Below are 144,179 nucleotides of genomic sequence, written 5' to 3'. Positions count from 1 at the left end.
GTGTCAATTGGTAACAACTCGTCATGTGGAAGTGTTGTTAAAGAGTGTGGTCTTGGGTTCGAGTAACGTCAAGCGCATCAATAACTTTCATGGGGGAGCCAGTGAGAACTCACATGTGAGGGATTAGGGTCGGTGCCCTGCAGGGCTGTGAGCCGGACTCCGAGTGAGCGGGACGGATTGTCACAAAATTTATACAGAATTTCAAAATCTTTCAAGTTTTTGGTTAGTGCCACCGGTGCACTAAGTTGTGTTTTGAAAAATGTTATTCAATAATTTAATTGGATACATTAATTTCAAAATTCCACTGACCTCCCAAACTTATAAAAATACCCCATGACGTAAAACATATTTGCCAAGCATAGACTTGAATGGAGGATGCAATTGTTAACATTTTGACCTGTTTGGTAACGCTGGTCTGGCCTAGCGAGTTGAGAAAAATTAGGAGATTAATCGTGGATTAATTGGGGATAAATTTTAAGGGTTAATATATATATACTAGTATCCGTAAAAGAAATCAGTAACTGTAGTGTTTTCTAGTGGTTAGTGCGCTAATCCAAGCATTTGAGGTCGCGTCACTACAAGAAATAAGCTAAATAGATATAGATTTATTCATTGCTACAAAAGAGAATCTGTAGCTAAAATGGAGTAAGCGATGGATAGCGACGGACGGAAACCGTGGCGTCAGCGTCGACGCTAACTCCAATCCGTCGTTATGTCGTAGCTCGCTCGCGACGGATGAGCAAGAGCGCTGGCCGTAGCTATTAGCTACACCATGGCTATGGAGTTTTCTGTCGCACTTTAGCAACGCTTTTAGCAAGAGATATAGTGTAGCTAAGTGGCTACAGAACTTGGCAACAATTTATCCTAAGCGAAGTTATAGCAAATGGTGCTACAAATTTAGTTACAAAACATTTGTATCTAAAGAATTGGATTCAGAATAGCTACGACCAAATTTGTGGTTATTATTATTATGACAAAAATTATAGAATCCTGACAATTAAAATTGATTTTTTTGTTTACAATACACAAAAAGCTATATAGATTGATTTTTTAAATCTATAACAGCATAAAAATAAACTGAAACACTTGGAACATAATGGAAACAAAGCATTCATTTAGTAGAAACAGAATATGAAACCGATATGTGAAAACTAACAGACATAACACAAAAAAGATTCTAACTGTTATGTCTTCAATTTCCCAGAAAAAAAAGCTAACAGAAAGTCAGCAACGCCATCTAGATTCTCGGCTCATTGGTGGTAGGAGGTGAAGATGGAGAAGGGTTGGTAGTTGCATCAGAGGCTGTCACTCTCCTCTAGCTTCACACAAAGCAGTGAGCTGCTGGTCATCAACTTGACCATTCCAGTAAGATTAATCACCTCTTTCTCCAATTGAGCTTGACGAGTAAGAACAACAGCAGGTGGAGCAATGTGATCATAGTTCTCCATTTGTGCTGTTCCAAGTCCAAACAGCCTGCCTTTGTGTGGCTTGACCACCTACAAAAGCAGAAAAACAAGAAACAAAAATCACTAGACACATACAACAAAACATAACACTACCACAACCATAACAAAATAAAGCCTTATCAAACAATTACCAATAATCATTAACATCTGCAGCAATGAACCACAAAATAATCTAACATTTACCTTGTAAAAAGCCTCATCTCTCATAAGTGGTGTGATTGATGCTTCTGAGTTGGAGTCTTGGCTATCAGTCTCATCAGTGCTGGGGTGTTCTGAAACAACAATAGACTCAACTTCTTCAATAATCTTCTGTGCACGCTTGTCTACAAACGTGCCGTCCCTTTTCATATGAGCCTTCCGCACCAGGTCAGTGTTAGCTGGCTCCTCACCCAACTCCATCATCTATATACAAAAGGCAAATGGATTAAATGACACACAAGAAAAACATAGAAACACAAATAGACACAATAAGACAATAAGAATAAGTTTATTATACCATTTCATATTTGACCTTGGCATAAGATTTGGAACCTGAGATGTGTTGATGTATACCATCTCCATCACGCTCTGATTTCCTGTTCTTGGAGTTTGTGTTGCTAACATGAAGTGCCTGAGGAGTGTTACAATGTTGCTACATCAACTTCCATTTGTTATCAGAGACAAAGTTGGGCTTTTTGTTGTTTGTCTATCCCTTGCTAATGTTGTTTGAGATCATTCTCCTGAGTTGCTTTGTCCAAAGAGCCTTCACCAAATTATGGTGGTCTGAATCCCAGTAATACTTTTGCTGGAAAAAAAAAAGAAAAGCAAAATATGATGTCAAAATAGATCTAATCTAAACAAGAAGTAGTTAAGGGAAACAACCAATATGAATCTTACCACAAAATCGGACCACCACTTGTCTTGCTGCTCTGGAGGAACCTCACTGAGATTCCACCAAGCTCCATCAAAATCGTTGGAAAAAGCCCTCTTTATATCATACTTGACCTCATCGTCAGTTGATATCCTATCACAACCACAAAGAACAATTAGTTAGTTAAACTTTTAATACAAATTTATAAAATTTCTGTCATAAGGATATCTTACGAAAGAGCACCATCTCTCTTCTCAGGGTGGAGAGTTGGCTGGTTTCTGCGTGCAGGTGCTTGTAGTAGTTCCTCAATTCTTCGCAGTGGAAATCCCGGTGAAGCACATGGGTTTGTGTTCTTCACGAAACTGGGTCCACCTCGTCCGGCGGTAGCTCTTGCGGGGAAACCTCCTCTTTTTGGTGGATGCATACTACAAGGATTTCAAAGACATTAGCACAAACAGATAAAAAGAAGAGCTTTAGATGGATCAATCACATAGTTTATTAAAGGGCAAATCTCCAAAATAGCACATTTCTAAGTTTAAATCACAAAAATAGCACTCAAAAACTAAAATGACCAAAATAGCACATTTCTAAGTTTATCCTTTGAAAATTTTAATTTTTTTATTTTTCAAAATTTGAAATCTTATCCCCAAAACCTCATTTCTCAATTCTAAACCCTAAACCCTAAACTCTAAACCCTAAACCCTAAACCCTAAACCCTAAACCCTAAACTCTAAACCCTAAACTCTAAACCCTAAACCCTAAACCCTAAACCCTAAACCCTAAACCCTAAACCCTAAAATCTAAATCCTAAACCCTAAACTCTAAACCCTAAACCCTAAATCCTAAACCCCACCTTTTAATTCTAAACCCTAAGTTTGTGACTTTTGATAAAACATTAAGTGCTATTTTTGTGACTTTTGACCTTGAGTGCTAGTTTGGGAACAAAAACTTGATTTAGTGCTATTTTTGTCTTTTTCTTTTTATTAAACTAACAGAAGATATGAAAATGGAGAGACTAACTGACTGAAACACACATAGAATGACACACTGAACCATAACACAGAGAACCATTAACAAAATCGTAACACAGAGACTATTAACAAAATAAACTAGATACTATAACACATAAATAAGATTAAAAATAGATAGTCAAGACCAGAGACAAGTTTAACGGAGACAAGATAAACAAGATAGTGAAGACCAGATACAAAGAACAATTACACAGAGAACAAGATAAACCAGAGTAAAGATAAGTCGGATAGTCAAGACCCTAACAAGGAAACCCTAGCTGAGAATATCAGCAGAGGTAATTGATTGTGTCAGACAGAAATAGAGACTCAGAACAGGAATTATAGACCCAGAAACAGATAGTCAAGACAAATTAAAACCCTGAACCTTAAAAACCCCAAATCGAAACCCTAAGAAAGAACTGGTGCAATACCACTTGGTGCAGCCTGGGTATGGCTTCTGCTCCTGGATCACTTGAAGGAGAATGAAATAGGGATGTCCTTGGAGGCTACTAGCACTCTGCTGGACTATGGACGTCTCTCTGAAGCTATGGAATGGCAACAGAGATGGTTTGCTACTCAAAGACACAAGATCACCTTGTAATGTCTAAGATGGGATTCACAGGAATTCCTTCCTTTAAGTGAGATCAATGTTCTTGAGCTGAAAAGAGAAAGCTAGAGACAAGACAACAAAGTTGACTGAATAATTCTTAGATTGAAAGTTGAGAAAACAAAGCTGCCTCCCCCCCATGTTCTTAAAGAAATCGACAAACAGAAACCCTAGAAGTAAACCAGGATGGTTTAATTCTAATTCTAATCCTAATCCAATTGAAATTGGTTTATTTTAAAATCCTAATTGTCTTTGGTTTAAATTAAATGAAAGCCCAATAACCAAAGCCCTTACAAAGTAATTAAATTAAACCAACAGGCTGGTTTATCTTGATCTCCTTGTCTTGATCCAAGACCCACGATTTTGGCTATCTCCTGGAGCCTCTCCTCTTGTGCTCTCAGCCTTGATCTGGTTACTGGTCCACTCCACAAGCTGGCTAGCTCATTTAGTTCTTCTCTGCTCAAGTCTGGTTCTTCTCAGCTCAAGTCTAGTTCTTCTCTTCTCAAGTCTGGCTCTTCTTTTCTCAAGTCTGGTTCTTCTCTTCTCAAGTCTGGCTCTTCTTTTCTCAAGTCTGGCTCTTCCTCGTCAGACTCACTCAGATCCCCAATGTCTCTACTCATGGCTACACCATCCCCTCCTCCTTTAAAAGGATTTGACCTCAAATCCAAATCATCTGCAATAAAAGGGTCCAAGTCAGAAACATTGAAAGTAGAACTGATTGTGTATTTCCCTTCAAGATCGATCTGGTAGGCATTGTTGTTGATTCTCTTCAGCACTCTGAAAGGTCCATCTTTCCTTGGTAGCAACTTTGATTTCCTCTCAACAGGAAACCTCTCTTTTCTCATGTGAATCCACACAAGATCACCCGGTTCAAGTACTAGCTCCTTGCGCCCCTTGTTCTTCTGCCTCTCATACATCTTGGTTCTCTCCTCAATGTTCTTCCTGACCTGCTCATGCAAAGACAAAACAAACTCGGCCTTTTGCTTGCCATCAAGGTTAGTTTGCTCTTTTAAAGGTAAAGCAAATAAATCAAGAGGAGACAATGGGTTAAAACCATAAACAACTTGAAAAGGTGAGAGTTTAGTAGCTGAATGCACTGCTCTGTTATATGCAAACTCTACATGTGGTAAACAATCCTCCCATGTCCTAATGTTACTCTTAATGATGGCACGCAAAAGAGTAGACAATGTCCTATTGACTGATTCAGTTTGACCATCAGTTTGGGGATGACAAGTAGTTGAAAACAATAGCTTAGTTCCCAACTTTCCCCACAGAGTTTTCCAGAAATAGCTAAGGAACTTAGTATCTCTATCAGAAACTATAGTCCTAGGCATACCATGCAATCTAACAACTTCTCGAAAGAATAGATCAGCTACCAAAGATGCATCATCAGTTTTATGACAAGGTATGAAGTGAGCCATCTTAGAAAATCTGTCAACAACCACACAGATACTATCTCTTCCTTTCCTAGTCCTAGGCAATCCTAAGACAAAGTCCATAGAGATATCAATCCATGGTGCAGTAGGAATAGGGAGAGGTGTATACAAACCTGTTGGTTGGACCTTAGACTTGGCTTGTTTGCACACGACACACCTTGAGCACACACGCTCCACTTCTTTCTTCATACTCGGCCAGTAGAAGTGCTCTTGCAAGGTGGAGAGTGTTTTGGCGACTCCAAAGTGTCCCATCAGCCCTCCAGCGTGAGCTTCCCTAACATACAATTCTCTCAAAGAGCCACTAGGAACACACAGGCGGTTATCATAGAAAAGAAATCCTTTTACTTGGTAGAATTTTCCACTAGCATGTTTCTCAGATTCTCTAAACACATCTTTAAACTCAGGATCATTAGCATAGCAAGATTTGATATGTTCAAAGCCTAAGAGTTTAGTTTCCATTGAAGATAAAAGAGTATACCTTCTGGAGAGTGCATCAGCCACTACATTCTCCTTACCTTTCTTGTAGTGGATGACATAAGGAAAGGTCTCAATGAACTCCACCCACCTGGCATGTCTCTTGTTCAGCTTCTGTTGCCCTTTGAGATGTTTAAGGGATTCATGATCTGTATGGATCACAAACTCCTTAGGCCACAAGTAATGTTGCCACACTTGTAAAGCTCTCACCAAGGCATACAGCTCCTTGTCATAGGTAGGATAGTTCAAGGTGGCGCCTCCTAGTTTCTCACTGAAGTAAGCTATGGGTTTCTTATCCTGCATCAACACAGCTCCAATTCCAATACCAGATGCATCACATTCAATTTCAAAAGTTTTAGAAAAGTCAGGAAGTGCAAGTAAGGGAGCACTTGTTAACTTCTCTTTTAGCATTTGAAATGCATCTTCTTGGGTTGGTCCCCAAGTGAAACCTACACTCTTTTTGATTACTTCAGTCAGTGGTGCTGCAACTGTACTGAAATCTCTCACAAACCTCCTGTAGAAGCCAGCAAGTCCATGAAAACTTCTGACCTCTCCAATAGATTTAGGAATCGGCCACTCCCTGATAGCCTTCACTTTTTCCTCATCAACCTGTATGCCCTGTGAAGTCACAACAAAACCTAAAAAGACAAGGTTATCTGTGCCAAAAGAACACTTTTTATAGTTAGCATACAGATTTTCTTTTCTAAGCACATCCAGAACTTGTTTCAAGTGGTTAACATGTTCTTTCATAGTCTTGCTGTAAATCAGGATATCATCAAAGTAAACAACTACAAATCGTCCTATCAAAGCTCTCAAGACATGATTCATTAACCTCATGAAAGTACTAGGTGCATTAGTAAGTCCAAAAGGCATCACAAGCCATTCATACAATCCTAGCTTAGTTTTAAAAGCAGTTTTCCACTCATCTCCTTCTTTCATTCTAATCTGGTGGTAACCACTCTTTAAATCAATCTTAGAAAAGACACATGAACCATGTAACTCATCTAGCATATCATCTAAGCGAGGAATAGGGTGTCTGTACTTAACTGTTATGTTGTTGATGGCTCTGCAGTCCACACACATCCTCCAGCTTCCATCTTTTTTTGGTACCAAGAGGACAGGTACAGCACAAGGACTCAAACTCTCCCTGATATGTCCCTTATCCATTAGCTCATTGACTTGTTTCTGAAGCTCCTTGGTCTCCACAGGGTTGGTCCTGTATGCTGGACGGTTTGGTAAAGTAGCTCCTGGTACAAAATCAATCTGGTGCTCTATTCCCCTTATAGGCGGCAGACCTATTGGATTGTCCTCTGGGAACACATCTCTATACTCCTGCAAAAGGCACTCAATCTCCTCTGGAATCTCAGGAGCAGGGTTAGTAGTAGAGCTCAACAATTCTTTATAAACCACTAGTATCAAATTTGATTGTTCAATCACAGCAGTTTTGATATCTTTAGCAGTAGCAAAGAGGTTGAGTTTACTTACCTGGCTGGTCTCTTCAAGAAGCAAGGACTTGCTGGCGGCCTTGGACTCTCCTCTCTTCATTTTGAGATGCATCTGATCCTGGTGTACCTCCTGAGGGGTCATTGGCGCCAGGGTAACTTGTTTCTCCTTATGGATAAAAGTGTATCTGTTGGTGAAGCCATCATGTACTGATCTCTTATCATACTGCCATGGACGACCAAGAAGGATGTGGCTAGCTTCAAGGGGTGCTACATCACAAGTGATCTCATCCTGGTACTTTCCCACTGATAGCAAGACCTTCACTTGTTTGGTGATCTTTAATCCACCCTCATCATTGATCCATTGCAAGAGATATGGTTTAGGATGTTTAAACACTTGAAGACCCAACTTCTCCACCAACTCAGCACTTGCTACATTAGTACAGCTTCCTCCATCAATGATCAGGCTACAAACCTTTTCTTGAACCAAACATCTGGTGTGGAACAAGTTTTCCCTTTGCTCATCTTCTTTGGCTTTAGGTTGAGCATTGAGAAGTCTCCTGGTGACTAGTAGCTCTCCACGGACAGGGTACTCCACGCCTTCCTCATCTGACTCTTGGCCGGCGTCCTCCTCTTCAGATATCACCTCCCCGTTGGCTAAGATAGTCATCACCTTCTTGTTGGTGCACTCATTAGCATAGTGACCAAAGCCATGACACTTGAAACACTTAATGTTCCTGGTCTTAGTAGATGTGGCTACTCCTTTACCCTTGTCATCTCTCTTGGTCTCTACTGAAGAAGAACCGTCCTTGGACTTATCCCCTGGCTTATCTTCCTTGGAGTAGGCCGGTTTTGAAGCAGGAGTGTATGAAGACCGGGTAGAGCTCTTCCTCTTGTTCTGCTGCTCAATCAAAATAGCCTTATGTAGCAGTTCATCCATGTCCTCATACTCTTGTAGCTCCAACCTATCTTGTATATCTCTGTTAAGACCTCCTTGGAATCTAGCCATAGTAGCTTCTACACCTTCTTCTAAATCAGCTTTTAACATGAGTGTTTCCATCTCCTGGTGATAGTCCTCTACACTCTTAGACCCTTGAGAAAGCCTTCTCAACTTCTGGTGTAGATCTCTTCCATAGTGATTAGGAACAAATCTCTTCTTCATCACAGTTTTCATCTCAAACCAGGAAGCTACTTGAGGCTCTCCATTGCGTCTCCTGGTAGTAGCAATCTGATCCCACCAGCTAATAGCATATCCACAGAATTCAGTAGCTGCTAGTCTCACTTTTCTCTCCTCAGTGAGCTGCTGGCAATTGAAAACCAGTTCAATCTTCTTCTCCCACTCTAAGTAAGCATCAGGATCATTCTTCCCATGGAATGGAGGGATTCTAAGCTTGAGATTGCCTAGGTTATCAGTAGCTGGTCGCCTACGGTTGTAGTTTCTACCATGCTGACTAGCCTGAGATCCATCATCACTTTCATCAGTTGAATCTTCTTGATAATGTTCTCCATAAACCCCACGACCCCCAATCTCAACTCGTGGCCCTCTTATAGGTCCAATGCGTGCTCTCTGAGCTCCAGCAGCAACCGCATCCCTCTCTTGCCCTGCATTAACACCAGGTAAGTTTTCATTAGCTTGTTGCGCAAGGTTGTAAGTATTTTGCATTCTTCTGGTTATCTCAGCCATCATAGCCTCAAATTGAACTTGGTTGAGGTTGATTTGCTGGACAGCCGGTTCTCCTGAACCCTCTGGTTGCTTTCCATCTCGTCTCTCTTCACTCATTGTTCCTGAAATAGTTAGAGAAAACACAAAGCAAAGAACAAAAGTATCTCTCTCTCACTCAAGTTTTCAAATCGCCAAGTCTCAGCTCTTCCCACAAGTTCAGTTGAAAAACAAAGTTCTACACTTAAGATCTAGAACTAAACCCCAATGAATCAGAAAGAAAGTATTAAGAGATTTAGGTACCAGCTGACTTTACCACCCTAAGCTGGATTTCTCTTCAGCTAGCTGGATTACTCTTCAGCTTTTTTTTTTTTTTTTTTTTTATTTGGATCAAAGATCTCTTTTTTTTTTTTTGATTTGCAGGGTTGGCTCAGCTGGCTTACAACAGATAGAAAGATAAGAGAAGTGTTTGATGGAATGAATGATCTGAGTAGTCAAAATCGCAAACCCTAACCTTCAAGTGGCTCTGATACCACTTGGTGCAGCCTGGGTATGGCTTCTGCTCCTGGATCACTTGAAGGGGAACAAAATAGGGATGTCCTTGGAGGCTACTAGCACTCTGCTGGACTATGGACGTCTCTCTGAAGCTATGGAATGGCAACAGAGATGGTTTGCTACTCAAAGACACAAGATCACCTTCTAATGTCTAAGATGGGATTCACAGGAATTCCTTCCTTTAAGTGAGATCAATGTTCTTGAGCTGAACAGAGAAAGCTAGAGACAAGACAACAAAGTTGACTGAATAATTCTTAGATTGAAAGTTGAGAAAACAAAGCTGCCTCCCCCCCCCATGTTCTTAAAGAAATCGACAAACAGAAACCCTAGAAGTAAACCAGGATGGTTTAATTCTAATTCTAATCCTAATCCAATTGAAATTGGTTTATTTTAAAATCCTAATTGTCTTTGGTTTAAATTAAATGAAAGCCCAATAACCAAAGCCCTTACAAAGTAATTAAATTAAACCAACAGGCTGGTTTATCTTGATCTCCTTGTCTTGATCCAAGACCCACGATTTTGGCTATCTCCTGGAGCCTCTCCTCTTGTGCTCTCAGCCTTGATCTGGTTACTGGTACACTCCACAAGCTGGCTAGCTCATTTAGTTCTTCTCTGCTCAAGTCTGGTTCTTCTCTTCTCAAGTCTGGCTCTTCTTTTCTCAAGTCTGGTTCTTCTCTTCTCAAGTCTGGCTCTTCTTTTCTCAAGTCTGGCTCTTCCTCGTCAGACTCACTCAGATCCCCAATGTCTCTACTCATGGCTACACCAAGAACTAAGAAGATAAATTACCCAATAGATTTAACTCGGCTCGCCATGAACGACGACAATTGGAGGTTTTTCCGGTGGAAGCCATGAAGAGACTGACCGGCAAACACGACGGAGGAGAAATGGAGACGAAGAGACAATGAGTTCGCGCGAGAGATGTGGGGAAAGAGACTAGGGTTTCTTTTTTTGTTTAGGTGTAAAAAATGCATAAGTGTTAAAGAGATAAAACACTTCAGTAATATTTGGGTCAGATCGAATGGAGGCAAAACCCAAATAACGGTGGCAAAAATGGAGCCAAAAACTACTAATGTAGCCAAACTAAAAAAAAATGGAGCCAAAATGTTTTACGCTATTTTTTTTATCAAAAATTGTTTTACACTACTTTGAAAGAATTTAACATTTAATTTAACTCGGTGTAAATTCACATTAGTAACCATGAACTATAAATCATATATAATAACTTATAACCCCTAAAACTATAACAAAGCTACAACCCATAAAATATAACCCCTAAACTATAACCCCTAAAACTATAACGCTTAAACCTACAACGTTAACAAAGCTAGTGACCAACTAAAAAGTAAAAACCAACTCTAAACCCCAAAAACTATAACATTATTTTTTATGCTTTAATCAACTCCAACCCCTATACTATAATCTCTAAGAAAACTAAAAATTTTGAAACTATTTGATGAATTGCAATGAAATCTATCACATTTTTTACTAGTGTTATGAGATATATATAAACAATGCATAAATTGAGTTTTCGACTATGTGCACCTCATCCAATAGTTTGATATACACATAAAAGATTTGTTTAAAATTTTCAACACCGTGATATTTGATGATGTAAAGTCAAATTAATCTAGATCTACTAAATCCCAAACATAAATTTTCATTATATACTGTATTTTCAAAAAATTACAGTATTCATAACTAATAAGCAAAAAAAGTAAGACATTTGTAAACATTCATGTCTAAAAACTTTTTGCCTACAACCAATCTATAGCTAATGTGTAGCTATATAGTTACAAATTACCTACGGACATCATCCCTAGCTAAACCGCTACAGATAGCTACAGAATAGCCACAAATTTGATCAATTTGTGTTTTGTCGCCATCCGTCGCCATTTACGTTGCTAATAACTGAGGCTACAGAATTTCTGTAGCCGGTCCTTAGCTATCAAGATGAATTCTTGTAGTGCGTGTTCAAGCTTCAAAATGATTGTTTTGCTTCATTTTTTCCATTTTTGTCTTTAATGAGTAGGTAATTACAAAAAATACTCTCCTCTTCATTTTTCCCAATTTCGACCTTCAAACCCTAAATTTTGAATCTCATCATTTTTTCACTATTCACCACGATTTCAACCTCTTTTCTTATGATTTTGTTCAATTGTAATGGGATTTCAACCATAACTATGATTATAATCTGAAAATGTTCTTAAATATTATTTTTTTTTTTTTGAAAAATCAGAGTTTTAGAGAGAATTGGTCCAATCCGCCACGGTGCACAGCCGAGTGACGTTTAAGCGCAGATTAAACGTCTGATTTTCCCGCGTTTTAGAACAGGGACATTTTCTAAGGAACCGCGACACTGCCACCAGACTAAAAACAACGAATTGCTGTATATTGATCTACTTGACCATTGTCTGTTAGAACTTGAGACAGGTCACAGATTTGTACCGTCAGCCGATGAGTAAAAAAGTACAACTGTTAACATTCTTATTTTAGGTTTTAAAGCATATATAGATGTTTGCTAGAGGAAGATTAAACCCTCCAATAAAGCCTCTCACCCATTTTTGGCATTTTACCTGATTCCTAACTAGAGATAAATTCTTTTGTTGCTGCCATCTCTAATCGTGTCCTCTTCCTTCCATTTCTTTTCTTTAATCTTTTTTTCTTTACAATCTAAACATTTCTCTATTTTTCGATGATAATGTTTTGAAGAAAAAAGAGCGTAAAGAACAAGAAGATTCATGCAGGAAATGTATTTGTATAACAATAAGAAAAAGTGTGTTTGTGTTTAAAAATAATAAAAAGATGACGACGGGTGGTGGAAAGGGAGAGAAGATATTGGTTTCGGTAAGAGTAAGGCCGCGGAACGACAAGGAAAAGACGAGGAACGATATCTGCGATTGGGAATGTGTAAACAACACAACCATAATCTGCAACAATAATTTGCCTGAGAGATCTCTCTTCCCATCTACCTATACATTTGGTAACATGTTAAAAGCTAAACTTAACCATTTTAGAGTTAAGGATGCTAAGAAAACAAGTTTTGAATTTTTTGTTACAGACAAAGTGTTTGGATTTGATAGCCCCACAAAACAAGTCTATGAAGATGGAGCCAAGGAGGTTGCTCTTTGTGTCCTCGAGGGAATCAATTGTAACAACGATTTGATTTGTTCTTGTCTCAATGATTTGATTTGTTCTTGTCTCAATGAGTTAGGTTTGACACATTTTTTTGCAGCAAGCATTTTTGCGTATGGACAGACAAGCAGTGGGAAGACGTACACGATGAGTGGCATCACTGAATTCGCAATGAATGATATTTTTTGTTACATTCAAAAGGTTTGACATGCTCTCCCTACTTAGAACATCTTTATCTAAGGATACTAGAGGGGTTCTTAGCGTGTGAGTCCTAGAAACCGGTTACCAAAACTACCAAATAGTAGTCGGTCTTTAATGGTTTTTTTACACTGTTCGCGGGCTCCACTGACACGTGGCGGCCCGCGATTGGTTCGTTTTTAATTTTTTTTTTCAAAATTCGAAAAAGTGAAAAAAAAAAAAATTAAGAAACTGGGATAACGATGGTCTTTTATATGAATATGATACAGTAGTCATGGACTAAGGTTGTAAATATTCATTAATATTTTTAAGTTTTGTATACGTAGTCATGGCTTTGTAACGAGTAACAAGAAATAATATAAAAATTTCAAGACCTTTTACTGCTTTCTTCCTTGATGAGCACAAAACCAACCCTCTTCTTATTATTTGTTTTCCTTCAGCATAAAGAAAGGGAATTCACTCTCAAGTTCTCAGCAATCGAGATCTACAATGAAGCTGTGAGGGATCTCCTTAGTGGAGATAATAACCAGTTGAGGCTTCTAGATGATCCAGAGGTTAGTTATATCACTTTCTTTCAGATATTATGCCATACATTCTCTCATATTGTGTTAGCTTCACCAGAGAGGAACCGTCGTTGAGAAACTTATTGAGGAGACCCTCCGAGACAGAACCCATCTAGAGGAGCTTCTTTCAATTTGTGAGAGTAAGTAACACTCCCTAACTTGTATTATTATTTTTTTAATGATGAATGTTGTTAACTTATGAACCTATGTTGTCATTGCAGCTCAGAGGAAGATTGGAGAAACCTCATTGAATGAAACTAGCTCCAGATCACATCAGATTCTCCGGCTGGTAATCTCAACTTAACTATATTGTTTCTTCGATTCTCTTGAAAGCCGGTGCTATGCTAATTTTTTTCATTTCGTGCAGACTATTGAAAGCACTGGTCGACAATTCTCTCTAGAGAGCTCCAGAACTCTTGATGCATCTGTGGTATGATGATGAGCAATGTTTAATGAGTTTTTTTTTTGTCATCTTTCTTTTCTCTGATGTCAAAATGTCTTTGGATTATCAAGTGCTTCGTTGATCTGGCGGGAAGTGAACGTGCTTCTCAGACTTTATCTGCTGGTGCAAGATTGAAAGAAGGTTGTCATATAAACCGGAGTACTTACTCTTGGAACCGTCATCCGCAAACTAAGGTTCGGTTTTCGTTACTTATTAAGATCCTCTTCTACCAAAGACATGTGTGTATTTTAAACAGGCAGTCTCATTCATTTTGAAACACAGTAAAGGTAGAAACGGCGGGCATATACCATATCGAGACTCGAAGCTAACTCGAATCCTTCAGAACTCTTTGGGAGGAAATGCGAGAACAGCTATCATATGTACAATGAGCCCTGCACGTAGTCATGTTGAACAGTCAAGAAACACACTTCTCTTTGCAACATGTGCTAAAGAGGTGACGACAAACGCTCAGGTCAATCTAGTTGTGTCAGAGAAGGCTTTGGTGAAGCAACTGCAACAGGAACTTGCTCGAATGGAGAATGAGTTGAAGAACATAGGATCTTCTTCTTCTTCTTCTGCAGGCTCTGAGTTCTATTCATTGCTGAAACAGAAAGAGGAAGTCATTTCACAAGTGATTCATCTCTCTCTCTCTTCAGATGATTCTTAGTACATTGTTCTTATTTTTCTAACTATTAAAGTCTACTCACTTTCTTGACGACCAAAACTGCAGATGGAGGAACAAATGAAAGAACTAAAATGGCAGCGTGATGTAGCGCAATCTCGGGTGGAGACTTTGCTTAAAGCAACAGCAGAAGAGCGGTCTTCTAGGATGGATGAACATTCAATGTTAAGCTCCAGTGATTTTAATGCAGATCTCCAAAGAAGAAGCTATGATTCAATAGATATTGGTGAGCCTAGTACCGTTAATAACTTCACCGAGAGGAACTTTGAGCTTTTCGAAAACCCTGAAGAAGATGATTTCTTGGTGGAAGACAATATTCCTCAGTTTTCGAGGTACAATCTGTACAATGGCTGGGAGGAGATTGTTCAAACAACCAACCAAAAAGTGGAAGGTGAGCAGAGTCGTGTCCAAGCAGAACCAGTGGAAAGCCATGACGACATTGTTGATAAGAAAGCTGTGTCTGAGGTTCTTTCACCCAGAAAAGAAGAAACTATATCATCTCCGGAATACCAACCAAGCGATAGCTCGTTAATGGGTAATAATGAGCAAGAAGAGGTGGAGATTAGCACTCCTGCCGAAAAGGAAAACGTTGACTTATTCTCAAAGACGATAGATGTAGAGTCGTCTCCAAATGCTAAGCCTGAGACCTCGGATTTGGAGATGAGATCATCAGTTGAAGTACAAGAAACACAGAAACTTGTGAAGGAAGACGAAGAGGAAAAGAAAGAAGAAAGGATGACAAGTTCGTCAACAAAGCAAGCTGAAGAATGCTCAAATAAAGAAGAAGAAGATGCTCAGCCAGAGCAGCAAACAAAGGAACACTGGGAATTAAATTCACTCCCTACAAAGAAGCAATCTGAAGAGACAATCGAAGTGGAATTAGTACCTGATGGTGCTAAGCTAGATGAGGATGATAAATATTATAGCGAATCATCTGTCTACATGTCAGATGATGTTGACAACAGTACATACGAGGCTTTGAAAGAAAAGGTAAAGGAGATGCAGAAGAAAATTAAATACCTTATGAGTATGCACACAGCAGAACAACAGTCACCCTGCTTCAGAAGAGACTACAAGAGTCCGGAAATTTTCACTACAAAAAGAAGCCGAAGTTGCAGAGAGAATCTCTTGAGTGTTAGATCTCCTCTATGGTTTGATAACTTGGAAGCTAGTAACAATGCCTCGCCTTCCTCGAGGGTTAGGGAGTTAAATGCATCTCCTGGACGACCCATGAACAAGACTACCAGCATTTCCTTTGATTCAGGGAGCTCTATGAGTTCTACGCCCATTGATGCGCAAACGGGCAACAGCTTCCAAGAATTTGTAGCAGGTCTCCAAGAAATGGCAAGGCAGCACTCACTTGACTCGACACCTGGGCTAGATTATGGAATTGAGATCAAGCCGGAAAGCCCTGCAAATGCATTGCCAAATCCTCATAACAGAAATGAAGAAACCACCAGTGATCAATTAGAGAGAGAGCAGGGTGATGATTTGGTGAGTGAAATCTTTTCTTTCCTTTGAACTCTTTTTGTTGGGAAGATAAAAGATTGCATCCTTTCTTAAAAGTTTAGATGATCACCAATTGCAGGTAGAAGACGCAGTACCTAAGGAAACAGATTCCACAGAGACTTTCCCAGATAAAGGACAATATACAAGAAACTTATCAGACTTTGAGAGACAGCAACGGCAAATAATTGAGCTTTGGGCGGTATGCAATGTACCACTGGTTCACAGAACCTACTTCTTCTTGCTCTTCAAAGGTGATCCATCTGACTATGTTTATATGGAAGTTGAACTCAGAAGGCTATCTTTTCTGAAGCAGACGATAAATAATGACACGGAAACATCAAGGTCTTTTTCAACAACCTGCTTCAGTGACCCACCAATTAAGTATTATGCTAACCACTTCTTATATATGTTATCTAATCAGGACACAAACGGTGAAGGCACTCACACGCGAGAAGGAATGGCTTTCAAAACAAATACCAAAGAAATTCCCATGGAACCAGAGAATAGAACTCTACCGAAAATGGGGCGTGGAGGTGAACTCAAAGCAGAGAAGTCTGCAGGTGGCGTACAAAGTGTGGACTAACACACAAGACACGGAACACATAAAAGAGAGTGCTTCTCTTGTGGCAAAGCTGCTTGGATTTGTTGAGGCTAGTCGAATGCCAAAGGAAATGTTTGGCCTCAGCTTGTTACCGGGAACCGAGAACGTAAAATCATCTGGCTGGAGATTTACCAAATCTTTCTCCAGTATGCGCTTGACCGGATCATAAAAAGGGCACATACACAGTTCCTGCTCATAAAATTGTGGAAGGATTGTATGTAAAATAACTAAATTTCTAGACATCAAACCGCAAGAAAATTAATCTTTGAATTTTTTTTTTTTTTTTTTGTGATTCTAACTTAGAATTTTTTATCCTCTTAAATTTCTTAATCAAATTTAATTACTCGATTGTTGAGTCCCACAATTACAACATAGGCTGTAACTGGAAATAAATTTTATGAATGCTATGAATGAAAGGAACTAGAAAAAAAAAATGGAATGTCAAAGTTGGAATGGTACCAGTTATGGAATAACATAAAATGGAATGAGTAATAGCAGGAAAACATTTTTGTAACATGGTAACATTTTAAAGGAATTGAATGGAATGGCATTAACTATAGTTTTAATTAAATTATTAAGACTATTTTCATTATACTACTTAATTGTATCTAACAGTAAAATAAATTTCATTAAAATTAATAAACAATGATTAAAAAAAGCAAAAATATTTATTTAACTTTAGTTTGATACTAAACATTCTTCTCATGATTTGTAAGTTTGATATCACTACGGAGTGTTTAAATAAGAAAATATGTTGCTATATTTTAGTCTAAGGTTGTAACAAATCATAGACTTTACCAGAATTTTCAAATTTAAAATCTTAACAAATCTGCCATATGACTACAAATAAATAATTATTATCTAAACATAATTAAGAATATCTAATTTTATTCCATTCCACTACATTCACGTAACTTTTTTCTTCTGAATGATTTATTACTACAATCCTTTTGTTTCCATTTATCCCACATGAATTATTGGAATGTGATCACTTTTTAATTCCATGTAACTGGTAGTTTTATTTTCGAATCAAACGGAATGACCCATTCCACGTATTCAAACGGAATGACCCATTTGACCGGGTGATTGTGGTCGAGTGGTAAGGAGACGGGATTGAGACGCCAACACGTTTCAGGTTCGATCTACCTGCTGCGCGAAACTAAGTCACAATTATCCTGGTCACCCAACACGGATATGGGCCTATGCTTTAGGGCCCATTTGAATACCCGGAGAGAGGGTCTATCCGTGGGCTGCACCTCCCCTTGGGAATTAGTCCGGGCCTCTCTATGGGCCTGGGATACCCCCAGATTAACAAAAAAAAAAAAAAAAAAAAAAAAAAAAAACTACTATAAATTTATAAAATAGCATAATTTACGACAATAGTAAAAATGATAATTCCACCATATGACATGTACCATTTTATTTATATATAAAAACATCAGTGAACAAGTCTACAGGTCTGATTCAGTGGCGGAGCCAGGGCTTGGGGATATGGGAGGGCTTGGGGATATGGGTCAACTGACCCAAGTGAAATCTGTAAAAAAAAAAATTACTTGTATTTAATAAAAATCTGAAAAATATAACAAAAAATAGACAATTGATCCATATAATAGATGTTTGTTATGAAATTGACCCACCTAAATTTTTTTGGCTGCCTATACCCTATTCCTAATCATGACACGTGTACTCATCCACATAAAAACTTTTGTAAATTGTGTTTTGATTTCGTTTTTTTTTTGGGCCCATTATTTTAGTTTCTGGTTAACCCATAAGACCTTTCCGAATTTCTCTAGAACCATTACTTTTAAGGGTTTTATCCGACTCACCGGACCACCTTCTTACTATAGATGACGTGGCGATTTGAATCCTCATCGCTACCGGTATCGTTGTCACTATAACGACTACAATTTTCTGTCTTCTGTCGTATTAAAGCAACCATTTATGTGGTTCACCCCACTCCTATCACTTTCTTATGCATTAAATCCTCATCATCATAGTCGAAGGTAACCGATACAAGTTCTGACTATATATTCTCTCCAAGACTACAATTGATCTCCTCACCCCTATACAATCAGAGAAGATCAACTTTCTCAATGACGAGCTTTACCAATGGGTGGTAATTGCTGCAACTTTGTTGAATTTTCCCATGAACTCATAACTGATAACTTTTCTTGCGGGTATACATCTTCAATTATCCGGTTTTTATGATCGTTATTGGTTGATTTATGCACAACATGTCCTCCAAAGATTAGTCAATACTGTATGAGCCCATCAAAGAGCTTGATATCATGTTAAACCAAGTGAGTTAAAAACAGATCCACCTGTGTCTTATCAAATTCTATTGAGGAAAGTTCAAATTTTTGTTTTGCTTGTAGACTGTTTAAGATACATGCAGAAGTTTCAGAAGCTATAATTTCAAGCGTGAATGATCCAGTAACTTTGTATTACCGCAGCAGGTTTGCACTTTGCAAATACATAGCAAACACTACTGAAAAAAAAACAATATTACTATGGACAAATTATCTTAAGGCCGTTTTCTTTTGTACACCCCCGATCATTTGCCTTTTCCCTCGATCAACACTTTATAACATCTTCAGATCATGTAGAAATCCTCACTTCTTTGATGTGGACAATATCAGGTATGATTATTGTACATAAAGGACACAATCTCTTAACTATAGTTCATTGTTTTAGCTAAAACTTCTTAGGAAGTTTTGACACTTTTTGCACATTTCTTGGAACTTATGGTAAGAACATCAATGATCTTGACAAGTACTCAGAAGCTAAAAGCAATCTTGATTTTGTCGAAAGAACACTGAAGTGGAGACATCTTGCTCCCACTGCACCTAAAACACTCACTGAGAATTCACCTCCCCCGGCCTTGCAAAATATATATTTCGAACAAAGTTCCATTTTGGAGTCTATTGGTTTGATTCACCTCTTTGCAGGTTGTTATCCTTTCACCGATGGAGACCTTTTCATGATTGCAACTTGCCCTCATGTCTTCTTCGTTGGGAGTCAAGATAGATATGACAACCGTTTGGTAAAAGGTACAATATCCTTGCATAGAGATTATTATATAAGTACATAGTAGGTACTTTTTGTTTCTTGGGTCAAACAGTGCTCTAAGTGTGCTGGGTAATATATTAATGTTGCAGGGTCGGAAGGTCAGCCGGTTAGGTTGATCTTCATTCCTAAATTTTGTGAGACCGGTATTGCTGTTGTAGTGAATTGAAATTTGAGCGGAGATCATCCTCAATGGAATTCAATTTTTCTTTCATATCTCAAAAACCTATTGTTGTTGTTTTTCTTTGGCAGATGAACCTAAGGAATCTGGAGTGTTACACTCGTAGCTTTGACATCTATCTATCTATACTAATAAAGTTGTTTTTTCTCTTTTTTCCTTGTGCCACATCATCCTTTAGCATTGGGAAATTAATGCCACGTGGCAAACTATTCTTAATTATCAAATCCCGTTCGGCAGCTGAACGCAATGTTGCTATAGGCTTCTGATTTTATTGGGCCAACAATAATATAATTATACTAGCCCATGATTATTTAGGGCATCCTCATTTAGATTATGAATATCAAAAGTTGAGTCGTCGTGCTCCTTCTGAACTCATTAAATCGGATTAACTTCGGTGTAACTGATTCATTTTTCATCTTCCTCCTACATTAATCCAATCATTAAAGTGAATTTCATCTCCCATCCCACTATGTCGCATTTAATCAGGCTCATCATCATAAAAGGTAACTGATTGATACTCGGCATATAAATGTGTTTTCTGAATGCGACGAACAGATTCATCACTCCGATAAATGAAAGAACAAACTCTGTCAAGCATGAACTTCAACAATGGTGAATTCGTGCATTCGTCGGTCAATTTCGGAAACATCTTCAGCTGCAATCGGTTTTGTTTCTTCTTCCTTTAGACCACTGTCGACATCGTCGGGAGCTGTGGAGAGGATGCCGGGGAAAGCGACCAGAAATAAACTTCTTCACTCACGGTCAAACTCACTGATCTGGACACTACAACCGCGACGGAGCACTGAGCGACCCCACTCCGCTAGATCCCGAAACCAAAACTCCTCCAAATCTTCCTCGCCGTCCTCGAACATGATCGTCGCCTGGAAGGAGAAACGCCGGCTGCCGCTTCTGTGTGGTGACCTCACTCCGCGAATCTACTGCTCCTCATCACGGTCCTAGAAAGAAAGGTAGCGTCCATCTCGACCTGCAATTCACTAACACGTCACGTTGCTCGATCTACCGAAGTAGAAAATAAAATCGAAGAACCCTCTCTCACAATTCAAAACCAGGTTCTAGTATGAACGGATTTGGAGCATCTCTCATATTGATAATAGTTTTTGGCTAATAGGAGAGAGAGGCGATTGAGGAAACGTGTCGTTTTGTAACTTTGTTAGCAGTTGCCATGTTTTGATTGGTGTAATTTTTTATTGTATCAAACTAAGAGCATGATTATTGGGGGGTTCTTAGAGTAGGGTTCTTATATTCCGTTAAGAACCCCACCCTAAGAACCCCCAATAATCATGCTCTAAGTAGTCATTTTTGGATTCTTGGAAGAGTAAGTTTTCTTTACGTTTAGTAAAGTGACCACTTGAATCTAGAGATGATTGAACATTGATGAATATCATTAGTTAATTCTCTATTCTGATAGTAGTTTCTTATATTTACTGCTAGTCTCACGATATACATGAGTTTAGTAACACAGCTCGTCATTCATGGAGAAGGTTATAGTATTTAACAGTTTATTCAGGTTTGTTGTGCTAATTTTCTAAATTTCTTAAAATTAATTTAATAAAAGAATGGATAGACTGGGATGAAGCGGTGATACAGCGGATTCCATAGTGTGCGACATTTTGCCAATAACAGGTTAGAATTTTATGTTGGAAAGGCATTATTTTTAGTTAAATTATAATTATTTGGTCTTTATATTACAATATCTCTTACAATGGTTGTTTTATTCAACACCCTTTTTTTTCTCTTTTTAACACACCACATCATCTTCTCTCTCTTCCACCTAATTATTCAACACCCACTTCATTTTTAATCTCTACAATAGTTTTGTTTAATAAAATTCAACACCCTACCCCACCATTTTTTAAATCATCTTATTATTCTTTACAATTTAATAGTTACATAAATAATAATTTCGAGTGTAATTAACATAAATAATTATAATGACATATTTAAAAAAATACATTTATATTTTTAACTATTTTTAAAAATACAATATTTTTTATTAAACAAATAAACTTATGAAAATTAAAATACACACGATGTAATACAACAAATAAAAACACACAACTTAATTGGTACAATAAACTCAATTCAAAAACATAAAAACTCTTAAACCACACGTAACTTAAAGTCGTTTTAATTTTGGAACATCCCGAATTTTGCCCATATTTGTTTGTCTAGATCTGCTTGCAATTCGTGATGTACATTTGAATCACGTAATTCAGATCTAGCACGCACATAATTTGCAAAAACGGGTAACACCTCAGTCGAAAATGGTTGAGGTGTACTAGAACCACTTGCCTTAGATTGATCATAATCGGTCCAATGTTGAGCATATGTATCTCGTTCATCTTCAACAATCATATTATGCAATATGATACATGACCGCATGATGATAGCCAAATCGGATATATCCCACATGCGAGCTGGTTCACAAATGATTTTGAATCGAGCCTATAAAACTCCAAATGCGCGTTCGATGTCCTTCCGACATCCTTCTTGATATTTTGCAAACAACTTGTCTGGCTCACTTTGAGGAAGTCGGATTGATTTGACGAAAGTTGGATAAGAAGGATAGATACCATCAGCTAGATAGTATGCCATGTCATACAGACGTTGATTCACGAAAAATTTCACTCTATGAGTATTTCCTTGTTCAACATCATCAAACACCGGAGAATGATCTAGAACATTTATGTAGTTTAATGTGCCTGGACATCCAAAAAATGCATGTCAAATCCATAGATCATGAGAAGCAACTGCTTCAAGTATAACAGTGGTGGTTCCCTTATCTCCTCTAGTAAATTGACCTTCCCACGCCGTTGGACAATTTTTCCATTCCCAATGCATGCAATCAATGCTCCCGATCATCCCTGGAAACCCCCGCATCTCACTTACGTGCAGAAATCTTTGAAGGTCATCTTGAGTTGGAGCTCTAAGATACTCGTGCTCATACAGTTGTATGACTCCTTTACAGAATCGACGCAAGCACTCCAATGTTGTAGTACCTCCTATTTTAATATATTCGTCGACTGCATCGGCCGCAACACCATATGCTAGCATTCGCATGGCAGTAGTACATTTTGCCAATGCAGATATACCTTCTTTATTGGCTGCATCAACTCGCTGGGCGAAATAGTTGTCATTGCTTGATAGGTCTCCAACGATCCGAAGAAAAACATGTTTTCGCATCTTGAATCGCCGACGAAATATTGCATCATCATATGTTGGTTGATTCGCAAAGTAATCATCAATAAGCCTTTGATTTGCAGCAACATGATCTCTTTTGAAGTATTTCCTCTTGCTGCGAGGTGTTTGTTCTTCAGCAATTTTTTTTCGACGCTCTCTAAACCGATTAACGATGTATCTCTCTTCAATTTCAGACTGTTTTTTGTAAGCTTCAATATCAAAAGGAAATTCTGAAGGATCCATTGATATTTTTGTAAGCTATGATTTGTGTTGTTGGTACATATATGAAATAAAGAGTCTCCATTTATAAAAGATCGAGTGGCTGAAATTTTTGGACTTCAAACCAATATTAAAATGACATAATTAATAGATAAGATTAGATTCTCTCACAAAAGCCAAAAGTCACTGATTGAATACAAACAAAATTATTAAAGTTGAAAAAGACATACCCATTATTAAAGTAGAACGAGACAAACACATATTATTTAAGTAGAAAAAAATAAACACACAATATTAAAGTAAAAAAAACAAGCACACATAATGAAAGTAGAAAAATACAGATTATTAAATCATAAAGACTTGACATCAATTAATTTCCAAATAGATCGTGGCTCAACTTCTCCAACAGATGTTTGTTCTTGTCGTTGAGATGCTCTTTTACACTTAGCTTCATGAACATCTTCATCTTCTTAGCTTGAGTCTTTTCTTTCATCAATTGGTTTGCCTCCTCTTGTCTCTTGGCTATTTTGTCCAATCGTTTCAATTCCTGTTCTTTGAATTGTTTGAATTCATTCCACTCTTCGTTGACCATCTCCAAAGTTACACAGACGTTTTTCTTTTTACCTTTTTTTTTTGTTGCGTCTCTCCCCATTGGACGAACACTAGATCCGACAGAGTTAGAGTCACTTGCATCATTTTCGCGGGATCTCTTAGATCCACTACTTGAACCACTGTTTCCTCCTACCTGGCTACCATAACGTGGTTGATCACGGAGAGCATGCCATTCTGACATTAAATTGAAATGTTCATTCTTACCACCTGAATATATTTCATGCACTTTTGCTAAGACATCATTCTCCGACCACCCACTTTGTTGCATACGCGTAGCATTATCGTACACGCCAACCCATTTGCTCAACTTTTTGCTCATATAGTTGTAATGGTTTCTGCACGAAGCTCCATCTCGTGGAGGATTAAATGAGCAATCCTCATTACAGTACTCAGCAATTTCCCCCCAATATGCTTCACTTTATTGGTTCCTGCCAACAACACTATCAATTCCATACTTAATCCAACCACTAATTAGCACCAAATTTTGATCAGTGGTCCATTTTGGGCTTTTGCGGCGAGTATGTGTTGAATCTTCTTCATTTTCCTTTCGAGTGCCTTCATTGACAGCGCTCGTGCCACCAAGACCTATTTGTGTAGAAAATTTTGGAAATTCAGTTGTTCCAATATTTGGTACAACTTCATTACCCATTGAAGTTGAAGAAATAGGAGGCCTTTGAGATAAATATGGCATCACCGATCCATAATACAGAGGATAGTTTGGAACAGGTGATGGCATAAAGAAATTTGGTGCAAAACCATAGTTTGGCATATTTGGGGGTGTATTTGGAGATTGATTTTGAAACTGATAGTTATTGAGATTTGGATAGTTAAAAGGAAAATTACTCGAATTTTGAGTGTTAGAATGATCATTATTTTGATCCATTTAACCAAAAAAGAAGTTTAAACACAAAAAAAAAGATTGGAGATTAATAGAAATTTATGTGAAATTGACGGATTTTTTTGGTATCCAAATGAAGTGAAACTAGTCTCTATTTATAGACCATAAAAAAATATGAATTTTAATATAAAGTTTTTTTTTAAGTTATTGTTACAAAATAATTGAGTTTTAATAATTTGAGGGGATAAAAAATCTCTAAAATTTAAAGAAACTAATGAAATGACAGTATTATTTTAAAATATAATGTTTGTGCGTAAACCCTCTCTTTCACCTATCTCTTCCTCTCATCTTGTGACAGCTGTTCTTGTAGGCCCCATTTGTTGAATGGTTTCAACTCGTTTGAATCTCGTTTGATTCGCAAATAATTCAACATCCTCAGTGTGAACTTTCAACTGTTGAATTTGAAATTCAACACCCCCACTGCTGCTAGTCTTATACGAAGTGTAAGCGTGAGGAATTTTCTTATCCAGGCCTCTGGCGAAGAATCTTTACTCTTATTTACGAAGAAGAAGAACGAAAAGAAAGGTCTTTGTCTAATCTAGATTCTTAAGTTAATTTGCAGAAACATTGTTCGACTTATATGATTTAAGTATAAGTTTATTTCATTTGGTTTGTGTCTTACTTTTCATTTTTAGTGTATCTAATAATTGGTTTGAACAACAATAGTTTTGTCGTGTTGGTCAACACATTGTCAAAACCACAGTTTTGTAAAAAAAAATTAAAATGTGACTGAGAGAAGTTTAATCAACAATTTACAAATTTAAAATAATATTTGTTTTAAAAAACTCGAAGATTGTAATTTTAATTGAGTGTATAAGTAAACATAAGTTCGAGTTTACGATTTTATGGCATATAATATTAGATGTTATAAGAAGGGTATATTAAAATTCTGAATGGGTGATATGTTCTTCAAATGTTGGAGTTTCTGTAAATTTTACTATATATATGTAACTAGTTAACTTATAAAAGTTTGGTTCTATTACTTTAATCTAATATGTTGAACAGTTTATGAAAAATTATATTTGGTTTGGTTTAATGTATTGACTAGAAATTTTAGTTTTTATTGTACTGTTTGTAATTGTTCTTGAAGACCATTAGATTTACATAATCACCAAAATAATAGAACAAATATATCTTATTAAAATAGAAATACACTTATAAATTAACCCTTAAAACTTCAATTTATTTACGCCTCAATGCCACTGAAGTAATAATTAATCTTATCTTTAAACATTAACTGTCTTTTCCTAATTTATACACAATTACCTAAAATAAATTCACAAAAAATTCATGATAAATCTTAAATTTAATTAATACACTACAATTCGAAATCCATATATTTAGGATCTTCGTAATTGGCCAGTCTTAAATTATAAAAATACATGACTTAATAAATATTAACAGATTTATAATCAATACATTCCCAATTTACTTTGTTTTAACTTTTCTTAAAAATAATTTTTGCTGAGTAATACATATATAGATACGAATTATTATAAACTATTATAAAATATATTTTGATGCTATAGTAAAATAATGGAAGTATTTAACAACCCTAATTACATTATTACACCAAGTAATACCAATGGTTAAATAAATTAATATGAACTTTTAAAATTAGTTTTAAAATAATTTAAGTAAACGTAAAGAAAAACTAAAAAAAAATCATTTCATTTACAATATAATTTTGTCAAAGTTTACAATATACTTAACTAAAATAACTACAATTTTAAATATATATATTCTTAGATTGATATTCAAAATTAATTTTCATATTTCACATGATGAATATGTCTGATATTTTTATTTAGTTATGTGTGTCATTAGTTTTAGTCAAATAGAATTATATAAAACTCAACATGCATTTATACAAAATTTATTTCGAATATGGAAGATGTGTCATTAATTAATAAACATGATAAAAACGTGATATAATGTCAAATATAAAACAATAATTAATTTACATTAACGTAAAAAAACTTGTAAAAACCACCTACCCCGATTTAGGTATCCGTTTACTCAATTTAGAATACAATATCGTTTAAAAAATATATAGTTATATTTTCATTATTTATTAGTAATAACTAAAAATTTAAAACTACATAAAATAATCATTTATATAATATATATACATAAATATAAATTATTCCATTTATATATTATTGGTAGCTTATTTTTATACAAATTAAATTTCACTCAAAATAAAATACAATAAATTTCTATGATAAAAATATGGTGATGTAATTGAATGTTCTAGACAAAATATAATTACTCAATGTAATAAATAGAATTATTATGTTTAAAATTTTATATTTAACAATTATATAATATGCGTCAAAACTTAAATAATATAATTATACAAAACAAAATTTTACTTATAAAAATGAAAATAAATACTCGTGCGGTCGCACTGGGGAAGCTCTAGTATTTCTTAAAGTGTTATTTTATATAACTAAAACTAATAGAACAATTATAAAATATAGTTTATCATAGTTGTCTTAAGCACATCGGTTTACAACAAAGAGAAGTTCATCAAGTCAATAAATAACAAAGCAATACTTGAAGCTATCATCATCTCCTTCTTTGTGTGTGCTTTTTCGTGGTTTTAGATGAATATTATCCCCTATATATTGATTGAAGAACATTTGAAAAGATGCAACCTTAAGTTTGTAATAATTAAAAAATGACCTTGCTGAGTCGTCAATCAATTAAGATGTCAATTTACCTTACGTGACAGTTTTAGATTCAAATGAAAAAAAGTAGGTCCAAAATTAATTAGTTAGAAAACATTATATTAACCTAAACTAATATGTCCCCAACAAAGCATTAATCCTGTCATACATTAAAATTTTATGATGATTATGATTATATGATGCATAAGTACATTTTGAATAAAGCTTCGTCACAGCTTATGTATGACTCGCATTTAAAAAGCTTGGTCACAGCTTTTTGTTTAAAGCATCATAATTTTGTTAGTGTCGTGACGATTGAGTTTTAGAAGCTAAAGAAAAACAACTCTTCAAGGTGTCCATGTACCAGTCGTGAAGTACTACATGAAGTCGTACAAGAAGTGCTACGTGAAGTGAAGCTGTGTAGCTGACTTGAAGACTGGTATTGGAGCCGACTTAGAGCTGAAGTAAAGACTACTTGGAAGCTAAGAAAGCAATGATTTACCTAGGAGAAAAGATAAATCATCAATGGAAGATTTCCAAACGACTTTGAAGAAGATTTGGAAATATTCCATAAAGGATGATATGGTAATATCTCTTCCTTTGGAAGTTGGCTAGGGCAAGCCACGAAGTCTACAAGTATAAGTAAACAGAGACGTGCCTTAGGATATGTACCACCTCAAGAGAAGGCCGTAAGCATAAGGGCTTTGGTTTTGAATTAGAGTAGATACAAAGCATAAGGGCTAGGGGTGAGGGGGTCAGAGGGGTTCTTGGGTTAGTTTGATCTAGAAACGTGTTAGGCTGGTGTCTCTGTCTGAGTGTGACATGTTAGTCAACTTGGAAGGGAGCTAGTAAGGCAGTTTATCTATGTAAAGATAAACCTTCGTTGTAATCCTATTGTAGTACTTTGTGAAATAAATAAAAGCATTGTACTTGTATGTATACTCATCTTGCACCTTCAAGTGGTATCAGAGCGGATCACCTAAATCATTGGTGAAGATCCTGAAGGCAAGAGGGAAGACCGAAGACAGAGTACAGCAGGAAGCATGGTGGTTGAGCTGAAGCAGTGTCTGAGCGTTGAAGCAGTGTATGGGCGCTGAAGCAGTGTATGGGTGATGTATTCTAAAACTCAATCATCAAAGGGGAGATTGTTAGTGCAGTGACGACTGAGTTTTAGACGCTAAAGAAAAACAACTCCTCAAGGTGTCCATGTACCAGTCGTGAAGTACTACATGAAGTCGTGAAGTACTACATGAAGTCATACAAGAAGTGCTACGTGAAGTGAAGCTGTGTAGCTAACTTGAAGACTGATATTAGAGCCGACTTAGAGCTGAAGTAAAGACTACTTGGAGGCTAAGCAAGTTATGATCTACCTTGGAGAAAAGGTAAATCATCAAGGGAAGATTTCCAAAAGACTTTGAAGAAGATTTGGAAATATTTCATAACGGAAGATATGGTAATATCTCTTCCTTGGGAAGTTGGCTAGGACAAGCCACGAAGTCTACAAGTATAAGTAGACAGAGACGTGCCTTGGGATAGGTACCACCTCAAGAGAAGGCCGTAAGCACAAGAGCTTTGGTGTTGAATTAGAGTAGACACAAAGCATAAGGGCTAGGGGTCATGAGGGGGTTAGAGGAGTATTAGTTTGATCTAGGAACGCGTTAGGCTGGTGTCTCTGTCTGAGTGTGACATGTTAGTCAACTTGGAAGGGAGCTAGTAAGGCACTTTATCTATATAAAGATAAACCTTCATTGTAATCCTGATGTAGTACTTTGTGAAATAAATAAAAGCATTGTACTTGTATGTATTACTCTCTGTAACAGACTCGTCTTGCACCTTTAAATTTCTAATGGCAATTCTTCATAACATGTTTTGTGACTCTTTTCTTTGTGATGGTGAAGATAACATTTCATAATGAACATGTTGCAAAGCTTTACCAGACGTTTTACAAAACACATTCCACAAATGAGTAATAAGTATAATGAAAACATATTGGCTATTTCATCAAATGTCCCTTTGCTAATCCTGTAACCTTGGAGGTAAAATCATCAAAGGTCCCGTATATATTCTCATGTCTATCAACGATTGTTTCAGTCATCCCCTATATATTAATAGAAGAACATTTGAAAAGTTATAACTTGTATTTTGTACTAATTAAAAAATTGCCCAGTTTAGGTGTCAGTTAATTAGCATATCAATTAGTACGACGTGACAGCCTCATATTCAATTGAAAAACAATGTTGGTCCAAAATATAGGAGGTGATTTCGCTAGAATATATCAAATTTTAACTTATGCTAAACCACATTACGCTAGGTAAGAAATAATATAGGCTAGCGTGAGAATTTTTTTTGCTCCGTAAGCGTAATATGCGAAACAATGCATATGGATGTTTTATTAGTAAGATTCATCCATTTAGAGTAAGCATCTTTTTATTATTGGCAAAAGCTAAATAAAGGAAGTTATGATAAATGTCAAACTTGTTGTGCAATCTCTTAAGTTTGATTGACAAGTCAAATTTTACAATAATGATAAAGCAAATATTTGAAATTCAATGTATATTTCTTTACTCAAATGAAAATTTTGAATTTGATTCCTCTAATTATTATATTTTACTCTCTAAATAGTAAATCCTCCTACATTACCAATACACTAGATTTTTGACCCGCGTTAAAACGCGGATTATATTTTTTTTTTTTATAAAATCGTTAAATAAAATGATACAATTTTTATCGAAACTTTAAGGTTGGGAAAAATATTCGAAATTATAACAAATAAAAAGTGATAAAATATTAGAATTAAAAAAATTGGTATATGAAGAATCGGATTTGAACCCAACCCTAACCAAAATATTTTGGATATCCGAATGTACGTGAATAAAAACCGTATATTTAAATATAATAATTATTCTTAGATCTAATATACTAAAACTATTCAGCATACTCAAAATACTTTGAAAAATTATCCAAAATATTCAAAAATACTCAAAGCACAGAAAATACTCTCATTACCTAGTAGTTCTCTATTCAAATAGCTAAAAGTAACTATTTTCATATTAATATTAGATATTTAGCATATAATATTAAAATTTATATGATGTATATTATTTTTTGACTTTAAGATATATTGTGATTCTTAAATATGTCATATAATTTTAAACAGATATCTGAACCCAAATTGGATTCACAGAAATCTGAGCCAATCTAGAACCGAAATTTATAAATAAGTGAATGGGACTTAAATTTCTAATCCAAAAATCCGTAACCAAAAAATTACCCAAACCAAATAGATCCGAACCGAATCCGAAAGAATGCTTGAATGTTCTAAATAGTTTAGTGATTATCGCTAATATTATTAAAAAAATATTGTTGTAAATATATAGTTAAGATTCATGATTCATTGATAAACATGCATGGCTTGAAATCTAAATTCACTAATCAAGTTAGAGACCTCGCTGCAGAGGAGGTGGTAAAGGTTTGCCATCCTGTTTTGAAGGGTTTGAGAATTTTTAAGTAAAGCTAAACCTTTAGGAGTCACCATGCTAACAATCGAGTGTTTAGTTGAAGTTTGGAATGCGTCATTAGAGTGGTGGCGTTGATAGTATATATATATATATATATATATATATATAGCATCTAGGCTTAGATTTTGTTAGATATCTTGTACAATAAAAAACGAATATTCTGTATGGGGATATTGTATCCTTGATGAAGGAGTATATATATATATTGTTTGATATCGTATTTATGAGTTTATTCAGTAATATTCGGTTTAGTTAGGATTGAGAAAGTTGTTAAATCGTTTGTTTGTATATTGTTTGATTTAGTACTGAATTTTTGTTGCTACGATTTAGAAAGTTGTTTTGATATAGTTTAATAGAGTCGATATTCATAGAAAATTCTATATATGTATAGGTATCGGAAAATTCTATATATAACTAATTTTTGAATTTCTAATTTACATTCAATTTTTTATTATGTGAAATATAATTAACCAAAATTATCATTTGATTTTGTGGTTTGTAGAGAACCGGATGGATTGAGAAAGGAAAAAAATAAACCGAGTTTAATTTGCCTAATGAAATTGTGTTCTTCACTTTGCTGAAAAGCCTAAAGAAGATCATGGCATAATGATAAATGTTTCAGATGTTTCAATATGAGAAAAATGAGCCGGAGAGAAATGAATCACCAGATTCAGATGGTTCATTGTGATAGGTTTTTATTGAAGGATGAATTATGAGCTATATAGAATATGATATGACCTGCTTGAGAGGTCATGAGACAGGGGCTCATGCTGATTCAATGTTCAGATGATTGAAAGTGATAATTTGAGCCGGAGAAATGTCAGTATCACAAAAGTAAACTGATTCTGTGTATGTCCATGATGGTCCACGACAGAAGAATATAACTGTTAAAGATGATGCAATCGTTTAACATATAGTAGGTTATATTATTAATGTATATTTTAAAAATGGTTTGTTGATTTGCAGATTTTATTAGGTTGATGGAGAAAGAATAGAACATTCGATCATTTGTTTTATTACGTACGGTATAGCCTTTATTTATTTTAATCTAAATGTTGTAAATGGTTGGTTGATATCTGTTCTATTTAAAGGTAGAGTAAAAAAATATATATATGTACGATAGATCTATTTGTTACACTAATTTAAATGGTCTTACCAATACTTCTTTATAGTAAATAAAAAATAGGACTCTAAATTAATCACTACAAGAAAACACATGCTTAACGACGAAAATTAACGAGAAAAAACAATCCTCGTAAATTTGCGTCGAGTTTACGACGAATTTACGTGAAAAACTAAAGTCATCGTTATTTCCTCATAACGTAACGACAAAACTGTTTCGTCGTAAAGTGGGTGTAATTTTACGAGTATTTTACGAGGAAAAACTATTTCCTCGTAAATACGACGTAAATTTTGCGTGGTATTTACGAGGGAATAGTTTACGTGTATTTAGCGAGGAAATTTTTGAATCCACCAACTTCATAGGTGTTACACGTTTTTTTTGCCCACCTAATTAATTTTCGTCGTAAATTCATAGCAAAATTACAACTACCAGATTCGAATTTTCCTATAAATATGGATGTTTGAACATCATTTTAAACACACCAACAACAAAAAACGTGAAAGAAAAAAAATGGCTGGCTCCGGGACTATTTACGAGTTGCGGAAGTGGATGTATATGCATAGAGATGCTAACGGGAGAGTGACGAAAGAATACCTTGCGGGTCTGGAGACATTTATGCATCAAGCAGATTCAACACCGCTCGCCCAAGAAAGTGGTAAGATGTTCTGTCCTTGTCGGAAATGCAACAATTCGAAACTGGCAAACCGTGAAAATGTTTGGAAGCATTTAATAAATAGAGGTTTCACGGCAAATTACTATATCTGGTTTCAACATGGAGAAGGTTTTAATTATGATCAGAATGAAGCTAGTAGTAGTAATAGCAATTTTCAGGAAAAAGAACCGGTTGATCATCATTTGCATAATGAACATAGTTACCATCAGGAGGAGATGGTAGATTATGATAGGGTTCATGATATGGTAGCTGATGCATTCGTAGCTCATGATGAAGATGAAGAACCTAATATAGATGCAAAAAAGTTTTACGAAATGTTAAACGCGGCGAATCAACCACTTTACAGTGGTTGTAGAGAAGGTCTCTCTAAATTGTCGTTAGCTGCTAGAATGATGAATATTAAAACTGATCACAATCTACCTGAAAGTTGCATGAACGAATGGGCGGACTTGTTTAAAGAGTATTTGCCGGAAGACAATGTGTCTGCTGATTCTTATTATGAGATTCAGAAACTGGTTTATAGTCTTGGGTTGCCTTCGGAGATGATAGATGTTTGCATCGACAACTGCATGATCTATTGGGGAGATGATGAGAAGCTAGAAGAATGTCGATTCTGCAAGAAGCCACGATTCAAGCCGCAAGGACGGGGACGTAATAGGGTACCGTACCAAAGGATGTGGTACCTACCAATTACAGACAGATTGAAAAGATTGTATCAATCAGAGCAGACTGCTGGAAAGATGAGATGGCATGCCGAGCATACTCAGACGGATGGTGAGATGACTCATCCATCAGATGCAAGAGCCTGGAAACATTTCAACAAAGTACATCCAGATTTCGCTAGCAATATCCGGAATGTGTATCTCGGATTATGCACAGATGGATTTAGTCCGTTCGGAATGTCAGGGAGACAATATTCATTGTGGCCAGTCTTTCTTACTCCATACAACCTGCCACCGGAGATGTGCATGCAACGGGAGTTACTATTCTTGACCATATTAATACCTGGTCCGAACCATCCAAAAAGGTCCCTGGATGTTTTCCTACAACCACTGATAAAAGAGTTGAAGGATTTGTGGTCAACAGGGGTGAGGACGTATGACTGTTCAACGAAGACGAATTTTACGATGCGAGCGATGCTTTTGTGGACCATAAGTGATTTCCCTGCCTATGGGATGTTGTCTGGATGGACTACACATGGGAGATTAGCTTGTCCATATTGTAATGGAACGACAGATGCGTTTCAACTGAAGAATGGTAGGAAGACAAGTTGGTTTGATTGTCACCGTCGATTTCTTCCCATTGGCCATCCTTACCGAAGAAACAAGAATTTGTTTAGGCACAAAAGGGTTGTGAGAGACACTCCTCCTCCATATCTAACTGGAGAACAAATTGAAGCGCAAATCGACTACTACGGAGCTAACGAAACAGTTCGTTGGGGTGGTAATTGGCATGTCCCTCGTAATATGCCAGATTCTTACGGTGTTCATCACAACTGGCACAAGAAGAGTATATTTTGGGAGTTGCCATATTGGAAGGATCTTCTTCTGCGCCACAACCTCGATGTGATGCATATAGAGAAGAATTTCTTTGAGAACATCATGAATACAATATTGAATGTCCCAGGGAAGACAAAAGACAACATAAAATCGAGGTTGGACTTGCCGGATATTTGCTCAAGAAGCGAGTTACATATTAAAAGCAATGGACAAGTTCCCGTTCCGATATTCAGATTATCTTCAGAAAAAAGTCGGTGTTGTTCAACTGGGTGGCATCAGAAGTGAAGTTCCCCGATGGGTATGTTTCGAATCTCTCTAGATGTGTTGAAAAGGGTCAAAAGTTCTCCGGGATGAAGAGTCATGATTGTCATGTATTTATGCAACGACTACTGCCCTTTGCATTTGCGGAGCTACTTCCAACAAACGTACATGAAGCACTTGCAGGTACGTAGTGTATTATATCACAATAATTTACAAAATAATATATGACTAACAATGTGTTTAATTTTTTTTTGAATATAAAAGGCATTGGAGCATTTTTCAGGGATCTGAGCACACGCACTCTTAAAGAAGAAGTTGTGGAACAGCTTCAGGAGAACATTCCCATCTTATTGTGCAACTTGGAGAAGATATTTCCTCCCGGATTTTTTGACGTCATGGAGCATCTAGCTGTCCACCTCCCATATGAGGCATTGCTTCGTGGACCTGTACATTACGGATGGATGTATCAGTATGAGCGAGCCATGAAATATTTGAAGGGAAAAGCAAAGAACCTCGCCAAAGTTGAAGGTTCTATAATTGCTGGAAGTTTGACGGAAGAAGTTTCTCACTTCACATCGTACTACTTTGCGTCAAAAGTACGTACACGGAGAAGAGCTCCAAGAAGATATGATGATGGTGGTGTTGCGCCAACATATGCAGTTGCTGGTGTTCCAGACATCTTTAGCCAGATTGGGCGACTCGGTGGGAAGTCTAAAGAGGTTTGGTGGTCGAGTGAACAAGACGCTCATAGTGCACACACCTATATTCTACTCAATTGCGAAGATCCATTGATGCGTTATTTTGAAAGGTAACATATATTGACACTTCGAAACACATATAAGTATAATTAATTGTATAATTGCGAGAGATTCATTCCTATAAAATGTGATTTTACAGCCTATTTGTTTCTCAAGTCGAAGAAACATTTCCTGGTATATCCACAAGTGACGTAGACAAAAGGAAAGATCAACACTTCATTAAGTGGTTGCGGAATCAGGTATTAACTAAAACTTTTTTTTCATACATTATCTGTATTTCATTAACATTCTCTTTATTTTTGCAGGTTGATTATGACGACGACGATGCAGATTATCCTAAGTGGTTACACGAAGTAATTCAATCTCCACTTGTAAAGGTCACCACATCACAGATGTATTTCACACGAGGCTATACTTTTCATACATATGACTATGGTAGACAGCGGGCGACCAGTAACTATGGAATATGTGTGAAAGGGGAAACAGATTTCTACGGGATCTTGACGGAGATTATTGAAGTCGAATTTCCAGGGATACTGAAGCTGAAATGCGTCCTCTTCAAATGTGAATGGTTCGACCCCGTCGTCAACAGAGGTGTTCGGTCTAACAAATTCGGTGTAGTTGATGTCAACGGTGGACGAAGGTACAACAAATTCGAGCCTTTCATCTTAGCTTCACAAGCAGACCAAGTTAGCTTCCTTCCATACCCTCGGATGAGAGATTCAGGTATAAATTGGTTAGCAGTAATCAAAGTTACACCTCGAGGACGAATCATCAGTGGAGAAGAACCACCATTGCAAGAAGAACAGATAAATGAAGTTGAGGAACCTGAACAAGAAATTGATGACATCCTTCTCATTGATCCGCATAATCACGAGTACGAAGATCTTACCGATGATGCCACAGACGAAGCTGTTGAAGACGAGTTTAATGAAAATGATGATGTTTCTAGTGATGACGAGAATGTCGATGTATCCGATTGATGTATTTGTTTTATGAATAAGATGAGAGAGTTTGTTTTATGAATAAGATAATGTGGGGTTTGTTTTATGAATAAGGTAATGTGGGAGTTTGTTTTATGAATAAGCAAATGTGGGAATTGTGGTTTGGAATGGAAATAAAGATGGGGTTTGGAATATATGAAGTAGAAAATAAGGAATATGGGTTTGGGGTTTCGGGTTTCGGGTTTTGGATTCTAGGGATTTAAACATAACACTCGTTAATTCCACGTAAGCTTAAATCGTCGTAAAGTCCTCGTATTCCAACAAGTAAATAACGACGAAGGACTCGTTAATTCCACGTAGGACTAAATCGTCGTAAATACCACGTAGGATGAATTCGTCGTAAAAACCACGTAGGATGAAATCGTCGTAAATATAACGTAACAAAACGAGGAAATAACGACGAAACCTAAAAATAAATATGGGGTTTGGAATATATGAAGTAGAAAATAAGGAATATTGGATTTGGGGTTTGGGGTTTCAGGTTTGGGGTTTCGGGTTTGGGGTTTGGGGTTTCGGGTTTTGGGGTTTCGGGTTTTGGATTTCGGCTTTCGGGTTTCGGGTTTTTGGTTTCGGGTTTGGGGTTTCGGGTTTAGGGGTTCGGGGTTTTGGGTTTTGGATTTCGGGTTTCGGGTTTCGGGTTTCGGGTTTCGGGTTTCGGGTTTCGGGTTTCGGGTTTCGGGTTCTAGGGATTTAACCATAACACTCGTTAAAAATAACGACGAAACTTAAAATTAAATATGGGGTTTGGAATATATGAAGTAGAAAATTAAAGATGGGGGTTTGGGTTTCGGGTTTCGGGTTTGGGGGTTGGGGTTTGGGGTTTCGGGTATGGGGTTCCGGGTTTCGGGTTTGGGTTTCGGGTTTCGGGTTTCGGGTTTCGGATTCTAGGGATTTAAACATAACACTCGTTAATTCCACGTAAGCACAAATCGTCGTAAAGTCCTCGTAGGATGAAATCGTCGTAACTACCACGTAAAATGATTTAAACAAAACACCCGTTAATTCCACGTAAGCACAAATCGTCGTAAAGACCACGTAAACGGATTTATACATAAACCCGTTAATTCCACGTAAGTACAAATCGTCGTAAATATCTCGTAGTGTACAAACTTGAAAAAAAAGGAAAAGGAGAGAAATACCAGATTAACATGTGGCAAGACTTCCAGCAATTATAATACGTAAGTCTCGCCCACATGAATTCTAATATCTTCTCCTTTTCCTATTTTTTTCAAATATTTATAATTTGAATAGGATTTTTTTGAGGATTGTGATTTGAGATAAGGTGTGATTTGGGAGTTTGTGTGTGGTTTGAGAGTGAGAGTTGTGGGTATATTTATAGGAAAGCAAGCCTCGTTAATTCCTCGTAAGGTAAATCGTCGTTAATACCTCGTATAAAAAAACACGGGCCTTTGTGATTCCTCGCAATTTCCTCGTAAAAAAAAAGACGGGCCTTTGTAACTGCTCGCTATTTCGTCGTAAACTTACGAGGAATTTGCGACGATATGTAATCTTATATATACACCCGAGCGCTCACTCTTTCTTTCCTCTCTACTTCCTCTCTACTTCCTCTCCATTTCGTAGCAATGGTAAGCCTCTCTGATTCCTCTCTAATTTGGTTAGTTTAGGATAGATTAGGTGGTTAGTATAGGGAATTTAGATAGGTTTGCGGATTTTATGTTATTTAGTGTTGATTAGGTGGATAATGTTGGGAAATATATTGTTGATGTTAATTTTAAAATTTTCATTTTTTTCTCAGGTTCGAAAAGGAAGACTTACTGCCCATTACAGAGAGATCTTCGGTGAGCCGGGTAGTCGTTTAGACCCGGCCTCTTCTTCCGCTCCCAGTTCTTCGGGCCAGGAGACTGTCCCCGAGACTCAGTACACTCAGAGAGTCTCTGGGTCTACTTCTTCTAGTGCACCATCGGCTCCTCATGTGCCTCCTCCGATGCCTCCTCCTGTGCCTCCTCCGATGGCACCTCCGATGGTCGCCGATATTCATCCTGATCTGATGGTGCCTCCGAGTGCTCCTTACTCGCAGTACACTGTAGAGGACATTCTCAGTCTGCCAGGCAGAGAAGGTTTACCAGTCATCGACCCAGACCGACCGGACGGAACGTTGTGGTATGTTGCATTAATTTTTTTTTAATTCGTTTAAATTTCTTTTATAACATTAAAAATAATTTATATTTTAAATTTGTATTTTCCAGGTGGGGGGTTGACGGATGTCTTGCATCGGACGTAACCGACACGATCAAGGGTTACTTCTCCATGGCACATCCAAACTGGAGTAAGACGCCTCACTACGTCAGAAAGACGTGGTTCAAAATTTACGCTGTAAGTTTCTATTAATTAATTATATATATTTTAATTTTTTCATGATTTATATATATACTTTCTAAAAAACTAATTGTTAATTTATTTTTTCCAACAGCAAAAATATAATTGGGCCTTGGGGATCACTGAGAGGGTGAGGAAGAAGTTTAACGCGAAAGCGAAAGTTCGCTTGTTGGACACGGTCTCCAACTGGAAGGGTGACTGGATCGTGAAGGGGTATGAGCGTGGCAAACCCGCTGAGCTCACCACGGATGTGTGGGATGGCCTCATCCGTTATTGGCGCCTTCCTGATTCCATTAGAATCGCCCAGGCTTGCTCTAACTCCCGTAACACGGTCGATGAGCACGGGAACGGGCCGATGCTTCACACTACGGGCCAAAAACCCCACGCCGGTGTCCGTTTGGAAATGGTAATTAAATATTTTATTAAATAATTTTTTTAATACATATATTAATTTATTCTAACTTTCTTAACTGTTTTTTAGGCCAAAGAGACGGGACATCTCCCGTCTCTTATGGAACTTTACGAGAGGACCCACAAGAACAAGGCGGGCGTATTTGTAGATGGCAAGTCCGAGCAAATCTACAACGACGTAGTTGCTCGGGTTGAAGACCGCCAGACTCAGCTGACCCAGCAGTCTACCGACGGATTACCCGTCACCTTATCCACACTTGAAGTGGATAAGATTTACGAGGAGGTAAATTTTCAAAAAAATTAATTTTTAATTATTCATTTAATTTAACTTTAAATTTTTACTTACAATATTTATTTTTTGTTTTTAAGGTTGTCCCTAAAAAAAAGGGACGGACGTTGGGTATTGGTTCCGTCAACGATGTTCCGAGAGCGACATCGTCTTATGGTCAGCGACGGGATGATGAAGTCACGGAGCTGCGTAGAGAGTCCGCTCAGCTGCGTAACGAGTTGACCGCGACAAAATCTCGTATGGGTGGAGTCGAGGGCTTCTTGGACGTTATTGCGGCCACAAATCCGGAATGGGAGTCCATGTTGAGGAACATGCGACAACAACATCCCATTCAAGGCGAGTCATCCGACGTACATAACGAGGCGGATGTTACGAGGAGGAGTGATGAATTCTACCGGGCGATGAACGACCCTTAGTTTTTTTTTTTGGTTGTTGTATTATATAAATTCAAAACTTATTTATATATAAAATATTTTCATATTGATTTATTTTTATTTTGAATTTTAATTTATTATTAAATTAAATAATTTTAATTATTTTTTAATTATATTTTTAAATTCTGTAAAATAATAAAAACGAAGTAAATTCGTAGCCAATGTACGACCTCTTTACGTGGAAACCTTACGAGGAAATGACGAGAAACATTTAACGAGTATTTTACGAGGAATCATTTACGAGGAAATAACGAGGAAAAGTTTACGACCATTTTACGAGGAAATCATTTCGTGGTTGTTACGTGTATTTTGCGAGGAAACTCTTTCAAGGTATTTACGTGTAGGTTACGAGGAACTATTTTCGAGGTATTTACGAGGTATTATAGCGACGTCCTTACGTGGAATATTGACGTGGTCTTTACGACGAATCGTCCTACTTCGTCTTTACTACGAAATATATTCCTCGCTAAGTTACGACGAATTAGCGAGGAAATATGTGTTACGACAGACGTGTAACGAGCAAACGCGTTTCCTCGCTAATTCATCGTAAAGCCTCTTTTACGACGAATTAGCGAGGAAAACCGCCCTCGTTAAGATTATGTTTTCTTGTAGTGAATAGATTAGATATAAGCTAATACAAGCGAATTTATTAGAAAAATCTTCACTCTTTACCGCAAAAGATACTATATAATCACTTGCTATAGTCTCACAACTCCATCAAGAAAAATGCATCACTCGAAATCCTCCTACATTACCATAATTTTGTTAGATTAATAAAAAATGTGACAGGGTTAGCTATGTTTTATAACCAGGGAACTCAGGAACATGGCCTGCCCAGAGTTTTCAATTGATTCAGGTGCACACGAGGTTTGCCAATTTCCATAACGTTTTTTGTTCAATTTGTGTTTTAATATCATGTTCGTTTTGGGATCTAATAAAAGTGCAATGCAAACATGGCTCTATGCTGTTACTTGCTGGTTCATCTCAACAGCCAGATTCATACGATCTGTCACCAGCTAAATGCCCTGGAACCAGTTATAATAGGATAGCTTTGACCAGAAGAATAGTGATATAAGATGCATGTTCGATCATGATCAATAAGGAGAAGAATGAACTGAAGAGTGTTATCAAGAGATTCCAGAAATAGGCTTTTGTTTTTTATTTATGAGAATATCTTTTCGTTATGGTTTTTCTGGTTTTCAGTTTAAGATTTAACTATGCAAGTTCCTCATGTTTAAGTTCTTTATTGTTAGTTCACTTTAAGTAATGTAAAGCCTCTTTTTTATTCATATCGCAACTCTATGCTACATATTACAGGAGTCGGTTTTACGAATGGGTCGTGTGAAGCTTTTAATTGTGGGCTTGGGTCGCAGGAAGTTTTAATTTGCGGGTTGCATACCTAGTGGAAAGAGAAACAATCTGTGACATTTTCGGCCTTTTGACCCATAAACTTAAAAGTTTTTGACCCATATAACTTTAGTTTTTGGTTCTATAAGCTACTCAAAAACTTTAAGCTCACACGTGTGTGACTCTACCTCAATATTTATCTATCACCACCTGGTTCTCTGCTCGTTCCATGCCTTGGTACCTCCTTCCCGTGAAATCAAAGCTCAAATCCACCAAGGGATTTGAAATCTGTGATGGAATCTGTCTTGTTACTTCCCAAATAATTTCAGTTTTTGTGAAATCTGTCTTGTTACTTCCCAAACTCAAATCCTCCGTGAAATCAAAGCTCAAATCCACCACGGGATCTCAGTTTACCGTCGAAGTATTATTCTTCCCAACCACGTCTTGTTAAATTTGGTAAATTAACTGAAGAACGGCATTAATATGAATTCAATTTTACCGATTACCTTATATAGCTCTGAATTTGTGTTTCTCCTAATTAACTTGAAACAAATCGACCGTGAAAGCCCCGGAATCCCGTGAAGAGAAAGCTCGTGAGCTCCAATGGCCATTCTTAGCTTTTTGGCAAGTCTTGTCCTTCATCCTTTGTAAATATTTTTTTCCCTAAACCCTTACAATGTGCAGAAACGTCCTCTTGATTCAGCCCAAAATATTTTAATTTTACAATTTATCCCAGTCGATTATTCTGAATTCGATTTGATTTTATATAATTTATTGCAATGTGCAGAACTCATGATAAAATTATAAATTTTATAAATTTATTATGAATAAGGAATTTTATAAATCCTTATTGCAATTTAATTTCTCGAATGTTGATTTATAATTTTTTTTGAACAACTTGGATGTTGATATATTATTTAAGAATGATTATCGTAAACATTATTTTTACTGTTTTATTCTATATAAATTTACATAAAAGGAATGATTTATTGTTATTGCTTAAAGAAATCTAAAATGTTTGTTTAAGTTAATTTTATATTTTAATAATATTAATTTACATAGTATATTGTTGTATTTTCTATTAATATAAATGAATAATCACTTTATACATATTAGTTATATATCTTATATTGTATATAAGACGCGTAACAGTAAACCCTAAACCCTAAACCCTAAACCATGATCCTGAAAAAACTCGAAACCTTTAGCCCTAGCTCATATATTCAAGACCATAAACTCAAAACCTAATGTAATTCAAAGTAAATCCTAAACCCTAAAACTCAAAACCGTAAACCCTAAATCAAAAGAATAATTAAAAAATATGAGGAAAAATAAAACAATAATAGCTAAAACCCTTTACATAATGCATATGACTCTTATCGATTTGTCATACGATATTATGTCTATGATCAATATACACCTTGTGATACGATATTTTTCAGGGTTAGTATTAATTTATTGTACTGCCACTATCTTATTGTTATTCAGTATACATCTTGGAAACCAAAACCACACTATTATTGTTATTCAATCACCTTTATTGTCTTATTACTTTTCAAAACCCTATATTAAATATTTTATATCCTGACCCTTAAATAATAGACTCTATATCCTAAAATCAAAGTGATACTTTGAGGCTATCATAACTCCAATGTAGTTTGAATTTTATATGGGCCTAGGATTGTTTAGTTTGAATTTTATTTAGGAATATTTCCTTATTTATTTAGTATATTAAAGTAAAGGAAAAGATAATTGGTATGGTATTGTAATTACCTAAGAAAATCAAAGACCTAATCTTAGTAAGAATTTGGCTTTAATAGTATATATGAACATAAATTTCCTTTCGAAATAGAAAAATTCTTATAGAACTCTTAAGCTTTAAAATAAAATATACAATGTGCCTAAGTAGATAATATTCATTATTTTGTTTTATGTTATTTAGAATTGAACCAATACCAAAAACCCATATGAACTGTATCAAGAAAATTAGTTAATTTGCTATATTTTATTGATATCTAAACTACACGATAAAAGTTAAACATAATTACGTAAATAGGGTTTAGTATTTAAGCTTAAATAAAATTAGATTTAAATTAATTGAGATAAAACAAACAAAATTAAAGTTACTGTCTTCACTGAAATATACGCTATGGTGTACACACTCATATGTACATTTTCGGGGTACACTTTCGGTGTACATTTCTTGGTGTACACTGAGAATTCTCCGGTGTACGTTATTTTGTACACGTTCTGGTGTAGGTTCATTATCTGATAATAATTCTGTTGAGCTAGATTGTTAGTTGCAAGCAAGAGCTGGTTTAGTTAACCTATTGAACATATCGATTAAGACGGTAATGTTTTGATGTTAGGGGTTTCAAGTCTCCTAAGACAAATGTTGTAGTATAAAAGATTGTCGAACCAGTTCTGAGGGATATCAAAGCACCGAGAATGCATGTACTCACTTAATCTAAATGCAACCAATGATTTAGATGGGTTTTAAACTACTACTAATACTAGAAATCAATTACAGAATGATACTTTCTTGACTAAGGGAAAAAAGAACTCATGGGCATAGGGATTAGACCTTGGGTGATCAAGTTTCGAAATAAGGATGGCAAATGATCAATCAAACTATCGACCTTAAACGTGGACACAATTCTAAACAAGCTCTATGTGTAGATGAATGCTCATTTGCTAACATATCTCAAACATCAAATGTCTTTGGTTGAATAATGTGAAAACAATCATTACTAACAAGTCTATTAGCTATCTTAGCACCTTTAACAACAAATGTCTTTGGCAAAGTATACTAAAAGCCTAGGAGAGTTGTCTCAGGCATTTCATCAAATACCTTTTGGGTGGGAAATACCTATTGATCAACTTTGAGTGGCCAACTCAGAAAATGCATTATGAATACTCTACTAGCAAGGAACAAGAATGATCTACACTAAAACATCCTAGAACTAACCTAATCACCCTTGATCTCCCTAACCCATGAATTCAAAAGGTGATTTCTCTTAAACCCATATTGGATTTCAGATTAATCATGTAGAGAAATAGATAAGAAATCAACAAGAACACAAGATGAAAGCAATCAAATCTGAATCAAAAGAAGTTTTACTAGTTGTTCTCCAGAAAAAAAAATGCTTCCCCTGGTGGCTACCAAAGGTACTTAAAACATAGATTTTTGAAAAGTAAAAAGCATAATGAAATGACCAAAAGACCCTTGAGAAAACATGAATTCGGCCAAACAAATAGACGCGGAGCGACCTCGGCACGTCGCTGCGAGAGGTCGCTCCCGGGTCGTTTCTTTGCGAGCGACCTGGCTGTGTCGCTCCGAAGACGTCGCTTCCGAGTCGTCTCCTCGCGAGCGACCTAGCTGTGTCGCTCTGAAGACGTTGCTCCCGGCTTGCTCAGAAACCATAGACGCAAGCGACCTTAGGGTGTCGCTCTAGGAGGTCGCTCCCGGCTTGTTCGTCGCTCTCAATTCGACACAACCCGAGCGACCTCTGGGTGTCGCTGTGGTGAGGTCGCTCTAGGAGCTGGAGCGACTTCGCCTTGTCGCTCTAGGAGGTCGCTCCGAAGCGTAGATGGCGAGCGAGTTCATGGCGTCGCTCCGGTAGGTCGCTCCAATGCATTGCTCGTCCAATGATCACCTTAATCACCTCTTTTGAGCTACAAATGCACCCAAATGTCTTCAGGAACTCCATGTGGTACTCCAATACCTAATAGAGACATATGTATGCAAAATGCAACCTAGACATGGCTAAATCCTAATCTATATGATGAAAATGCACATGAATAAATGAATAAGACAATGTAAATATGCAAGATATCAACTCCCCCAAACTTATTCTTTTACTTGTCCTCAAGTGAACTTTCTAGAACTCATAGGGAGAGAGGTTTGAAGGTGGGAGCTCATAGCCAAAAGAAACACACAAAGCACTCAAATTAACATCTAAATTCAGCATTAGTACACCTTCTCTTATTATACTCTAGCTTCTCTAGGACTATCTCAACTCTTTTCATCCCTACACTCATCATCATGCATTCACACATGCAAATCAGCCAACTCTCAAGTTCATTAAGCATAGCATCAAGTGAATTCTTGCAAATGGTCAATTGGTCCAAATCATTTGGTTGAGTAAGGGAAGGCTTTTATTCAAGTGGGTCAAGAGGTTCAAAATCCATAATCTTTTAAAGTGATTTACTCTCAAAACAAGTAGCCTTGACATTGCACATAATATATCTAAGAAAGGGATCAACTCATGCATACAATGCTCAATCTCCATTGTTCTACCCTTTTCCCAAACATACAAGTTACACAATCACTTCTCAATGTCAAATCCAACTCTCATCTCTTACCAAAAGATGCCAAGAATACTTTGCACATAAAACTCTTTTTCTTTGAAATCTATAAAGAATTTTCTCAACTTCTAAACAAATCTTACCTCTAAACAACTTTGCTAGCCCCCTTTTCTTTCTTTTTCTCTTCTTTTTTTTTTTTTGTTGAATCTTATTTTTTTTATTTCGGTGGCCAAGACTTTTCATAAACTCGAGCTAGACGTTTATCTATTAATTCCAATAAGATTATCCATTTAAACACAAAGAGTCTATTCTTTTCCTTCGAACTTTTCATGCTTCCAAACCATAGTCACCACACTCACCTCCACCTATAGCTAGACAATAGAGTGTCTAATCTAGCAAGAATGAAGACCAAGCATTGTCGTTTCCGATACTCTCAACATTATGCACATGTAAGGCTTTCCGAAAAAGGCCTCACTCATCAAATAATGAAAGCTCAAAAGGTGGGAAGGGTTTTGGGAATGGTGTACCACTAGAGTTTGTCAAAAAAGATTGGCATAAAGGATGTGACAACTCAAGTGTGTATATCCACGACTCAGTACACAAGGGACCATAAGCAAGAAGTATTAAGTTCGTTCAGTTCAAACAAGGTTGTAGTTGGCTTCAAAGGTTGAGTTTCAGCAATCAACAAGTTTCAGGAAGAGTTTTCAAGGCTCGAAGCATACAAGTCTTTTTGAGAGGTGCATAAGCTACTCAGGTGCAAAGTAATGTTCTTTACAAGGCATCTCAAATCATTGCTCCCAATGCAAGTATATGCAACCTATATGCTCTAGACTCTCCTAGAAATGCAAATGATGCAAATTAAATGATTTTTTTTTATGCAAATAGGTATGCAATGCATGACTCAATGAAACAACATCAAAGCAAACGTGATCAAGTACTTGGTACCTCCCCCACACTTAAATCACACAGTCTCTGTGTTGTGAAGGAGAGAGAGATACCCAAAAAGAGAAAACTAATATGCAAAAACGAAATGGTATATACAAGGGAAAGTAGTGGGTTACCTTCTATGGGGAATGAGTAGAGGGAGATGCTCCCTCCTCGTTGTCCTCAGGTGGTAACTCTTCAAGGGGCTCATCAGCAGGAGTGCCCATCTCTTCAATGTAGAAGGCTTGCCCGAACACAGTTGGTTTTCTCATTTTCCCCTTGATGTCAAAGTGGAGGATGTTCTCTTTACCCAAATGGAGATCAAACGTGCCTTCCTTCACATTAACAATAGCTCCTGCTGTAGCGAAGAATGGCCTTCCAAGAATCAATGGGTCTTGAGGCTCTTCACCCATCTCAAGCACCACAAAATCTGTAGGTATCTCATACCTTCCAATCTTCACAGGGAGGTCCTCTAAGATGCCCACAGGGTACTTCACCAAACGATCAGCTAACACTAGAGAGAGTCTACACTTCTTGTACTGAGTGAATCCAAGCTTCTTTGCAACAGACAAAGGCATCAAGCTGACACTAGCTCCCAAATCGCAGAGACATTTCTCAAATACCATAGGTCCAAGAGCACAAGGTAGTGTGAAGCATCCTGGATCCTCTAACTTCTCTGGAACATCAAGCCTCTGAATGATGGCACTGCACTCATGGGTAAGAATCATCATGCCTTCCATCTCCTTCTTCTTTGCAGCTACAACATCTTTCAGGAACCTGTTATATTGAGGAATCAACATGAAAGCATCGATGATGGGCATTGCAACCTGAGCTTCACTCATTTGCTTCTCAAACAGAGCTTTGTACTTCTCTAGCAGCTGCCTCTTGAATCTACCAGGGAATGGAAGTTTGGGTTCATAGAGAGGAGGAACAAAAGAATTCTCACTTGCTGGAGCAACAACTTCACCATCTTTCACTGTTTTCTTCTCTTCCCCAACCTTTCCTTTACCTTTGGCTTCCACAATCTTCTCCAAGATTTCATCATTGATTTTCTCATAAACAATCACCACTTCATCATCTAAGTTGATGGCCACCTCCTCACATAGTTTCTCAGCATCCATAGTGAGGGTTGTAGGAGGTAACTGCTTACCACTCCTAAGGGTGATAGCTTTGGCCTCCTTGGGGTTTTGGTCAGATTTTCCAGGTAGAGATCCTTGCTGGCGATTTTGGTGAGTGTTCATGGAAGCAAACTGATTCTCTAAATTCTTGACTGTAAAAGCAAGATGTGAGATTTTGTTGTTGATCTCATTGTAGCTCCCATCAATCTTGGAATGAAGGTTCTTCAACTCATAACAAACATGCTTCTCACTTCTAGTCTGAGACTCCAAGATTTGTTTCAGTAAGGTATCAGTGCTGCTCTCTTGAGGAGCAGAGGAAACAGACGAGGGGTTTTGCTGAGGCTGATAGCTACCTTGCTGGTTGTTTCTAGGCGGATAACCACTCTGTTGGTTGTTGGGATAGGATTTCTGTTGGTAGTTGTTGTACTGAAAGTTGGGCTCTTTTTTGTACCAGCTACCATTGTTGTTAATGAAACACAACTCCTCTTGACCTTCCAAACCCTCAACCTCATTGACAGCAGGTGGATCATCCTGCTTGGAGTTACCAACAAACTTCAGCTGCTCTTGGGTGGCTTTTTCAGCAATGAGTAGGTCGATCTTGTCTTCCAAAGCTCTGATCTCTTTCCTCGTCTGCTTATCATCACCCATACTGCCTCTGTCGTGGTCTGCACTGTAGACTGCATCATTCTTCACCATGTTGTCAACCAGCTCTTCTGCATCATCTTCAGTTCTTCCCAAGAAGAACCCATTGCTAGCTGTATCCAGTCTGGCCCTATACTTAGGAAGAGCACCACAGTAGAATGTGCTCAGCAAGCTCTCCTTAGAGAAACCATGGTGTGGGCATTGAGCTTGGTAGCCCTTGAACTCTCTCAGGCTTCACTGAATCCTTCCAAGTTCTTCTGTTGAAAGCTGGAAATCTCATTTCTCAGCTTAGCAGTTCTTGAAGTAGAGAAGAACTTCTCCAAAAATGCTCTCTTGCAGTCATCCCAGGTGATTATAGAGTCGCTGGATAGAGACTTCTCCCATTGACGTGCCTTATCCCCCAAAGAGAAAGGGAATAGCTTGAGCTTTAAGGCATCTTCGGACACACCATTGGTCTTTGACAACCCACAGTAGCTGTCAAACCTGTCCAAGTGATCAAATGGGTCCTCTAGAGCCAAGCCATGATACTTGTTGTTCTCGATCACGTTCAGGAGTCCTGACTTGACTTCAAAGTTGTTGGCTGCCACAGCCGGTGCTCGGATTCTCAGTCTATGACCATGAATGTTGGGCCGGTCATAAGTACCAATGGGTCGAGCTGCCCGCGGTTGGTGTTCTGCCCCTTGCGGTGGATCTGCCATATCAATATCCAATATCTGCAAGTGGGCTTGTTGTTCTTCTTCTCTTCTAGCTCTAGCACACTCCCTCTCTAAAGCTCTGATGTCTGCTACTATTGAAACTAGGTTTGATGGACCCCTGCTCCTTAAGTTCATACACCTGAAAGTTAAAGGTAGGTGAAGAAGAAGAATCAGTAACAAAACTACAATTCGAGGATGCTAATGGTTTATAGATTCAATTCTATGACTCGATTTTAATAAATAAGCAATCCAGCTTTCGCATGCAATTGCTAATCGGATGTCTAAGTCCAGTCTCACCTGTCGCTTATTGACTTGGAGCGAGCGTCAATCGATGCTATGGCCTGAGCGTTGATTGATGTGTCCTCAGGCAAGCATTAACGACCAAATCGATTAAGTTCAACTAGATTCCTAGACCAACTCTCGTATGCGCCTAGGTATCTAATCCAGTAGAGTTCGGGTTCCGTTAATTGATTGCACTTTCGTGCCTCTCAACTATCGTATGATTCTAGGTTCAAACAATTAGTCACACTGTCGTGCTATTCTAACTATTCCAGATCCTACTATTACAAATCACCCTGGTGTAGAGATCTATAGATAACCTAGCAATCCTAATTGATTATCAGTTTGACATTAAACTTATGAAATCCCTAAACCTAACAAGATGAATTACTCAGACATGCAAGCAATAACACAAATCATAGTCTGAATAATATAATAGATAAGAAATCAATGATAAAACCAATGGAGTTCCAATCAATCTCTGAAGGAGAATTGATCTTCTCTCCAAACCTAAGAGAAAACAATAGAATAGGATAATAAAAAGCGTGTAGCCGTCAACAATGGCTTAAAAATACATAAATAAGATTTCTGGTCGTCCATGGGTATTTTGGTAACTTTGTGTGGCTTTTGGGCTTCAATCGGTCTTGAAATATGCTTGGCCCATGTTCTGGCATCACTGTCGATCGATGGCAATGCTGTTTCATCGATCGACAGTCATGCATCTCCTCGACAGTTTCCTCTCGCGAGGCAGACTGACCACTCTTCAGTAAATCAGGAATAACGTGTTCTACATGATGCTGATTGACCTCAAACTGGCGGCATTGGAAAGCTAACCCAAATATATATCTTGTGTCAAAAGATGGGATCAATCTAACGGTGGGAATTTCTCTATCCATAGCTAAACATCTGACGCGTCTTTGAAGCTTTGCACTCAAAAAGGCTCCAAAATCACCATATTTCTCCAGAATGTTACTGAACCTGTAGATACTCTAAAAAGACTCCAAAACATAATAATTATATCTTAAAACACTTATATATCATGGCTGCAAAGTGGGTAAAATCCATAGTATATCAACTCCCCCAGACATACTATTTTGCTTGTCCTCAAGCAAACAGACGGGTAGTCTCTCTGAAAGAGGTTTGAAAACAGCAGGGACTCACATGATTTAAAACTTAGAATCATCATATCTGCAATATTGCAATCCACATCTAAGAAGTCTTAATCACAAAAGCACATTATACCATATCCTAGCTTAGCAACCAAATTCACCTAGCCAACAACTTAGCAAATCATGTCTAACATTCCCCTCTACCAACCTCATTTCTTAACATAAATAAAAGTGCAGGCTTTTTACCTTGGGAGTATCGATCACATGATGCAAGGATTTTCAAACAAGTATCTGGATCTGCAGGTAAAAGTTAGTTCATATATTTTATCTCTACTAATTTCTCTCTTTAGTCAAAGTCTGTTTCCATTGAAGGATCATTGACCAAGATTGGACAAGCTTCCATGAATCAAGCCTTAATGGTGGTTGCCACCAAGTCTTGTTCATTCTTATTGATCTATATCCAAGAATTCATGTGAATCGAACCTTGATGATTGCCGCCACCAAGTCCCGTTCCAATTCTTTTTGTTGGAATCCTTATGAAGCAAGCCTTAATGGTTGTAGTCACCAAGTCCTGTTCGGATTCCACTTAACTAACACCTACTATAAGCAGAGCTCCGCACAAGCGCGGGGATGTTAAGATACATGTGTTGTTGTAGTTTATAGGAGATGAAGTCAAGTGTTTTGCTTAGTATATTCGTAATTATCAGATGTATAAGAAGAAGATAATAGATGTCTAGATTCATATTGATGTATTTGTATAATGTTTGATATTTTGTTTAACTGGAACTGCAAATGAATATAGTTAATACGAACGGGACTTATATTTCAATACTGCATGTTTGCTGGTGGAATTGCCAATGAGTTTAGTCACAGTATGGGAGTCTGCATCCTCCAGCTATCCCCGTAAAAGTTATTGACAAGATGGGTCTCGAAATTTAGAATCGCTGCTAGTTTTGACAAGAACAAATAAAAGAAGGGAGAATTGCCAAGTGTGACTCAAAACTTGGAGTCAAACCCAAAACAATACTCCAACTTGGGTCAAAGGCAAAAGTAACCTAAAAGGCTATTGAAATTACAACTATCCCCTTGTGACCAAACCAAAAAACGGAATTTTTTTTACGTTTCTACCCCTCGCAAGTCGTCTGTTTAGATGACTTAACTGAAAGTCGTCTGGACAGTTAGTCTTAAACATAATTTAAAAATTTTGTAAAAAATATTTTGATAAGTGAAAAATGGGAATTATGTAATTAACATATGTCTTAGGAGGTATAAATTAAGATATAACAAATTTCAATTGTTTTCAGCATAGATGAGTGAAAGTAGTGAGTCATGATATTCTTAAGTTTATGTTTCATCAACATATGTTGTAGTATTGTATGTGTTCTTAGGGTTAGATTTTGGAAAGCATTAAAACCGTTTTTGAAAATTTTTAAAATTACTTATGCGTGTTCATTTCTGTGTATAGTAAACACTATTTAAGTATAATTTGATTTTATAACGTGGTTAGTTAGTTAATCTAGTCATTTTAGTTTAGGGGTTCATTTTAGGGTTTAGGACGACTTAATATTTTGTCGTCTGAAAACAGACGACTAAATATTAAGTCGTCTGTTGTACATTATCGGCCAGAATAAGTCGTCTAAACCGGACCAAACTTAAAGTTTACCAATGTACTTTTAAAGCTAACCGGATTATTTACCCAATATATAAGGTGATTTTTATTTTTTTGTTTCATTTTTCGCGAAATTCAGAAACCCTAACAGTTCTCTCTCAAAGGCGATTTCGAATTCCCACAATTTCCGAACAAACCATCGTTCTCAACGTCGGCTATCTATCTCACCGTTGTCGCCGCAGCTTCTTCTAACCCTAGCGCCGCCGATTCCTCTAAACCCTAGCGCCGCCGATTCCACTATTTCCGAACAAACCGTCGCCCTCGCCACCGTGGTCACCAACGTTCTCACCGCCGCTTCCTCTAAACACTAGCGCCGCCGCTTCTTCTAAACCCTAGCGCCGCCGCTTCTTCTCTGTAAACCTTAGCGCCGTTTCTCTGTAAACCCTAACGCCGCTAAGTCATCAATCTCGAGGAAAAGATGAACATAAAACGTTGTCTCTATCAATTTACTCATTCTCACCGTTTCACGTTTATTTTTTCAGATCTATAACCGCAATGACGAGTACTCCAACTCCTTCTGCGACTGGAAGACTTGTAAGTAATTTAAGTCGTCTGGAAAGTCTTCCAACTGGACGACTTAGTAGATGACTTAAATATAAGTCGTCCATTTGGAAGACTTTCCAGACGACTTAATTATAAGTCGTCTGGACTTATATTGTTGTCTTTGATTATTTTGCAGACAAAAAGGATGGATATTCCAGAACTCCCCCGTAGGTTATACACATCAGGGGAAGAGCCAGAAGCCCACAATAGCATTTCGTATCATACGGATAACAGCAAGTTGCATACTGCTCTTAGGAAAGCTCTTACTGATGACGAATTTGAAGAGCTCAAGGAGTCGAGTTTGGGAGTTTTCATCAAGTTCAAGGAGCAGGGATTTGGTTGGGCTTCAAGGCTGGTTCACTACATGCTCAGTTTCAAGCTGGACATTAAGAAGAAGTATGAGATGTGGTCTCTCGTTGGTCCAGAACCTTTGAGGTTTTCACTGTTAGAGTTTGAAAACCTCACTGGTCTAAACTGCGAGTACATCGAGGACCTTGAGACACCAAAATGTGACGTTACCCCAGAGATGGTTTCTTTCTGGGGGATGCTGGGAGTTCATCTGGAAGCTGGGCCAACTACTGATCAGATAATAGCAGCACTGAAGAGATGCGGGGATTGGTCCAGGGAAGATCGCAAGCGGCTCGCGTACCTCTCCATCTTCACTGGATTCATTGAAGGGAGAAAGTTTTCAACCGCTACACGATCTACTCTGGCAAGGCTAGTGATGGATTTAGAACGGTTTGAGAATTATCCATGGGGGAGAGTCGCGTTTAAGGTGCTGATGGACTCTTTGTGGAACAAAGAAATTGCTGGCTGTTACACCGTGGATGGGTTTATACAAGTTCTTCAGGTCTGGACGTACACAGCTATGCCGGAATTGGGTGCTAGTATTGGTGGTCCCAGAGCAGACAGTCCGTCTCCACCGATACTGGCTTACGAGGGCAGCAGAGGCCGCAGATCAATGAAAGCTGCTATCTTGAGTCAGGTATTTACTTCAATCCAAAAGACTGCGCAGACGACTTATTATAAGTCGTCTGGAAGGTCGTCCAGCTGGACGACTTATCGGACGACTTATAATAAGTCGTCTGGAAAGTCTTCCCAGCTGGACGACTTATCGGACGACTTAATTAAGTCGTCTGGAAAGTCTTCCATCTGGACGACTTATTAGACGACTTATTATAAGTCGTCTGGAAGGTCTTCCAGCTGGACGACTTAGTAGACGACTTATAATTAAGTCGTCTATTTAGTATTTTTTTTCAAATATCTAACTCGATTCTTCTATTTACTGCAGACCCGCGTGATCAACTTTGTTGAGAAGGACATTAGTGAAATGTGGCCAAAATGGGACTCTGAGGTTGAGGACCTGCCCGCGGAGAACATCATTAAAGTCATGTATGAGCGGAGACCGTGGAAGTGGACCATGGATTGCTGGGAAGTCACTGGTACTAAGGTCAATACAAAACCTAAGGTTGTGACTCCATCGAAGAAGGCCAAAGAGATGGTTGTGTTGGAGGAGGAGGAGGAGGAGGAGGAGGAAGACAATCCAAGACCTCGGAAGAAAGCTCGTAAAGAGGCTCCTAAAGTGGCTAGTGAAGAGGCTAGATAAGAGGCTAGAGAAGAGGCTAGAGGGGTGACCAGAGAGGAGTTGGAAATTATGTTCAAGGGCATAGCTGACTGCATGAAAAAAGGGTTTAATAAGTGCATGAGGGAGTTTAGGAAGTTGTCCGATAGATTGGAAGCTGTGGAGAAGAAGGTTGGTGTCACCAATCAGGCTACCCCTCCACCTCTAACCAATCAGGCTACCCCTCAAGATAAACAGCCTACCCCTCTTGCCAAAGAAACCGGGGGTAGAAACAAACAGGCTACCCCTCATGCCAATGAAACCGTGGTTAGTAACCAGCCTCCTCCTCATCAAACCAAACAGCAGCCTCCTCCTCCTCAAAAGAAACAGCCTCCTCCTCAAAAGAAACAGCCTCCTCAAATCAAAGAGGTTAGTATCAAATCCAGGGTTAACTAGTTGTCCAGACGACTGTAAAAGTTGTCTGGACGACTAGTTGACCCTGGACGACTTAAACGTAAGTTGTCTGGACGACTAGTTGACCACGGAAGACTTAATTTTAAGTCGTCCAGGGTCAACTAGTCGTCCAGACAACTTTTATTTAAGTCGTCCAGAGTTAACTTGTGTGCAACTTTTATTGCAGAGATGGTTGCCGGAAGATACAGCAACCGAGGCGAACTCGGTAAATAAGATCTTGCCGGAGGATAAAGCTTCCACCGAGCCAAGCGATCCAGTTTCAGAACCGAGCCTGGTTGTATTGGACAAGCGTGCAAAGAGTAAACGAGCGAAGAAACCTGCTCCCACTGTGAGTTCTCCTTATACGGCAGAGAAAAAAAAAGATAAAGTGGCAGCCTATAATCCATTTCCGCCAGTAAACAAAGATAAGTTGAAGGAACTCGCTGATTGGTTGAAAACTGATCCGTAAGTGATTGCTTTACCCATAATAGCTTGATTTAGTCGTCCAAAACTGATTGCTTTTTTTTTTGCAGTCATTATTTAACTAAGACCGAGGACAAACCACGTACATCACCAACAAGGTGGTACCACTTCCTCCGGACAGCCAGAGGATGGCTGGAAGACTGTGTAAGTCTTCTGCACACGATTTAAGTCGTCTACAAAGTCGTCCAAGTAGACTACTTTCCAGATGACTTAAAGATAAATCGTCTGGAAAGTCGTCTACTTGGACGACCACGTAGACGACTTATATTAAAGTCGTCTGGTAACTTCTAACTTGTTATATTTAATATGCAGCATATAGATGCTTGGATTAATGTGCTAAGGCAGAGGTATCAGGAGAACCCACAAGCTTTCAGGAGCGAGCGAATGTGCTTCCTGGATCACAACTTTTCCCAGTCTTGGAGAGAGCAGTATCAGCTCTTCAAAACATCGGAACCTGATCACAAAGGTTTAGGAAGAGTTCTACCTGGTGGGGCGTCGGATTTTTATGACGGATCAATACCTTCATTTTGCCAATCAAACAAGAAGTGGGGGGAGGACATTGATGATATCTATGCGCCAGTGAACTTGGACGACAAGCATTGGGTTGCTATTTGGATATCGATCCCTAAGAGGCACATAGTCGTCTGGGACAGCATACCTTCATCTAGTGTACCAGACGCATGGGATGCGATAATGGAGCCTTTTCTCCAGATGGTCCCTTATCTGCTTGTTGAGTGCGCAGCCACCGACGAAATACGGGTCAAATACGGGTTGGAGCCATACACATATGAGAGACCGCTGAAAGGTGTACCCACGGCCAACAATGGTGATTGTGGCGTGTACGCTGTAAAGTACATTGAATGTCATGCTCTTGGCGTCTCCTTTGACCCTAAAGACTTTGCTAGGTGCAACGCGAAGAAAATGAGGGATAATATGGCGGTGGATATATGGAAGGAGCTTGTTGATCAGCATCTGAAAGAAAATGTGGATGGTGATAAGTTCGTGGGCATGTATGATTAGATTTGAACATGATTTTTTAAGCGAAGTATTTGTATTTCAGCTTGTCTTTTTTTAACAAGCGAAGTATTTGTATTTCAGCTTCTCTTTGTATAGATTTGTAAATATATAAGTTGTCTGGAAGAAATAAGTCGTCTGCAAGGTTTTCCAACTGGACGACTTACAAATAAGTCGTCTAGAAGGTTTGGACGACTTATTATAAGTCGTCTGGAAGGTTTTCCAACTGGACGACTTACAAATAAGTCGTCTAGAAGGTTTGGACGACTTATTATAAGTCGTCTGGAAGGTTTTCCAACTGGACGACTTACAAATAAGTCGTCTAGAAGGTTTGGACGACTTATTATAAGTCGTCTGGAAGGTTTTCCAACTGGACGACTTACAAATAAGTCGTCTAGAAGGTTTGGACGACTTATTATAAGTCGTCTGGAAGGTTTTCCAACTGGACGACTTACAAATAAGTCGTCTAGAAGGTTTGGACGACTTGAAGGGATAGTAGAAGGTAGTCTAAAAATAAAATACACTTGAAGGGATAGTAGAAGGTCGTCTAAAAATAAAATACACTGGACGACTTAGTAGAAGGTCGTCTAAAAATAAAATACACTGGACGACTAAAAATTTAGTCGTCTGGACGGGTAATCAAGACTGGACGACTTAAATTTAGGTCGTCTGGACAACTAGTCAACTGGTTGTGTACATTGTGGTTTCGTATGGCCAGTTTCCTTGCAGTTTGAGCATCTCCGTGCCCTGTGTTTCTTCCTGGGTTTGTGTCCTCTCATCCTAGATAGCTCCAACCAAGATTGCCATCTTGATTTCTTCGGTCTCCCCCGACCACGCTTTAGTTCTGGAGGAAAGCATTCTCGTTCCTCAATATGTTGTGACACGATAGGATATATATTCTCTGAGTATCCTGCATACAGATAATTCTTTGAGTACAGTGGACATACAAGTGTGGAGATATGCAAACCAGCATGTATTCCAGCAGCTATAGCATGAGAGCAAGGTATTTTCTCCACTCCATAGACACCACAATCACACTTTGCATGTTCCAAATCAACCACACAGTCCATTTTGCCACCTTTGACAAAGAAATGCCATCCATCAATTGGTTCGACCGTCATCGTACCCGCTATCTCTTCTCGAACAGCAAGCAAGTATTCAACACCCCCGCTATGTTCAGTTGTGAGACTCAAAGCATCTTGTCTCCTTTTCCAATACCATTTTCCTAACTTCTGCCTTATGAACTCCAGCAGGAACGTAATCGGAAATCCTCTTGCTCGCTTCAGTGCGGAATTAATAGATTCAGCAATGTTGCTTGTTTTTATGTTGAACCTGTTCCCCTTACAATAAACCCTTGACCATAGCCTGACGTCGGCTTTCTCCAAATACGTTGCAAGTTCCGGGTTTGCACTCCGTATCTCAGCCATGTACCGGTCAAAATCGTAAACCGTGTGAGCATAAGCAGCCCCTTTCACCAAGTACATGAGATGTTTCCCTTTAAACTTTTTGACAATGTTATCTTGAAGGTGATAATAACATATTCCTCGGGTTGCCCAAGGAAACACCTTATCACACGCACTTTTAATGGCCTTGTGCCGGTCGGAGACTATCACCAGAGGCTTGTCATGAGATATACAACTAGCCAATTTTGTGAAAAACCATTCCCAAGAAGGTATATCTTCCTCATCCACGATCCCAAAAGCCAATGGGAATATCTGAAAATTGCCATCTTGTGCGGCTGCAACTAACATAGTTCCTCCATACTTTCCACTTAGGTGAGTTCCATCCACCACAATGACCCTTCTCTGATACTTAAAACCTTTGATAGAAGCTCCAAAAGAGAGAAATAGATACTTAAATCTTTTCATAGAATCAAGTTCTATCGCCGTGATAGAATCAGGATTTGCAATGGAGATTTGCTCGAGATATGATGCCAGACGCGAATACCCTTCTTCTGCTGATCCTCTCACCAATCTTTGTGCATATAACAGTGCTCTGTATGAAGTGGTGTAATCAAGCGCCATGCCAAACATGTTCCTCATTGCATCAGTGATATGCTGCGGAGTTATCCCATCAATGATTCCAACACGATCAATGAAAAGACTACCTACATACTTCGGAGTACAGTGTCTCCGCTGAGCGATTCGGTCTCCCGCTGAGCATAAATGTTTTTCCACATACTTTGTTACCCAAAACGTGTTTGTCCCATGTTTGACACTCGCTCTGACCTTCCATCCACAATAGCTAACCGGACATGTTGCCACAACGAGAGTTTTCGTTGATTTGTATAATCTGAAAGAAAACTTACCCCTCACTGCTGCCAACCGCAACTCTGAAAGCAGTGCACCCTTGCTAACAAAACTCTGGTTGACATAGATACTGGTACCATTCGATTTTCCTCCTTCAATAGCATTTGTCTTAGCATGTCTTTTGGATTTCTTCAAAACAAATATTATCATCATCTTCCTCGTCCTCATCTGGAACCTTTCCATAAAGACTGTAATCCCCACCATTCTGATCCGTTTCACCAACAATAGAATTATCAGCATCCTCCTCCCCATTTTCCTCCTCCCCATCTTGATTTTCATCTTCAACAAACTCATTATCACCAACATCTTCAAAACATTCATCAGCTTCATCATCATCACCAACATCTTCTTCCCATTCACCAGCTTCATCATTATCACCAACATCTTTTTCCCATTCACCAGCTTCATCAATATCCCTTTTCTCTGAAACCGTTTCGACCTTGCTGCGGCTTGATACACAAAGACATACTCTATGGGTTTTGAGTATCTCCAGCAAGTTTCGAACTTGTCTATCACTTGTAACATGAATGGGAAGACTGCCTGGAGCCATCATCATTTCTGCTGGTAATGAGTAGCTAATCTCCACACTCACTGTTCTCATGTCCAGGTTATAATCTTCTTGAGCCATTGCAACAAGTTCAGCATGTGTTGAATCTTCATTCAATAAAAACAATCTTGCTCCTTTGAGATCATCAACCACAAAATCCCAACGGAAATCTCTCAACAACCATTCTCCATACACTGCATGTAACTGAAAAATCATCTGCAAATATTCAAAATAAAACACATTAGTAAACATAGAGAAAATGAAGAAGTTCAATAAACATTGCCGCAGACGACTTAGCATTAAGTCGTCCAGAAGACTTAAAGGTAAGTCGTCTAAAGAGGTCACTTTTGCAATTGAAAATTAAAAGGGACGACTTAATTCTAAGTCGTCCGGCTTTGTTTGTTAAAAAAAAAACTTCAGACGACTTATATATAAGTCGTCTACGAGAAACGGGCTAGTTTTGCATTTGACCGAATCGTGTCAGATCTTTGACTATTTCTGGACGACTTATAATTCAGTCGTCTCTGGGAAAGTTAAAATTTCAATATTTTATGAAAACTTGACGACTTACGTGTAAGTCGTCCTAGGTTAGTTTTGTAATTGAAAAATAAAACTTGAAATTTAACTTTCTCCAGACGACTTAGATGAAAGTCGTCCAGCTAAACGACTTAATTTAAGGTCGTCCGGGATAAGCAAGGTTTGACCAGAAAATTGGGAAAAATTCTGGACGACTTTGCTTTCCCCGGACGACTTTAAATTAAGTCTTCTGGAGGGACGACTTTATATTAAGTCGTCTGGTTAAAGTTAAATTATGAAGTTTTATTTTTCAATTACAAAACTAACCTAGGACGACTTACACGTAAGTCGTCAAGTTTTCATAAAATATTGAAATTTTAACTTTCCCAGAGACGACTGAATTATAAGTCGTCCAGAAATAGTCAAAGATCTGACACGATTCGGTCAAATGCAAAACTAGCCCGTTTCTCGTAGACGACGTATATATAAGTCGTCTGGAGTGTTTTTTTTAACAAACAAAGCTGGACGACTTAATTTAAGTCGTCCGTTTGACCAGAAGACTCATCAGTAAGTCTTCTACATACAGATGACTTACTAGTAAGTCTTCTACGCGAACAGATCTTGAAAAAAAATTCAAATTCGTACCTTAAACTAGGTGAGATGACTTCGTTTGCACACAGGGTCTTCTCCAACCACCCAGAACCTCAAACGAAAGCAACCGTAAGTCAAAACGAAAGAAATATGGCTCTGTCAACCATAGCCCATATTTTGAATCAAAAGCTTGAGTTTTTTGGATGAATATAGAGAGAAAGTGAAAGAAATGTTGTTTTTAGTTCATAACAATTGAAACAGAGAGAGTGTAAAGAGATTTACGTGCATTAAAGGGCATTAAAAGCTCCAAACAGTTCGTACAAGGTTGTTGCCACTATTCATTGCAGTGGCAATATTGTAAATACTTGAAGAAGATGAGGTTGAGACAGTAAAGAAGCCATTTTCGAAAAAAAAAAAAATGTTAATGGCATTTTCGTAGATAAAATGCAGGTGTGGGGTTAAAATCTCAAAAAAAAAGGAGTCAAAAGAAAAGGTTAGTTTTCTGTTTGACTCCAAGTTTTGAGTCACTTTTGCAAAAAGCCCATAAAAGAAAGAAATTATCGGTCTAGATATAGATTTTTTCTTAATAGTATGTTCTGTTTCGAAAATTTATTTCTTTTTTTTTTGATGTGTGATCTCTTCTTAATAGTTAATAGTATGTTTTATCTCAAAAATTATAAAGTTGGTTGTTTTGAAATAGAGGACATGGTTGTTATTGAGTCGTTGTTTTCCCGCAAAAATAAATCGATGGTTTCTGTTAATAATGATTAAAATAAAATATTAATACATCTGAAGAAATGTTCTTGTCAAGTCTTTGCCCACTTATGTAGGATCATTTTCAGGAATATATACAGAAAACATGGTTAGTAGAAAGCAAGCAAGATTGTATTAGGTGTGAAAATAGTATACTACAAAGGGATCACATGAAATACAATGCAATAAATATTTTTATCGAGCGAGTTAAAAGTGTTATAAAACCTCCTTTTCGAGTTAACAATGTTATAAAACCTCCTCGAGTTTGAGGACGGCCATGAAAGCTTCTTGAGGTACATCATCCCTACATATGGCTTTCATTCTCTTCTTACCTGGCGTATGTTTTACACCATTCACATCAAAGTTTCATAAAAAAAATAGAAGTAAAAAATTCATACTATACAACAATGGTACATTGTGATTGACACATTGTTGTAGCGGAGAGATGCGGGATATCTGTCTAGTTTTTTGCTGCAGCGAGTGCAAGAGAAAGTTTTTGACCATTCACACATTGTTATATTCACAAACAAACAAAAAATGTACAAATTTACAGAATCCTTTTGGAGCTGAAAATAAAACTCAGTTTTCTTCTATTCATGTAAGTTTCCTTTTTTATATATAAATATATCTAAATAAACCCATTAGATTAAAAGAAGTCATTCTTCTTCCTATTATACGTTTCTCTTCTCCATGGCCAATGCTTCTGATTTACAGATAGGGCAAAGGTTTTTCACAATCAGCCATTTCTCCAAGCATTCAGCATGATACTCAGGCCCACAATCCAAAGTAGCAATCTTTTTTCATTCTTGAAGTTTTCCTGCAAAAAAAAATAATTAAGACATCTCTTAAAACCCAAGCATGTGCAGCCTTTAAAAGCTTCATCTTTGGCTATATTTTGTTACCTAACATATGGTGCAAGGTTCAGTTTTATCTTTAGTTTGCGGAGACGAGGGTGATTCTTCTGCAAGGTTTATTACAGAACATGTTCTTGTTTTCAGATGGCTCTTGACATCTTCCTCTGTCAAACCAGTGTTTACAGTTCCAATCCGCTCACTCAACGCAAGAAGCTCCTGTTCAGACCAATGTGTTATCAAATCAGTTTCAACAAAAACACATAAACGTGATCACAGAAAACTACATTGCGAGATTCACAAACTAATTCTGAAGACAGACAACTTGCAGCTGCTAAATACATAACTATGATAACAACATGGTAAAGAGTAATGAATGGCTCACCAGTAAGACATTTCCTCAATGTGCAAACGCATATCTCTATGATGATAGGTCTGTTCGTTTCATAGACGCCACATCCAGCGGCAGCGGCAAAATAATGTACGGTGAACGAGACAAAAATAAGAGTAATTTGATGCAGCGGCAATCGCTGGTGGACTTCCAGAGACACAAGCAATGAGAAGCCGATGCCGCTGATATTTTCTGCGTCTGTTTTATCCTCCGTTTGTTGCCGCACGACTGCAAAATCAGTCCGCCGTGCTTCATCTGTGCTCTGTGTTGTTGTCGTTAAAGCTTTAATTTTTTGAAGCTACCGCTGCGTTCAGCGGTGATGAAAGGAACAGAGCTAATCTCAAATCGTGGAGGAGTAGATTCCTATGAATTCACTCTGCTCTTTCATGACTCTTTCTTCCTCTGTCTGATATGAGTTGGCAGATTCATGACCTTCTTAGCAGTAACAACTTTCTTAGCCTTCATCTGAATGAAGAATAAAGCATCCAACATCCAAGCAAGTTGAACCACAAAATAAATCAATCATGAGAGTAGATGAAGTTTATTTATTGAACTTACACTGTGTAGCAGACTTAATTTCTATTGCGTCCCGACCTCATTTATTCTCAGGCTGGGCTTTTTGATTCTCCCGTTCTACCCCACTCGAGCAAAGCACACTAACTCAATTAAGAAAATCACGTTCTTTAACCAACCAAGAAAAAGGAAAAAAACAGATATTTAGCTTTCTCCTCATCTTCCCGAAGTTTGAGCAGCTGCTCTTCTTCCTGAGCCATAGCCTGAGAAATAAGAGACGATTCTCCATTATTGGCTAAAAGTATCTCTTTCTCTAGAAGAGTCTCCTCACAGTTAGTGAAAATTAATACCCATTTACATAGAAAAAAAATCGAAGAAAATGCTGAAACTCTTACCAATCCAGAAAAGGTGAAACCTCTTCACTGAGAAGAGAAGTCGCTGAATCGGCAGAGACTTCTTTCTCCGTTTTCCGGTCGCTGGCCATTACAGAAGCCTTAAGAATCGAAAATGAAAAACAAAAATAAATCAAAGATTTAGATCATTCGCTTTTTACATAATCAAAGAACTGGGCAGATCTACCGAGTCGAGAGCGATTGACTTCTGAGGATCAATCATGCTTTCAACCAGCTGATATATATAGATTTCAAGTGAAGGAAACGGAAGAGGCACCATCGTGACTGGGTTTTATGAGAATTATTCCCGAATTAAAAGAAAGACATTGAACCACAGGGGAGGTGAAGAGAAAACGACAGGGAAGGTTAAGCAATTGAAAAGAGCAACATGAATTATCCAGATTATGAAAAGAACGGCGAGGTTGAGTTCATGAGGACAACTATGGAAACCCTAATCGAACGCATTTATGAAACCACACGCGTAAGGCACAAAGCAGACCAAACTACAATCCGATTCGGACAAACTAAGCTGATGATTGTTTTCTTAGTTTCTACATTTTGGATTTTCTGGTTTTTGGTTTTTAGTTTTTGGTTTTTAGATTTTAGATTTTGGTTTTTGATTTTTGATTTTGCCGTAGATTTTAATTTTTTGAAAAACATGATGGTGATTTTTGATTTTGGTTTTTAGCCTTTGACTTTTGCTTTTAAAATAACAAAATAAATATAAATATCTGGATATGTAAAGTGTATTTAATTATAGTCAATGAATAATTGATTTTATATTAACAGAATTAAAATATATATATATTTTTAAAAAAATATGGTAAAATGCATAACATTTATGTAGTTCAAAAATTAAAACGTACAAAGTAATAGCTAGATTATTAAATAAAAATTGTAATATGTATAATACATTGGAAATATTTTCTTTTTTGGATATTAGTATTTTGATGGCAATATTGATTTTTATTTTTAGATATTAGTTATTTGATTATTCGGTAAATATTATGTTCTTATAAATTTGATTTATTATTTGTCAAATTATTTTTAAAATATGATTTATAAGTAAATTGGTTTTAATGAATGTGACAGTAAGAAATCAATAAATAAATAAAAATTAAGTATCTATATATTATCAATAAGGAATATGTAGATTGGTTTATTTTTGAAACTAAAAATAAATAATTATGTTAATTTTATTCCTTAGTATAAAATATACAAAAACTTTAGTGATTTGGAATTACTTATTAATTTTATTATATTAATACATAAATATACAAATACTTTAATAATAAATAAAAAAAAAACCCATGAATGCAAAAAAAAAAAAAACCACGTACACCGTTAAAAACCAAGAAATAGTGGCTTTTGGTTTTTACTTGAAAATAGGTAGTTAACTACAAAATCTGATTTCCTATATTTTAGGAAATCTATTTTCCCAAAATCTTGATTGGTAAAAAAAAGGTTTTTACAAAAACAAAAACCAAAAAAAAAGGTTTTTACAAAAACAAAAACCAAAAACTATTTGAAAAACCACAAACAATCAACCTATGAACGAGACCAAAATACAAACATACTCGACGAAACTTAACCGGAAATTAAATGGACCACAGTCTTTATGAAATGCACACGTGGACAGCTTTAGGAGAGGCAAAAGTGTCTCATTAACAAGAAATTCTTTTTCGTTTTCTTTCTTTTAGTTAGGGTATTTTTGTGTACAAGCGATTCGTGCACAGCTCTATGGAATGATAGGAGAAAGGAGACGCGTCGTTGAGTGTATTCTCTTGCTTCGATAGTTGAGAAACCAGGAGATCCTGCTCTTAGGATACTGCCATATGGGTATGGGCCAGTGTATGTCGTCGGTGCCTTAGTAGCAGCAGGGGGGATTGGTCTTTAGGCAAGGGCCGCCTACCGATAGTGAAGATCCCAGGGTCTTCTTGATCTATGATCGATGGTTCCGACTACCAGGGTCGGTCCTTGGGTGCATCCTGATCTGTAGTTGATGGTTCCAACCATTAGGGGCGGTCCCTGAGCGTCTAGGTGTGGAACCGTGGAAGGTGTTTAGGTTTATAGCTGCATCCTTCAGTGGGGATTGCCTACGTACCCTTCAGTGAGGGATCAAGTCCTTCATAGTTCATGTATATGGATGCACGGAGCCTAGATGGGCGCGGAGCCTGATGGAGACACGTAGCCTGATGGAGGCGCGTAGCCTAACGGAGGCATGTGGCCTAGGGAGCACGGGGATCTAGCGGGCACATGGCCTTAGTGGGCACGTATCCTTGGTACGGAGCTCTAATGGGCACATGGCCTAAGGGGCACGTAGCCTTGGGAGCACGGGGCTCTAGTGGGCACATGGCCTAATGGGCATGTAGCCTTGGGAGCACAGGACTCTAGTGGGCACATGGCCTAATGGGCAAGTAGCCTTGGAAGCACGTTGCTCTGTAGTTGGTAGGAGTCATCTGTTCTAGGGGGCACATGGCCGGAGTAAATGGTAGACCTGTCGATATGCTGCAGTGAACATGATGTGTCGAAGTGCTTCAGTGAGCATGGAGGGACTCTGCTGATGAGCTGGAGATCGTGGCCTGAGCCAGTAAGTAGAGTTGTAGACGTGCTGCAGGGAGCATATATCTTCATCTAGTTGACAGTAATCGCAGGGATTCGTCGGTTATAAGCCTCTAGATGAAGATGGTCTTCTAGGTGTGAAACCTTGCCTTGGCGGCTGTAGAATTGGTGAGCTCTGGTTATCGACGTCTCCCCCCCCCTCTTTCTTTAGGTTTAGAAACCTATATTTATAGTGGAGGTCGTGCCTCCCTCTTACGATTTGGAAATATTCATTATATCCTTAGATAATATAATATTTCCCTTTTTCTTAAGGGAGGTCATATGTATTGGAATACTTCCTCTTTTTCTCGGATCTAGAGAGATTCCTTCTTGTCCAAGCCGGTACCTTATTAAAGGAAGATTTCTATTTATCCTAAGGCAGGATAAATCACTCGGCCTGGAAGCCGAAGGCAGGGACCCAGACCTGGGGGTAGGAACCCGGAACCTGGGGGCAGGAACCCGGAACCTGGAGGCAGGAACCCGGAAGTTGGAGTAATCTCTTCATGGAATATTTTTCCCTAACAGTTTGCTCCTTATTTTCTGGTTTCATGTATGAAGGCAGGAAATAACATGATTTTTTTCATAGGACTTCGTGAGTCTCACTGTTGAATTTTGGAGTAGGACGTCGGCTCGTAGTCTGGGCCATCAAACTCCTTTGTCGATAGTGCTCGGATGTACTTGCGGTCGGTCTAAAAGTATTCACAGCCTGATTGGAGATATATCGCCTGGAGAATGGGCAATAATCCTTGATTCGATACAGACATGTGGTCTAGATCGGATAGTGTATTCGTCGGTGAACCCAGTGGGCATGATGTCATGGCCTGGACGAATGTAGATAGACTTACAGACATGCTTCAATGGGCATGTGTTTGGTCTGAATGAGGATAGTCACGTGGATGTAGTTGTACCCTTGATTCCGATGGCCTAGAAGTGGATAATCAGGAAGAACCACCATGTAGGACCTAGTAAATGCTCTAAGGGAGGACATCACTGTCACACAGGGTCAAGTTGAGCCTGTAAGACTTTCTTCTTCTCCTTTATAAGGATGCGACGTTGCCCCTATGGTGGGGATTGGTCGGAGTTGGCTGAAAGTTTGATGGAGATCCCGGGAACGTATGCATAAAGGGTGATGTTTCTGCTCATACCCCAGATTCTTATGTTGCTCCTGTAGCTATACTCGGCCTTAGTTCAGGCAGGACTTTAGTTTGCATTTCTGGAGGCTCTATGGTTCAATGAATCGTGTGGAGGAGTGTATGCGTCAGGACCCAAGAATTCTAAGAGGGAGAATTTTGGCGAGGCTAAGGATTAAGGGGATGAGGAGGTTTAATAAGACCCGGGGGCCGAAACAGAGGATCCTCATGCTTGATTCGACTAGCCTTGCTTGCGCCTCTTGAGCTTGTAAAAGCTGTAATGGACTTTCATTCAGGTCTTCATGCCGGTCTCCTTATTGCATTTAGCATACTTGATGCTCCTTGAGGTTTTGATGTTGTAGTTGTAGCTTCTTGCCTTGTCTCGGGATTGTACCTTGACTTTTGGCAGGGGGGACGTTCAGCATGTTCGTCTTGGTACTCGGAGATAACCTAGTTGACTCTTGGTACCGGAGTAAAATTCTTGGACATGTTGTTTGCGGTGAGCGGTAGTGTCCATGCCGAATGGAGAAGGTGGAACCACTAGTTGAACTCTGCCATTGATTCTTGGCTACTCTCAACTATGTAATATTGCAATCTTCCCCCGGAGGTAGGCTACAAGCAATGCTAAGATGGCCTTGTGTCGTGCTTTCCTGGAGGATCCTGGGCATGTTTCCCAGAATCTGAAGATTTAGAGATACATCCTTCTGAAACTCATGGCTCGTGGGTGCAATTCTTCATAAATCGGAGGTTGTATGGACTTTCGTCCAGGAACCTGGAGACTGGATGGACTTTCGTTCTGGAACCCGGAGGCTGGATGGACTCTCGTCCTGGAACCCAGAGGCTGTAGGGTGAATCCCTTCTTCAAACTCAGAGGTTTTAGGATGTAGCCCTTTTGGACCTGGGGGTCCTAAGGTGTTATATCGAGCTCTGCCCCTGTGAGTAGGCTGCTCTTAATCGTGTGCGACATTGCACTCTGCCCCCATAGGTAGGCCACTATTAATGTCGTTTTTTAGATGTTGCATTCTACCACTCGTAAGTAGGTTACTATCAACATCTTTCTATAAGTTCGTAAACTTTCAGACAGGTATCGCATTCCACCTCCCTTAGGTTGGTTTCTATCGATATAAATTCCCCTACGAAGGGTCCATGGACCTTCGTTTCTGGCCCGGAGGCCGTTTATAACCCAGAGGTGTTTTATGAACCCGAAGGTAACTTTTGGACCCGGAGGTCATGTGGGAATCCGGAGTATCTCCTTTAGATCCTGAGATCGTATCTGGACCCGGAGGTCATGTGGGAACCCGGAGGTTCTCCTTTCGATCCTGAGATCGTATCTGGACCCGGAGGTCATGTGGGAACCCCTAGGTTCTTCTTTAGATCATGAGATCTTATTTGGAACCCGGAGGTTGAGTAAAGACCCAAAGGTCATTTGGGAACCCGTTGGTTCCTTCAGACCCTGAGGTCGTATTTAGGACCCAGAGGTCGTTTTGAACCCGGAGGTTTCTCGGGACTCGGAGGTCATTTCGAACCCGAAGGTTGCTCTAGATCCGGAGGTCGTTTTGAACCTGGAGGTCGTTTGGGAACCCGGAGGTTCCTCTAGACCCGAAGATCGTTTTGAACCCGGAGGTTTTTTTTGGACCCGGAGATCGTTTTGAACCCGGAGGTTTCTCTGGACCCGGAGGTCATTTGGGAACACAGAGGTTCCTTCTGGACCCGGAGGTCGTTTTGAACCCGGAGGTTGCTTTAGACACTGAGGTCGTATTTAGGACCCGGAGGTCGAATAAGGACCCGAAGGTCGTTTGGGAACCCTGAGGTTCCTTTAGACCCTGAGGTCGTATTTATGACCCTGAGGTCGTTTTGAACCCGGAGGTTGCTCTAGACCCGGAGGTCGTTTTGAACCCAGAGGTTTCTCTTGGACTCGGAGGTCGTTTTGAACCCGGGGTTATATAAGAACCTAGAGGTTTACCTTTTCCAGGCCCTGAGATCTTTTCAGGACCCGGAGACTGAATGGGGACCCGAAGGTTCTTAATAACCTGGGGGTTCTGATCTAATAACCCGAAGGTTATCTTTAGACCTGGAGTTCTTAAAAACCCGGAATAATTGGTTTTGCAGGGACCGTACTCCGCCTTCCTAGGCAAGACTACTCCCGGTACCTGTTCGGATTTCGCATTCTGCCGCTCGGAAGCTGGCCACTATCGAGTTCCTATGTTGTATTCTACTTCTGCAGGAAGTCACTGACAGGCTTAGAGGGTGCTAGTGTGGGTGTTATGACCCAAGTGCCAGGCTTACGCTGCTTTCCACGTCGGGAGAAGCAGGATTTAGATTGCTCCATGTATTTCACAGTACTTTTGCAATGAATATGTGCCATGTGTTCCATGTATTGTATAGCTCGTAACGTTTTAATACAAGTACTTTTCACAATGGTACTCTAGGGACCCCGATGCATCTTAGGCTGCACAGGGGATTTATGTAGTTTCGACAGCATACTCAGGCTTGCGCAGACCCATTCCTGCTTTATATCTCATACCCATTATCTCTCCCTGTACAAACTCTGAGTTTGAATACAGTACTTTTGCGTTTGTATTTAGTATACTCCCTGCCTGAGAGTAAGCGTGTAAGCTCCTCAGGCAGTACTTTTGCATTATATGTAATATGCTCCCTGCCTGAGAGTAAGCGTATAAGCTCCTCAGGCAGTACTTTTGCATTATATGTACACCGTATCCAGCATGGGAGTAGGCTCTTGAGCAGGAGTACTATATTTGACCGCATACTATGGCTTGTGCTAGCCCATTCCTGCGATTGTCAAATATTTTCCATGCGTCATATGTGTGGGTTTTCCACTTATGCGCAAGATCATAGGATCTAGTAATCCCTTTTATTGATCTGGAGGCAGGGATGGATGCAGGGGTCGAAGCCTGAGCTTCCCTCAACAGGAACCTGGAGGCCAGTGTCCTGCCCGAGGCCTGGACGATATTTCCCAACCAGTTTGCCCCTTATTTCTTGTTTTCGTCCTCAAACTCGGGGAATAACCTGTGCACTAAAGTCAACTGGAGTTGCTCATTCTCAGCAGGCTTTCCCTGGGCAGGACATCGCTCCAGTAATCCTTCTTTCCCAGGTTCTTCTTAGGTCTGGACCGCGTTCGAACCTGGAGGAGAACAAATTTGCCTGGGATAGACAGGAGTCTAATGGATATTCCCAGGCCTGTGGCTTGTTTAGGTCGATTGACCTAGGGAGATTCAGGATCCTGGCCTTGCATGTCAATGGATGGCAAGACTTATTCATGGGGCTCGTGGCCTGAAGTAGTTCTCTCCTGGTTGGCGCAAGACCTGATGGAGTGGGCATCAACGTCAGCTTGCCGTGTTTGAACCTGGAGGAGAGTTGATTTCCTCGAGATAGACAGGAGTCTAATGGATATTCCCAGGCATATGACTTGTTTAGGTCGATTGATCTAGGGAGATTCAGGATCCTGGCCTTGCATGTCAATGGATGGCAAGACTCGTAGGTTTGGCTGGTGAAGATCACTTGTATCTGTCGAAATCTACTGTAGGTGATATGTTGCCCCGCTCGAAAGTAGGAGTTCTTGATCTAGGATTCGCATTGCAGTGATAAGCGAGATCTGTCTTCCTGGCGCAGGACCTCGGTGGCGCATAGCCACATATTTCACGGATCCGAATGGCACATGACCGGGGCAAGGAAACTAATTATCGATTTACTTCTTGCTTATGTGCCCCCATGATTGGATATCAGCAGGAGGATGATCTTCTGAAGAAGATACGCCCTGACTCTAGGATGAAGAAGTTCTGTACTAGGTAGTAGTCGAGTGAAGATCGCGATTTTTCTCATTCCTTCTTCGGGAGGAATGACCCTTTGTTGAGGCGTGAAGGCTGATTCTTTGTTGTACTACCCTGAGGTATCGACGTACGTCGTGTAGGAACTTGTAGTCCCTGATGATTCTTCTTTGGAATCTAAGGCTCCTAAGGGCTTCATGTTCTGATCCTGTTGGACCTGTACATTTATCCTGGGGAACTTGGAGGTTTCGAGGAATTAGTGCTCTGACACAGGAGGATTTATCCTAGGGAACCAAGAGTCTTTATTGACTTAATACAACATCGCACTCTGTCCTCCGGAGATGGACCACTCTCGATGTCGATTGGATGTGGGCTGTTGTCGAGATAGCACATGTTCCCTTCTGTGGAGCCATTCGGAGTGCCTTCAAGATCTATGGGACAGCTTCGTGGTAATAAAACTTTTGTGGGACACGTGGTCCTGCAGTTTCTGGTACTCTTTGCTGGTCTCAAGTTTTTCTATTTTGTCATCTTGGATGTATCTTCCTGAAATCCGGCGATTGCGGAAATATCCTCCTGAGGTCCGGAGGATCTGGAATTTATCCTCCTGAAACATGGAGGTTTGTGGGCTTAGTCCCTAGAAACCCGGAGTTCGTGGAACTGATTCTCTTGGAACCCGAAGGTTTTGAGGTAGACCCTACTGAAATATGGAGGTTCCCGGATGCTGGCGAGCTCCTTTGTCTGTCTTGCCAATGACTTTTGTACCTCTGGCGTGTGGAGCAATATTTCTGCTATTTGCACCAGGACGGCACTCCCTGTGTACTTTTGTTCTTTTAGGTAAAGCAACAGTACTTCTCCTGTCCCTGGGCTAGGAGAGTATGGGTTGACATGGTCTCATGTGATTTTGGACCCAGATTGGTCCATATGCAGGGATTGACCTGGGTTTGGAGTCGGAATCCGTTGTTTGGATAGCAGGGGTTGGCGTATTCTATCACGTATCAGGAGATGATTGATCATCCACGAATAATGATTTTCTCATATTCCTTGGATTTCCTTCTTTGCAGGCGTCGTTCGATGACTCGTTCTAGCTGCTCTCTGCCCTTGCTTGGGTGAGATACTCTCAGCGTTTCACGATGTCTTTTAACGTCCAGGCTGCTCCCTGCTTCCCCTTGGGTGAGCCACTCTCGGCGTTTTCTGGACGTCGTTCGATGACTCGTCGCCTCATCTCGAATCTCCTTTGCCACATGCATGTTGATGGGAGTTGTTGATGTGTGTATCCCCGTGGGTTAATGCTTAGCTCATCTGCCCCTGCTTTCCTCGTGGTCGTGTCTTCCTCATAGGTATATCAGGGTACATGGTCAGGAAAAGCGGTAGTAAGGTGGTCGGAACCCTGGATCCGGAACCTGGAAGCTGGGATCCAGAACCTGGAAGCTGGAACCCGGAACCCAGAGGTTTGGCTTTTTCTTTTTGATGAATAGTAGCGGGAACATGTGTTCTCTGGCTTCTTTTACTCCCATTTGCTCCAAATGAGTAGAGGGTATGAAGACCAGCACTCCTTGATGTAGTATTAGCATTTTCCCTGGCTCCTTTGCAGGAGGTAGAGCAGCAGTGTTTTCGGCACTTAGGCAGGGTTTCTTCGCGGAACATCTCCAATGGAATTCGACGAGTACTCAAAGGCATTCTATCAACCTAACTATCAGGCTTATCTAGTATACCACTACCACTTAGATTCTAGAACCTATAGAGAAAGGTGGTTCTCCAGTTACCTCTTAGTGGTTGCCTGGTATGCCTGCAGTATTTCCAGGAGCTCTTCTTCTGACTCCTCCTGTTTGGAAGCATTGATGGCGTCTAGGGCTTGCTATGTTGCTACCAGTTGACTACCCACTGATGTTGATGTTGGTGATGACTGCTCACGTTGGGCCCAAAGGGCTAGAGGCTTGATATATAGTTAAGACCCGGAACCGGCAGAAACCAAAGATTGTAGAGGTCGGCCTTGAGGTTGGGACCTAGAACCGGCAGGAACCAAAGACTGTAGAGGTCTGACTTGTGGTTTAGGCCCGGGACTAGCAGGGACTAGCAGGAACTAGTAGATAATTCCCTTATTGGATCATCCTACTGATGTTAGCCTGGTGCTATCCTCCCTTGGAGAGGTGTTTCCAGCCGGGTGAACAATGGATGTGGTGAGAAGAAGTTGTTTCTTGCCCCCAGGTGGCTGGGGTTGAGAGATTTTGCAGGAATAGATGTAATGTCTCTTCCGCCTATCACATTATCACATAGTTTAAAATTGCCCCTCCTTCTAGCGCTAAACTATTAGGGTATTTTGGTGTACAAGCGATCCGTACTCAGCTCTACAGAATGATAGGAGGAAGGAGACGCGTCGTTGAGTGTATTCTCATGCTTCCACTACAAGAAAACAGGGATTTCCTACTGAATTTTGTGACTACATCTGCAGTCGCTAAATATACCATCCGAATACCTACTATTTAGCTACTGATTTGCGACCAATCTAAATCTGTTACTAGTTGGTCGCTAATTTACGACTACTCAACTTAGTCTTTATTCAGTCGATAATTTGCGACTATTTAGCTACTTATACTAGGTCGCTATATTTTTGTCGGTCATCAGTCACAAAATACTGTTACAAAACACGTGGAAATCGTTACTGGGTTTAGTACACCGGTTTTTGACGACTGATTGTAGTAGTCGCAAAATAAGTAGCAAAAGAGTAGCAAAACAGTTGGTAAATATTCTATATATAGATGAAAACCGACACATTTCTTATCTCATCACCCGCGTAACAATCATATCCTTAAACAATTTCGGAAAAAAAAATCGTGAACAACAATGACGAGCATTCATAAAATATCCTTTGTATGATGGTTGTCACGAAGGTCACTCGCAGTTATCTTTAGCTGCTCGAGTTTTGCAAAATAAGACAGATTATAATATGAGTGAAAAATGTGTGGATTCGGTATGCCAAATGTTATCAGACTATTTACCACCTGGAAACCAATCAACCGCTTCACATTACGAGACATAAAGGTTGATGCGTAATTTGGGCCTCTCCTACCATACAATTGATGTTTGTGTTAACAATTGTATGATCTTCTGGAAAGAAGATGAAAGATGGGATAAATGTCAATTTTGTGATGCACCAAGATGGAAGCCTAGAAATGAACGGCGTAGGACGAAAGTACCATATAGTCGTATGTGGTATCTACCTATTGCTGACAGATTGAAGAGAATGTACCAGAACAAGAAGACTGCATCAGCAATGAGATGGCATGCAGAGCACCAAGCAAAGGAGGGTGAAATGTGTCATCTGTTAGATGCGGCGGAGTGGAAATACTTTCAAGATCAACATCCCCGTTTTGCAGAAGAACCTCGTAATGTTTATCTTGGCTTATGTACGGATGGCTTCAATCCATTTGGAATGTCTAATAATCATTCGTTGTGGCCAGTGATCTTGACTCCATATAATCCACCCCCTGGTATGTGCATGAAGACAGAGTACTTGTTTCTCACAATTTTGAATTCTGGACCGAATCACCCGCGAGCTAGTCTAGATATCTTCCTCAAACCTTTGATTGAGGAGTTGAAAGAGTTATGGTCTACTGGAGTTGAAGCATATGATGTCTCCTTGAATCAAAATTTCAATCTTAAAGCAGTGCTTCTGTGGACTATAAGCGAATTTCCGGCATATGGCATGCTATCAGGATGGACAACCCATGAAAAGTTGTCTTGTCCAATTTGCATGGAAGATTGTAAGGCTTTTTATCTGCCTAATGGAAAGAAGACCTGTTGGTTTGATTGTCATCGAAGATTTCTTCCTCATAACCATCCACTGAGGAAGAATAAAAAGGACTTCTTGAAGGGAAAACACGCTTTGAATGATTTTCCACCTGAATCTTTGACTAGTGAGCAAGTTTATTCGGAGCGGTTAAATGGTGTCAATCCACCGAAAACATCTAAGTGTGGTGGAAATGGTCATGACAAGAAGAAACCTGGATATGGGAAACACCATAATTGGCACAAGGAAAGCATATTCTGGGAGCTGCCGTACTGGAGGGACCTCATTCTTCGACATATTCTTGATGTGATGCATATAGAGAAGAATTTTTTTGACAACATCATGAATACTCTTATGAATGTGAAGGGTAAATCGAAAGACACAATCAAGTCAAGATTGGATATAACACTTTTCTGTGATAGGGAACATTTACATGTTGATAGGAATGGGCAAGCTCCTTTCCCTCCCTACACATTGGACAAGAACGCAAGAACAAGTTTATTGGAATGTGTGAAACATTCGGTTAAATTTCCAGATGGTTATGCTTCAGACCTAGCTAGGTGTGTTGATCTTGAGAATGGAAAGTTTTCAGGAATGAAGAGTCATGACTGCCAAGTTTTTATGGAGAGGCTACTTCCATTTATATCTGCAGAACTTCTAGACCAAAACGTCCATCTTGCGTTATCAGGTAGTAATTTTTTTGTTTTTTGAAATTTTGATATATATATATATATATATATGTTGATAATTAGTGTTGTACTCACAATGTGCAATTTGAATATATATTGTAGGTATTGGTATATTTTTCCGTGACCTTTGCTCGAGGACTTTGAAAAAAAGTCGGGTCAAAAGACTTAAACAAAACATAGTTTCGATAATCTGCAATTTGGAAAAGATCTTTCCACCATCATTTTTTGACGTGATGCAGCACTTGCCTATACATCTCCCATACGAAGCTGAACTAGGAGGCCCCGTGCAATATAGGTGGATGTATCTTTTTGAAAGGAATTTCAAAAAGTTGAAAGCAAATGCAAAGAACAAAATATATGCGGCATGATCGATAGTTGAAGCATATATCAACCACGAGATAGCTTTTTTCTCGGAGGACTACTTTGCTGACAATATACAAACGAAATCAAGGTAAATACATAGATATGATTCATATGTTCACTTTTCAGATATAAAATGTTATATTTTCATCATTTGGGCAGGTTCACGAGATTTGATGAAGGTGAAATCCCTGTATATCATGTCGAAGTAGTACCTGATATATTTACTCACTTAGGTCGTCCAAGTGGAGAAATTCAAGAAATATGGCTATCCGAAAAAGATTATTAATGCGCACATTCATATGTTTTGCGAAATTGTGAATATCTTCATCCATTTGAGAGGTATATAACTTGACAATTGTTAACCTTATGTTTTTTTTTTATATATCCTACTCTGATTTCTCATATATGTGTTGGTCTAATATAGGATGTTCGAAGATTATATCAGAGCAAAATATCCAGACATTTCCGAAGAAGAACTCTCCACGAAGAGAGCAGATGAATATCATATATGGGTGAAAGATTATGTATGTCTTAGTAATTATACATGTATTAAGTTTTTTTTGTTCTTTATATTGATATATATATATATGAAATTTATATTGATATATATGTATATATATGAAATTTATTGATACAGATTAGCTACTGGAGCAACACACATCCTTTTCCTCTTTGGGTTAAAGATATGGCGAATGGACCCATGAATAAAGCTAAAGCATGGCCTATCTATTTCACATGAGGTTTTTTGTTTCATACGCATAAGCATGGTGACGGACGAAAGACTTGTAACTATGGAGTATGTGTTAAAGGAGAGAGTTATACAAATATAACTGATGAAGCACATTACTACGGGATCTTAACTGATATCATAGAAATCAAGTATGAGGGGGCGGTCGATTTGAGAATCACACTTTTTAAGTTTAAGTGGTATGACCCTGTTCTTGGTAGAGGCACTCGGCGGAGCAATGGTGGTATCGTTGATGTTCTTTCATCGAGGAAATACTACAAATATGACCCATTTATTCTAGGTACATACATATATATATATATATATATATATTTGACATCAGGTACATATAATATGTGTATCTATATTGATATTTGATATTACACAGCTTCACAAGCATAACAAGTTTGTTATATCCCTTATCCGTATGTAAAGAAACCAAAGCAGTTGTAGCTCAATGTTCTTAAAATGAATCCGAGGAGATTAATTGTTGCTGGAGAATATGAAGACGTAGCCTCGATTACGTTACAACAAGAAAACGATGATGCTGTTCTGATGACTACAGTTGAAGACCTACAATTTGAGCATTTGGTACATGCTTGAAAAGAACCAATAAATCTCGATTTCGAGGTGGCAGATGGAGAACCAAATGACGAATTCCGATGTAATTTATCGTCGTTTAAGTTATTTGAGGCAATATGTAATGATATATATTATTGAAACATTAATTTCATGGTGTGTTTTTTTATAAAAAAATTGTATTTAGCTAACTAATCCCACCTAAACCATAAGTAACCCGCCTATAAACCCTAAATTTACTAAACCCAAAAATTTGATAATTAGAATCCCTCCTAAACCCAAAAATTTAACTAATCCCGCCTATAAACCCAAAATTCAGTAAACCCGCCTAAAACCAATTATTTTTGGCCCATTTAATTAGATTTTTTTACTAATCATTGGCAACCCTAATCACTCTCTAACTCTCTCGATCTCACACCGCCTCCTCTCTAACTTGCGATTTCACTCTCGATCTCGACCTCTCACTCCGGCGATTTCACCGAAGCTACTGCCGATCTATCTCCGGCGATGGGTAGAAAGAGGCAGCGCAAACTCGTGGCACCGGGTTCGTCGATTAATAAAAAACCAAGACCATTACCGACTCAGTATGACTTCGTCTCTAAGGCGACGACGTCGAATCTTCCACCGGTGGTTCTCCCTAACAACAACCGGCGCCGTCGGTAAGGGATTATCCACCTCCGAGGCAACTCTTTCCGTGCTCCACGTTCCAACCTCTGGATCTGCTCCGGTTCCTCAAACTCAGCCTCCAACTCGAGTACCTCAGTCTTCTGGCGGTGAAGGTACTTCATATCCTCAACCTGGGCGGAGACAATCTCAATCTCCTCCGCTTGAAGAATCTCAATCGTCTCCATTTCATGGAGCTCCATCGCCTCACGGTTCTCAAGCACAAAACTCTCATGGAGACCCAGAAGATTTTGCTGAGTTCGAAAGGAGTTCACAACGGTCCTGTCTCCCAAACTCGAGCCTGGTACAACATGGTATGGTTGCTCTACTTTGTGTCTGTTGTGTGAGGTTTCAGTTTGTCTCCATGAGAGTTTTAGTGTGTTTAAGTTTGAGTTTGAGTTTTAGCTGTTTGAGTTTGAGTCTAGTAAACAATTTTGAGTCACGAAGTTGAGCTAATTATATGTTTTGTGTGTTTAAGTTTATTTCCGAGTTTTAGCTTTTCGTTTCAAAACCTTAGTTTTCTTTTTTTTTTTGGTTCTGTTGTGAAGATTATAATTATGTTTCGCTTTTGTTTGAGTTTCTCTTCTTTCTGTCTGTTGTGTGAGTATTATACTAGTGTCTTCTCTCTGCCTGTTTAGTGTCTTCTCACTGCTTGTTTGAGTTTGAGTTTGCTGATTGAGAGTCTCTGTTTTTTTCCTCTTGTGTTGTAGGTTTGGTTATGACAAGTCCAGCTTGACCCGTAAGATAACCAAGATTATGAAAAAGAAGTTTAATAAGCCTTTCTACAGCTGGACCTGTGTGCCTAGAGATAGACAAGAAGGATACTTCGTTGAATTTGCGGTAACCTTCTCTATCTTTTACATTCACTTTATAGTTCTTTCTGTTGTAAAAAGAAATATCGGCAAGTAAAGTATGCAAAATGAAACTAGGTGGAACAAAGAACACTGAAACATATATAATTATTTATTTGTATGTGAGAGATATGTAAAGTAGCTAGCAACCATGCACGATAAGCTTATATTTTCTCTGTTGGTTTGTAGAAAAAACACACATGGAATCCCATGTTAACCGGTCTTGTTCAAGAACACTTTGAATCCATTTGTCAGCTCCGAATGAAAGGTATGGTCAGTGATGTAAGGACCTCTCGCGAGCAACCGAGTTGGATAGGAGATACACTCTGGAAACAAATGACTGCTTATTGGGACACTGAGGCAGCAGTGGGAAAGAGCCGCAAGGCATCAGCAGCTCGTTTGTCTGAACGTAATGGTCTTGGTATTCACAAGCATAACTCAGGACAGAAGTCCTATATGCAAATCGAACAGGAGCTGGTGAGTATCATTTTCTTTGTCTCGTTTTCTTTAACACTTGTCTCATTTTCATGTGTGTCTTTCTTCCATTTCATTTCAGATAGTGGAGTTGGGAAGACCTGTGAGTTTTGGTGAAGTATTCATCAAGGCTCATACAAGAAAAGATGGAACCTATGTTGATTTCAAAGCAGAAAAAGTTGCTGAGGCTTACAAAAAGAAAAAGGAAGAGAAGTTGGCTAACCTTGAGAAGGATAACACTGAAATCTCAGAGGGGCTTTTGCTAGCAATAGAAGAGGACACCGAGCTGTTTATTCAGGTCTAGTATTTAAAAAAAAAATATTTTACAGTCATAAATTTTTGCATTAAGAGTTTGGAGTTGTTTTCCAGCTTGGAAATTGATTGATAATGACTTACTCATTATTTTGTTTGTTGTAGTCAACTTTCTGCAATGACAGAGGAGACCTTTTTGGTATATTGGAAGCCTGAAGAAGAAGCTTAAGAGAAAACCAAATGACCCGATCAGCTCCTATTCTTTCATGCACATGCAACAAAAGCTTGAAGAAGCTGACCTCAAGATAAAAGAACAAGAAGCCCGTATTGCCAAGGCTGTGGCAGACCGTGCTCTGGAACAAGCTACTAACCAGTCTAAGATGGCTGAGGTCTCCCTTATGCACAAGTACATGCGTTCAACTGACCAAAAATACCTTGATTTCATTGCCTCTGAAGCATCATCTCCAGCTCCTCCTGATCAGTAAAAGCTCTGTGTTCTTAGGTTATCATATTTAACTATCTTTTGGTGTTTGGTATTTTGAACATATAACAACTCTGATAACTTTTTGGTATGTATCTTTTGGTGTTTGATTTGGGTTGTAACTTTTTGGGACTCTAGTGGGCACATGGCCTAATGGGCAAGTAGCCTTGGAAGCACGTTGCTCTGTAGTTGGTAGGAGTCATCTGTTCTAGGGGGCACATGGCCGGAGTAAATGGTAGACCTGTCGATATGCTGCAGTGAACATGATGTGTCGAAGTGCTTCAGTGAGCATGGAGGGACCCTGCTGATGAGCTGGAGATCGTGGCCTGAGCCACTAAGTAGAGTTGTAGACGTGCTGCAGGGAGCATATATCTTCATCTAGTTGACAGTAATCGCAGGGATTCGTCGGTTATAAGCCTCTAGATGAAGATGTTCTTCTAGGTGCAAAACCTTGCCTTTGCGGCTGTAAAATTGGTGAGCTCTGGTTATCGACGTCTCCCCCCCCCCTTTCTTTAGGTTTAGAAACCTATATTTATAGTGGAGGTCGTGCCTCCCTCTTAGGATTTGGAAATATTCATTATATCCTTAGATAATAGAATATTTCTCTTTTTCTTAAGGGAGGTCATATGTATTGGAATACTTCCTCTTTTTCTCGGATCTAGGGAGACTCCTTCTTGTCTAAGCTGGTACCTTACTAAAGGAAGATTTCCATTTATTCTAAGGCGGGATAAATCACTCGGCCTGGAAGCCGGAGGCAGGACCCAGACCCGGAGGCAGGGACCCAGACCCGAGGGTAGGAACCCGGAACCTGTAGGCAGGAACCCGGAAGCTGGAGTAATCTCTTAATGGAATATTTTTCCCCAACACTTTCTTTTTCGTTTTTTTTTTTTTTTTGGAAAAAAATATCTCTACCTATAAATCTAGGGTCGAAATAGAGAGAGAAAATGTGATAAATCTACACAGAGCTTTACCTTCGAGACTTGTTTGAAGAATCCGATCTCATGTATACCAAGCCCCAAGACAAGCAGTTGTGTCAAGTTTAGTGTTGGATGTCAGCTTTGGTTCCTTCGAACAATCTCAGCAAGTGTGAATAGTTGACAGGTTGATCCACTTTAGTATCATTAGTACTATCTGCAATCAGTAAGTCTAAAATGGTGCTAAAGAATGGTTACATAACAAGCAAAAATCTAATAAGTCCATTATCCCCTTCTTGACTCAATAAAAATCTTTCGAAAACATTTTGATAAGACTCATGAACACACTAAAATCAGTAAACATCCCCCCAGACTTAAATTACACTTCCGCAGTATATATCTAGTGGGAGTTATGGTGAGAAATAATCACAAGTACATAATTTAACAAGTAAGAACGATGACATGCTAAGTGTCGATCGACACAATGAAGTGACAATCGATCGTTGGATGTGAAGTGCTGTCGATGGATATCGAGCTGGTCTCATCGGTCGATGTGCTGAGCAATCGTCTACTCGGATCTGTTTCTCTTTTATATATATATATCTAACTATAACACAATTTCAGTGAACCTCCCCCAGACTTAAACAGCACTGTGACCACTGTTATACAGTCTAAGATTGGTGGGAAAATAAATCATAAGGAAGGCTTCGCGAGTATACCTGCCATTGATGTGAGTATCGATCAACACAGTTAAGTGGCGATCAATACTCTTGAAGCTCTGTCGATCGACACAGTTAAGTGGCGATCGATCGATGCTATTGATGCTCTGTCGATCGATGTTGTGCAGCCATCGTTGATCCTCGTTCAAACTCGTCTTCCTCGGATATTTTCCTTTTACCTAACATAAATAAAACACTAAAAGTAAGTAATAGATAACTAATAAAACCAATCTATTTTTTATCCGATGAACAGTGACCACTACAGTAGCCCTGCTACAGTATCACAACTACAGTAGCCCTGCTACAGTATCACAGCTACAGTAACTCCTGATTTCCTGCTACAGTTTCAATCGATGTTCTTGCTACAGTGTCGCTCGATTTTCTTGCTACAGTGTCGCTCGGCGCTGCTACAGTGCCGTCGTTACTGTTCACTTTTTTTTTTGACCTGCATAAAAATTAAAACAAAAATCAATAAAAATCAAACATAAATTGAATGAAATTAACTAATTGTGGGTTGCCTCCCACTCAGCGTTTATTTTTAGTCATTAGCTTGACTTTTGGATATCTGATTTAGTCTGGATGAGGATGTGAACTTGCTCCACAACAAGTCTCAATGTCTCTGTTTCTCATCTTATTGATGCAGTTGATAAAAGCTCTTGCAGAAGCTTCCCCTTTGTCTCTCAGCTTTGGATCACATAGCACTCTGACCTTGGTAAAGGATTCAGAACCTCCTCTGCAGCGCACTCTATACGCAAGACTTGCCTCTTGACATTGCAAAGGGACTAGTGACAGGAAATCGCATCTACATTCCATTTCTTTTTCTTCTTTCTATTCCTGGTCCTTCCCCCAGACTTAGACTTTTCAGTCTCGGGTTGTTCTGAAATTCGAAGGGTGTCGACCGATGCTGAAGGCTTCGTGTCGATCGATTCTAAAGACTGAGAGTCGTCTGATGCTGAAGGCTGATTGCCGATCAATTCTCAGGACTGGAAGTCGACCGATGCTGCAATTCTAATGTCGACCGACGCTGATTCTGGTATTGCGGGCTCACGATTGGAATCAGCAGTAGGTCCTGGATCTTCAAACATCTCTATGCATGAAATAAGCTCCTCACTTTTCTTCTTTTCCATGGGATCATAGAAGACAGTTTCATCAACATTAGTCAGACACAGCTTATTTCTCTTAAGATCACAAACTGCCCCTACTGTAGCCATGAAGGCTCTTACAAAAAGGAGTGGAGATGTTTTGCCTGATTTGATATCCATAGCATGAAAGTCCACAGGGATAATGCATTCCCCTATCTCCACCTTAACATTCTTGATCATGCCTGCTGAGTTTACTTGGGAGCTATCCACGAAAGTGAAACTATCTTTAGAAGGTTTCATCTTTAGTCCTAATAGCTCAGCAGTGTCTATGGCCATGATGCTGACTGCAGATCCAGTATCGCAAAGGGCGTTTGGTAAATGGTGGCTATGTATAGAGCATGGAATCAGGAACTTTCCAGGATCTTGTTCCTTCTTCAGTGTCCTCTTGGGTTTATGGCTGACCTTGTTGAATAGGAGCTCAATGTCCTTATCAGTCTCTCTGCTCTCTCTAAAGAAATTACCAAGTCAATACTTATGATATGCATCCTCGAAAGACATATCCTTAGGAACCCTCTTCACCCTCTTCTTAAATCCTTCAAGTTCCTCTTTGTTAACTTCTCGCCTGAGGTGTTTGGGAATATAGAGTTTCCTAGATTTCACTCTCTTCTCAACAGGAATTTCTTCTTTCATTGTCTGCCTTTCCATGGCAGGTTCATATCTGTCTGTTTGGGGTCGATCGATACCTGGTAGATGTCGTCGATCGACACTCTCAACGAAAGAGGTTTCAGCTAGGGTTGATTATTCTTGCTTAAGTGCTTCTGCAGATTGCAGACTTATCTTCTCTTTTGTCTTCAAGCAAACTGAGGTCTGATATGGATTTCGAGTTTCCTTCAAGCGGTGTGCATTAAGATCTGGTAAACGTACTCGGTATGGCATTGATGGTTGTCGATCGCTGCTCTTCGGCTATTGTCGATCGACGCTTCCATGTTGATGTCGATCGATTTTTTCGTGTTGTTGCCGATTGACGTCATCTGATGTAACTCGAGCTAGGGTGGGAGGATGTGGGTGTCGAGCAGAAAAATTTGAGTGGCTCTGAATTCTAACAGTTTTGTCTGATCCCAAAAGTGGTGTTGGTCGATGTTCGGTTGATGATGTTGATTGGTGCTCAGCTGTTGATGTCGATCGATGCTCAGCTGATGGTGTCGGTTGATGCTCAGTTGTTGGTGTCGGTCGACACCAGTACGAGCTGCCTATGGACATGGAGCTTTCGATTAGGAAAGCATCTTCTTCCAACTTCTCCTGCTCAAGCACTTCCCCAAAGTCATTATCTGAGATGGCATTAACCTGGTGCCTCTCACTTTCCACAGCTTTCCATTTGACCAGAGCTTCTTGCTTCTTCACAGCTTCTGCAGTCTGAGAAACCTGAACATCTAGCATCATGACATGGGCATCAAAGGTTTCAAATTTTCAATTCAGCTCTTTGTAGAGAACATCCAACCTCAAATTTAAGTATGCACTCGTCTTCTGCTGAATTCCCAGGACCTTCTCTATCATAGATTCCATCTTTTCTATATAGCCATGATCCTCATCCTTCTCTACAGCATGTTCTACCAACGAGACTTCATGTACCGAACCAATCTCGGCCTCAACGATTTTGTCGCTATCCATCGCAGCTGATTTTATCTTGTGCATATCCAGATTGTTGAAACTTTTGCTAGACATCAAGTTCTCAATCAGTCTCTTAGCTTCCTCTGGGTTCCTTGTCTCGAAGTTCCCTTCGCTTGCAGTATCCAACACCATATGATATCGCACATCAATACCCTTGCAGAACTTCTTCAACAGATGTATCTCTGTAAAACCATGATGTGGACAGTCTCTTTGGTTTCTCTTAAACCTCTCCCAAGATCTTTTGAAAGCTTCTGTAGGTCCCTGAGAAAATGTCCAAATTTTATCTCTCATCTCTTCAGCCCTTGCATCATCTAAAAATTCAGTCATAAACGCAGTCTTGATATCATTCCATGTATTGAGAAATCCTGGTGGTAGGCATCTCAGCCACTTTTTAGCATTCACAGAGAGAGAATATTTGAACAGCTTGCAGATGATGTAGTCTTTGGTTGCTTCATCCTCATGGATGCCAGACACAAAGTCTTCGAGTGTCTCAATATGATCCGAGGGATTTTCATCAGGAAGACCATGATAAGGGTGCTGGCCCACATGAGAGAAGTGTGTGGGGTGTATTTGAAATCCCTGGATTTCTAGAGGTCGAATCGCAGACCTGTTGGTATAGAACTGACTAGGCCTGATCAAATCTGCTAGAGTTACCTGACAAGGAACTTTACCATCCTCGGTGGCAGTAGATGGCTCAAGGATCCCTTATCCATCTATCTTCTGACCTGATGCATTACACATATAACCTTCAGGGTCATGCATGTCTCCATTCTCATCCCTCTGTAGCACAAGTGTCGCGACCATGTCTGCTCGCGGATTGGTATCGATCGATGTTTGAGTTGAACTGTCGATCGCCACTCTGTCACAAGTGTCGATCGACATAGTAGAGGTGGTGTCGATCGACGTAGTAGAGGTAGTGTCGATCGATGATGCACGCTCCTCTTTGCGGATCGAGCATTCCAAATGTGCTGGGTCTGAGAAGAAAAGTAATTCCTCCATGCTGCTTCTGGTACTGATAGGCATGTACTTGAAAGACAAGAAAAAATTCTATGTAAGTAACTATGACAGCAAATAAAACCTAGACTAAACCTATTAATCAAGTCTAATGGCGAATCCTTGCTCCCCGGCAACGGGGCCAAATTTGATATCACTCAAATTACCCTAAGGAGTGATTTTACTCTCTAAAATAAGAGGTTCAATTGTAGTACTTAGGGATCGAATCCATAGAGAGCTAGGGAACACAATAAACTATAGAAATCAAGATTAAGCTACGCAAATAGTTTATAAAGCAGTATTTCAATGAAAGCAAGGTGAACAAAGTAATTGTTCGATTGGTTGATTGAGGTTGTAAACAATTAGGAGAAATAGCTAAGCAATTCATAATAATAAGATATGAAAACTGCATAAATAGAATAGAGTAGAAAACTGGAGTTCCAATCACAAATCTCTGAAGGAGTTCTTGGATTTTTTCTCCAAACCTAAGACTCTTAGTATTTTGCTGTATGAAAGTAAGAAAGCATGTGTTGCCTAGAACAATGATAGAGCACATAAATATTAGGTTAAAACTCGTCAGGGGTAATCTGGTAATTCTTGTGGGATTTGGGCTTTAAGCCGGCTGGAACCAAATCTAGCTTCCGCGCGCTTTGCTGCCGATCGACAACGCAGAGTGTGTGTCGATCGATTATTTCCTTCACCCATCGATCGATAGTCTGGTCGATAGTCAGCTACGGGTCTTTGACATTTTATCTCCAAAATACACCAAAATCACCACTTTCCTCCAAATCACTCCAAAACCTGAAAAACATACTAAAACGACTCCAAAACAACTATAATGTATTGTATAAAATCCATGGTATATCAAACACTGTTAGTTGGTTTTGTGTGAATTCCACTTGGAATTTAGGGTAGTTTTGTGAGTTGGCTTGTTTGAATTCCACTTGGAATTTAGGGTAGTTTTGTGAGTTGGTTTTGTTTGAATTCCACTTGGAATTTAGGGTAGTTTTGTGAGTTGGTTTTGTTTGAGTTCGACTTAGAACTTAGGTTAGATCGAGTCTGCATATAGATTAGAATGATTACATTATTGGGTGATAGAGTCCTTAGGGTTATTTTATTTATGTAACCAGACTCAGTTTAGCACGGGCTAAACTGAGATGATGGAATTAAGACTAAGGTAATAACCTGACTAGAACTAGGGCTAGAGTGCATCATCTTTTCTATTATTGCGTGTTGTTATGGTTGAGTGCAGGTTCCCGTTATCTTTAAAGATAGTTTCATAGCAGGAGGCTGAACTATCTGGGTAACTGTTTGATTGAGTTGATTTCTTTTTAGGGTTAATTAAGTGCTTGCTGGTTTAATTAATCTTGTAGATTGAGGTTAGTCAAGGGAGTGGCTAACTGGTTGAGTTGTTTAGTGATGATGTTGTTTCTTAGTTGATTAGATGTTAGTACTAAGGATCCTAGGCCATATAGGCCGGATTACTGGTACATAGGTTAGTGTCGTAGAGTCGAGATAGGTAGTCTGGAATCTGTCTTTAGGCTATGTTATAGAATAGGTTGTGTTGAGTGTGTAGTGCCGACAGCATGTGGGAAATCCGCCCATGCTAGGCATGTTTAGGGGTAAACTAGTGTTTCCTCGGCCTCGTACCCAACAGGTTGAAAGAAACCCCTTATTCTCTAGATCAAAAAGACTCAGATAGACGGGGTCATGGCCTATGGCTGAGTATTACACGACGATGTAATGTGGCAGTGACCCGAAGGACTCTGGACTGTCGCGCGGTGACCCGATGGACTGTGGGCCGCGGTCGGTTGAAAGTTCCTTCTTCTGACCTTTGTGGTAGGAAGATAGGATATTTCCGATAGAGAGGATGAACACGAAGTCACCAGGGCCCAGGTTAGAGTGTCGAGTTAGAGTATAGGGTAGATTAAAGGGTTATTGAACCCTAGAGTAAATGTAACACCGAAATACGGTGTTAGGAGTTAGATCGAGTCATATTAAGTTATAGTTTTATTATTGTGATTGTGATTGGCTATTGGTTGTTGACTTGTTTTCATGCAGGTTCCTGTTACTTGAAGTTAGACCACGGCAGGAGGCCAAATCTAACTTAGTAACGGTTTGATTTAGATTATGAATGAGTTTAATTGTGATTGTTTGCTTAGCTTTAGCTTTGATTGCATGCTAGGACTAGGTTGATTGTTATTTTGGGTTGTCCGGGTTAGAGTCTAGGTTGCGGGTAGAGGCGGCCGGCTCACTGAGTGACGTTAGGTTACTCATTCAACTCTGTTGTCCTTTTGCAGGTAGCTTTAGTAAGGATGATCGGATAGATTGGTGATGGACGCTAGGACCACCGGTGTACATTTTCATGCCTTTTGTTAACGGTATTTTGGATTTGTGTTTAGTTGACTCGATTTGGCATTAAGCCGGGACCGATCTCGAATTATATCAGTGTATGGATGTTTCTTGAATCAATAAAGTATTTGTTTTATATGCGCATCATGAGTACTTTGATATTTGACTAGTTCGGTCTAACACAACGTTAGGTCACGGTACGGGTTGAAAAGCCTTAGGCCTCGATCTAACAGAAAATGCTAACTCTTGGTATGGGTTGCAAAGCCTTACGCATTGAATTAACGGGACGAGTTAGTGGATGAACTGGTCTAAGTCGTGGAGTAAATTTTGTGACTCTGACCGGATTGTCCCTAGCACGTCACGTAGCACTTCTGGACCATGGTGTTGGATTGGACGGTTATATTCTTGTTTGATTGTTGGCTGGCCGGTTGGCCTTTCATCTCCAACCCTTGGTGTGGGTCGTCCGTCGGTCATGTTCTTGTTTTATTGTTAGCCGGTGGGTCGACCTATGTCTAGGACGGTCAAGGGGTGTTACAGTAGCCGTGAACAATGGCTTAAAAACACATAAATAAGGTTCTGAGTCGTCCAGGGGTATTATGGTAACTTGTGGTAACTTCTGGGCTTAAGTCGGTCATGAAATAGGCTCGGCCCGCCTTCTGGGTTCACCTTCGATCAACACCAAGGCTGTGTTGTCGATCGACATTCATTCATCTCCTTGACAGCTTCTTCTAGTGAGGCAGACGTACCAATCTTCAGTCAATCGGGCATAACTTCTTCTATAGGATGATGATTGACCTCAAACCATTGGCACTGGAAAGCTAACTCAAAGCTCTATCTTTTGTTAAAAAATGGGCTCAATATCACTCTGGAAAAGTCTCCATCCGTAGCTAAACATCTGACGCGTCTGTGCAGTTCTGCACCACAAAAGACTCCAAAGTCACCATAGTTTTCCAAAACATACATGAACTTGAAAACACTCTAAAACATACTCCAAACCCATATAATATACTCTAAATAGGTCATATACCATGGTCTAAAAGTGGTAAAATCCATGGTATATCAATGATTGGTCGGCGTTTAGGTCGTGCATGGTGACTTTGATGTCTGTTCCCGGCATATCTTGTTCCGACCATGCAAACATTTCCAGGTTTTTTTTTAAGAATGCGAGGAGGTCGTTTCTTATTTCCATGTTGGCTGGGTAGTTCCTGCGGCGGTCTCATTTCGTGTTATAGGTTGCCTTGGTTCTATGGACCGCATATTTAAAAGAATAGTCATATAACAAGCTCGCAAGGATTTCTGAGTACCCCAAATTGTGTCTTCTCTCCCATCTCTTCTTCTTCTTATAGTCTCCTTTCTTGGTTGTTCAAACTGATCTCTGAGAATCACGGACTTACTCATTGACTGAGTCGAGCTCGCAGATCCGTCTTGGTTTGAGTCCGATCATGGGCCTGCTCGGGCTTTTGATGCTTATTATTGGGCCCAGCAAGAGATATGTGAGCGAGGACTGGAGAGAGAAGCGTGAGGAGAAAAGAGAGGATGGGGCGAGGAGAGAAGATAGAGAGAGACATGGGCGAGGAGAGGACTGAGGAGAGAGAGAGAGAGATAGGGGAAGGATGAGAGATGAAGGCGAGGTGTTCTATGAACTTCTCGGAAAATCGTTTTGTATGATTCTAAACAACCGTCCAAAGATTATTTCGTAAACGCTGATTTTCGTATTGTTTTACGAAGGTTATTATATTAGGTCGCTTATTTTTACTATACAAAAGTTTCTTCATTTAAACATCAATTGAAACGGCTTTGCTATATTCTTTGTTGTAAGTATGTTTTGTTGGATGACTTTTATTCACGAATAAACTCTTAGGTTTTTCTTAGAAAGGATCGTGTTTCGGATAATTTCGTCATAATGTGTAACGACCCGGTTATTAAGAAAACAATGGTCGGTTTGGTTTGTTCTAATTTTATTTTAATTTCACCTAAACCATTGGTTTGAATTTAATTAATTAGCCTTTAAACCAAACCCTTGTGTTGTCGTTGGTTAGTGGCATATATATATATAATTATATGTATTCAGTTCTTTCCCCAATAACCTAGCCGTCTCCATCTCGGGCTTGTGTACAGATTATGTTTGTGCCGTCACCACAAAACGATCATATAATTTGCTGCGTACGAGGGAAGCTTCATCACACCAGCAATGGAGCATCGCAATCGGAGCTGTGACGTATAGCCGCCGTTGTCAAAGATCCTTCGCCTCTCCCTTATGGTCGCCGTGCATCAGATCCGAGAGGCTTAGATGTGGAGAAGAGACGCACGTACACGGAGTCACCACGTAACGTCCGGCGCTGATCACCACCGTCAATCACCGTAGACCCACCGCCGGGATGTCACTTTATTTCCTTGTCACACCGGAGCCACCATGTATGGTTTGAGACATAGACTTGTCGTTAAGGATCAACCACCATTGTATTATGGGCGTCATGCTATTGATCCGAGAAGCATAAGACGTGAGGAGAAAAAGAGTTAAGACGGAGCCACCGTCTCATCACCGCTGATCACCGATCCGCACTGTCATGCGTTGTTAGTCACCGTAAATGGAGCCCACGTCGCCAAAGTGTGAGACCCTTTAACGTGATTCCAAGCCGTAATAGCTAAGTGACCTTTTCTCTATTCCTTGTGTGGCAAGATACCTTTGTAGGTTAAAACCGAATCATAACTTGTGCATGGTGTAATCTTGCGACTTAGGTGAGACTTAATCAACAAGTAATTCATGCTAAATTTTGGTCACGGCTTGTTAGGCGAGAATATCCGTTTTCAGATTCATTTCCGATATTGGCTAAGGTGAGTGTCTATTCCGTAAATCCCGTACCAGTGTAGAATTCTCTCTATCGTAGTTTAGATTTCGAATCATAATCCGTCTGTTTGAATTGAGTCTTGATTGTTAGTTAGTTCATTCATTGTAAACTGGAACTAGGGGTCTAGAGGATTCAACATTTGACTGGCTTGTGTGATGTTAAGAGATGCGATATATATATGTATGTATACATAGTTATTAGTAGGGACTATGTGCGCGGGCGGGGGCTCAGAGATGTCTGGGCTAGCGACGCTACTTTGATTGTGCGGGCAGGGGTTCAGAGACGTCTGGACTTGCGATGCTACTGGTGCGGGCGTGTGGTGCAGAGACGTTTGTACCATGGACGCTACTTGAGAGGGCGGGGGTACAGAGACATACTGTACTAGCGACGCTACGTATTATATGTCCATATGAGGAGATGCGGGGTGTATGGACTAGCTATATGCTATCATCGCATTGTTTGGTTTGTGTGATGCGCTAGGCGTCGTGTGTGTTCATGTTAAAGCTAAACTTCCATAGTGGGAGTTCTATTTACTCAAGTCAGTGGTTTGCGTGTTTAGCATCCCATACCTCACGGAGTGACTCCCTTGTTGCTCACCCCTCTTCTTCCCATTGCAGGTGAGCTTGCCGAGTAATTGGATATCTGGACTGTTTGGTGTTTTGGGATGATCGTATTTTATTTCGGTTTTAACTAATGATTTATACGAATTTTACATTCGATTTATTTGATATATTTTTATACTTCAATTCAAAAATTTATTCCTTTTGAAATTCTTTTATTAAATGTTATGTTATTTTGTTCGATTTTGAATAATTTGGTTTAATTCGATATTTTACCGTAAGTAACACGCCGTTCTCCATATAGGAGGTGACAGGTGTTACAATTTGGTATCAGAGCGGGGTTCCGTCTCGGCTCTGACCCGGGATGGCGATTTGTTGGGACGTGGTTTCGACTCGGTTTTGACTCAGTTTTAATTCGGTTTAATCGATTTTAAAAGATTTTTGAATCTGGGGATTTGGGAGTTTTAAAGAAAGAAAAATACAGCACCTTTCCGTTCAGTAACTTCTAACCCAATTGTATTTTTATTGACGATGAGTTTATCATCGTCATCCGTTCTCTAGCTAACAGGGTTTCAGCCAGATGTTCGAGAGATGAATGATGTCACAGTTTGATAGATTGCTCAGGTGTGTATCAGTTTTATCAGTCGTGTTCGGAGATTGTCCGCATGTGGATGTGTGACGTTGTTGCCACCACCCAAACTTCAAGCCATCTCTCCATGAGTTTTCGTTATTGGAGATTATGTGGTATGAGATGTGAGCCATGAGTTGGCATGTGTTATTCGTGTGTATGAGTAGAGTTACTGCGATGGAGGCATGGTTATTTTGTAAACTCGTGGGGATCGCTTTTGGATTGGGGTTCGACAACTTGCGTTGTGTTATATTGGAGTTACACTTGGTATGTTTTCCAGTTTTTGGCAGTGTTGATCATTTCAGAGATGTGTCAGTTCGGACAGCTGACATAGAAACGTTGGGAACTATTTATATTGATTGTGGTGTACCAGTTATGCTTGGAGGGCCGATTGGTTCAAAGACTTGTTAGAGATGGAGTTGTGTTTTGCGATATCATTCTTGGGATGGACTAGTTATCACGACATCGAGTACTGTTGGATTGCCTGAGGGTATGAGTTCACTTTTCTGGAGCAGAGCAGATTTTATTTGCATACATGCTACATGCATAGGAGTTATTGGATATGGGGAGTAAATGGATTTTGGTGATCATTTCGATGGTCGACATGAGTTGCAGGATCTTCTAGTTATCTCAGAGTATGGAGATGTATTTGAGGCCTTGGAAGGGATGTCACCAGCCAGAGGAGATGTTCTTACGATCGAGTTGGAGTCAGGGACAGCACCGGTTTCACGAGTTCTATACCGATTAGCGCCAGGAGAGATGGCTGAGCTGAAAGAACAAATAGAAGATTCATCAGACAAGAGATTTATCAGGCCGAGTAATTCGCTGTGGGGAGCACCAGTGTTGTTTGTAAAGAAAAAAAAAATTATGGGAGTTTCAGGCTTTGTATCGACTACATAGATTTGAACATGGTAACCATATTGATGAGTTGTTGAATTTGCTGCATGGAGGTTTATGGTTCTCGAAGGTTGTCTTGGCATCAGGACATCATCAGATTGCTATAGTTGAGGAGTATGTACGGAATGTGGGTTTCCGTATACGTTATGGATATTATGAGTTTTGGTGATATCATTTTGAATCGACGAATGCACCGATAGCATTTGAGAAGCTTATGAATGATGTCTTTCGCGGACACTTGGACAAGTGCGCGATTGTACTCACCGACGACCCCATTGGTTTATTCTTGGAGTAGAGGGAGCATGATGAGCGTTTGTGGATTGTGTATTGATGCATGAGGATCAGGTCATTCCATATACATTGCATCAGTTGAGACCTCACGAGACCCACTACCCTATTCATGATTCGTAGTGGCTGCAGTGGTATTTGCGTTATAGTTTTGGAGATTGTAATTGTACAGGAAGGAAGTTCAGATTCTCTGGGATCATTGGAGTCTGAAATCTATCTTCATTTATTAAAACTTGTACTTGGACAGTGTAGTTGAATTGAGTTGGTAGCAGGCTACAGTTTGGATATTGCATACCATCTAGTAAAGACAACCAGGTGACAAATGCCTTGGGTAGGCACATGAGCGAAGTATCAGGAACCAAAGAGGTTCATGATTTTACTGGGACATTTGCTTGTGTCAGATTGTGTGCCATTACTGTCGATGGAGAGACAGATGGCCTTGGGACTTTTGAGCAGGCAGTTTTGCTATGGAGGATACGCAAAGCGCATGTTAGCGTTATGGCTTTGTAAGACGATCGAGATTGGGAGTATTGGATATCATAAGTGTCGAGCGGGATGTACTTGTACCGAAACCGAGTTGTGTGTTGGACGATAAACTGTGAAGAAAAGGGATCTTACAGCGAATACATCACTCGTGTTTCTCTACCCATCGGGAACACCAAGCGGTACAAGGATATGAAGCGTCAACTATAATTGGTCTAGTATGAAGAGAATTGTAGCTTCATTGCGTCACAGTGTCAGACATGTCAGAGGATCAGTTATCTATCATGTTATTTTTGAGATTGCTTTTACCGGAGTGGAAATGAGGCATGGTGATTATGGACGTTGTTATTGGATTTTAAATCACCATATGTGGAAAGGATGCCACATGGGTAGTCATGGATAGACTTACCAAGTCAGTCCATTTCCTAAGTAACTAAGAAGACAGTGAGAGCTAATCAGTTGGAGCATACCTACATTATTGAGTTTGGGAGGTTTTATGGATGTCAACATTGTATCGGATTGGGATTCGAAGTTCACGTCTACATTTTTGGAGTCATTCAGAAGGAACTTGGGACATAGATCCACAGAAATACAACTTATTATCAGCATACAGATGGTTAGTCAAAGAGAACTATTCAGACTTAGAGGACATGCTCAGGGATTGCGTCTTACAGTGGGATGGAAGATCGGAAAGTATTACATCTAGCAAACTGTGCTTACATCGGCAACTATCGTTCGAGCATTGAGATGACACCGGATGAGGCTATTTATGGTAGGCCTTGTCGTATACCACTTTGTTGGACCAAAGTAAGGGAGTGACATGAGTTAGAACTATTAATGGTTCAAGAGATGGTATAGCAAATGGACATGCTCAAGGATTGGCTTTGGGAAGCCCATGACGGCAGAGGATTTATGCAGCTAAGCGCCGTAAGGATTTCGAGTTATATATGGGCGATCTAGTGTACCTGAAAATAATGACATTTCAGGGAGGACTTAAGACTCATAAGCTGAAGCAACTTAAATCGAGGTACATTGGACTGTATCCTTCGGTGGAGCGAATTTAAGTAGTAGCTTCTAGATTGCAGTTATCAACAGAGTTATCAGACTATCATGACATGTTCTAAGTGCCAGTTTTGAGGAAGGTCGGGAGAGAGCCAGAGCTCATTTGCATCAGCCGCAAGTGATCTTGGTTTTTAAAAAAAAAAAAATTATCTGCACCAATTCGCCGAGTAGATGTTATAATTTTGCAGTGAAAAAGGTTCAGAGGACGATGACCATGTTCGTCAAAGTTTGGAGAGAGAGAGACAAGATCTTGGAGGAGACCTAAGAGATTGAGACTCAGATAAGAATTACCTATCCAGAGCTTTTTCACGATGGTATTGGACAGCGGCCTGGTGATTGAATTCGAGGACGAATTCCTCGTAAGTGGGTGAGAATTGTAACGACCCGGTTATTTAAAAAATAATGGTCGGTTTGGTTTGTTCTAATTTTATTTTAATTTCACCTAAACCATTGGTCTGAATTTAATTAATTAGCCTTTAAACCAAACCCTTGTGTTGTCGTTGGTTAGTGGCATATATATATAATTATATGTATTCTCTTCCTTACCCAATAACCTAGCCGTCTCCATCTCGGGCTGGTGTAGAGATTATGTTTGTGTCGTCACCACAAAACGATCATATAATTTGCTGCGTACGAGGGAAGCTTCATCACACCAGCAATGGAGCATCGCAATCGGAGCTGTGACGTATAGCCGCCGTTATCAAAGATCCTTCGCCTCTCCCTTATGGTCGCCGTGCATCAGATCCGAGAGGCTTAGATGTGGAGAAGAGACACACGTACACGGAGTCACCACGTAACATCCGGCGCTGATCACCACCGTCAATCACCGTAGACCCACCGCCGGTGTAACGGCCCGGTTCCTGGCCCGTAAAATTTCCCAAAGAATATGAGCTTCTCTACGGCCCATTTGGCAAAAACCTAGGGTTTCCCTTCCCCTTTCCTATAAAAAGAGATGCAGCCTCCCTTTTTGCCTCATCACAAATCTGAAGCGAAGCTCTGCAGAGAATTCCCGGAGGCCGAAAACCCTAGCCGTCGAGCTCTCTCCCCTTCTATCTTGCGCCGCCTCTCTCTCTCCTCGCCGTCGCACGCTCTCTCTCTCTCTCCCTCTCGCCGGCGCCGTGAAGTGGTGGTGGTGACCAAATCTCAACCTTCTTAAATCCGTGTTTACAGATCCAGATCCAGATCTAGACTAAGGTGGAGTGTCTCGAACCCAACCTTCTTTCATGATTCTGTATACTCCTATATGTTGGAGTTAGGTTTGATTAGACCCTGATTGGGAGTTAGGTTGATAGGACATGGTATTGCTAGGATGATAGATGAATGGATCATGATGCATAAGAACCCTCATACTGATAAATGGGACTCGATGAACTGAATTGAATTGTTGTGGTGATGATTGATTGGTAGTTGATTCTAGTATGTTTGGATGTGTTGTCCCATGTGTTGTTGTGATTGAAGTTAGGATGCTAGAGAGAAATAAATGCTAGGACGATAGACGAGTAATGATTATAAAAGTTATTGAAGTAGAACTTGAATGCGATGTGTATTGTGTGTGACACCGATAGCGGGTGGCGTCTAGTGAATTGAGTCTCAAGTACAAGTATGGATGAAAAAGGAAGGTAAATGAGAATGGGAAGGGATAAGTGAAAATGATAAGGAAGTGAAAGGATAAGTAAAAGTATGAGAGAATGATGTTAAGGTTAAGCATGGGTGGGAAAGCATATAGAGGGTCTAAGGAAAGTATGTGGGGTAGTAGTCCACGCTAGGTATCCATAGGAGATGTGGCCAATCCACAAGAATATGGAAGCACCCATAGGAGATGTGGCCAATCCACAAGAATATGGGGTAGAAGCCTAGTTGGGGCTACCCACTGTTGAAAAGGACGAAAAGATGAAAAGGATGTGCATTGTAGGGTTTTTAGCTCATGGTCGGGTAACAGGGAGTTAAAGGTGTCATAGGATCGAGTCGGACTGGTATGATGAGTCGGTTAAGCCTAGGGTTTGACGTGTGTGGCAATGAGTGAGATCATTGTATTGATTGATCACTAGGTTGTTAGAAATGAATGGAAGTGAATGTGGAAAATCAATAGATGACGTTAGGAAATGATAAAATGCATTAACTGATTGTAGTGGCTAGTCAGTCCTAGTTCCCGCATAGAGTAGTATAGAGTGTCATGCGGGCAGGCTGGGCTAGAACCACTTCACTGAGTAACTTGTTACTCACCCCTCCATTTCCATTTTTCCCTGTGCGCAGGACTGTAAGTAGAAGTATATGGATGTGGGTGTGACGGTATTTCAAAGAAGGTTATGTGCTCGTCTCGTCTCTCGGGACCAGTAACGGGACACGTAGGGTTGGCTAAATGAGTAGACACGTGTCCATAACGCCCCTTCGATAACCCCGGTCAGACGCCGGGGGATCGGGCTGTTACAATTGGTATCAGAGCGGGTTAAGATCCCTTAGTTCTGTCCTAAGGGATCGGCATTTCCGACGTTTTCAAAAAAAAAAAAATAATAAAAAAACTCGTTTTTGGAAAAAAAAAAAAAAAAAAAATTTATTATTTCGTTATTACTAAGTGTTTTCGGATTGTGAAAGATTATTTGAAAATTCCACTATATCCATACTTCTATTATGGTTCTAATTGAAATTTTATTGCAGGATGTTTTTGCTTGACCATTACGAGTGGAGGATGCCGCGTATGCACTACGGACGGAGGAACACCAGGGAGTATGCCCAAAGGCGTCACTATGACATGGAGGGTAACTTGGTGCTACCCATGTTTCCGGATCCTGAAGAACAGTACAGGGAGTTTCCATTCAGGTACCCGCACGAGCAGACTGTGAGGCATAAGGTGTTGATGCCACATTTCCAGAGGATTGCTATAGAGGAACATCTACTGCAGGGCGATGCGAGGTTCCAGCTTGCAACCGAAGAGGGGCCCCCGAGGAAGTGTGGCCGTCCATGCAAGCCGCCAAGTGCAGCAGGGGGACCCCCAAGGGTGTTCACCGGGAAGTGCCAGTGTGGAGTGCTGATCAAGAATGCTCAGGAGGACCGATCAGTCGCTGGATACACCGAGGACTTCATCAACCAAGCCAAACTGTTCAAACCGAAGAATGCAGAGACGTGGTGCGTATGGTATAAGAGCGGGCTTCGTAAGGAACTCCAGGCGTAGTTGAGGGGTGTTTTGGAGCCCCTGGAGTTCGCGCTAGTGAGGCAGATGGCAGGCTTCGCCATGGAGGCAGAAGAGAAGATTGCAGCCGATGTGGCCGCTCTCTCAATCATGGAAGGAGGAAACCCGGGTAGGGACGTCGATGGCTATGAGGTGCCGGTCGGGGAACTCGCTAAGGGAAAGCGGGGGCGTCCGCGAAAACCTCCTACAGTGACATGTGATTGTGACGTACTGGTCCAGATGGTTCAGAAGCCACGCAAGGTGAGAGATTACCTGGAGGAGTTCTTGGATACGGCCAAGAGGTGTCAACCGAAGCCAGCCGAGGAGTGGTGTCATCTGTTTAGGGCTGGACTACGTGGAGATATTCGTGAAGAGCTCGTTGGAGTTCTGGAGCCTCTGGAATTTGCACTGGTGAGAAGGATGGCCAACCAAGCACTGCACGCGGAGGAGTGGCTGGCGGAAAGTGAGGCGGAGGCCGAGTATGATCGCGTCGCAGAGGGCGATGAAGACCTTGGATCCGAGACCCGCTGCCCCTCGCCATGTCAATGTGGCTAAACGATATCCTAGGGACGAATCGTAGGAGTAGGACACGTGTTTCGCTATTGTTTTTTATTTTATTTATTGGTTATTGGAGTTGGTGTTCTTTCTTTCGTTACGGCATTCTGTGTTTTGTGCAGATGTGCTGAGTTTTCTCTTACAAACTATTGTAGGCCTACTCCTTTTATTTATGACATTCTTTCGTTGGTTTTAAAGATTCCAGTAGAGTTATCACGCTTTGTATGCCTCCCTTGATTGTTGTGTGAATGTGTGATTCATTTCGTTAACGAACGATTGGTCTGAAAGATGTGGGCTTTGGAATTCGGGGACGAATTCCGATTAACGGGGGAGGATTGTAACGGCCCGGTTCCTGGCCCGTAAAATTTCCCAAAGAATATGAGCTTCTCTACGGCCCATTTGGCAAAAACCTAGGGTTTCCCTTCCCCTTTCCTATAAAAAGAGATGCAGCCTCCCTTTTTGCCTCATCACAAATCTGAAGCGAAGCTCTGCAGAGAATTCCCGGAGGCCGAAAACCCTAGCCGTCGAGCTCTCTCCCCTTCTATCCTGCGCCGCCTCTCTCTCTCCTCGCCGTCGCACGCTCTCTCTCTCTCTCCCCTCGCCGGCGCCGTGAAGTGGTGGTGGTGACCAGATCTCAACCTTCTTAAATCCGTGTTTACAGATCCAGATCCAGATCTAGACTAAGTTGGAGTGTCTCGAACCCAACCTTCTTTCATGATTCTGTATACTCCTATATGTTGGAGTTAGGTTTGATTAGACCCTGATTGGGAGTTAGGTTGATAGGACATGGTATTGCTAGGATGATAGATGAATGGATCATGATGCATAAGAACCCTCATACTGATAAATGGGACTCGATGAACTGAATTGAATTGTTGTGGTGATGATTGATTGGTAGTTGATTCTAGTATGTTTGGATGTGTTGTCCCATGTGTTGTTGTGATTGAAATTAGGATGCTAGAGAGAAATAAATGCTAGGACGATAGACGAGTAATGATTATAAAAGTTATTGAAAGGGAACTTGAATGCGATGTGTATTGTGTGTGACACCGATAGCGGGTGGCGTCTAGTGAATTGAGTCTCAAGTACAAGTATGAATGAAAAAGGAAGGTAAATGAGAATGGGATGGGATAAGTGAAAATGATAAGGAAGTGAAAGGATAAGTAAAAGTATGAGAGAATGATGTTAAGGTTAAGCATGGGTGGGAAAGCATATAGAGGGTCTAAGGAAAGTATGTGGGGTAGTAGTCCACGCTAGGTATCCATAGGAAATGTGGCCAATCCACAAGAATATGGAAGCACCCATAGGAGATGTGGCCAATCCACAAGAATATGGGGTAGAAGCCTAGTTGGGGCTACCCACTGTTGAAAAAGACGAAAAGATGAAAAGGATGTGCATTGTAGGGTTTTTAGCTCATGGTCGGGTAACAGGGAGTTAAAGGTGTCATAGGATCGAGTCGGACTGGTATGATGAGTCGGTTAAGCCTAGGGTTTGACGTGTGTGGCAATGAGTGAGATCATTGTATTGATTGATCACTAGGTTGTTAGAAATGAATGGAAGTGAATGTGGAAAATCAATAGATGACGTTAGGAAATGATAAAATGCATTAACTGATTGTAGTGGCTAGTCAGTCCTAGTTCCCGCATAGAGTAGTATAGAGTGTCATGCGGGCAGGCTGGGCTAGAACCACTTAACTGAGTAACTTGTTACTCACCCCTCCATTTCCATTTTTCCCTGTGCGCGGGACTGTAAGTAGAAGTATATAGATGTGGGTGTGACGATATTTCAAAGAAGGTTATGCGCTCGTCTCTCGGGACCAGTAACGAGACACGTAGGGTTGGCTAAATGAGTAGACACGTGTCCATAACGCCCCTTCGATAACCCCGGTCGGACGCCGGGAGATCGGGCTGTTACAGCCGGGATGTCACTTTATTTCCTTGTCACACCGGAGCCACCATGTATGGTTTGAGACATAGACTTGTCGTTAAGGATCAACCACCATTGTATTATGGGCGTCATGCTATTGATCCGAGAAGCATAAGACGTGAGGAGAAAAAGAGTTAAGACGGAGCCACCATCTCATCACTGCTGATCACCGATCCGCACTGTCATACGTTGTTAGTCACCTCAAATGGAGCCCACGTCGCCAAAGTGTGAGACCCTTTAACGTGATTCCAAGCCGTAATAGCTAAGTGACCTTTTCTCTATTCCTTGTGTGGCAAGATACCTTTGTAGGTTAAAACCGAATCATAACTTGTGCATGGTGTAATCTTGCGACTTAGGTGAGACTTAATCAACAAGTAATTCATGCTAAATTTTGGTCACGGCTTGTTAGGCGAGAATATCCGTTTTCAGATTCATTTCCGATATTGGCTAAGGTGAGGGTCTATTCCGTAAATCCCGTACCAGTGTAGAATTTTCTCTATCGTAGTTTAGATTTCGAATCATGATCCGTCGGTTTGAATTGAGTCTTGATTATTAGTTAGTTCATTCATTGTAAACTGGAACTATGGGTCTAGAGGATTCAACATTTGATTGGATTGTGTGATGTTAAGAGATGCGATATATATATGTATGTATACATAGTTATTTGTAGGGACTATGTGCGCGGGCGGGGGCTCAGAGATGTATGGGCTAGCGACCCTACTTTGATTGTGCGGGCAGGGGTTCAGAGACGTCTGGACTTGCGATGCTACTGGTGTGGGCGTGTGGTGCAGAGAAGTTTGTACCATGGACGCTACTTGAGAGGGCGGGGGTACAGAGACATACTGTACTAGCGACGCTACGTATTATATATCCATATGAGGAGATGCGGGGTGTATGGACTAGCTATATGCTATCATCGCATTGTTTGGTTTGTGTGATGCGCTAGGCGTCGTGTGTGTTCATGTTAGAGCTAAACTTCCATAGTGGGAGTTCTATTTACTCAAGTCAGTGGTTTGCGTGTTTAGCATCGCATACCTCACGGAGTGACTCCCCAGTTGCTCACCACTCTTCTTCCCATTGCAGGTGAGCTTGCCGAGTAATTGGATATCTGGACTGTTTGGTGTTTTGGGATGATCGTATTTTATTTCGGTTTTAACTAATGATTTATACGAATTTTACATTCGATTTATTTGATATATTTTTATACTTCAATTCAAAAATGTATTCCTTTTAAAAAAAATTTATTAAATGTTATGTTATTTTGTTCGATTTTGAATAATTTGGTTTAATTCGATATTTTTCCGTAAGTAACACGCCGTTCTCCATATAGGAGGTGACGGGTGTTACATAATGTTTCGTGTAATTTTCTAGTTTGGATGCGGCATATGTGGATTTATTAGTATCTCGACATTTCTGGCTTGTAAACTTTTAAGAACTGTTTTATCATATACTAACAATTTTGATCTCAGTATAACTTATTTTGACTCCAACAGTGATGTTGAGAAGTTTGTACAGAATATGCACACGAACAGAAGTTTAGAATTTGTAGCTTCTCAAAATATAAAATGCTTTGTCGGAAAATTTTATATAACTTACATTGGTGAATGTGAGTAGTTAACCTGTTGCACTACGCCGCAATTCAGATACGAGAATCGCTTATATCACCAAATTGGTGGCGGTGTCGTTTGAATTGGTGATGGTTGTAACTGTAAAATTGTTACTGTAGATTTTTTTGCAAAGATTTTTCATGTAGTTAAATTTGTTGTAGATGTAAATTATAGGCTGTAGATATTTTAAAATAAAATATGTGAAATCTGTGAAGTATATATAATATAATTATTTTTTATCAATTAAATAATTTATATTAATATTTTTTATAAATTCTCAAAGTTTATTGTTATTTAAAATGTGATATGTAAATAATATATATTTTATTTAAAATATTTCAATAATTTTTACAACACACAAAATTGAATTAAATATTTATAGATGTTTTTAATTATGATTATCTAATTTATTTAATATTATAGGTAGTTTTTTTTATTTCACATATTCTACAGCCTATAAAAGAAAACTTTAAGTTTTTTACCTAAAATACATTAAAAAAAATTTTGCTTTAGTTTTTATGATGTACCTGTAAAAATAAAGGTAAAGCATGATTGGTAAAAGTTTATAGAAACTTGATTTAGATTTTAACTATTAAAAATAAAGATAATTGGTAAAATTTATTGATTTAAAAGTAAATAAAGCTAAAATAATGAGATAAAACCCCTGTTCGGGAACGCGCTAGGCGCTAGGCGCTAGTCGGGCGGTCGGGTTGGGTCTAGCGCCTAAAAAGAAAATCAGGGGATTAATCGGAAATTATGCGGGGCAAAATTTTTAGATTGTTTACTATGTTATAAAACATGTTAATCTTTAATTGTGTATAACATTAATACATTTTCATGTTTAAGATTGTATAAAACACACAAATAGAATATATAAACTTCATATAGTGTAATTTTCATCAAAATTATGAATATAAATGATATTTATAAAATTTTAGATCAAATAAATAAATAAAATATTATTAAAAATAATAAAAAAATAGATTAGGCGGCCGCCTAGGCGGTTAGGCGGTCATTTAGGCGGTCTAGGCGGAGAAAATCGAATATCCGATTTTTTTAACCGATTTGGCTTAAATCGAGGCGGAAGAGTGACGCATAGCGCCCAGACGGCCGCCTAAGCGTCTAGGCAGTCATTTAGGCTGTCTAGACGGAGAAAATCAGATATCCGATTTTTTAAACGATTTGGCATAAATCGGAACGGAAAAGTGACGCGTAGCGCCCAAACGGCCGATTTTTAGAACAGAGGATAAAACCCAACCAATCACCCCCATTGTTTGATTGCTGCAATTCTAACACAACAATGCGAGATTGGGGTAGGAGTCCCAAAGGGATTGTTATTCTATGTTACATTAAACATTAGACAGTTGACTTTTTGAAGTCTTCGCAGGTCTTCTATAAGATGTTGCGTAATAACTGACAACACCCTATAGACTTCATCCTTCTGTTTGTTGCTTTTGTCAGCATTGACAAAGACACAACCTTGGCCTCTAACTTCAATCCAACTACATCCCGAGATACGCTTGAAACCCGTTTCCTTAATCTTCCTCCGTATCTCCGACACATTCTGCCACTTCTCCACAGCAGAGTAAGCATTTGAAAGCATAACGTACGACGAAACATCTCTGGGTTCCATCTCTAAGATCTTTGACGCCGCTAATTCAGCCAAACGCTTGTTTGAGTGAATCTTGCATCCCCCAAGCAATGCTTTCCAAAACCCGATTCCCGGATCAAGAGGCAGACTTTTAATAAGCTTCTCTGCTTCTTCGAAATGACCTGACCTAGAGAGCATATCCACCATACATGCATAGTGCTCAGGTTGTAGCAGGTTTGGATTATCATAATCATTCACTGCTTTGTTGAAATATGAGTACCCTTCATGGATTAGGCCCGTGTGGTTACACGCAAATAACACTCCAAGAAGTGTCACACTGTTTGGTTTCAGGTTTGTGTCTTTGATCATTTTTTCAAACATGGCTATAGCTTCTTCTCCTCTTCCGTTGTGCGCATAACCCCATATCATAGAGTTCCAAGAGACGATGTTCCTTTCTTGTTCATGGAGCTTGTTGAAAGCCAAAACACTATCCTCCGTGTTTCCACACTTGGAGTAAAAACTAATGAGAGAATTCCAAACAAAGACATTATATTGCTGACCCAAGAACTTGATAGCACAGGCGTGGATACTTTTACCACCACCATGAGAAGCTATATTGGATATGGCTGTTATAGTACAAGGGAAGGTTGATTCATTAGGCATCACCACACCTTCCCTTAACATATCCACAAAAGTACGCACAGCTTCTTCATTCCGTCCCGTCTGGCTAAACCCACCAATCACTGCGTTCCAAGTAACAACACTTCTCTCTGGCATTGTTCTAAACAAGGAAAGGGCTTCCTCAAATTCATGTTTCTTTAGGTACCCACTTATCAAATTCGTAAAAGAAATAACGTTTGGATCTCTAGTATCATCAAAGCTTCTACGAGCATCCATCAACGTGCTCAGCTTCACGTAACAGTTCAAAACCGCACTGCCCACAAACACATTCGACGCAAGTCCAATTTTTAACGCAAAACCATGTAGCTGCTTGCCTAATTTGACATCTCTCGAAAATGAAGAGGACCCAATGACGGTGCCGAAGGTGAACTCGTTTGGTCTGATTCCCAGATACAGCAACCTTTTCAAAGCATGGATTGCCTCTACATGCCTGCTTTGCTTCACAAAGCGGCCAATCACTGCTGTACCAGAAATGACATTCAAGTCTCGAATTTCGTCGAACAGTTGGTGTGCCTCACAGGTCGAACCCGAATCCGAGCATCCAACTGACTTGGGGATCGACTCTTGTGATTTGGTAACACGGGCACTTGCCAAAGAGTGAGATTTCCTTGAAACGATTCGCGAGAGATATAGTCTTTGAGATGAAACCATAGATACAGGCTATCAACAATCCTCCTGTCTTCCCCACGGAAAGAAACAAGTAAACGAAGTTGAAGAACCACACAACTCACGAGTTCTTTTACCAAAAAAAAAAAAACTCACGAGTTCAAACAATCTTTATTATGTAATCACTTCAAGAGTTAGATGTCATTTCTGTCGCAGGCATTTGATCCACTGTTGCTTTTTCTTGTATTTACCTAGACCCAGGTCGTTTGGTTTAGGATTCAGAGTTTAAAATTTAGAGTTTAAAATCTCGGTTTAGATTTTTCTGTTTTCGATTCTATAGATTTAGAAACTTTCCGATTTTTTACAGAATTCAATTAGTTTTACTCGTGAATTCATTTATACAGAATACTTAGGGATGGAGACATCAGACCATCGTCCAGTAGTGGCCCACTTGGAAGATAAAGTTGTCAGGAAGAAATGACAATTTCCTTTTGATAAGAGATGGATTAGACAAGAAGGTCTTATGGAATCAATTACAATGGGCTCGTAAGATTATAGTAGAGGAAGAGAAGATGGTATAGTGGAAAAAAATTAGGAATTATCGTCATGAAATTGTTAAATGGCAGAAAAATAATCCACCTTATAAAAAGAAAAAAAATAAATGAGTTACAGAAAGCTCTCGAAGAGGTACAAACATATAACACTAGATCTCAGGAGGATATTCTGGAGGTATCTAGGAAACAACAAGATGCATATAAGGATGAAGAGGATTACTGGCATCAGAATAGTAGGAATATGTAGTATTCATCTGGGGATCTTAACACAAAATTCTATCACGCTTTAACCAAGCAAAGACGGGTTCATAATAGGATAGTCAGGTTACGTGATGCTGCAGGAAATTTGATTACGGAGGATAATGGGGTGGAAAAAGTGGCAGTAGATTATTTTGAAGACTTGTTTAGTACCACTTCACCATCAAAATTTGATAGTTTCCTCACAGAGGTAACACCGGGTGTTACTTCTCAGAGGAATCAACGATTGTTAAGGATAGCAACTGAGGATGAGGTTAGAGAGGCTTTAATTATGATGTACCCAGAGAAGGCGTCAGGACCGGACGGCATGACAACTCTATTTTTTCAACATTCTTGGCATATTATTAAGGATGATTTGGTAGAAATGGTGAATATTTTTTTGGATTCCGGAGAAATGGATTCAAGGTTAAATATTACCAATATATGTATGATTCCAAAGACGGAAAGGCCTACACGGATGACGGAGCTAAGGCCAATCAGTTTATGTAACGTAGGGTATAAAATTATTTCGAAGGTTTTGTGTCAGCGATTGAAATTATGTCTCCCCTCTCTCATATCAGAAACTCAATCGGCATTTGTGTCAGGAAGGTTGATTTCTGATAATATTCTTATAGCCCAGGAAATGTTTCATGGTTTACGGACAAATAAAGCATGTCAAGGAAAGTATATGGCAATTAAAACGGACATGAGCAAAGCGTATGATAGGGTGGAATGAGATTTTATCAAGGCTTTACTACAAAAGATGGGTTTTGATCTTCATTGGATTAGACTAATGATGGAATGTATATCATCGGTTCAATATTGGGTTTTACTAAATGGTCAACCACGTGGTCTCATTATTCCACATATGGGTTTACGTCAAGGGGATCCTTTGTCTCCTTATTTATTTATTCTATGTACTGAGGCTTTAATTGCAAATATTAAGAAGGCGGAGAGAGGGAAACAATTAACGGGAATGAAGATAACCAGAGCCTGTCCATCAATATCTCATTTCCTATTTGCGAACGATAACCTTTTCTTTTGTAGAGCTCAAAAAGAAGAGTGTAATACCATTCTCAGGATCTTAAAGGAGTATGAGGTAGTTTCTGGTCAACTCATAAATTTTGATAAGTCTTCGATTCAATTTGGGCACAAGATTGAGGAATCGGCCAGACACGAGTTACGAGATATTTTAGGTATCCAGAATATTGGAGGAATGAGATCTTACCTAGGTTTACCAGAAAATCTTGGGGGCTCCAAGATACAAGATTTTAGTTTTGTGGAGGACCGGCTAAATAATAGAGTCAACGGTTGGACTTTTAGGTTTTTTCACAAAAAGAGGAAAGTAAGTGATTATTAAATTAGTGGTTACGGTATTACCAAATCATGTGATGTCTTGCTATCGTTTACCTAAGGCAACTGCAAAAAAAGTGACGACCGCAGTAGCACAATTATGGTAGAGTCCAGGGGGAAGCACAAGAGGCATGCACTGGAAATCATGGGACAAAGTATGTGTAAATAAGGATGAAGGAGGTTTGGGGTTCAAAGACATCACTGATTTCAATACAGCGATGCTTGGTAAACAATTATGGCGTCTGATAGAGAAGCCAAACACATTATTTGCTCGAGTTTTCAAAAGTCGGTATTGCAGGAATGCCTCACCCCTGGAACCGATTCGTTCGTATTCTCCGTCATATGGATGGCGGAGTATCATATCGCTAGATCTCTGGTAAGCAAAAGACTAATCAAACGGGTGGGATCAGGATCATCTATATCTATATGGAACGATCCATGGCTCCCAACCACTCGCCTGAAACCAGCTAAATAAAAATCAACACAACTATTACCCAGACCTCACAATAGATTCTGTCATTGTTTTTACTTCGCGAACTTGGAATTCACAGGCACTTCGGACTTTGGTGGATCCACAAGATGTGAAAATTATAGAAAGTATACCACTTAGCAGAACTCATATGGTAGATAGGGATGGATGGCATTTCACAAACAATATAAAATATACGGTCAAATCAGGATATCAGGTAGAACGGGTTTATCCAGATAGAGACAAACCACCATTAATGTTTGGACCCACGGTGGATGTATTGAAGGCTTTCTGTTGGAAGATACGATGCCCACCAAAGATCAAACATTTTCTATGGCAATTGGTCACGGGGTGTATAGCAGTCAAGAAGAATCTGCAAGCACGGGGGATACATGGGGATATACGTTGTGCACGGTGTGGAGCTGATGAGGAATCGATAAACCATGTGTTTTTTGAATGTCCCCCAGCACTTCAGGTTTGAGCTCTCTCAAAGATACCATCAAATCCAGCTATTTTTCCAACAAGCTCTCTCTTCACTAACATTGATCATCTCTTCTGGAGAGTTTTCCCGCAGATGGATGATCATCAGTTTGCATGGATATTATAGTATATTTGGAAAGGAAGGAATAATAAAGTTTTTAGTAATCTGGATTTTGACCCTAGAGACACACTAAATTTGGCAGAAACAGAGTCAACACTTTGGGCTGAGGCATAGATATTGAACGAACAGAGGAATGTACAACACATAGAGGTTACGACTTTACCGTCAATTCCATGAAGATGGTGTTTCATAGATGGTTTCTGGAAAGAGAATGATATTTTCTTCGGACAAGGTTGGTTTAATATTCTAGAAGGATTTGATGGGCTGTTAGGGGCGAGGAATGTCCGGGCTAGTATTTATCCTCTTCATGCGGAGATGGAAGCACTGCTCTGGGCAATGGAATGCATGAGAAACTTACGTCAATTTCAGGTTACATTTGCAACAGATTTCTCTTAATTGGTGAAGATGGTTTCAGAATCAGAAGAATAGCCAGCTCTTGCAAACTATTTAGAAGATTTAAAGGCCCTGAAAAAAAGTTTCCTCCATTCAGAGATTATCTATGTACCAAGGACGCAAAATACAAAGGCGGATGGCCTAGCACGCAGTGTCAGGAAGCAATCGTCTTTCGTCGTTCACATGAATCAAGATCTCCCGGTTTGGTTCACAGAGTCAGTATGAGTCTGTATAAGTCGATGACAAAAAATAGTTTTGGTTCAATACTCTTGGTTTTTTTGTTCGATTCATATATCGAAATTGAAAATTGTTAATATTTGAAAAAAATTAATCCAGTTTAGTTTCAGATTGGTTCCATTTTTCAATAATATGGATAAAACATCACATAATTCAGATTTTTTTAGATTAAATATTGGGGAAATTTTAATTTTACCACTTTGGTGATATCATTATTCATATTTACCACCAATAAATAAACATTTTCAAAAATATTTTTTTAGTAAAAGATAAAAGACTTTTATATTCTTGTTTTCTATATATATAATAAATATATAACAAAAAATTTTAAAATAGAAAATAATTTTTTTAATTTTTTTCAAATTATACTATTTCGAAATTTGAACCGAAAACCCTAAAACTCAATTCTAAACTCCAAACCATTAACTCTAAGCCATAAACCTACACCCTAAACATTAAAACCTCGTCTTTAAGCCCTAAACCATCAATCCTAAACCCTAAATCCTAAAACTCAACTCTAAACCCTAAACCCTAAACCATTAACTCGAAACCCTAAACCTAAACATAATATTTTTTTCGAAACTCGAACCCTAAACCCAAAAACCTCATCTCTAATCCCTAAATCTTAAACATAAACCCTAAACCCTAAAACATCAACTCTAAACCCTAAACCCTAAAATGTCAACTCTAAACCTTAAACCCTAAACCCTATCCCACCTCTCAACTTTAAACCCTATAACCCTAAAGTCTATGGTTTTAGGGTTTAGGGTTCAAATTTTTAAAAATATAAATAGAGTTGAGGGTTTAGGGTTTAGAGTTGAGGGTTTAGGGTTTAGTGTTTGAATTTTAAAAAAATATAGAGTTTAGGGTTTTGAGCTAAGGGTTTAAGGTTTAGGATTTAGAGTTGAAAGTTTGGGGTTCAGGGTTTAGAGTTGATGTTTTAGGGTTTTGAGTTGAAGGTTTAGGGTTTAGAGTTTATGTTTTAGGGTTTAGGGTTTAAAGTTGAAAGTTTAGGGTTTAGAGCTGATGTTTTAAGGTTTAGAATTGATGGTTTAGGGTTTAGAGTTTAGAGCTGAGGTTTTAAGTTTAGATTGGTTAACCTTAGGGTTTATTTTTATCAAAGTTAATCATAGGTTATAAATGTCTTTTACCTTTCATTAAAAGAGAGGGTAAAAGTGGTTAGTGTAAACATGAAAAGTGGTGTTATGAATAAGACAATTCTCTCAAATAGACATTTTAAAAATTTTGTCACAAAAATAGACTTCAAAAACTAAAATGACCAAAATAATATTTTTTATTTTGAAATTTTGAATTTTTTTTTTATATTTTTAAAAATTTGAAATCCTATCCCCAAAACCTCACTCCTCAATTATAAACCCTAAACCCCACCTCTTTACTCTAAACCTTAATGTCTAGATTAATTAACCATAGTGATACAAGTGTATATTTAGTTTTTTTTTATAAAACATTTAAGTCTATTTTGGTCATTTTGATTTTTAAGGTCTATAATTGTAACAAAAACTTGTTTAGGTCTATCCTAGAGAATTTATCTTATGTGAATATGGCATTTTTTTTGACAATTTCTCTTAAATATTGGATAATATGGGTTATTGTGTATAATGGGCCTGATTGGTAAATGTTGTACCTTTAATTTTTTTGCTGTAGAATAATTGCTGTAAATTTTTTTTGCTGTAGCTTTAGATTTTATTGCTCTGAAAATTTAGCCGTAAGATTTTAGTTGTAGTTTTTTAAAGCATGATTGGCATACATCTAGTATTATAAAATAGAGTTCTCTCACTCCTCATGCCTCCACGTCAGCCGCCAGCTAGATAAGTTGATGCCTCTCATCGCGACAGGTGTCACGTACTGATGAAACTCAGCGTTTCATTTAAACGCGTGACATGATGGGCTTTCTTTGTTATTCACATGTTGGGCTCTACGTTTGACTGCTCTATTCGACCAAAGACGATGCGACTTGCCCTCTAACCTAATTTCTCCATCGACGATTTGCTGATCGTCTGCGACCTTGACTCTCTAACGTCTTATCTAGAATCTCATTTTCCTGTTTTGAAGGCTGGCAGCTGTTCTTCCAGGGTCGAGGTGGATTGCTCAAATTCTCTCTCTTATAGGTTTTTGTTTTCTTCTTTCAAACTTACACCTTCATTTGATCGACTCATGTGCTGTTTGCAGGAATCCAGGATCGTAGCTTTATCGGTTCACATGATCCCTCAAGACCCAAACTGTTCATATTCATCGGTACATCCAATTTTTTCCCACAAAGGTTAGGTCGATCTGATTCTCTCCATCAGATTTTTTGGAACAGATGATTCTGATTTTTTTCTTTAATATAGATGATGTTTTCAGTCTGAGCGAGATGTTAATTAGATGTATATATACTCGCAAACAATTGCTTTTGCAGGATGAAAATGGAATCATGTAAGATGTTCATCGGTCGACTATCATGGAAGACCACTGAATATCGAGAGTACTTCAGAGTTTCGGTGAGGTTTTACAAGTGGTGATCATGAAGGATCGAGCCACTGGCTGTGCTCATGGCTTTGGTTTTTTTTTTCGTTGCTGGTTCCAGTGTTGCTGTGAGAGCCATATTGCTCATTCACGTCATTGATGTTAAATTTTAAGTTTTCATCAAATCCCTTTTGAGCCATTACTTCATTGCTTCAGTATCAATTAATCTACTTACAATAATTAGTTGTTTGGAACAGAGGTTACTGCTCCTCCAAGTAAAGCTATCGTTTTATTCATTCCTGTTTTTGCCTATGTTCTTCTGCATTTTCGCCAAAGGTGAGGTGAGTTTTAATGTTAAAACTTGAGCTCCTGCTTATGTATTCATTTGAGTGTTTTGTTTGTGACAATGCGTATTAAACTGACCTCAACTTTGTCTAAATCTAAGATTATATCCCGTTTCAGCCTGGTTATTTATCAACGCCATGTCATGAACTTGCATCTACTTTGATTCAGAAGCAGCTGCAGGACAGTGTTACTATGAGAGGTAAGTAAGCTACTCCCAGTTATTTGATTACCCTCGAGTGTATAATTGATTCCGGTGGTCTTTACTGGTTTTTCAAAACTCTCATAAACGCATTAGATAGGTCAGAGATGGCACAGCTGCGCCAACAACATTAACAAAGTATCTTCGTACGCAGAAAATTGAATCTCTCACTGTAGCAGAACTGATAAATATGTCATAAAAATACAACCTTGGTGTTATGCAACTCTATTAATTAACTTACCACTAACCATTTTTGGTGCTAAATGATTTTCCACTGTTTTTTCATGTATTCCAGTCAGTCGACGTTCCCTGTACCGGCAACGTAATGGGAATTCAATCTGATAATGGCTGGTGTTATCTTCATTCACCGGCATTAGATGTGGTGAATCAAATGCTGTTGGTGTCTTCAGGTAACCAACATTTAGCTTAACAGACTTTGAACTTACTTTCTAGCTAACTTCACCCTCTACCCTTAACTCTTCATCTGGCATGTGTCAAGGTGTTGTATTGCAGTTACCGTGTGGATTTGTTCATTTCAGCTGAAATCAATGATGTTGTCTTCGTCGTAGGTACAGCTTTCAAGAGTAACAACACATGGTGGTCTCAGAATACTTGACAAAACGGCTGCAACAAGCAGTCCAAATGGTGTAACTAATATTGTTTACAGATAGATTTTCAAAGACCTTGGGACAGGTGGGTTCCAGCTCTACCAGTTTCTCTCAGTTATGAAATTTAAATTAAAAACGAACCAACTTTCTCTGCGTATTACATGTGACAGCTAGGATATGCGAGCAGTTTACTTGATAGCAGCAGCAAGGCTACTTCCTGCAAAACAAACATACTACCAACAATCCAGTGACTGGAATAGCTGGGAGTGTGTCTTCGTGCAGCTGTGTCCCCAAGATTTCATATCTAACTTTAGTGCTTTGATTCACCAGTCACCCTGTGGTTGGTTGTTGTTTTTATGTTAAATACGAGAAGAATATTTGGGCATATATATATAACTTAAATAAATGGATGCATCTGGTTTAGAGTTAGCAGCGTATGATTTCACTGATTTTGCAAATCCTGCAGTCATGGATATTCTACTCTTGCATACAGTCATATGTCTATTTAAGGTTCATGCTTCAATAAGAACTTTATAGCTCATCTCAGTAGGGAGAGTTACCAACCTCCGTACTTTAAAAAAAATTCCTCCTAACATCTTCCCTTAAATCACCAAGCCAAACCACAACCAACTAGCCTCCTTATGGAAACAATAATTTTCATAACAAAACATTAAACAGAGAAACACCATAGACCCACACCCAACATATTACTCTAATTTCTAAATCATATTACGTATGAAGCTTCCTTGATATTGGCATAGACAAGAACGAGAATATGCATAAAGTTGGCTAACCACCGTCATTGTGTCGCCATTAATGCCACTCTACAAGTAATGCTTCGTCCATACAAAAGGGCCATAAATATTTCAGGCTTCCAAAGTTGCAGAATTCCCAGTCAAGAAACGCTTACAAACATATTATCAATTCTTTTGTTTGAGCTCGAAGTCGTATATTTTGTCCCACTATAGTACGCATTTCTGTATGGAAGTTGTCATCAGAGTTTTGACATGTTTTCTGAGCTACATTACCTCTATTATAAGTTTTTGATATATTGTGTTTTTGACACATTTTGTATATGTTAACTAAATCATTTTCAAGTCTTTATCGAATCTTTTTTGTTCTCTTTGAGTCATTTTAGGTTTGGAGTAAGTCGTGAAGCATTTAAAGGGGTGCATGCAGAAAAGGAGTCGAGTAGAGAACCCGAGTGGAAGATCTCGAATGGAGCAGCCGTTCTGGCGGCTAGGATTCTTAAGAAAACTTCCAAGATATTTCGGGAGTTACTAGGCATGTTCTCTTTCCGGATTCCGATCTGGTTTCGGTTCAGTTTTTCGTATTTCGGCTTATAAAAATTAGCTACTATATTGGAAACATATCTAATTTGTTTGGTTCGTTTTATATACCATCAGTTTTTGGTTTATTCGATTTTATACCAAAAACATATAACTATATTTATCTTCGATGATAAATTAGTTTATATGATTAGAAAACAAATTTATTAATACATAAATATATTCCTTACTCTAACTTTAAATTTAATATTTTATGTTTTATTTAACTATTACAATAAAATTAAGAAAATATTAATATCATAATATTATTATATAAATATATTTTAGCACAACTATTTACCAATAAAATTAAAAATCATGTTCTATTTAATTTGATGAAAATGAGAAAAATAAAACAACCTTTTTAACTAAAAAAAATAAAAAATAATTAAAATCAATGTTTTAAGCACGAATACCATATTAATAAAATAAATTATGTGTATTTTTAATTTTATTATAAAGTTTATATATAGGTATACAATTATATTTTAGTTAATCGGTTTCTTCGCTTTATTCGGTTGGATCGGTATATTGGGGTTTCTTAAAAGTAACATCAATTCAGTTTATTCAATACTATCAAATCTAAACCACTTTCTCTATTTTGGTTCAGTTCAGTTTTTATTGGTTTCGTTTTACTGGATTGAACACCCATATGATTTACCCTACTGATCACATCTTCTCATCTGAGCCGCCAGCGACTCTCATATATACATATATATATATATATATATATATGTGCTCAAAGTTTTTTGAATCATAATTATATATTTAAATATAATAATTAATTCAAGGTATAATATCCAAAATATCCAAAATACCTAGGGCTGTCTAAAGTATCTGAAAGTATCTAAAAATAGTCAAAAGTAAATATTTGAAATAATAATAAAAAACTCAAAACACTAAAGTATTTAATGGGTTTCCACTCAAATACTCAAACTAACCAAATTTCATGATAATTTTATGTATTTAGTTATACACTAATATAACATACATGTGTATTACTTTTATTTTGGAATTCGAAGATCTTAAAATATATTTGGATTTCAATAAAATAAACATAATTTAAACGGGTAGACATAAACTGAACTCGATCGGATATATATATATATATATATATGATGTCTACATATGCATTAAATTATATTTAAAATATATCAAAACAATAACTGCTCTTGAAAATAAATCAACAAACATTCTTATGGTCCGTACCATTAAGATATCTCTAACAAAATTATAATTCTAGAAAATAAATAAGAACTTGATTGTAGAAAATTTGAAAAAACAATTATTTACAATATAATTTTTTAAGAATAAAAAAAATTGTAAAAATTATAAAAAAAATTGCAAAATATAAAAATAATTCTAAAACACCAATATATTTTTAAAAAAGTAAACATTCGAAGCGGAGCACATAAACACCTCTAGCTTAATATACAATTTAGAAAACATAGAATATAAACAAATATGCAAGACTTATTATAAACACTAAAGTATTGTTCATAATTATATAAATGATCATTTCAAAATATTTTAAAATAAAATAAAGTTATACTTGAATTGTACACAAAATTTATTTACATAATTCAGAATATTTAATTTTTTAAGTTAAAGAATTAGAATATTATCTTCACAGGCTAAATAAAATTAGATTATTAAAATCTTAAAATAAACTAATATATATCCTCTACACACCTTAAATATTATAATACATTTCTTTTGCAAAAGTTCATAGAACACAAGCAAAAAATAATATACAATTCTATAGTTTTGAAATCACACATAACTCATATTCCACGCGTAGCGCGAACCGACCCTAGTATTAGATATAGATTACTATTATACACGTATAATAAACAACATATTAATAAAAACGAAATAAAATTTATAGCAATAAAAAATTATTAGATAAATTAAAAATTCTAATGTTTTGATAAAGTATGAATCTCTATAAAAATAACTTTTTGTATAATCATAAATCAATAGTTACGAAAGAGTTTAAGGTACGGAAAAGTTTAAGGTTAGGAGAGTTTCATTCATAAGATTTAACAATCGAGGACAACCTTTCTCTCTCTCTTTGCTCTACCTTTTCTGTAGAAGTCTCTAAAAGCTGAAAAACGTTTTCCGGTGACCGGTGGTTTTAACGCCGCCGGTTACCAATCTCTTTTTGTTTTTGATGTAAATAGTTGTTCGATCGATAGATCGATTTCTTTTACTTCGCGTTGGCGATCTTCCCTTCGTGTTGGCGAAACTTTACTTTTTTCGCGTTGGCGAGTTTTTTGTGGTGTTAATCTCAACCATGTCAGAACTGATTATCATTCTTATCTTTTTCCGATTGGGTTGAGTTATATATATTCCAGTTCTTCTCCTTCTGCTTTATTAAGTTATCCCAGTTGATCGAAAGATTTTGTTCTTCTTTTTCGTTAGACATGCTTAGTCCTTGATTCAGAGGTGGTATCAAGCTTCGCCTTGGAGAATATGCTAAGTCTCTACGAATATCAAGTCCTGAGATTTGGATCATGCTTTGGAGATCTCAAGTTAGAATCCAGAAGACTCGGAGCTACCACAAGGGTTAGTGTTCCGACGAGATTCGACTCTTGGATCTTTAAGCTTTTCCCGGTGCTCAGTTCTAACAATCGGAGAAGAAGATTTCGAGATCAACGGCGGTTGAAGGTTTGAAGAACATGCAAACAATCTCAAGCATGGCGGAGATGGAAGACATAAGGTTTCCCGGCGAGATAGTTCTGGAACCGATCTTTCCTCTACGACTAAGGAAACGAAGCCACGATCGATCATGTGTTATACTTATCTAAAATAGTGGCTCCGAAATGGGCTTAATATTTTAATGAGTCACATTGTAATTATATGCCCATTGGGCTTTCGTTTTATAAACGAGAAGTTGACAAAAAAGAGGAGAGTTTCATTATACACGGCAGCATACATATATATTTAGAGCTAGGGTTTTATTGTTTACAAACTAATATTTGAATAAATTAAAAATAAATATATTTTAGCACATCTGTAACTCTACAGATAAATATATCAAAACGGTCATTTCATATCCAACATATCGCGATATATTCAAATCATATGACTTATGTCACAGTGCAAAAACATATATGAACTTTCGAAAATATCAAATAACATATATGTCGTTTATTTTTTGGCGAAATCATACATCAGTCGCTACATCAGCTGCCAAGTGATATACCATGGATTTTACCCATTATTACCCATGGTATATAGGTATTTTAAGATATGTTTACTACGATATAGAGTCTATTCAGAGTGTGTACAAGTTCAAGGACGACTTGGAAGAAAGTGGGGATTTTGGTGTCTTTGGAGCCTTTTGAGTGCAGAGCTGCACATACACGTTAGATGTTTAGCAATGGATAGAGACCTTGTCACCGTTAGTTTGATCTCATATTTTAGAATAAGATAGAGCTTTTAGTTATCTTTCCAATGCCACCGGTTTGAGGTCAATCAACATCCTGTAGCAGACTTTATGTCCGTTTTACTAAAGAGTGGTCAGTCTGCCTCGCGGGAGGAAGCTGTCGAGGAGATGGACTGTCGATCGATGGTGCACCCTCGGTGTCGATTGACGGTAATGCCAGAATATGGGCTGAGCATATTTTATGACTGACTGAAGCCCATAAGCAACCGCAAATTACCAGAATACACTTGGACGACCTAAAATCCTATTTATGTGTTTTTTAAGCCATTGATGACGGCTACGCTTTCTTTTATTCATAGTTCCAGGTTAGGGTAGAAAGGAGGAACTCCTTCAGGGTCCTCATGGAACTCCTTTGTTTTCTTTATTGCTTTTATCTATTCTATTCATCTATTCTTTCTATGATTTTCTGTGATAACTTCATGTCTGAATATATCTGCCTGTTAGGTTAGGGGTTCAGATAGTCACGAGGGATTAGCCCAAAATATAGAACTGCTAACTTGTTAGAATATGTATCAATTGAATTGTTCTTAATGCATGTGTTCTAAAATAGCTAACTAGGACCTTGCCTATATATATTAGGGCGCAAGTGGAAGCTTGGTTCTCTGTCTGAATTAATCTACATTGTGCTAGGATTGCTAGAAACAAGCGGAAGCTGATTTAGGAATCCTAGTGAACTTATCAAACCTATTTACTTGTTCACTAAAGCTTGCTAGAAGGGTCGTTGATCGACAACTCGGTAGTTGTATCGATTGACGGTCTGAAAGGAGTACCGATCGATAGCTCGTTGATAGCGTCGATCGACACTTTCTCAAGATCAATATGCGAGAGTTGAGATCTTAAATCTAGTAATAGATAATCTAAACATGCGAGTTGATAGATTATTGCTTAGTTTGAGTTCTAGAATATCCAACATTAGTCTCTATACTACTATAATCATGATTGCCTGAATAGAAAACCTAAGTCAACCAAATCATCCTTCCATCAAACCTAACTCAATCAACAGAGCAACTGCCTTGCTCACCATTGCAATTTACATTAAAACTATTAACCTAGCTTAATCATATAACTATTAGATCTATTGTGTGCCCTAGCTCCCTGTGAATTCGATCCCTAAGTACTACAACTCGACCTCTTATTTGAGAGAGTATAAATCACTCCTTAGGGTAATTTGAGTGAGATCAAATTTGGTGTCATTGCCTGGGAGCTTTGATCGCCATTAGATCTTGTCTAGTTAGATTTAGTCTAGGTTTTACTACTGTTATAAAAAACTCATAAATTTTTTTTCTTCTGTTTCATGTACATACATATGAGTACCAGAAGCATCAAGTAAATAGATCTCCTACTAGTAGAGCCACTGGATTTGGAACGCGTGATCCATAAGTCTAAGAGGGCAGTCGACACCCTCCAAGCAGCGATTGGCAGCGTAGAAATCCAAGCATCGATCGACACTATTCATCCGGCGTCGATTGACACTATTCACCCAAGGTCGATCGGTACTGTTCATCTCGTGCTGATCGATACTGTTCATCTCGTGCCGATCGATATTGTTCATCCCAGCACTGTTCATTCGAGTACTGCTCACTTCGACACTGTTCATCAGCCATCGATCTACACTGTTCATCAACTATCGATCGACACTGTTCATAGCGACACTGTTCATAGCGACACTGTTCATCGAAACACTCTTCATCGCGACACTGTTCACCGCGGCACTGGTCGTCATGGTACTGTTCATCCGATGACCGACACCACTTGTGTGGAGACAGAGAAGGTCGAAGTGCTCATGCTTAAGGTCGATTAGAATGGGATGTTAAGAGAGAAAGAAGGTCGCACTCGCAACAGCGTCAGACAGTTGATTAATGTTCATAGTGATGTGATCCATGATGTTATTGCTGTTGCTGAGATGAATGATTTGATATGAGCCGAGAATGGTATGATTGGGTAGGTCAAGACCCGTTCCAGAGTCTTCTTCGTGAAGATCCCAGAAACCACATCGAAAAGCTTGAGGATCTAGTTTCAAGGAGTAAGCAGAATGAAATATCTGTAGATCACATACTCTGTAAGATCTTCCCTTATTCTCTCTCTGGAGATGCATTCCGCTGGTTCAGACAGCTGCAGCCATGATCTCTAAGCTGCTGGGAGGACATTACAAGCACCTTTTTCAACAAATTTAGCTATGAAGCAGCAGTAAACTTAGAGATTGAGATGATATCTATGCTGGAATATATGGTAGAAGATGATGAACAGTATGGATCTGGAGAGCCGAGCAGAGTTGACGAAGCTGATACAAGGGATCCGGCGTCAACAATCGATCGACATCACGACTTCACCATTGATCGACACCAGCACCTCAACATCTATCGACACAATATCCTGTTGTCGATCGACACCTCTTGAAATCCATGACAGACCGAGTTGTTTTCGTGACAGTGCAGACTCGACACAGAAGAGCACCGATGTATCAAGTTGTGATCTTGTCCCAGATATAGATAGAGAGATCACTATGGAAGATTTCTTGGAGCTAGAGGATGAAGCACAACCTGAGAATCTAGATCAGAACTTGGAGAAGAAGCTTGATGACGATCTGGGAACTTCACTAAAAGCTGGCATCGATCGAGAATCACCATACATCATCGATCTACACCCACCCTACATCATCGATCGACATGCAACATATACCATCGATGTACACCTACTCGACTGCATCGATCGACACTCACCTAATGATATCGATCGACACCCATCGTTGGACGAGCTACCAGGATACATAGTTGAGTTGGAACCAGTTGAGCAAAGAGAGTACAAGTATGAGACCCCACACCTTTTTGTCACCAGACATCTGAGACCACCTATCTGCGCAGAAGAAGCTGCTAAGTTTCACAAAAGAGTGAAGAGGATACATGATCTTGTGAAGATTGTGGTTCCATGTGCTGTAGCTGAATTTGAATGGAAACGCCAAAGTGGATCACCTGCCAATAACATCCATGCTAGCTGAGAAAGTATGAAGGAACCGAAGCTAACTTCCAACCTTAATCAATTGAACTTGTTTGTCTTGGGGCTTGGTATACATTGGATCGGATTCCTCTTTCAGGTCTGAAAGGTATAAGTCTGTAAATTTTTGGTTTCCTTCTCTCCTCTCTTCGGCATACAGGAAGAAAAAAAAAAGATTGAAATGATTTCCTGCGGTTTAGAGGGGTAGGAGTGTCTCATGCGACCCCATTATTCTTCTCTAATGGATTGATCACACATCGTTGGAAGCGAGGGGAAGGTACATTACCGATGACCCCACTATTCGCCTACACTTTGCCAAGAAAAGAAAAAAAATGTAAAGAAAAATCTAAAAGAAGATGAAGAAGATGGACTACATCAGCATCATTGTTCATTGGATTTGAGATAAAATGATTCAGGGAAGAGAGATATAGGGAGAAAAGAAACCAGAATAAGACTACATGTTTACTTAGATACCTGCTGGGTAAGAGTCCATGTGTCCTTTGATCGATAATCCCAAGGTTTAGCCTACACATTTATATGCAGAAATGAGGTCAGTAGAGGGGTATGTCAGGCGGAATCAGCTAAGCTGTGGGCTGGAGGGTTTGGTTGCTAAGCTAAGGTCTAGTACATGAAGTGCCTCTAAAGTTGGCACTGATCTGATGTGGCTTGCAACATTGCAGAGGTAAAAGTAGTAAGTTTAAAATTGTGTGAGTCTTTGCTGTTTTCAAACCTCTTTCACAGGACTACTCTATGTTTTGCTTGAGGACAAGCAAAAGGGTAAGTCTGGGGGAGTTGATATACCATGAATTTTACCCATTATTAGTCATGGTATATAGATATTTTAAGATATATTTAATACGATATAAAGTCTATTTACAGTGTTTACAGGTTCAGAGACGATTTGGAGGAAAGTGGTGATTTTGGTGTCTTTTGGAGCCTTTTGAGTGCAGAGCTGCACAGACGCGTCAGATGTTTAGCTATGGATTGAGACCTTTCCACCGTTAGATTGAGCCCATATTATAACATAAGATAGAGCTTTGAGTTAGCTTTCCAATGCTGCTGGTTTGAGGTCAATCAGCATCATGTAGCAGAAGTTATGCATGGTTTACTGAAGAGTGGTCAGTCTTCCTCGCTAGACGGTGCACCCTTGGTGTCATAATATGGGCTGAGCATATTTTATGACCGACTGAAGCCCGGAAGCAACCAAAAATTACAAGAATACCCTTGGACGACATAAAATCCTATTTATGTGTTTTCTAAGCCATTGTTGACGGCTACGCTTTCTTTTATTCGTAGTTCTATGTTAGGAGAGAAAGGAGGAACTCCTTCATAATCCTCCTGGAACTCCTTTGGTTTCTTTATTGCTTTTATCTATTCTATTCATCTATTCTTTCTATGATTTTCTTTGACAACTTCATGTCTGAATAGATCCACCTGTTAGGTTTAGGGTTCAGATAGTCATGAGGGATTAGCCCAAAATATAGAACTGCTAAGTTGTTAGAATATGAATCAATTGAATTGTTCTTAATGCATGTATTCTAGAATAGCTAACTAGGACTTTGCCTATAGATATTAGGGCGCAAGAGGAAGCTTGGTTCTCTGTCTGAATTAATTTACATTGTGCTAGGATTGCTAGAAACAAGCGGAAGCTGATTTAGGAATCCTAGTGAACTTATCAAACCTATTTACATGTTCTCTAAAGCTTGCTAGAAGGGTCGTTGATCAAAAATTCGGTAGTTGTATCGATCGACAGCTCGTTGATAGCGTCGATCGACACTTTCTTAAGATCAATATGCGAGAGTTGAGATCTTATATCTAGTAATAGATAATCTAAACATGCAAGAGTTGATAGATTATTGCTTAGTTTGAGTTCTAGAATATCCAACCTTAGTTTCTATACTACTATAATCCTGATTGCCTGAATAGAAACCTTAAGTCTAGCAAACCATCATTCCATCAAACCTCAATCAATCAGCCGAGCAACTGCCTTGCTCACCATTGCAATTTACATTAAAACTATTAGCCAAGCTTAATCATATAACTATTAGATCTATTGCGTGCCCTAACTCCCTGTGAATTCGATCCCTAAGTACTACAACTCGAACTCTTATTTGAGAGAGTATAAATCACTCTTAGGGTAATTTGAATGTTATCACCAAGTCATCTAATTTTATTGACGTGGATGTTATTTAAGCTAATTTTGCTGATGAAGATGCCACGTGTACAAAAACATTTTTTTTGCAAAAATCAAAATGGTTGTTTTATAAAAATATTTTTTAGAAAATGTGAAATTTTTAAAATTTATATTTAGTAAAATTAACAAATTTAATTAAATAAGAAATTTTAATATAATATATGATATTTATTTTTAAATCTCTAATAACAAATTTACATAATAAATTCTTAAATACAACGTTCGGGTACCCATTGAGTTCATGTCAAGTTTTTGGATTTCGGTACTATATTGTAACATGGCCTAGGACACATACTGGCATTTTTTGTAAATATAGATCGGGATCAGATATAACTCATCGGGTTCAGGTCGGTTTTGTATCACATACTTGAGTGTTCGGGTCGGTTTTGTATCACATACTAGAACACATAAAGTAACCATATATCGTTTGGATTTGAGTTATGTTGGATTGGTTCAGATCACCCGACGTAAAATCTAAAATTTAAAAGAAAATCATAAGAAATATATACTTATAAAGCAACACTAGCATTGAATTTGAATCATTACAACACATAGATAACTCTTATAAAGGACGGTATTGTGATAGGATCGGCAAATTTACGAATATATCTCCTATTATAAGATTAAAATTTTATGATTTAATTAATTTATGTCAATTTTGCTAAATAATATAATTTATAAATTTTGCATTTTGTAAAAAATAATTTTTATAAAATGACAATTTTGTTTTTCTTTCAAAAAAAGAAATTTGTTCATGTGGCATCTCGTCAGCAAAATTAGCCAACGTAACATCCACGTCAACAAAATTATATGATATGGCAGCTGATATGATGATTGATGTATGATTTCCCTCAAAAAATAAACAACATGTATGTTATTTGAAATTTTCGAAAGTTCGGATATATTTTTACACTGTGACATAAGTCGGATATGAATTGAACATATTGAGATACATTAGGTATGAAATGACCGTTTTCCCGTATATTTAGTGTTGTAAGTCAAAATAATGTTGTGGATAGCAGCTACAACAGTCACCAATCATCACCATTAAATATTTCAAGTAAAGAAATATTTTGATCATTCGGATTTTAGGGTAATTAGATTTATAAATAGCATTTTAAAGATATTTGGTTATTCAAAATCTAAATTTAATTATTTTTTAAGTATATAATCTGTATTAAAAATTTGAGTGCCCATTCGATTTCAGTTCTGGTTTGGTTTTAATTTTTTGATTTCAGAATTGAAGGATTCATCCAAATATTTAATAAAATTTGGTTCAGTTTTGCGGATCATAAGGTGTTAGTTCAACTCGTTCTCATTTTTGGTAGCCGTGTCGCTTCTGTTCAGTGTATAATATATATACAATTACGTTAAGATCTGCGCCTTGCGCGAAATAAACATTATATATAAAAATATTTTATGTATTATATTTTTTAACATATTATAAAATAATAAATATATATTTAATAATTAAAAAGTTAGTAACTATTACTTATATAATTAAATTTGTGTGAACATATAAATAAATTTTATAATTAAAATTTTTTTTTCTATTTGTTATAGTATATAATTAAATTTAAATGATAGTAACATATATATAGTATATTTTAATAGTAATATCTTTTAAATGATGTTTTTTACTCATATGTTTTTTTTATCATTTGTATATGTTATAACAAAAAACTTTAAATTACTGATAATAAAATTTCAATGTGGGTTAAATAGTTTAAATAATTTATAATATTAAAAAAATGATATATATATTTTTATCAAAAAAAAAAAATCAAAGTAAATTTCAAAATTAAAATATTTATGTATTTTTATATGGCATATAGGTTAATTTAAAATGATATATATATATATATATATATATATATATATATATAATATTTATTTATCGTTGAATCTAAATACTTATTAAATGATATTTTCGACTTATATGATTTTGTAATCATGTGTATCATGTCATAACAAAAATTTTAAACCATGGATCACAAAATTTGAATGTCAGATTTTTTACAGTTTTCGCAATTTATACTCATTTTTAAAAATTCAAAATATAACATATACAAAAAATCTAAATTTTTATTATATGGTTAATATGGTTGTTTAATTTATTTTAATAGTTTAAAATCAAAACAAATATAATATAAGATACACTTATTTTTATCAAATTTTTATTATTCAAAATCATTAGTTGTCATATATACTTTAGTCACATTAGACAATTCCGTAATTTTATTTAAAAAAATAATGAAGCACATTAATAATGTATTTATGATTAGTTTAATAAAAAATTTATTATATATTTAGATGGACCAACCTATTTCTCTAAGGATTTTATGAATCATTCTAGTGATGATGACACGTAGCTACAAAATAAATGTTGTAATGCTCTTTAATTAATATATAAGGGATCAGTTTGGTTTAAATCTAGGACGTCAAATAAATCAGAATCCAAGTCTCCATTAAACCAAACATAAATGACTCTAGAATCTTGTGTTCACCAACAATAACACAATCAAACTCAAACAATTTCGTGTAAGAGACCAGAACTGAAACCAACAAAGGAAACATTATTCACAGTTGAAGGTCTAAATTCTAGAGGAACATTCCAAGCATTCAGATTATCATCTGACCATTTCAAGTCAACATTCTCAACGCTGAACCCATTCACGTGTTCCATAATGATCCCAGCTGTGGCGCTATGGTTCATTAGACCTTGACATCCAGGTCTATAATCCACGAGCCCTGAAGTGTAATTACTCCATCTTCTCAAAGTAATGTTCATGTTCTTGAACTTTATGTCTGTGAGTAATCCGTTTGGAGAGCCAGATAAAAAGACTCCGTTTTCAGAAACGATTGTTATGTTAACGAAAAGGAGATTCGAGATTGAGCCTTCCTTTGAAGATGAATCGCGCGGGCAAGTTGTTATATAGATTGGTTCTGCTCTTCCCCACCAGGACGGATCATAGTATCTTGTACTGATGTTCATGTTTGAAAACGTAATGCCATTCACATTTCCTGCAAAAAGGTCACTTACATGAGTAGTTTATGAGTAATATGTAGCGAAAGAAGGAAACTGTTTACCTCCATCGCGTATTTGCATGCCAAGGCCTCTGTGTGATTCAAAAATGGTGATGTTATCAAAGACGAGACTTTTGAATTCAAACCAGCTCGCACTACCAAGTTTAATGGCGGAGGATTTGGTCCGGATCCAGCAGTCTGTAACGGTTAAGTTGTAAAGCGGAGCAACATAAGTCTTGGGGCAGATTGCGTCATCTCCTGTGTCGATGTGACACCGAGTTATGAAAGTATTGTTTGAATCTTCTATGTCGATGCCATCGTTATTTGGCGTGTTGAAATCGCCTAAGATTGATACGTCGTGGACAGAAGTGTTCTCGCACCTCACGATATGCAAACTGCAAATCCAAAACCAGAGATCTACATTAGTTCTTGATCTTGGCTGAACAAGGAACAAGGAACAAGTAAGAGATAGTACTGACCACCAATACGCAGGATCACGAAGCGTGATGTTCCAGATTTGAACATTGGTGGAGTCAACGAATCCAACAAGCCTAGGTCTACACTCATCACCCAAGCAAGCCCCAGTCTGATTCCAGCTCACCATCACGTTCTTCCTCTCATCGAATCTCACCACGAATTTAGATCCCTGTCCGTCGATTGCTCCTCCGCCGGTGATTCCAACATCCGTCGCGTTGTTCGCCACCACCACGTACCAATCCGACGAAGTCTCCGCCGGATAATCTTCAATCCTCGGTCCCCCGAGAAGCACGGCGTTCTCCGTCACATCGAGGAGGACGCCGGATCGGAGATGGAGCTTGGCGGTCAAGTAGGTGCCGGGAGGAAACTTGACCCGGCAGATGGAGGAAGATGAGGTGTAGTGATGATTGCAGGCGTTAATGGCGGACTGTATCTCGGAGGTATCGTAGTGGATACCATCGCCGGTGGCGCCGAAATCGGCGACGGAGAGGGCCAAGGAATCGCCGGGAAGTTGGATCTTCTGTGATGACGTGTACGGACGTGATTGGATGACGGAAAATAATAGGCACAGGGGAAATAATATGCTTCGCAACAGTAGTGGGAAGTCCATTGCTAAATTTTGGGTCTTGTGATCTTATCCTAATGGACTTAATAAAAAGGGAAAATTGTCATTTATACAATGAAATTTCTGATTTGGTTGAAAAAAACATGAACTTTACTTTTGGACCAATTAAATCATCAATTTATCATGACTAACAATTTAAGGCTTCAACTAAGTTTGACGAAGCCAATTTTAATATGACGTTAGTTCGATTAACAGAGGGATTAAACGGGGTTAATCACCGTTACTATCTCTGTTAAACACCAAACGACGTCGTTCTAAAATTAGAAAACCTCGAAATCAATATATCTCCAAATCGAAATCCCTAAATCTGTAATCTCAGAGATGGCCTCTCTTCACATTTTTGTCTCGATTTGATGATGAGTTCATCTTCAGAGATAAAACATGGAGGAGAAATTCGTGGATTCCCAGCGAAGTGTGAGTGTGGTTTACGTGTAAAGCCTTACCTATCAACGACACAAGCGAATCCGGAAAGACCTTTCGACCGTTGTATAACCAAAAAAAGATGTAAGCTTCTTAGATGTTTACGTTATTTAAACAGCTTCTGAGATGTTCTTTATGTTATTTAGACAGTAAAACATCTATTTTTTTTTTTTGAAAGAATATTAAATTTTATTCCTCAAAAAAACCTTTTTACAAAAGATGCTACACTTGTATCAATCTAGAGTTAAAACTCTGTACAAAACCCGTATAAAATAATCAAAGCTAATCACACTCTAGTGCCAAACCATAGTTGCAAAGCATCTTCCATACCCTTTACTCCTTTAGCTCTCATCACACTAAGTTTGTTTCTCACCCCCTTATCAGTCACCTTCTTCAACACAGTTATAGGCATTAGCTTCTCCCCATGCCTAACTCTATTTCGTTCTCTCCATATTCCATATATTGCAATGTGAAACGCATAACGGAAACAGAAAAGCCTCTTTCGATCCATGTTACAACCCTCCGCAGCCAACCGCATGATCTCTGACCAAGAACTTGTATAAGAACTCTCCATAATCCCTTTAACAAGATTTTCCCAAAGTTGTATAGAGTAAGAGCACTCAAAAAATAAGTTGCCTCTACTTTCCCTCGCATTTTTACAGAGCACGCACTCATCATCAGCTCCTGGATTCCAATGGATTACTCTGTCCATTGTAGATAACCTATTAAGATTCGCCAACCACACCATAAAGGCAAATTTAGGAGTACCCTGAGTAAACCAAACTCCTCGGGTTCAGTCATACTTCACTCTATCACCTCTCATTATTTTCCAAGTCTCAGAAGTGGAGAAAGAACTTTTAAAACCCGAGCCTCTTCTCCATAGACTCACATCCTCCTTATCTCCACTTATATTGTCTCTTACTCTGTTCAGACTCTCTTCTACGGCATTTAACATCCTTGTTCTATATCTTCGACGTCTACAGGACCTAGAGATAGCATCTTCGACCGTAGCTTCTTTACAAACACCCATGTCTATAAAGCCTCGAGCACCCAAAAGATCATATAGGACTCCATTCTCATTCCAGCAATCAAACCAAAATGAAGTATGACGCCCATTACCTACTTCTGTTCTATAAAAACCTTTTGCTATCTCCCTGATCTTAAGCAGTTTCCTCCACATCCAGGAACCATTTTGATTTTTCTGATTCACTTCCCAAAAGCTTTTCTTCTTCATCAGATTAACCTTGATCCATTTACTCCATAAAGACTTACCCGACAAAAGCCTCCAAATAAGTTTCAGCCCACAAACCAAATTGACTTCTTTCAAATCTCTAATACCCAATCCACCTTCATCTTTCTGTTTACATACTTCTTTCCAAGCAACCTTTGCTCTTGAGGTTATAAGATCAGGACCCGACCAAAGAAACGCTGCACAGAGCTGCTCTACTTCTTTCATACATTGGCTTGGGAGTCTGAATGCCGCAGACCAAAAATTGACAATACTCATTATCACAGATTTTATCAGTTGCATTCTACCTGCATAAGACAGACACCTACTCGTCCAAGTGTTCATCTTGCATCTGATTTTCTCCACCAACGGTTGATAGTCGGGTCTTCTCATTACCTGGGTCATAAGTGGTAATCCCAAGTACCTCACAGGAAGTGTACCTTCAGCCAAAGGAAAGTTTCTTTTGATCCTAGCCTTTTCCTCTACAGCCACACCAACCATGTATATAGTAGACTTCTCAATACTTATCTTCAAACCCGACCATACTACAAATTCATCGAACACTGCCAAAGCGCCTTCAACAGACTCTTTTGATCTCTCTACAAACATCATAAGATCATCCGCAAAGCACAAATGGGTGAGAGATAGCGAACTGCACCCTGGATGAAGCCTGAACTTCTTCTGCATAGCAGCCTTGTCTATTTGCAGAGACAATATATTCATACACAGTAAAAAGAGATATGGAGAAAGTGAGCATCCCTGCCTAAGCCCTCTCTTACTTTGAAAATAACCCGCGAGCTCCCCATTCACTTGTACTGAGAAAGATGGACTTGTGATACACAATCTGATCCAGTGAATAAATTTCACAGAAAAACCCAATGCTTCCAATCCCTTCAAAACAAACTCCCACTGAACCGAATCAAACGCTTTTGATATATCAATTTTCATAACGCACCTTGGGGAGATCGACTCTTTGTGATAATCCTTCACCATCTCTGCCGCTAGCAACACATTCTCCATAAGTAGCCGCCCCTTAATGAACGCCGACTGGTTCTCACTAATAATACTAGGCAGAAGCTTCTTCAATCTATTTGCAGGAATCTTAGACACTACCTTATATAAGACATTGCAGCAAGCAATTGGCCTGTAATCCCTCATCACCATCGAATCAGTCTTCTAGGGAATAAGAGCCAGTATCGTTGAGTTTACTCCTTTTGGAAGAAACCCGAACTTGAAAACAGACTGAATAGCCACCACAAAATCACTCCCAATGACAGGCCAAGCCAGCTTAAAGAACTCACAAGGATAGCCGTCTGGCCCAGGAGATTTATTTGCTGGCATTGCAAATAGAACTTTCTGAATCTCTTCTGCAGTAACCTCAGCTTTCAACATTCTACTATCCTCCATACTGCAGCTGAAATGTAGAAGCTCTCTCAACTCCTCCACAGTAGTGCCTTTGTAATCTTCAGGACACATATTCAACATGTTCGAGAAAAACTTTTCTGCTTCCTTTTTTATATCCTTCTGATCCGTTACTATGTTACCATCATCACACCTTATCTCTCTAATCATATTTTGGGCTTGACGAGTTCGTATCGCATTGTAAAAAGCTTTATTGTTCTGATCCCCCACCTTCAACCAGTAAAGCTTTGAACATTGCTTAAGAAAATCCTCCTCCAGACTTGCTACTCTCAGCCATTTCTCATAAGCGTTTGCTTCCTCCTGGGCGGCAGCCCCACTTGGATCCTGAAGCGTACACCTCTGCTTCTCACATAACAGCTCATAAGCCTCCTTAGTTTTTTTCGTAAGATTTCCCAGCCCCTCTCTACCCAACTCTCTTATCAAAGGCTTCAAATTTTTCAGCTTCTTCGAAAATCTATATAGCGCTGATGTTAAATGGAATAACACCTCCGTTGAGTCCCAGAACTCTCCAACCATGGGAAGAAACCTAGGCAAAGCACCTATGGCATTAACAAACTTGAAAGGCTTCCTAATTTTTCCTTGAGGTGGCTTGAGCTGAATCGTACAACGCAGATGATTAGAGCACCCTCCTGGTGCAAAGATAGAGTAAGCATTTGTGAACCGGTGGAGAGCAGCATCATTCATCAAAACTCGATCTAGCTTTTTACATATGATACCGTCCTCTTGTTTATTACTCCAAGTGAACACTGGCCCCTGGTAACCCAAATCAGATAAGTGACAATGAAGCATTACTCTCTGAAACTCACGCATACCTCCTGAAACTCTTCCCAAACTAGCAAACCGCGAATTCTCATCTCCTTCTAGTATCTCGTTAAAATCACCCATTATCATCCACTCCTTATTTTTAAACATAGCCGAGTCATGATGATGACATAAATCATCCCATAACTCCTTTCTTTCTTCACTCAAATTCCTTGCATAAACAAACGTGCACAGAAACTCCTCTTCTCCTTCCAACCCCACAGAACAAGTTATCAATTGATCAGACTTAAACACAGGGGTCATTCTAATAGAATCTCTCCAAAGTACCCAGATTCTACCTCCTTGACTACACTCATAATTCATGATCATAGACCACTCCTTAAACTCCTCCTTTATTATCTTCTCCGCCTTTACTTCTTTCACCCTAGTTTCCAGAATACAAGCGAACTTCATATCTTTATTACCAATCCACTCCTTGACATCATAATGCTTTAAAGATTTGTTAAATCCTCTCACATTCCAGAAGAAGCACGACATATTAGTTTTTTTTCCGAGAAGGCCTTGTGCTCTTAGCAGGATTTATATCCCGAGCTTTAAGCTTCGGCCCCCTTTTCAACCCTTTCTTCATCGCCCCTTTTCCTTTTCCTCTACTCTGATGCTCTAATATGTCCTCCTCTAACTGGTCTTCTTCAGATCTTATCATCTGATCACACATCTCCATTGTCTCCTCTTCAATATCCTCCTGATCATCTATTGCTATCTCACCTCCCTCCATTTCTGTTTCACCCTCCTTCTGATCATCTACTGTTAGCACCGAGTATTTTGATGCAGAGATCTGAACAACAGACACATGCCCCAGTGAAAATCTTCCCACTTTTTCTAAAGGAACCGTGGACCAATTTGAGTCTCTACTCTCTTGATCCCCCGAACCCTCTCCTGCCTCTTTTATACAATCTACCTCTTGCAGAACCTCCTCAGTAACCTCCTTCTCTACATGTTTACCAATATCATCACTATCACTCCTCAAATCAACCACAACCTCCTTTTTCTTCTTTTCCTTACCATTCCTCACACAGACTCTTTCTGTATGGCCCAATTTCTCACACAGTTTACACTTCGCTGGCAACCAAGGGTAGTGAAACTCTACTGTAAACTCCTTCCCATCTTGAAAACTCGATCTCTTTAGGTAATGTCTTTGAGATATCTACATTGACGAACACTTTTGCCACCTCCAAGTTTGTACACGCAAGCGTCTCCGGGTGCAGTTTATCAGGAAATCCTACGGTACTGGTCATGAAACTGATACCTTGCCATGAATACATATGCAGAGGTACCTTCCTAAGATGCACCCACATCGGAATCTCATTTTCCTCCTGTTTCTCCTCTTCTGATTTTGGAGTCCACTTAGTTACCACCATGGGAACACCCACAATATTCCACATTCCTCTCTTGAGCACCTTCTCTCGAGCCTTAGGATTTGAGATCCAAAATCTCATCGTCGTAGCATTGACCTCATAGACATCCACCGATGAAGCTAACTCTCCATATCTCCAGATCTTGTTAACTACCATGTGAACCTTCACCATATGAGGGGCAAGATCCATGAATTTCCCAACTACAAAATCATCCCACAGCGGTGTTGAATCCGTTAGAATCTCCTCCGGAATCGCCACCGAGTGCTTCCCTTCCTTAGTTAATACCCTCACTTCATACTTCTTCAATCGTTTCTTATCCTCTGCTACCGATACCCAGCTCTTTGATTCCTTCACGATCCCACTCCCACCAACGTGTTTCCCTTTCATCTCTACACTTCGCTTCTCACCCAGAATTGCCTCTCCGATCTCCGATCCCCCCAGAGATTTTTGAACCCCGGCGGATACGCCGGATCCATCTCGAAAGCCTAGAAAATCGCACTCACAATCGCACTCTCTGTCGCACTCGCAGTCGCTAAACATCTAATTTGGTCATGAATTAGGGACATTTATTCAAGTGGGTTGAGGATGCTGTGTATGAAGAGGTTGAAGATGCTATTCCAAAAATCAAAATCATTGGCAGGAAGCTTACTAATACCATAAGCGAGGTAGATGAGTTAAAGACTTTGATTGAAGATTTGAAAGAAGATGTAGCAAGGAGCAAGATGGAAATCAAGAAGTGGAAAGCGTTGATGATGTTGTTCTTTGTGTGTGCTTGCTTTGTGACCATTTGCATTGTTTTCTTAGTGTTTGGTAAAGCTAAAAAAACAAGTTTGCATTTACTTCTATGTAGCTTCGATTTATCTCCTATGTATGTCGACAATGTTGTTCTCTTTGAGTTTGTATTTGACATTGTTGTTGTGTTTCAGTGTGCATTTGGTATGGTAATGAGACATTCATGTTTGTTTTATGACATTGTTGTTTTTGTGTTTCAGTGTGCTTTTGATCCACAACCAAAAGAACTTCAGTTTTAAAACAACATTAAGAAAAACAGCATTCCAATTTCCAAGTTCCACCAAAATAAAACAACAAACCATGATCCACAACCAAAACAAATCCAGTTTTTAAACGACAAACAACAGTCAATGTTCTTCAACCGAGCCAAGAAGCCCAGCCTTGTGATCCTTGTCCTTGTACTTGACCTTGAGACAAACCTTGTGATCCTTGAACTTGAGATAACCCTTGTGTTTCTTGAACTTGAAACAATCCATCATGTATAAAAGAGAGTAAATATTTCTACACCCTAAAACTAGCATTGCAATTTTAGTAGAAGAAATAAACAAACTAACCTGATTTTTTCTTGGTCGACCTCTTGGTCGTTTTGGTTCAGTAGCAGCAGTTTCATTTGGACATCTTTTCTTATTGTGTCCTTCGGTTGCACATCGTGACTGTCTTTCTTCCAGTTATCCATGATGTATTTGCAACATTGGCGATGCTCAGTGTTGGACCCAATTTCGGTCAGTACATTAATGGACCGCGATCAAAGATATGGGCCGCGAACGACTGAGGCCCATAGCAAGCATGCGAGCTCGAGGCGGAGCCATCGAAGTCCCGAAGATCATGGAACAAGAGACGAAGATCGCGGAGCAGTTACGAAGGTCACGAGGTCGACTTACTATAAAGGAAGGAGAACGGACATGAAGATGGACATGTTGAAAACCCTAGAGAGAGCTACACACATACATCGACCTTGTTCTCATTCCCATTTTAGATCATTTCTTTATCGATCTCATTTGTAACATTCGATCTAGTTCAACTAATTGTATTCGATCTTATTCATCAATAAAGTCCATTTTTACCTACTGGAAACTGATTACATCGTATTGTTCTAAAGATATCGTTGCCTACATCATTTGTCTTCCCTAGATCAAACTCTCGATCACTAGTAAATACTTAGTGTAGATTTTAGGTTCTACATTTTGGCGCCGACTGTGGAGAAGATAAACGAAAAACATCTTTGCTAAGAAACCGATGTAAGTCTCCTAAGCGCGACTATGGATCCCAACCAAACCGTCGGAACCACATCCTCAAGAATCAACGACATCAATCCTATCGGATCCGACTCGGGGACCGAAACCATACCAATTGGGTCGACGAGAGCCAATGACGCGACCAGAACAACCCAGACGCAACGAATCCCTCCGATTGCGACCTCAAGTCAAGATCGATCTCCTCCGATCAACCAGACATCGATCCCAGAATGAGTAGGAGCTCGAGTCTGGAACCGTCCCGGGGACAGACAATCCGCCGATGATCTGACCCGATCTCAATCCAGACCAATTTCGCCGACCCCTCTAGCCCAAACTCGAGAATAAATGACAAAACCTCGAGGAATGGTCTCGTCTCTAATCGACAAAATTCCTAACCAAAGGATCGCCAATCAAACCATTGCTAACCGACTAGACCAGGCTGAGTAGGAACTCGCAGAGTATCGAGCTGCAAACGCTCGAGAAAGAAATTAAACACCCATCGATCCATTAAGAGGAACGTCGAACCCCCAAAACGCCGGTCTGTGCGGCACTCCGGAGATCCCAAGCGCTCGATCCAGACACTACACGGGAGAAAACTCACAACGACCCCCGCCGCAGGGCATGACCCACCAAAGCTTTAGCTACAGCGGATTGGATGAAATCGACACTGGACTGCAACGTCCACGAAGCACTCCGGTCCAATTCCAGAACGGATCAACGGAAAGGAAGGGGGAACCGAGAACGCGGATCCCGCCGCCGAACCATTCGATCCCCAAAAATCGAACTCCATCCGCCACGAGGACCCTCCATCAAGCGGGATTTGATAACCTAACAAAACAAGCTCGGATGCACGACCTTCACGCCCCTGTCAATATCGACTCCCAAAGGGAAGACCTAGGGATCCCGAGTGAAACCGGAGCGTTCCATAATTATATTGAGAGGAACGACGCCGAACTCAAAAGGATATATGCCATCGTACATATGGCAACGAGCTCTACCCCAGATATCGACATGGTCATCGGGGAAACAAGAAGGACTCCATTTACAGACAAAATTGCCAGCGTGAGGCTGCATCATGTTGGGAAATTAAAATTCCCCGAATACGCAGGAAACATGGACCCAAAGGCCCACGTACGAGCCTTCTGTTTAGCAATATCAAGAGCACACCTCACCGACGACGAAAAAGAGGCCGGTTACTGCCGCTTCTTCGCCGAGAACCTCGCGGGCCCTCGAATGGTTTGCTGGACTAGAAGAAAACTCGATTGACAATTTCACCCAGTTGGTATCTACGTTCCTAAAATAGTACTCAGTCTTCATAAAAACAAGTGTTACTGAGGCATATCTTTGGAATCTCAAGCAAGCGCCTTTCGAGCCGTTGAGAGCGTACATAAACAAGTTTCGAGAAATCAAAGCCAAGATTTTGCATCCAAACGAGGTCGTCGCCTTGGCAGCATTGAAGAATGGCATTTGGTTCTCATCCAAATCTAGGGAAGAACTGGCAGTACGAGCACCTATCTCGTTGGATGACGCCTTACACCGAGCCTCTTACTTCGCCACCCACGAGGAGGAGGTCGCAGCCTTAAAGGAGCAGTATAGCGCGAACAAGAATAATGCAGACAAAAAGCCAACCGCTCCTAAAGAACCAGCGACCAAAGGGCAACATTCCTACGCAATAAACAACTCACCGCAAAAATCTTCAACATACGACCTCAGCAAATATTGTGCCTTTCATAACCACAAAGGCCATTCGACCGAAGAGTGTCGAGCGGCGCTTCGCAGTCAGAACGAAAATAAAAAAAACCAGCGAAGAAACCGGAGAGGAAGAGGAAGGGCCAGTGACTCCAAAATCCAACCGAAAATCCAAAGTCTCGATGAACAAAAGAGGGAGGGAAACCGAGCCAGAGTTGCCGAGCTCTCCACCCCCGGCCCCGAAGAAAAGAGTCGACATGATTTCGTGGGGGCCAAACAGCAACACAACCGACGAAATCAAGAGCCAAACCAAAGGGAAAATATGCGTTGAGGTCACAGTAGCAATCCACACATTAGAAAAACCCGATGAAGCTACTACTCCTCCCAGTGTCACTCAGTACAACCCTAACACAGAGTCTCCCTGCGAAAAAATCCCCAACTTCAAGCGAAAGAACAAGATGACCAAAATTCGCAAGCTACTAGAAAAACCAATTGCCCTACAAATTCAGAAAAAGACAGAATGCAGACCCTTAATCGCAACCTGTCTGGGGAACAGAGGCACTACCAACCAGCACTAACCAAGAAATGGAATTTTCCAGCCCACGACAAAAGCAAAAAACGAATCGACTTCATTTACGGAGGTTCCAAGTTCTGCAATTTGGTCAACTCAATCAAAGCATACCAACGGAGAGCTGAAAACAACGTAGGGGTGAGAGAGCCCCTATCAGGTCCCAACTACGAAATCACCTTCGACGAAAAGGAGATCGCAGATCTTGACAAACCAACAAGCGAGACGAAACTAGCTAACAAAATCTTTTGTTACATCAAAAATGTCGATAAAAGTATCTACAACAAATAGACTCACGGCCCCAAAAGATAAGCCTCGCATAAACATAAAAAAAGAAGCAAATAAACCGGGAGTCACGACCCCTTCTTTATTAAATAATAATAATAATAATAATAAAGCAACAAAAGCAAAGGGGGAAAAACAGAAACAAAAAAAAATCCCTAAAGCTACTCTTCGATGCCGAATTCACCATCCTCGAACTGACCACCCGAGCACTTCGTCACGTCGTTCGTACCATTCGCCACAAAAGGGACCTTAGCAAAGAAATCTTCTGGTATATCCTCTGAAATCTGAGGCAGATCGAGCTTCCCAACGGAGAAATCCGAAATCGCCATCACATCGAGCTCGGACCCGAGCCCGACCTCCTTCGTTCAAAGTCGCAACAACTCGTCCGAAGCCAAAAGATTGTTGTTCATGATCTCCTTCAAGAGATCTATATTTGCTATGACTTCCCTAAGACGAGCTTCACAATCAATTGCGGACTTCTTCTTCTCCCACTTCTCCTTCAGGGATACCAACACATCCAAGTAGCTGTCCGCCAGAGCCTTTCTGGCGTCATAAGTTGCACGACGAAGATCGTCAGAGAACTTATTAGCAGAAGATTCAACCTTCGCTTCTAAAAAGGAAACTTGCTCGAGGGCCTATTTCCTCTCGTTACTCACAACTCGCAGACGAGCTTCGAGGGAAGCAGGCTGATTCCCCAACTTTTCAGCAGTGGCCAGTTGAGCAACATTGCACGCTCACTACAAGAAAACACAAGTTTAGCGAGGAAATTTAACGAGGAAAAGTAATCCTCGTAAGTTTACGTCGACTCTACGAGGAACTTACGAGAAAATATAAAAGCAGCGTTATTTCCTTGTAAAATTACGACGAAATGATTTCGTCGTAAAGTCGATGAAATGTCACGTGGCTTTTACGAGGAAATACGCTTTCCTTGTAAACTCGACGTAAATGTAGCGTGTACTTTACGAGGAAATATTTTACGCTTACTTAGAGGAAATTTTGAATCCACCAACTTTGTAGTTGTAACACGTTTTTTCGGCCACCTAACTAAATTTCGTCGTAAATTCCTAGGAAAATTACAACTACCAGATTCAAAAATTTCCTATAAATATGGACATTTGAACACCATTTTAAACACACCAACAAGAAAAAAAAACGTGAAAGAAAAAAAAATGTCGGCCTCCGGGAATATTTTTGAGTTGCGGAGGTGGATGTATATGCATAGAGATGCTAGCGGGAGAGTGACGAAAGAATACCTTGCGGGGCTGGAGACATTTATGCATCAAGCAGATTCCACACCGCTCACCCAAGAAAATGGTAAGATGTTCTGTCCTTGTCGAAAATGCAACCATTCAAAATTAGCAAATCGTGAAAATGTTTGGAAGCATTTAATAAATAGAGGTTTCACGCCAAATTACTATATATGGTTTCAACATGGAGAAGGTTATAATTATGATCAGAATGAAGCTAGTAGTAGTAATAGAAATTTTCAGGAAGAACCGGTTGATCATCATTTGCATAATGAACATAATTACCAGCATGAAGAGCAGATGGTAGATTGTGATAGGGTTCATGATATGGTAGCTGATGCATTCGTAGCTCATGATGAAGATGAAGAACCTAATATAGATGCAAAAAAGTTTTATGAAATGTTAAATGCGGCGAATCAGCCACTTTACAGTGGTTGTAGAGAAGGTCTCTCTAAATTGTCGTTGGTTGTTAGAATGATGAATATTAAAACTGATCACAATCTACCTGAAAGTTGCATGAATGAATGGGCAGACTTGTTTAAAGAGTATTTGCCGGAAGACAATGTGTCTACTGATCCTTATTATGAGATTCAGAAACTAGTTTATAGTCTTGCGTTGCCTTCGGAGATGATAGATGTTTGCATCGACAACTGCATGAGATACTGGGGAGATGATGAGAAGTTAGAAGAATGTCGATTCTGCAAGAAGCCACGATTCAAGCCTCAAGGACGGGGTCGTAATAGGGTACCGTACCAAAGGATGTGGTACCTACCAATTACAGACAGATTGAAAAGATTGTACCAATCAGAGCAGACTCCTGGAAAGATGAGATGACATGCCGAGCATACTCAGACAGATGGTGAGATGACTCATCCATCAGATGCAAGAGCCTGGAAACATTTTAACAAAGTACATCCGGATTTCGCTAGCAATAGCCAGAATGTGTATCTCGGATTATGCACAGATGGATTTAGTCCATTCAGAATGTCAGGGAGACAATATTCATTGTGGCTAGTCTTTCTTACGCCATACAACCTACCACCGGAGATGTGCATGCAACGGGAGTTGCTATTCTTGACCATATTAATACCTGGTCCGAACCATCCAAAAAGGTCTTTGGATGTTTTCCTACAACCACTGATAAAAGAGTTGAAGGATTTGTGGTCAACAGGGGTGAGGACGTATGACTGCTCAACGAAGACGAATTTTACGATGAGAGCGATGCTTTTGTGGACCATAAGTGACTTTCCTGCCTATGGTATGTTGTCTGGATAGACTACACATGGTAGATTAGCCTGTCCATATTGTAATGGAACGACATATACGTTTCAACTGAAGAATGGTAGGAAGACAAGTTGGTTCGATTGTCACCGTCTATTTCTTCCCATTGGCCATCCGTACCAAAGAAACAAGAATTTGTTTAGGCACAAAAGGGTTGTGAGAGACACTCCTCCTCCATATATAACTGGAGAACAAATTAAAGCGCAAATCGACTACTACAGAGCTAACGAAACAGTTCGTTGTGGTGGTAATTGGCATGTCCCTCGTAATATGTCTGATTCTTACGATGTTCATCACAACTGGCACAAGAAGAGTATGTTTTGGGAGTTGCCATATTGGAAGGATCTTCTTTTGCGCCACAACCTCGATGTGATGCATATAGAGAAGAATTTCTTTGAGAACATCATGAATACAATATTGAATGTCCCAGGGAAGACAAAAGACAACATAAAATTGAGGTTAGACTTGCCGGATATTTGCTCAAGAAGTGAGTTACATATAAAAAGCAATGGACAAGTTTCCGTTCCGATATTCAGATTGTCTATAGAAAAAAACTCGGTGTTGTTCAAATGGGTGGCATCAGAAGTGAAGTTCCCTGTTGGGTATGTTTTAAATCTCTCTAGATGTATTGAAAAGGGTCAAAAGTTCTCCGGGATGAAGAGTCATGATTGTCATGTCTTTATGCAACGACTACTTCCCTTTGCATTTGCGGAGCTACTTCCAACAAACGTACATGAAGCACTTGCAGGTAGTATAGTATAACACAGTAATTTTATAATGGTTTAGTTTGCAATAATATATGACTAATATAATGTGTTTAATTGTTTTTGGAATATACAAGGCATTGGAGCATTTTTCAGGGATCTGAGCATACGCACTCTTTAAGAAGAAGTCGTGGAACAGCTTCAGCAGAACATTCCCATCTTATTGTGCAACTTGGAGAAGATATTTTCTCCGAGATTTTTTGACGTCATGGAGCATCTAGTTGTCCACCTCCCATATGAGGCATTGCTTCGTGGACCTGTACATTACGGATGGATGTATCAGTATGAGCGAGCCATGAAATATTTGAAGGGAAAAGCAAAGAACCTCGCAAAAGTTGAAGGTTCTATAATTGCTGGAAGTTTGACGGAAGAAACTTCTCACGTCACATCGTACTACTTTACGTCAAAAGTACGTACCCGGAAAAGTGCTCCAAGAAGATATGATGATGGTGGTGTCGCGCCAACATATGCAGTTGCTGGTGTTCCAGACATTTTTAGTCAGATTGGGCGACTCTGTGGGAAATTAAAAGAGGTTTGGTGGTCGAGTGAAGAAGACGCTCATATTGCACACACCTATATTCTACTCAATTGCGATGATCCATTGATGCGTTATTTTGAAAGGTAACATATATGGACACTTCTAAACACATATAAGTATAAATTATATAATTGACAAATATTAATTAATATAAAATGTGATTTTACAGCCTATTTGTTTCTCAAGTCGAAGAAACATTCCCATGTATATCCACAAGTGACGTAGACAAAAAGAAAGATCAACACTTTATTAAGTGGTTGAAGAATCAGGTATTAACTCAAACTCTTAATTTTTTCAGGTCGATCAAACTCTTTTTTCATACATGATCTCTATTTCAATGTTCTCTTTATTTTTGCAGGTTGATTATGACGACGATGCAGATTATCCTATGTGGTTACACGAAGTAATTCAATCTCCACTTGTAAAGGTCACAACATCACAGATGTATTTCACACGAGGCTATAGTTTTCACACATATGAGTATGATAGACAGCGGGTAACCAGTAATTATGGAATATGTGTGAAAGGGGAAACAGATTTCTACGGGATCTTGACGGAGATTATTGAAGTCGAATTCCCAGGGATATTGAAGCTGAAATGCGTTCTCTTCAAATGTGAATGGTTCGACCCCGTCGTCAACAGAGGTGTTCGGTTTCACAAATTCGGTGTAGTTGATGTCAATGGGGGACGAAGGTACAACAAATTCTTTTTTTGCCATACATGAGCAAAATAAATTAATTTCTATGTTTTCTTTATTTTTTCAGGTACAACAAATTCGAGCCTTTCATCTTAGCTTCACAAGCAGACCAAGTTAGCTTCCTTCCATACCCTCGGATGAGAGAATCGGGAATAAATTGGTTAGCCGTGATCAAATTTACACCTCGAGGATGAATCATCAGTGGAGAAGAACCACCATTGCAAGAAGAGCAGATAAATGAAGTCGAGGAACCTGAACAAGAAATTGATGACATCCTTCTCATTGATCCGCGTAATCATGAGTACGAATATCTTACCGACGATGCCACAGACGAAGCTGTTGAAGACGAGTTTAATAAAAATGATGATGTTTCTAGTGATGACGAGAATGTCGATGTATCCGATTGATGTATTTGTTTTTAATAAGATTGATTTTCAGACTTAATGCATGTGATTTGATGGATTTAATCATGAAAAACTATTTATATAATTTGATTTTGTGTAAGGTAATGGGAGTTTGTATTAGAAATAAGATATTGAGATTATAAGTCAAGGAATTGTGGTTTTAGAATTTGGGGTTTGGAATAGAAAGAATAGATTGAGGTTAAAGGGAAGAAGGGTTTGAGGTTTCGAATATATGAAGTAGAAGATAAGGAAGATGGGGTTTGGGGTTTCGGATTTTAGGGATTTAAACATAATCCTCGTAATTTCCTCGTAAGATAACGAGGAAATAACGACGAAAAGAACGCGAGACTCGTTAATTCCACGTAAACAGAAATCGTCGTAAATACCTCGTAACCGAAAAACAGGGGCCTCGCGATTTCCTCGTAAATAATAACACGGGCCTTTCTATTTCCTCGTAAATGAACGACCAATATTTGAAAAAAGAAGAGAATAAAAAAGAAGAGAAGAAAGATACTGGAATCATAGGTGGGAAGAAACAAGGCGAGAACTACGTAAGTCTAGCCTTGTCTCCGCCCACATGTGTTCGCGTATCTTTCTCTCCTTCTATTAATTTGAGAAACACACTGGTGAGTAATTATCTCTTATTTGAGAAGAAAATCGGTGAGTTTATCTTTGATTTGAGAAGCAAACTGGTGTGTATTTATAGGAAATTTCGAAAGGTTTTACGACCAATTAGCTTTGTCTCCTTCCTCGCAAATAAAAAAGCGCGCCTCGCTAATTCCTTGTTAATCAACGAGGACGTTACGAGGAAACAAAACGCGGGCCTCGCTAATTCCTCGAAAAGAAAAACACGGGCCTCGCTAGTTCCTCGTAAATTTACGAGGAAATTATGACGATTACTAATTTCTTATATATACACGCGAGCTTCGCTCTCCCATTTCGTCTCCACTTCCTCTCTCTTTCGTAGCAATAGTACGTTCTCTCTCGATTTCCTCTCTAATTTGATTAGTTTAGAGTAGATTAGGTGGTTAGTGTAGGGAATTTAGATAGGTTTACTGATTTTATGTTAATTAGTGTTGATTATGTGGTTAAGTTAGAGAATTTAGCTAGATTTATAGAATTTGTTATTTATAAAATTTGTTAATTACCGTTGATGTTAATTTTAAAAATTAAATTTTTTTTCTAGACGATTCGAAAGAACAGACTTACTCCCCATTACAGACAGATGTTTGGTGAGCCTGGTAGTCGTTTAGACCCGTCGTCTTCTTCAGCTCCCGGTTCTTCTTCAGCTCCCGGTTCTTCAGGTCCGGAGACTGTCCCCGAGACTCAGCCTTCTCAGAGAGTCTCTCGGCCGCCTACTTCTAGTGCACCATCGGTTCCTCATGTGCCTCCTCTGATGGCTCCTCCGACGATGCCTCCTCCGATGGCTCCTCTGATGCCCGCCGAGATTCATTCCGATTTGATGGTGCCTTCGAGTGCTCCTTGCTCGCAGTACACTGTCGAGGAGCTTCTCAGTTAGCCAGACAGAGAAGGTTTACCAGTCATAGACCCCGACCGACCAGACGAAACTTTGTGGTATGTTACATTAATTATTATTTTTAATTCTTTTAAAATTATTTTATAACATTAATAAATAATTTATACTTTAAATTTGTTTTTTTCCAGGTTTGGGATTGATGGATGTCTTGCATCGGACGTAACCGACACGATCAAAGGTTACTTCTCCATGGCACATCCGAACTGGAAAAAGACGCTGATCTATGTCAGAAAGACGTGGTTCAAAATTTACGCTGTAAGTTACTATTAATTAATTATATATACTTTAATTTTTTCATGATTTATATATATATATTTTTTTAAAACTAATTTTAATTTAATTGTTTTTTTTACAGCAAAAATATCATTGGTCCATGCGGGTCAATGAGAGGGTGAGGAAAGCGTTTTACGCGAAGGCGAAAGTTCGCTTGTTGGACACGGTCTCCAACTGGAAGGGTGACTGGATCATGAAGGGATATGAGCATGGCAAACCGGCTGAGCTCACCACGGATGTGTGGGATGGCCTCATCCGTTATTGGCGGGATCCTGAGTCCATTAGAATCGCCCAGTCTTGCTCTGCCTCCCGTAACACGGTAGATGAGCACAGCCACGGGCCGATGCTTCACTCTACGGGCCAAAAACCCCACGCCGGTGTCCGTTTGGAAATGGTAATTAAGTATTTTATTTAATTAATATTTTAATATATATATATATATATATATATATATATATGTATATTCTAACTTTCTTAAATGTTTTTTAGGCCAAAGAGACAGGACAACTCCCGTCTCTTATGCAACTTTACGAGAGGACCCACAAGAAGCAAGAGATGGGAGACGGCAGCCTGCAGACCTCATGCGACCAGCGAGGGAAATAAGGTCACCTTGGGACGCAAACAAAGAACCATCTCCCTCAGCGACAAACCAAGGATGAGATGGACCGGGCAAGGTACCCTTTGACGACCGGCGTCGCTTGCGAGATTTGGCATCTGTCTCGTCTCCCAAACCAGGGCTCAACGAGACAGGAGACCGCCTCTCTTGATGTAGTCCTAAGCTGTCAAAAGATTACAAGCACCTTGGATCAAAGTGATGATTGATCCAACAAGAAGGGTGGTTCTTCTAATCGATCTAATCGACAATAAAACCGGCTGGATGGGAGTGATGATGATGATCTCTGACAGAACAGGGTGTTGACTGATTCCACAATCAACCACGAATAAGAACAGCCTGATTCCACAAGCAGTCTCAATCGCCAATCACTAAGACAAGTGAATCCACACAAGGCTTGATGATCAATATATCTCAAAGACACAAAGACTTTCAAAAAAAGAAACTAAGAAGTTTATTAATTCTTGGGTAGAAAATTCATGCCTTACAATGTGATATCTAATGAGCTTATATAATGCTCAGTACAAGGCTTAGAAAGCTAAACAAAAACAGAAAACTTGCTAAAAATCAGAAAACTAGCCGTTAGGCTTTAAATGAGAAATTATGAAAGAATCTTGGCCAAAGGATGAGCTGCTTGTATCTGGAAAACTTTGGGAAGATCCTAGGAGCCTTTGGGATCTTATGGTTGATAGAACAAATCGCCAAAGTGCTTGCAATCATAGAGAGAAAGAGCTGTTGGGTTTTATTGCAAATCAGCTCCAAAATTGGTAAGTTGGAATGGTGAAGAATCTGGCTGATCCAGTGAGGTTTAGTTCATGGTATCAACTCTTCAAGTGGTCTTAGATGTAATGACAGATCTCCTTTTTTCTACACGTGAGTTTGAGTTGCACACTTCTTAAGCAAAGAATTACTTTCCTTGAATAGAACCAGTTCGGATGCAGTGTAGGTAGCCTGACTTGTAAATGGTGTATCTCCTAAACCACTAATCCTTTTGGTGTGAAACCAATTCGCCGCGTGCTCTGGTTGAGTTGAGAATCTATAGGAAGTGGTTTCCCGGCCAAAATTCTCATGGTCGCAAAGATATCCTTCTTTGGATGCATCTATGTCAATGCTGGCTCCAATGTAGCTTGTATGGTTGATCTTATGAGCTGGTGGTCCAGTTACTGACTTGAGGTCCTCATCATTCCCTCCCTCTTCAAAGGGTTTTGTCCTCAAAACCAATTTATCTGCACCAAGATAGAGCAAGTTAGGTTTCATTCTATTTTGAGAGGCTAGGGTCTTACCTTCGTATATGGACGGTTTTGTGATGCAATGTCGATCTGGTGGTTTTTCTTTGATCAGTAGTGAAGCTATGTCCCCTCTACATGTTCGGTCTATGTTTTTCCTTAGCAGGAGAGTGGTCTCCTTTGTGAAATATCTTGTTTCACTCTTGGTTTCTCCATTTACCACTCTTTGGGTGTAAGATTTTGAGTTTGGTGCTGGATTCTTCTCCATTGTACCTATACCTGAATTAACACTTATGGGCAAGAGCAAGTGTTTCATACTTGAAGTGGAGGATTCTAAAACCGAGTGTTGAATAATATTTAGAGGTTTACTTTCTCTGTTATCACTTATAGCATCTTGCATTGGTTTTTGTCATCTTTAAAGCATGATC

At 39.1% G+C, this 144,179-nt stretch overlaps 6 protein-coding genes, 2 long non-coding RNA genes, 1 other non-coding gene and 3 pseudogenes across 14 annotated transcripts in view; 5 read left to right on the top strand and 7 right to left on the bottom strand.

Moving 5' to 3' along the window:
• Window positions 1-971: 971 nt before the first annotated feature.
• Window positions 972-2,847, bottom strand: LOC106356960. 2 transcript variants are annotated; one of them, XM_048747945.1, is made up of 5 exons: window positions 2,560-2,847; window positions 2,343-2,469; window positions 1,963-2,250; window positions 1,650-1,868; window positions 972-1,496 (listed from the first exon to the last, which is right to left on the bottom strand). In XM_048747945.1, the coding sequence occupies exons 3-5, from the start codon at window positions 1,963-1,965 to the stop codon at window positions 1,296-1,298; spliced, it is 423 nt and encodes a 140-aa protein (XP_048603902.1). In that variant the 5' UTR covers window positions 1,966-2,250; window positions 2,343-2,469; window positions 2,560-2,847; the 3' UTR covers window positions 972-1,295. The 2 variants fall into 2 exon arrangements, with proteins under 2 accessions (XP_048603902.1, XP_048603901.1); XM_048747944.1 differs by having other exon boundaries at window positions 2,550-2,834.
• Window positions 2,848-12,102: 9,255 nt separating this feature from the next.
• LOC106355714 lies at window positions 12,103-16,889 on the top strand (annotated as a pseudogene).
• A 3,603-nt stretch (window positions 16,890-20,492) lies between these two features.
• On the bottom strand, window positions 20,493-32,204 carry LOC106408701 (annotated as a pseudogene).
• Window positions 32,205-48,306: 16,102 nt separating this feature from the next.
• Window positions 48,307-48,412, top strand: LOC125582681. Its single transcript, XR_007320137.1, has one exon. It is a non-coding gene; the product is annotated as a small nucleolar RNA R71 (small nucleolar RNA).
• A 12,713-nt stretch (window positions 48,413-61,125) lies between these two features.
• Window positions 61,126-63,353, bottom strand: LOC106353524. Its single transcript, XR_007319608.1, has 5 exons — window positions 62,795-63,353; window positions 62,445-62,662; window positions 61,881-62,351; window positions 61,547-61,714; window positions 61,126-61,461 (listed from the first exon to the last, which is right to left on the bottom strand). It is a non-coding gene; the product is annotated as an uncharacterized LOC106353524 (long non-coding RNA).
• Window positions 63,354-76,005: 12,652 nt separating this feature from the next.
• Window positions 76,006-79,268, top strand: LOC106353525. 2 transcript variants are annotated; one of them, XM_048747942.1, is made up of 5 exons: window positions 76,007-77,429; window positions 77,826-77,955; window positions 78,156-78,443; window positions 78,523-78,738; window positions 78,858-79,268. In XM_048747942.1, exons 2-5 carry the CDS (start codon window positions 77,872-77,874, stop codon window positions 78,906-78,908), a joined length of 639 nt encoding a protein of 212 aa, XP_048603899.1. In that variant the 5' UTR covers window positions 76,007-77,429; window positions 77,826-77,871; the 3' UTR covers window positions 78,909-79,268. The 2 variants fall into 2 exon arrangements, with proteins under 2 accessions (XP_048603900.1, XP_048603899.1); XM_048747943.1 differs by having other exon boundaries at window positions 76,006-77,955.
• A 6,424-nt stretch (window positions 79,269-85,692) lies between these two features.
• Window positions 85,693-97,086, top strand: LOC125581850. The gene is made up of 2 exons (XM_048747941.1): window positions 85,693-89,736; window positions 96,324-97,086. Exons 1-2 carry the CDS (start codon window positions 89,666-89,668, stop codon window positions 96,835-96,837), a joined length of 585 nt encoding a protein of 194 aa, XP_048603898.1. The 5' UTR covers window positions 85,693-89,665; the 3' UTR covers window positions 96,838-97,086.
• Window positions 97,087-102,125: 5,039 nt separating this feature from the next.
• LOC106417765 (pentatricopeptide repeat-containing protein At5g42450, mitochondrial) lies at window positions 102,126-106,276 on the bottom strand. The gene has a single exon (XM_013858520.3). The coding sequence runs from the start codon at window positions 103,843-103,845 to the stop codon at window positions 102,262-102,264; it is 1,584 nt and encodes a 527-aa protein (XP_013713974.2). The 5' UTR covers window positions 103,846-106,276; the 3' UTR covers window positions 102,126-102,261.
• A 3,269-nt stretch (window positions 106,277-109,545) lies between these two features.
• On the top strand, window positions 109,546-111,685 carry LOC106416391. 4 transcript variants are annotated; one of them, XR_001283134.3, is made up of 8 exons: window positions 109,546-109,744; window positions 109,835-109,925; window positions 110,064-110,145; window positions 110,232-110,451; window positions 110,573-110,654; window positions 110,950-111,064; window positions 111,224-111,347; window positions 111,433-111,685. It is a non-coding gene; the product is annotated as an uncharacterized LOC106416391 (long non-coding RNA). The 4 variants fall into 4 exon arrangements; XR_007319607.1 differs by having other exon boundaries at window positions 109,835-109,930; XR_001283133.3 differs by having other exon boundaries at window positions 110,064-110,451.
• Window positions 111,686-123,610: 11,925 nt separating this feature from the next.
• LOC106418483 lies at window positions 123,611-125,379 on the bottom strand (annotated as a pseudogene).
• Window positions 125,380-126,061: 682 nt separating this feature from the next.
• On the bottom strand, window positions 126,062-128,167 carry LOC106417088. The gene is made up of 5 exons (XM_048749052.1): window positions 127,959-128,167; window positions 127,783-127,847; window positions 126,579-127,701; window positions 126,436-126,497; window positions 126,062-126,354 (listed from the first exon to the last, which is right to left on the bottom strand). The coding sequence occupies exons 1-5, from the start codon at window positions 128,165-128,167 to the stop codon at window positions 126,062-126,064; spliced, it is 1,752 nt and encodes a 583-aa protein (XP_048605009.1).
• A 14,422-nt stretch (window positions 128,168-142,589) lies between these two features.
• The window catches only part of LOC111203142, a 4,303-nt gene continuing 2,713 nt past the window's right edge, over window positions 142,590-144,179 (bottom strand). The window contains exon 3 of the mRNA XM_048749051.1: window positions 142,590-144,179. This exon is cut by the window's right edge and continues 342 nt beyond it. The gene's annotated coding sequence lies outside the window, so the exon portion shown is untranslated.

This window comes from Brassica napus, chromosome C2, assembly GCF_020379485.1.
Source record: "Brassica napus cultivar Da-Ae chromosome C2, Da-Ae, whole genome shotgun sequence".
Lineage (NCBI taxonomy): Eukaryota > Viridiplantae > Streptophyta > Magnoliopsida > Brassicales > Brassicaceae > Brassica > Brassica napus.
Note: the sequence above shows the minus strand (reverse complement) of the source record. Positions and strands in the feature narration are given on the sequence as shown.

Excerpts from the sequence above, each read along its gene's own strand:
- LOC106356960 (XM_048747945.1), bottom strand. Across the intron at positions 1,497-1,649 it reads GAGATGAGGCTTTTTACAAG|GTGGTCAAGCCACACAAAGG; the intron begins GTAAATGTTAGA and ends CTGCTTTTGTAG.
- LOC106353525 (XM_048747943.1), top strand. The coding sequence starts at position 77,872 with ATGAAAAAGAAGTTTAATAAGCCTTTCTACAGCTGGACCTGTGTGCCT. Across the intron at positions 78,444-78,522 it reads TGCAAATCGAACAGGAGCTG|ATAGTGGAGTTGGGAAGACC; the intron begins GTGAGTATCATT and ends ATTTCATTTCAG. Across the intron at positions 78,739-78,857 it reads ACACCGAGCTGTTTATTCAG|TCAACTTTCTGCAATGACAG; the intron begins GTCTAGTATTTA and ends TGTTTGTTGTAG.
- LOC125581850 (XM_048747941.1), top strand. The coding sequence starts at position 89,666 with ATGCTAAATTTTGGTCACGGCTTGTTAGGCGAGAATATCCGTTTTCAG. Across the intron at positions 89,737-96,323 it reads CATTTCCGATATTGGCTAAG|GATGTTTTTGCTTGACCATT; the intron begins GTGAGTGTCTAT and ends ATTTTATTGCAG.
- LOC106417765 (XM_013858520.3), bottom strand. The coding sequence starts at position 103,845 with ATGGTTTCATCTCAAAGACTATATCTCTCGCGAATCGTTTCAAGGAAA.
- LOC106417088 (XM_048749052.1), bottom strand. The coding sequence starts at position 128,167 with ATGGTGATGAGGGATTACAGGCCAATTGCTTGCTGCAATGTCTTATAT. Across the intron at positions 127,848-127,958 it reads AAAGAGTCGATCTCCCCAAG|ATTGTGTATCACAAGTCCAT; the intron begins GTGCGTTATGAA and ends TCACTGGATCAG. Across the intron at positions 127,702-127,782 it reads GCTCGCGGGTTATTTTCAAA|ACAAGGCTGCTATGCAGAAG; the intron begins GTAAGAGAGGGC and ends CTCTGCAAATAG.